This window comes from Electrophorus electricus, chromosome 18 (genome assembly GCF_041902795.1).
Source record: "Electrophorus electricus isolate QZ-2024a chromosome 18, ASM4190279v1, whole genome shotgun sequence".
NCBI classification, from domain to species: domain Eukaryota; kingdom Metazoa; phylum Chordata; class Actinopteri; order Gymnotiformes; family Gymnotidae; genus Electrophorus; species Electrophorus electricus.
The window spans coordinates 9600172-9727905 of NC_137514.1; the positions used below are offsets into that span (position 1 = coordinate 9600172).

At 40.9% G+C, this 127734-nt stretch overlaps 4 protein-coding genes across 21 annotated transcripts; all 4 read left to right on the plus strand.

Annotated features, from left to right (window-relative positions):
• Positions 1-6141: 6141 nt before the first annotated feature.
• LOC113578485 (mitogen-activated protein kinase kinase kinase kinase 4-like) lies at positions 6142-47101 on the plus strand. 12 transcript variants are annotated; one of them, XM_035534619.2, is made up of 32 exons: positions 6145-6442; positions 6789-6854; positions 24393-24449; positions 28806-28931; positions 29985-30095; positions 30277-30367; positions 30772-30902; positions 31166-31220; positions 31450-31528; positions 32504-32679; positions 33135-33207; positions 33658-33868; positions 34822-34983; positions 35199-35285; positions 36458-36928; positions 37775-37924; positions 38355-38582; positions 39137-39240; positions 39474-39613; positions 39747-39841; positions 40742-40914; positions 41335-41452; positions 41760-41993; positions 43348-43465; positions 43716-43886; positions 44154-44297; positions 44450-44584; positions 44756-44856; positions 44965-45114; positions 45291-45450; positions 45755-45894; positions 46247-47101. In XM_035534619.2, exons 1-32 carry the CDS (start codon positions 6386-6388, stop codon positions 46328-46330), a joined length of 4398 nt encoding a protein of 1465 aa, XP_035390512.1. In that variant the 5' UTR covers positions 6145-6385; the 3' UTR covers positions 46331-47101. The 12 variants fall into 12 exon arrangements, with proteins under 12 accessions (XP_081557000.1, XP_035390512.1, XP_035390517.1 ...); XM_035534624.2 differs by having other exon boundaries at positions 43719-43886; XM_081700867.1 differs by having other exon boundaries at positions 38361-38582.
• Positions 47102-58702: 11601 nt separating this feature from the next.
• On the plus strand, positions 58703-73643 carry si:dkey-121b10.7 (heparan sulfate glucosamine 3-O-sulfotransferase 6). Of its 2 annotated transcripts, XM_081701466.1 has the most exons (3): positions 58703-59674; positions 64010-64283; positions 70860-71235. In XM_081701466.1, the coding sequence occupies exons 1-3, from the start codon at positions 59187-59189 to the stop codon at positions 71097-71099; spliced, it is 1002 nt and encodes a 333-aa protein (XP_081557592.1). In that variant the 5' UTR covers positions 58703-59186; the 3' UTR covers positions 71100-71235. The 2 variants fall into 2 exon arrangements, with proteins under 2 accessions (XP_081557592.1, XP_026867570.1); XM_027011769.3 differs by lacking the exon at positions 64010-64283 and having other exon boundaries at positions 70860-73643.
• An 11846-nt stretch (positions 73644-85489) lies between these two features.
• si:dkey-1h24.6 (T-cell-specific surface glycoprotein CD28) lies at positions 85490-89777 on the plus strand. Of its 6 annotated transcripts, none has more exons than XM_081700689.1 (5): positions 85490-86864; positions 87004-87094; positions 88417-88731; positions 88874-88980; positions 89411-89777. In XM_081700689.1, exons 2-5 carry the CDS (start codon positions 87022-87024, stop codon positions 89579-89581), a joined length of 666 nt encoding a protein of 221 aa, XP_081556815.1. In that variant the 5' UTR covers positions 85490-86864; positions 87004-87021; the 3' UTR covers positions 89582-89777. The 6 variants fall into 6 exon arrangements, with proteins under 6 accessions (XP_081556815.1, XP_026867612.1, XP_026867608.1 ...); XM_027011807.2 differs by having other exon boundaries at positions 85496-86923; positions 87004-87106; XM_027011808.2 differs by having other exon boundaries at positions 85496-86864; positions 87004-87106.
• Positions 89778-90294: 517 nt separating this feature from the next.
• On the plus strand, positions 90295-108634 carry cckbra (cholecystokinin B receptor a). The gene is made up of 5 exons (XM_027011763.3): positions 90295-90778; positions 95077-95325; positions 100877-101138; positions 102812-102939; positions 104311-108634. Exons 1-5 carry the CDS (start codon positions 90637-90639, stop codon positions 104841-104843), a joined length of 1314 nt encoding a protein of 437 aa, XP_026867564.2. The 5' UTR covers positions 90295-90636; the 3' UTR covers positions 104844-108634.
• Positions 108635-127734: the final 19100 nt, after the last annotated feature.

Below are 127734 nucleotides of genomic sequence, written 5' to 3' on the forward strand. Positions count from 1 at the left end.
CACTCTTGGTGTAGCAGGGTAATAATCGAGGCTGTTGATGCTTTAATACATGCAGCTCATTTCTGAATTGCACAAGCTGCTTTTAACTGCGAGCCTTTGAGAAGCAGACTTGGTGGTTTTGCAAGCGGCCTTGCCGTGCTGCCGATTAACGGTTGAAATGTTAATGTGCCTACTCTGATGATGACTAGCAGTAGTGATTTTAATACTGCCATGTTTGGTTCTCACCTTCATTACCTTAAACATAAGACTGCAACATGACCATACTGTATCATTTCCAGAGCTCAGTTACCATGGGCTAGTCTTGCTAAGGCCAGAAAGAACACTAGCGAGCTAGAACAGAATCCTTTTTAGAATCTTTTTTTGTTTGTTTTTTTTTTTTTTTTCTTACAAAACTAGCTCTCTGTTTTAGGAAGACTGCTACAAAAATAAAACATACGGCCACCAAATGCGTGCCAAAGATGCTGCATTTTAAGATACTGAGGATGGTTCTCTTTCTCAATCAGTTTTGATGGTGTTTAACATCAGTTTTTTTTTTCCCTTCCAAACGTTTTCAACATCTAATTGAATTTGTGATTAATCGCAGGAAATGTGTGATAAGTGGTGTCCCTGTTAATAACCAAACACATTCTATAATTTAATTACTGACTACAAAAAGGTAATTTCCAAACGACAGTTATAGAACTAATGCATTCACGTTCGGTGCTTCATAAGCTAAGGATTTTGTCAACTAAGCTAAGAATTGCTTTACATTTGTTACTCAAGGCCTAAAGTCAGTTATTTGATGAGGTTTTAAATAGAGACAGTTAGACAGATAAGTTGGAGGACAATGATCATGCTTTTCAGTGAGACTGTTTAAATGACCATTGCACTAGATCAGTACAAATACTATATGGTTGTTTATACGGTCCTGGTCTTGGAGAAAGTTTTAGTCATTCTAAACAAAAGAAATGCTGCTACTGAAATATTACTGACAAGGGGTTTGTTTCCTTTGTGTGTTTCTGCTGCAAATTTTACTAAATTAAAAATTTGTTCATTTGGAAAGTTCACATTGAAAAATTCCTTGTCAATGTGGCTACTGGCTTTTACTGAAACTAAACACTGTGGGTCTATTTTGAAACTAATTAGCCTGTCTGAGATGAGAACAAAGCCATAAAATGTGCAATTTGAACTATAGATTACATTTACTATAAATGTACAAACACACACACTGAGATTTGGGGGACGTACTTATTGACATGATATTCAGTTTGTCATGTTTCATGTCTGGATGAAGGCTAAGCAATTGTGGGTAGATGACCATCTAAAATCTTAGCTGGTCCAGTTTACCTGCACTCATCCAGTAGAAAAGCTGTGTATGAAGATGTAATGTTCTCTTGAAATCGTTCCATCGCTAGTTCTTATTTGTATTGTGTAATGTAAAATATTTGTGTGGTGCACTTTGGTGGATGGTTTACCTGTTTGTCCATGTGGGCACCTGTGTACAGACAAAATGGAGGCCTTTTTACTCATCTTCCCCTTGTGGTTTGCGACTGCACCACCTCATTCATTCTGTCAAGTGCGAGACTCCCTCCCACCCCCGATGTAGCGTCTCCTGTTGGTTACTACGCAAATGCTGCATTTTTCATGTGAATTTGTACATTACAAGGAAAATAAAACTTATTTTATATTTTAATTTGGGATGACTTTTGTGCTTATTTTAATTGGACAAGACTCGTAGCTGTCAAATGGTATTTGCAATAGCGATTAAACCACATTTTTGAAAAGTCAATAAGAGCAGAGATCTGGGATCAGAACATTTGAGTCCTCTTGGTGGAATAATTTGAAGAAGGGTAACCTGATCCCAGAACTTTTCCCTTCCTGCTATTTAGATCAATTTATGGCACTTGGAACATGCTTTGTGTTTGCTGTGCTAATGTGTTCCATGGTCGGCAGAGAGCCACGTGACTGAATAACAAACGACCATTCAAATGGTCACTCATATGATAATTTTGAACTGTGATGTTGCAGAACATGAGAACTCCCTTTTCTATTCTCATTATAACAAGAATGGGCATTCGGAGAATTAAAATGCACTGGATATATATGCAAAAGAGGAAGAAGTGGCTAATGTATCAAGAGCAAAAGTTTAAGGTGTTGTGTGAATAAGCATTTTCCCATGGTTTTCTTGAGGCTTGATCTGACTATCTGAAGAAAGCACAACACATATATTCATGGCATGTCCCAACATGCCCTTTAGTTGTATGTTCTATGATGATCATCAACATAGCATCCAGCCCCTTCTGTCTGTAGTGAGAGGTGCAAAACCTATATAACAACAAACCAACAAAACTGATCCCTAGCCTAGTGTGATCTTGAGTGCATTATTGTACATACAGTATTTCTGCTGGCCCTTATTTTTATTAAATGGCATTTACAGACAATATTCCTGCTATAGAGAGGACTTTCCTGTATTCTGGCAGGAAGCTCACCTGGAAGAGCAGGTACAGCAAAGTACAAACAATACCAAGGTCATGGGATTGATTCCCAGGAAGCACAAATGCTCCACTCCAGAATGTCTAATGTTAATTGTTCTGTTGCTCTGGATAAGAATGACAAATATGCTGTGAAAGTGCTTAAAAACACAATGTTGATTCAACATTTTTTGAATTGGACAAAACTTATGTAACATGCATCAGACTATCAGTGATATTATCTCTTTATTCTCATGAAGGATCATCTTATATCACCTTCCATGTTTTATATAGAATATGTTCAAATAAAAGCAACATAAATGATGAAAATAAAATAAAACAAAACAAAAGCAACACAGCTCTTAGTATATACCAGGGGAAGTCTAAAAAATAAAACATTTCCAGACATTGTACTCTGATGTTCCGCAAAGTGTTTATTCCACTTCTCAAAATGTAGCCTACGTATTTGTGGTTTGCTGACTCTCCGGTGATCTCAGGATGAGAAGAAGCATGCATGTGACTAGATGCTCCCAGTCACAAACCTACCAGAGTTCTTTATCTTTGGAACTTTTCTGCAGTGTATGGATGCTGTCATAGTCTTGTGACATGGTTCCAATGTTTGACACCCTGTGCACCAACAAATGTTGGCCTGGGACATCATGTGTTGAAATATGAATTCTCTTACTTGTTGCTGGGACCTGCCTTATTTGTTTTCCTAGCTAGGATTAGGATATAAAACCTCTCACTTACTACCTTTGTCAGCAGCTCCAGTCTTTGTCGATATGTACAATAAAACACTGATGCACCTTTTTCTGAGAAAGAGTCACTGATTTATCTTCTTATTACCTTTCCAGTCTGATTCCAGCCAGTATGCATTATGTATAGTATACATCCATGTTGCATGACCTGCCTACACTCATATGTTTTTTAGGATTAATTTATTGTTTTATTTTTTTGGATTGACTTTAGAATGACTAACATTAATTAACATCTGTGTCAAGATCTCTGAAATAACAATTGTCATGTCAAATAGTATACATCACTATGAATGACATCATAGTTGTTCATAGGCACCACAGAAGTCCCACATGTCTGTGATTATTTAATTGAGACTCAGTCATACTCATGCCCTCTTTGACCTCTCAGATTAAAAAAAATGTATATAAACCATTTCAGGTGTTATGCTTAAATCTGAAACATTACTAAGTCAGGCCACTGAAAGAGGACCTCAGCTGGCTCACAGTGGCATTATGAGTGAAACTAAAACATTGGTACCCCCTCCCTCAAACTACTGACATCTGACAAGTGTCCGGCGACTGAACCCTGAGGGCAGTGTGAGTCTGGTCACCTGTCATGGACAGACGCCCCCGCTCTGTTCATTTACGTTGGCAGTGTTTTTCTATCTGTGTGAATGTGTTCGGAATATCAAACATTACCTTATTTACTTTTCATCAATCTCATATTCATTATTTGCCCTTACTATGACATTCTCTCTGTTGTCTCTCTCAATCACTCTCATCTTCTCATCAGGGTCTTACAAACTGAACATCCCAGCAAGGTTGGAGTCACAGTTCACACTGAGTAACTACTCTTGGGTCTGATTGTACATAATGTTGAGATTTAGTTGAAAGCTTAGTCAATACATGCTTATCTTTACACCATGTTGTTTCCTCTAACCGTGTTTGTGACATTTGAGAAATATGCTGTCATGTACAAATTTGCCAACATGCACAGTTTTAGATGGGCCTCAAGGAAAGGCCTTTATAACACAATTGTCTTGTGTTAATAAAAACCACCATCATTTACATGGTGATGCTATAGGATAAGGTCAGTTGCTATCCAGAACATTTAGCTATGGAACATAGCTATGCCTACAATCAGAAAACTGCCAATTATAGATTTTTTTATATTAAGATGACACCTCTCATTTGTACACAAAGTATATTTACATTTCTGGCTGAAAACATTTCTAAATGTTGTAGGGTTTTGAGCTTATAAATTTAAAAGAGTGTAAACAATTGTAGACATCTACTCCTGTCCTGGAAATTGTTGGTTCAAAGATTTGATTTAGCAGTACAAGACTTTCTCACAACAGCTTTGCTATGTTTGTTCCCTCCTAAATTCTGCATCAGGTCTCAGTCTCTCTCTCTCTTTCTCTCTCTCTCTCTCTCTCTCTCTCTCTCTCTCTCTCTCTCTCTCTCTCTCTCTCATTCACACACAAAAACAAGTGTGCACACATGCGCATGCACACACACACACACAGAATTCCCAGACCTAGCCTGACTGGTTTGTCCTGTCTCCTATCTGTCAGTTGGTGGGTCATATAAAGGGGTTCCTGTATCTTGTAGCTTACAAGTCAATGTTATGCACTGACTCTTGGTAAGAGGTCAGCTCTTTTTGTGGTTAATTATGATGAGCTCTGCATTTAGAAAAGGATTACAGTTTGTGGGAGTTTCTTTGCTCTTCAACCAGGATCAGTATTACATTCTCTGCGAGTATTCTGCCACCCTATTGCCCTCATAATGGAAAAAAAAGTGCCCTTTCTCTTCCTATCAGTTTCTTTTTATAGCCAGTGATTAGACTTAGACTGGTGACTAATATGTCTCATTGTCTGACATTTGTCCTTGAACTTGGACAAAAGTCAAACTAATTTTCATCTTTACACATGTTCATAATAGTGGAAATTTAGTAGCTCTTATATGTGAATAAGGAACAGGAGCAGAAGCACACCTACAATACATATATGAACATGATGTAGGGGTCATTTTCTTGGAATAAGCTTGGTCCAGGTATAGAATATAATAATTAATTGTTCATATGTCCAATATATGTAGCATCTGATCTTTTTATCATGTACATGTAATTCAATAAATAGATGTGTTCTCAGACCTGGAACAAACGACAGACCCTTTTTGAAAGAGAATTCTTTGTGTTCATTAATAGTTTTAACGTTTGAATAAGCAGCCTGGACCATAATCTTGCAATAGCCATCTGAGAAACAGACCAAGCAGCCTCGTGCTGACTCCATCTGCTGGCACCATCGTTTCCGGGATGATCAGCTCAACACTAATGACTAAGGCAGAAACGGGCCAAAAGAGGACGAGGAGGTTGCTACGAGGAAGCTTCAGTCCATGGGGGCTCCCTCACTAAATGGGCGGAGAATCGTAAGGCTTTGTATTAGACCCCGCCCAGATCGTCTGGTAACGACCAACTAAAATGTGGGTGGATTAGTACCGTTAATTAAATTACACATGTGTTATTTATAATTACAGGAATTAATATTAGGAATTATTCGTTAAAAACATTACAAAAATATATAATAGTGCCTTTTGTTTGGCGTGGTTAACCTATTTATGAGGTTTCGGTTAAACAGTCGAGCACATGACACAGAGTGATTTATTAGTCTACTGTAAACTGTGGTCCGATTGTTCCTTTTGCCACACCCAAATAATTTCAACCAAAGGCTACTGCCTGCTGATAACACGTGCGCATGTGTGAGACTGAGTCTATGGAAACGAGTCTATGCCATCCATTCAGGAATGGAATTTTAAGTAAACAATATATTTTCTCAAACACATTTATCATTAGAAGTAGTTCATTGTCTTTATTTTATTGTAACTCTTTTCTGAATAATTTTCTCTCCTGTGGGTTGGTTTGTCTAAGCCCTGCCCTTCTTTCTGTGAATCAGCAGACCGGCTTCCTGTGTTTGTGAGATTCTCAAAGTGCAGGGGAGTTAAGGATTGGGATCCTCGATCAGTCTGCCACCTCAACATGGAGTAGCCGTGTCTCTCAGCAACGGAAGGAGCAGTCCTTTTAGCGATCTTTTGTGGCAGTTTTCAGCGGATATACTAGCCGCAAATGTAGAACTACTGCCCTAATTTGCATGATAGTGAAGACAAGACTTCTAGAGCGATTTTCTGTTTATAATTGAAAAGATGGCGAACGACTCTCCGGCTAAAAGTCTAGTAGATATAGACCTTTCTTCTTTACGGGTGAGTATTGGACAAGGGCAGCAAGTATTGATATAAGCCAATGCAAGTATTTTTTGAAGCACGTTTATATGTGATATATTAAGCGCAGCGTCTTTGAAAGTCTTTAGTTTTCTTTGTTTCTGTGTAAACGACCAGCTGCATTTAGACAGCGTTATTGCGATCAGAAGTGGAAGGTGCTGTCGTTGGAGTTCAGATCTTTTCTTTGTTCGAAATGCATTGGCATGTGTTGAAGATGAAGCCAAGAGCGCAACAGCTGCTTTGATCATTTATTTAAGTTGTCCACACTGTTGTTGTTTAGCCTGTTATATGTTAACACATCCTTTGTCCTTTCTTTGTTTTACTGTAGGATCCAGCCGGGATATTTGAATTAGTGGAAGTGGTTGGAAATGGCACATATGGACAAGTGTACAAGGTTGGTTTTAAAACTGCTTCTCTGTAGCATTTTTAAGTATTCATGTCATGAAATGGAACTAAAATGATTAGGGTGGAGTTAGGTTAAATACACCGACTGTTTAACCAAGTTTCGGGTTAGATAGGTATAGCGCAACGCAAGTCGAAGCGTGCTAAAATCCCTTCAGTTGTATTTGTTCGTTGTATAATGGATTCGTGTGGATGAGGAGCCCATGTTACAATACGCGACATAATTGGCACAGGATTCTGTGCATCATGCCATTATATCGAAACAATGTAACTCGCGAGGCAGCTTTGTCTTGTAGCTGTTCGGCTAGACATTTGTTATATTGTGTGCGCGCGCGGCTTTGGCAAACTCTAAGGTGTCTGCAATTGTGGGTGTGTTTATTTTTTCGGGTAAATTAATTGGTGACTGCTATTTTCACAACTTTTCGTTTTTCGGAAAACTGGATGGCTGTTGCTACAGGCCTGCATCTTTCTTTCTGTGCATGCACGGGGGCTGACATCATATCCTGTTTTGTAGTGACTGTTGCTTGGGAGAGCGTGATGATGGGTTAGCCGCTCGCAGGTAGGGGTCATCAAAAATGAGAGTTTATCGCTGCAGGTTATGACCTTTTATTGTCTTGTTGACTGTTATGTTTGGGTGTGAAGAAAGCATTTTGTCAGTAATGTGCAAGTCTGGACAGTTGAAATCCAGGTTTTTTATTTGTATGAGCTCGATACGCCGTTACCAGGCTGTTGGTCGGAACATGTGCACACTCGAGTATTCATTCACCAAGTTCCTCACAGCGTGTCTGTGTTTACGACATGGCTTCTCATGAATTCTTGCGCTCAAACCAGGTCATCTGAATACCCCCCCCCCCCCCCCATGCGACATATGGAATTACAGTTGCCCCCATATTGCATTGCCTCTCCTTTTAGCTGACACTGGCTTAAAATGCTCTCACTATGTGCCTTTGCAGAGCTGTTTCTTGTTCAATTCAACTTTAAAGTCATTATTTTATACTGTGCTAAACTTAATGTCATGTCAGAAACCCACATTCTTTTACTCCTTGATCTGATTATAGGCTGCTTTCAGAATTCATTGTTTCAAGTTTCTGTCTCTGCATTGTACCTTTCCATGTTGCCTGTATGATTGCTCTGTATTATTTTACATTGTTTTGTGATCTGTTATCATCACTTATGGCATTTGTGGCACTTTTGGGGATGACTGAATCCTAAAAAGTATTTTGTCATTTCCATCAGGAAACTCGGACACACATCAATGTATCCAGAATCTGATGTTTCATTATGTATTTAGGCTTGTTCTATGGCTTCCATACACACAGGTGATCAAGTGGCATGTTTTTAAAGGCTACATGCATGGTTGCTAGCCTACTGAAAATGTGCATACAGGCTACCTTCCCTGTGTGAACAGATGGCTTCTTGGACTTCAGTGTAGCTCTTGCGCGCTCCCTCTCTGCTTTCACTCTCACATCACACTCAGCCACGTAACTCATGGAGAGATGATGTGAGGTTTGCTTAATCTGTCGTTTGAACTGTTTGCATCAAAGGCAAATTGGCTGGATATGTTCTGCTCTATTTATGTGTCGGCATGAGCCATCACTTTACATTGCAGAGCTGCCATTTCCTGTTTGAAAACTCCAGAACTGTTGCTCGAGCAGGATGAGTTCAAACTGTTGCTCTAATGCTGTGCCACTTGATGCAGTCGTCTCAAGTATGTATCAAAACCAGAATTTCCTCAGGTGTTTTACATAAACTCTTAGCTGAAAGTGCATGATGCAATTAAACATAGTGAGTGTGCAGAACTGAACTGCCAGTCTAGTTGTATAATGTAGGTGGAAAGGGGGTTGTATTGGTTTGATGTTCAAAATAATTTACGTTGCGTAATTGTGGTGAGAAGTTGTGGTCTGTTGATAATGTGGTCAGTGTTTCCTGAGCAATGTTTCGCTTAATGGCCCTGTTTTGCTTAGCTTGCTCTTGCGTATTCAGACATTTGACGCACAGCCATGTGGACTACCCCACTGAATGCCTTTCCAGTTGAGCTGTTTATCAAGTCAAGACACAAGTACTCCCCATACACTCTTGGGAGAGTGTGTAGCATGTACAATCACTCTGAATCTGTATTGACCTTTCTGATTGGACAGTTCACTCGTCCATTTCTGTGAGTGACAAATTGAGCATCCCAGGTCTAACAGCGAAGACTCCAACTGGTTGAACAGCAGCTGTTGTTGGGTTAGTGAGAGCCTTAACCGCCTCTTTACAAAGGTGTTTTTGTTTGGGTTTCTGTGGGCTCCTATCTTGGCTAGAGGAAGAGAGCTTATTTAAAGTAAATTCACTGAGACATCATTCCAGTATTCATGACAATACATGTTAGTTCTCTGTTTCATGAGACATTTTGTTACACTGTGCAAAAAGGGTTGATCTGAGCAGAATAACCTCTTTTACATAAATTCAGGCTCTGAATAAGATGTAAAAAGTTGTCCCATTAACATTATACGACTTATTATATTTTCATTTTTTCAAAAATAGACTGTTTCCACTGCCAATCCTGCCAAACTCTTTCTCTACTGAAAACAATCTACTAAAATAGGGTTGGGGCAAAAAGGATCAACAGTTTACTCTATATTATTAAAGGATTTCAGTAATCTGCCAGTTACTCACCACCCAGTTTGCTAGAAATATCTTACTCTCTTTGAGTCACATCAATGTTTCTTTTTTTTGTATTTTTATTTATTTCACACTGTCAATATGCTGTTGTTGTGTCCTTCCTAAATATTAGTGCATGGCATTGTAACTTCCCCTTACTATCAAGCTTGCTAAATGCTTAAATGTCCATCATCAGAACTAGTGTTGTGTGATTTTTAAATCCTTTACACTTTTCAGGCAGGCATGATGTTACAGAAGTGTTGGTGTAATGGTTTAAGAGAACATCATTAGAAGATAATTCAGTTATGTGATTTTGGTACCCAGCCCTAACCTTCTGTGAGGTTTTCATCAATGCTAAAGCAACCTTTTGTGTTCTAAATATTTTTTGTTAACGTGGACCATTATGGGCAATATGGGTGCTGAGTAGGACCATTACTGTCACTAAGTGTTGCCTACCAGATTCAGTGCTTGGTACTGTCTGGTCTGTTGTGGTCTGAAGTGCAGAAAGCTCTGTGCAGGATGGGCAGTTCCCAAGCAGAGCTGCTGGAATCTGTTTGGAGTTTTATCACGCTGGTGCAGGGCCAGCTGGCAATGGGGAATGGAAATCCTCAGGTGGCCCTCTCTGCTTTCACTGAAACTGCCTCGAGCTCAAGCAAAAGACTACATTCTACAGATATGCACCATGTATGAGGGAGAACAATTCCACAATGTAACGGCCATATATAGTCAACTGGGGTAGTTTGGCATTCCTCTTTTCCAGAGTTTGTTTGCCCTGTCTTCATGTCCTGGACTCCACTGAGCCCTCTGAATCTGAGTACTTGCTAAGTATTTTCTCTTCTCCACTCTTAAGACCTCCAATGGTTTTCTGCTCTCTTTTTCAACCACAATCTTGTTTGACCACCTACCCGACCTCCACGGCAATATTTGATCCCCACCTCTCCAGCTCTCCTTCCTTCTGAATATGCTTCTCACCAGATTACAGCTAATGTGGATGGATCTAGGGTGGGATATCAGTAGCTGCATGGACACAGCCAGATGAGCTGGGTTGGGGTTTTTGGGGATACAGTGTTGGAGGACGAGAACCTGCCTTAAAAATAGCTTGCTGCTGGGTCTGCTAAACAAAAGGGGCAGGAGGGTTTCATCATGGGGCATTCTCACCTCTTGGCACTGTGCCAGACTCCAGCGCTGGTGCTCAGGGTCACCCAGAGTACACACGCCTCACGTCTGTGCACTCTGTGACTCACTTGTGTCATAGGCTGCAGAACAGTCCATTCCTGAGAGACACTGAGGGGTTTTTTTACACTGCAGAAATGTGCTAATGGGGAAGAAATGTGTCTGCATTCGCTTTGATTTTCTTCCTGGTTTATTTTATGAAACCAGTGATGGGTTTATGACCTCTTGTATCAGGTTTCCCAACCAGTATGTATCCAAGTTCCAAAACTCAGGACTTTGAAAAATAAATATTTTTTTTTACTAGTAATACTATGTATATCTTTGTAGAGGGGGGGGGGAACCCCAAACAAGCCCCACCACTGTACATTTAATTGGCAAATGCCATCTTGTCCTGTTGTCAGGACTGTATATATATATATATATATATAACACTTCAGTATATGGGCCTAAACATCACGCCTTCCTCGGCGTTGTGCTGGCGCTCCTCCCACTTTGCTGCTCTCGTCCGTCCCCCAGGCCCACACGTGTGCGTTTGTGTTCAGTGCTAAGCACCAATGGATGCCTGGCACACCCCAATCCCCTCCACACTCCCTGCCTTCCCCTTGGAGTTGCAAGCAGACATCTGCAGTACAATACAGTGGCCTTGTTCTTTCTCCAGTACAACCCACACTGCCTTTGTGATGATTCCGTCGTACGCTGGCTGACCAGTGGATTCTGTGCTTGTGACACAACTTCTAGGCCACTGTTGTTGATCAGTCTCATGGCAACCAGAGAAGCAGGCCAATTGCCTGCTCTCGTTGGCTGGTGCTGTGCAGAGATGGCGGAGTCACGTGGCATCCCAGGGGCTTGGAGAATAAGCTTCATTGTATTTTTAAAATATATAAAAAAAAAAAAAAAATTATTTATTTTTTCCTTTCCCAGCCCTGCTGAAGCAGCAGATGGGACAGTGTCTAACCTTTTCCTGTCCCCTCCCATGACAGCAACCATTTCAGAGTCTGTTGGCAGCAGATCACAGTGCTCTGTCTCCCCTTGGGGCTTCCTGATGGAGACGTGCTCTTTGCGGCCACTGTGTGTGATGTGGGGCTTAGTAAAAGAGCTGATGCAGACCTCTGGAGCTAATGTAAGAATCTTTGTTGAGTTGCAAAATATTCATGGGCACAAATGATATGGAAAGGCATGGATAAAGTGCACTTCATCATAACCCCATACACAAATATACGAAACTGTGTGTGTGTGTATGTATGTATATGTATATTATATTATATGTATGTGTGTGTGTGTGTGTGTGTGTGTGTGTGTGTGTGTGTGTATATATATATATGTATGTATATATATGTATGTATGTGTGTATATATATTTTTATATATTATATATACACATACATAATGTGTGTGTGTGTGTGTGTGTATATATATATATGTATGTATATATGTGTATATATATATATATATATATATATATATATATACACACACACACATACTTATTTATTTTATATATAAATATATATATATTTATATATATATATATATATATATATATATATATATAAATATATATATAAATTTATATATTTATATATATAAATATATTTTTATATATATATATATTTTTATATATATATATATTTATATATGTGTATATATATATATATATATATATATATATATATATAAATTTATATATTTTTATATATATAATATATATATATATATATGAATTAGGGGTGGGACTCGATAAATTTTTTTAAAAATCTAATTAATTAATTAATCTTCACAATAACCTGTTTTACTTCGCTTTCCTCATCATACAGCTGCTGGATTACGGCAGTTCGTAACTTGCATCAGCTGACGCAATTTTCAGCGTCTCTTGTAACCCTTTATCTTCGACCACAGAGAGCGGTCTACAATCCACAGCAATCCATCTCGCCAGTGAATTGGTCAATTTGTCTGACGTGGACTTTGACATTTTGTTTCTGAATGTGAACCCCGATATGTGGTCGAGTGTTGACTGGCGACACTGTTTGCTCGTACTAGGAATACTATCACATTTAGCAGCTAAGTTAACATTACTGACCTGCGCGCTAGCCCCAACATGTTTTGCTTTGAGGTGGTAACGAAGGGTGGAAGTGCTCCTGTGATAAGCAGACTCCTTCCTGCATAAAGTGCAAATAACAACATTTTTGTTTGTACTTCCATCTGGAAGTTTCTTGTATTTAAATTTGCCATCCACCAGCGTAGCCTCTTCCGTCATCAACATCATGCTCATCACATTGTGCGTCAATATAATCTGTTTGACTGGAACTCGTGCACTAAGAAACGTTCCACGGTGCAAAAGTGTGATTAAAATGCGTTAAATTGTTTATTTCGTAATTTTCCCTGTAATTAATTAATCGAAATTAACGCGTTAAAGTCCCACCCCTAATATATAAAATAAATTAAAATATAATTTGCTGTAAGACATCGACATCTATAGTGTAATTCTCGCCTGAACAATCCAGTATAAATGTTGCCTGACGAATCCCCTAAACACAGCAGGTGGACCAACTTGAAGACTTTCATGATGCTCATACTCCACCATGAGAGATGATGCAAGGGGCTGCAAGCTCACCTGTGCAGACGGCAGCTTTACAGCTGCTGCTTCTCTGACAGAGTACCCCCAAACATCTCTACATGCATTTGAGTAATGGTAGTTTTGCTCAGTTCCCTGCCGATTTGTCAATTTTCATCAATCAAGCACTTGTCAGAAATCTTGCATATGCTCTTCATGTAATCTCCGTATGCTCAAATCTGTAGTTAATCGATTGAACTACCCCTCCCACTTGCTCAGTTCTTTCTATCTGCCAGAACTGTGTTCAGATAAGACTAATGAACTGGTCTTGGAACAGGCACCACAGCCATCTTTGCTATGAGTTAATCTAAAATGAGCCAACACGACAGCAATCCTAGACCGTTGGACATGCCATGGGAACCACTGCCTGGAGCATGGCTGCTGGCAGTGGACGGTCATCCTCTTAGTGTAAGTTGCCTAATGCTGTCTAATACCGGGCGTGGCTGTATGGATGTAGAACAGTGGAGAGGCGAGGAGAGACATTGCTGTCGAGACACTTTTTAGAGTGGCACTTGACCATTGGAGGAGGCTTCCGGGTTCATGGGCAGAGATTTGATCATAGTGACTGTGTGCAACTCTCTGTGCTGAATTTTGCAGTGCTGCAGGTCCTGTATCTTAAGAGCGTGTGCACACACACACACACACACACACACACACACACAGTGCACAGTATATAGCACTGCCCCTTTTACTATCTGTGGTAGTACCTAGCCAGGGGTTCTGCAAGTCTGCTTTCTACCTCTGGAAATGACACCAGGTTGCAGTTTCAGCCACAGTTGCTTCCAGACAGCCATGCTTTTCACCTAAAGAAAGACTGCTGTTACAGTAACCAACAGACAACACAGGCGAGCTTCCATCTGACTAAATGGCTCCTTTTTGAACTCCCGCCACATGTTCAGCACTTGCATAGTTAACTGGCCCTTGCTGTGCTTTGAGTGCTATATTTAGCTCAGTGGAAACTGACTTGTGGGTTAGTGTGCTGGAGGGAGAGGTGGCCCATGGGCAGACTTGTTTTTTTACTGAGCTCTGGGGGCACTTTAGGATCTCTCTCCAAATGGGGTAGGGGTGTGTGTGTGTGTGTGTGTGTTTTGTTTGCTTTATTTATTTTAAATTAAACACCCCACCCCCACCCCCTCACTAACCCTCTAAAACTCAGCTTGTGGTCATCAAAAACAGCATTTGCCAAACCTGACTATGGGTTTAGATTTAGTTCTGAGCACACCTTGAAGAGCAAGCAACCTTTTGTTGCCTTGCATTCCTACGGTAATACTGTGTACAATATATCCAGTATTCAGAGAAGACAAGATGGCTTACAGGAAATTTGTCTTATGTGCTTCAGTTGGAATATCAGCAGAAGTTGCAAACTTATGAAGGTCAGCTCAGAGGTCTGAAGAGTGCCTGCTCTTTACATGCAGAGTAGTAGAAGGACCAGCAGAATTGGGTCACCCAGTAGAAGTTGACTCCCTCTCACTGCTTTCCACCCAAGGCCTCCTGGGTAAAATTGACAGGTGTTGAATGTGTCACCCTCTCATCTGCTAGCTAAGTGTCACGTTAACCGAGACACTATCAGAGTCAACACGTTTCTCTCGGCCACTGCCAGCTCTTTTGGAGAGGGAGACACAGAGAGAGAGACACACACACACACACACACACACACACACACACACACACACACACACACACACACACACACACACACACAGAGCTATGGACACTGAATGCAGGAGGGTGGACAAAAGAGACAGACTGCTGATAAGGCAGTAGTGAGGGGTGGGGGTTAGCTTTCAGTGGTTGCTTCTAAGCCTTCCCAAAACTGGACATCCACCCCTACTTTGTCTCCTTACACCTCCCCCTCCCCACACTCTCCTACTCTCTAATAGACAGAAAAGCACCTCACTGTCTTTAGCACTGGCTGAATAGAGGCCCTTTTTGACTGATGGGGTCCTGCACTACGATGCCCCATAAACCTCTGGCACTAGACCTAGATCTCAGGAACCTAGATATGCTCCTAAATTATCATGCTTTTTTTTTTCTCCTAAAAAGACCAATCATTTATTTTTATTTATTTATTTTTTTTAAAGCTGACAACCTTTACAATGACCTTCCCATAACAAAACGCACTGCTGGAAAAATCTGGTTTTGGTCAGAGCCGAGTGTTCATAGCTAAATGAATGACTTAATTTGAACAGGTGTAACATCAGACTCACCTGATTTGAAAATGAGCTGACTAGTCCAGTGGCGTTTCAGTAGGGAAGCCGTTAAAGCATGCAGCTCAGTGCTTCTTCCCCGGATCTCCAAAGCTCAGTGAGATGGCTTCTCTATGCTTCCTCATACGTCTCCCTCTGGCAGTTGGTCAATGGGTGAATAATTGGTCTCCCTCACTTTCCGTAACTGGAGATCTTTTTATTACCGTTTTCTGTGAAATTGATATCCCCTCATCACACATCTTATATTTATCTTAATCCCTAACTCTTTGAAGATGTGACAAAAAAACATTCCCCATTTTGAGGTAGCCAGTTACTGCCTTCGCCCCAAAACGGATGGTTACGTTTGTGGCTCCAGAGGGGCCTGTAATTGCTTTTACAGGGTGGATGTTATTTTTAACAGAATGATAAAGCTGCGTTAGTTTTTAGTGGTCCTCCTTTCACCCATAGCACACAAGACATCCATTACAATGTTAACCTTACACTACCTTAACCTATGGCCATCAGTTACACCTTGAGCTTTATATGCCTTGGATATCAAGCCTTGCTGACACCTCCCTTTTACAACAGTTCAGATTTGTCTTTTTTTTTTTTGTTTGTTTTGTTTCACCTTTGTTGAAAGCAGGAAGAGTGTGTCCATATGGCTTTGATTATGCTATTGTTCAATGAAAACAAATGTCCTTATTAACCCATAACATTTTTTGAATTCAAAATTTAATCTTACATTTTGTTCTGGTCACCATTTAAATAATAGTGAAAGCGGTATTATTTAGACAGATGTGAACAGCAAATATTCATTGTGTTTGGGCTTGGTTATTTCTCTCAGCAAGGCACAAATGGAGCCTTAACTGGCTGGCTTGCCTCCTCTATTTATTTTGTTCTTAATCCCAGATCTTTAACCCCATGCTCATTGCCACCGAAATGAAGAACCTAATCTGCCAGTGCTCAGGACAGAGAACATATAGAAATGTTCTTCCATCTTGGCTGAGTCGATTCTCCTCTCTGCCCTGAAGTATGTTGATGCCAGCAGACAGCACACTAATCCGCCTGTGGTTCGAAGGCTTTTGAGGCTTTTCACAGCCTGAGGGCATGGTTGGAGCGTGGCCAGACCAGACCCCCCCTAGTCCCTTGGCTGCTCGTGCAGCCGATTGTCCGAGATCAAAAGGTCTGGATCCCTGGAATTCTCCATTTTTCCTAGCTCCGTTTGGTCCCACAGACAAGGAACATGGTGGCTGGCAAAAAGGGGGGTTTGGATGTTATGGTTCCATGGCACCATCCTCATGGAGTGAGTGGGGGAGAGTGAGCGAAACAGAAAATAAGAGAGAAGATGAAGGGCCTGGGAAGAAATTGCGGTTTGGACATTGGGGGTCCATAGCGCCCCCTTCTGTAAAGGACCAGCTGCGCGGCCATTTCGGAACCTTGAGGAAAAGCTGAGTCACCTCCAGCTAGTCCGGCTGTGGCTAAAACCTGTTTTTCAATTCAGGGCTGGTACTCGCACTCCAGATGCTTCCCATGTTCCCTCTACCTTTTGGTTTACTCATAAGTCTCTCTTTTGGTGATAACAGCTTCATTGACCGCCAGGCCCTGTGTCTGTGGGTCGTCTGCTATGACGGTCTGGATGTATTTTAGTAATGTGGCTATTGTGTGCCAGGCTGTGGGGAAGATGGGCCCTCTGTCACTGTTCACATCTCTGCCTGACCCACCGGCACCCTGCTGCTTTTTTGGCCTACTCTCTTGCCTTTTTTAGATACACACTTTTCTTCTCATGTGTGAGTGAAAAACACAGACTTTTTCTGGAATCTTTTGCCGTTCCTGGCAGCGCCTCTGTCTACCACCGACCTGCATGCTCACACCTCAGGCAGTGTGTGTTTGGTCATTAGTGTCTGAGCCTGTGCATTTTAGTATTCTCAGCTGGGAAACAAGACTCTTCAGCATACATATAAAAATATTTGCTTCCTATCCTTATTATAATGCTATGCTTCCTTTCGGTTCCTTATTCTCTCTCTCTCACACACACACACCAAACACACACCACACACTGCTGGCTCTTTTGTAGCAGGTGATTAAACAGCTGTCTTTTGGAGCAGCTGAGAGCAGCTCTGCTGTGGCAGTAATACAGGGGCCCTACTCTCTCTGCTCAGTGAAATGGGCTCATGCTTCACAATGCACAAGCTCCCAATGAACAAATGGACTGAGACAGCCATTTCTCCTGTGAATAGCTCTCTTGCTAGCGTGTGCTCTCTCTCTCTCATATGCTTGATCTATTTCTTTTTTTTACACTCTTTATTTTACTAAAACCTCTTTATACATTATGCACACTGTCTGAGATCAGTCATGTTAACATGCAGCTATTGAGATGAATTTTCTAGACGGCTAAATGATCCTTGCATGGGTGTCGCAGTAAATCAATAATGACGAGACAACAACCTCCTGCGGCACGTCTCGCGCGACAGGACTGGTTCTAAGGTTAGCTGCCTTCTGTTTCCTTATTAAAACAAATATGAGACTTTAACAGCCAGCTGTCTGCCCTGTTTTTATAATTGCCTAACCAAGGCAGCCTCGACCCTGTTCTGTTGTGCAATTGGGTTCTTATCATAATGCAAAGAACTTGGCTGGAAACCTTGCAATTTTTTGATCTAAATATTGTGACTCAAGATATGGATCATATGCAACATCTAATGTGTGGAGTTTTTTTTTAAAATTTATTTATTTATTTATTTTCCCCTCTTACTTTTCCATTCTCAAACTTTGAATACATTGATCTGTTTGCATGAAGCATCTCCAAGTTGTAGTTGGACTCTAGTAGATGTTATTGGGACTGTAAATGACATTTTATAAAGGGAGAAATCTGACCCTAGATTGACTCCGCAGCCAGGAATCTCTAAACAGCAGTAAGTTGGTGGCGCGGAGCTGCTGTCTGTTCCTCAGCTTAGCAGCATGCTTTTGTCATGTGCTGCTTGTCCTCCTCGTCCCTGGATGGCTGTTTGGTTTCTGTTGAGAATGCTGGGGAGTGTGTGTGTTCGTTCGCCCTGCACCAGCTTTCTCCATTATGTCATCTTGCATCTACGGCATACCCCCATGCCACTGTGCACCCCTCTGGGTTCTATAGCTGCCAATGCGTTGATGCACTCCTCCTTTAGAACTGCCCCCTGGCACCCCTGCCGTAGTGTGCTAGTCTTCTTGACGTTAGCACTGCCTCCTGGTGCCCCTGCCCCTAAGTTACTACTAAAAATCAAAGTATTATTACTGGAAACGAGCAACATGGTAACGTGTCAACTTAGCATCACCCAGCCTAACTTACTGGCTTCACAGTGCATTCATGTACAATTTTATGGCAAGTATGAAAACCATTTTCTGCTTAGCAGCCAAATCACTTAAATGTCACTGAGATATTACAGTTTGAAACGCCTAGCCAGCTGTCAGTCAGCCATCAGAAAGCAGACCCTGCAGAGTTCTGTGCTCGCAGAGGCCGTGTCCATGAACGAGTTCTTTGGAAGCTGCCTGGCTTCCCGTGTGGCTCAGCTTGGGTTCTTATCCCTGGTAGAGCTCCCTGAACAGATAACCTTGTTGCCCCTGCAGGCTCCGCCCACCTCACACAACGCTCTCAGTCTACTCCACGCTAACGTGCTTGGTACGCTAATGTGGTTCATGCACTGATGCTGTTTAGTGTGCAGACACATGGAAAAAGCTGTGAGGGTTATTTTTGTTATGCAAAATAAAGAGCTCTACCATGGTCATGCGACCATAAAGGGTTATGCTATCCTTCACACTGCTGTTTAGTTCTGATTCTTTGTTTGGTTTACCGTTAGTTTCCAATGCAGCATATTTCTAATGTTCTGTGGTCACAAAGTTTTTCACTCGGAGTCGATTCTGTTCTCTCCACTTCCTGTCAGATGGGCAACTCTTCAGCATTGCTTCCTGCCACACTGTCTGCCCTGGCTAGGTCACTCCCAGGATCATCGGACCTCATAAACTGTCTGTGCAGGCTTGAGGTTACACTGAAAAAGTGTGTGTGTGTATGTGGGGGGGGAACTTGATCCCCATTTGGTGCACCTGTGAACTCTGACCCTACCAAAGGGTTGTGTTTGGGGCTTCCCAGCGGCTGCCTTGAAGCTGATAACATCGGGAGTTTTTTCATAGCTGCTCCCTCAGATCAAAGCCAAGGGGGCGTGGCTTTCCTTTTTCAGACTTGGCATGTTAAGGGGGAGGGGGCTGTAGCAGTGATTATCATTTTTCGGGCACCAGTGGCTATTCTGTGTTGGCTTTGGGCCAAGCAATTCAATTAAAGTGATAGATTCATGGACTATGAATCTATCACTCCCTCCTTCCCTGGATGGGAGGGCGTTTTCTTTTAGATGGCAGCGCACTGTATAGCAGGGTGATGAAATCACTGGGAAATCGGCGCTTGAGGAAGAGTTCGGAGTGCCGGCAGTGGAACGGAAAGCAGTGGAGAGAATGGCTCCGCCTCCTGGTTTCCATCGATTGCCTAAGTTAGCTCCCTCCAGCAGGCAAACGGCATGACATTTGTCTACATAACAATGAGTCTCCTTGGAAGGTTTATTTGAATCGAATGGCGAGAAGAAACTGAACGACCGCACAACTCCTAAAACCACGACTCGTGAGTGTCGTCTGTATATGTGAGAAAGCAATCCAGTGCTCAGCCCAAAAAACGCACATTAAAATAAAGTCTCTTGTCGTGCCACTGGAGAGGCTGAACTTAAGGATGATGCCCCTTGGCTGAGGGCACTTGTTGGACCCTGCCTTGCATATTGGGAGTGAAAGGAGAGGAGATGCTCAAGCACTAGAATTATCATGTATGCAGACATTTGTCTGCTCTTGTGCACAAGACCCATACAACTCTCTAGATCCCCCTTGCCTGTCCTCTTCTCTTCCAGTGCTATCCCCATATTACCAGCCCTTTTAGGCTGGTGCGGGCTTGCCGCTGCTTTGCCTGCTGGGCTCGCTCATGTGGCTGGGGCGGGTGGGCGGTGGCTATGTGCACTCCACTCCTCCGAGGCAGTGACACCACTGCTACTACTAACCGTCGCTCATAGATTTACTTGGAAACCCATGATTTGACCAGAAAGCAGCCCTTGTTGGTTGGTTGGTTGGTTTGATTTTAAAAACCATCTCAGAAAAACAGGGATCTGGTTGACTTTTGTCTAGTGTAGTTAATTCTAAACCTACATTTCTGCCAGTCAGCAGGTAACAGCAAAGCCTTGGTGTTGTGATTTAAAACAAAATGTCAGCTGAACAGCATGTTTTGCGGTGTTTGTACCAACCTGTTTCCTGATGTGCTCATCACTTCCACGTATGATGCCGTCTTGCTGCCATCACTTCCTCTAAACTGCCTACAAACTGCTCCACCCTGACTGCCAGCTGCACAGGCGTTCCACAGTGTGATTCAGTGGCATGTTGGACCACTTTCCCCTCATTGAGATGGGAAGAACTTCAGATAAGTGTGTGTGTGGGAGGGAGTGTGGGGTGTTTTACGTCTGTACTATAACAACTCTTGACTAGTTGTTCTATGCGTGACCACCATTACCAATAGGCATTACAAAGTAATATCAGCAGCAAGATGTTAGAAATACCACAGTTAAAGACATGCCTTCAGTTTTTGTATCACCAGTTAATGAAGGAAAAGACACGTCCTGATTCTGATCCTGGTCAGCACTTGCTGACTGTCATTGAAGTGCCCTACGAGTGTGTCCTACACTCCAGTCCGCTGCCACCCACTGATCTGTATCCAGGAAGATCAGGATCCCACAAAGCTGTTTTCACCAGTGCCCACAATATGGATGTGTAATCCTTACCCTCTGTTCTAATCTGGTCTTCCTGTGCAGTGCTTCTTTAGCTGAGTCCTCTACCAGGCACATGAGAGTTTGATTCTTCAGCTGATTCAGAACCCTGCTGTCTGGAAGGTAGTTCACTCGCGCTTCTTTTGCAGATGGCTTGTTGTGAAGGCGCTGGTTTCTCAGGCCACCAGGAGCTCAGTTAGTCTGTAGTGCAGTGTGACTCGTCCTCTTTGGCATTTCCTCAGGGAAGTCCAGCACTCTACGAGAGATGCTATCAAACTGCTGTCCAAGGACCAGGATGGTTTAAGTCAGATTTCCTTGGCACTGTCCTCTTCCTCTGTCCTCTTCATCAGCCCAGCACCATAAAAAACTGTGCTGTGGGCCTGTAAGCGTAGGCTTTGAGTTCTGTTTGTCTTCCTGTACATGTCTTGTTTCTCATAGCCCCCTTCTCTCCTTCTACTCTAAACTTATTTGACAGTCCTGTCACTTTTTTAAATAAAGATTTTTACATTTGCATTCACATCCTTTGGCAGACACCATTGTCCAGAGCAACTTAGAAAAGTTATTTGTACTCCATCAAAAGCTTTATCCCTTATTCATGCTAGCATAGATGGGGCTGTTCTTGAAACTAACCTAAGTTAGTTAAGCTAAAGGCCTGGCTAATGAAGACAGGTTTTTTTCTTTTTCTTTTTTTCTTTAAGTGCTTAGTGAACTCACTAAGAGAAGGCAGTAGTAACAGTGCATTGGAAAACATGAAGATCGGTGTAGAGCTATAACCAACTACATGCCATATGGTACCTTGGGTCCTAATAGGCTTTCCAGATGAACCCTGTTCTGGATTGATGCAAGATGCAAAGAGTCAGTCCACTGAAAGGGGTTGTCCATGCACACAGATAGATACAGCTAAAACAGTACAGACACTGTTGGCTTCTTTCAGAATGACCTGTAGAGGAAGCACAAAGATAATGGGGCGGGGGGGTGGATGGAAGAGTGTTCACAGTAGACATGCTGTTAGCAAACTCTGGTCTCGTTCTGTAATTGGCTTTTTCCTCCAGCAGCTCGGCTGACTTCCTGCCTGCATTCTTTGACAGGGACCTCTTGCGAGTGCTACTTCTTACCACAGTTTGTGAATTGCGTTTTTAACTGCTTTCCCAAGCCATGTTCATGTTGGCTAATTTGTGATGAGCTCATCTGGTCCTGCTCTTCCTGCTTGGTAAAACCTGAAGGACTCTGTGGGATTCCAGCAAACAATGAGCTCATAATCTGCCTTTTATCTAAGGAGCTCTTTACTGGCTGCCGTCCAAACTCAGCTTGAGAGACTGGACTCCTCGTTCTAGGCAAAGCGTTCATTATTCTTCTCTCTGAATTATTTTCAAAAGCAAAGCTCGTACTGTTTGCTTTTGACTGTAGAAATGAGGGTTGCGATGCACTAATGTCTGCACTAATGATCTGTTTGGTCCTGAAGTGGAACTTAAATCTCAGGTCTCATCTTTCAAATTCAGTTAACTGCATATTACATTTCTAAGGTCAAAATTATTGATTATTTGTTGTGGTGCTCGCATTAAGAAGAGGGAGAAATGAGCATTAACTTGGCCATTCAAAAATGTATTCAAACCAGGATACATTCTTCACTATGATTCAGCTTGTACCCTGCTTTTCCTCATCCTTTACCACCTTCCTGTTTTTAACAAATTTGTTTTTATCATCTTATCACATTTTGAGCTGGCTATGGTGTCTGTACGCATTTTCCCTGGGTCTGTGCTCCAGATGTTTTACCTCAGAGGGCTCCCTCTCTGCCATCATGATGATGTAATCTCACTTTTTCATGGCAAGAAAATGACTGACAATGCAACGATCCACAAAATTGACCTCCAACCTTTATTCCAGAGCTGTTCTGATCCATTGTCCGTTATCCCCCAAACCTCTGGTTCTCCTCGTAATAGGCAGGCCTGGGAGTGCAAAGCTCTCGGCTCAAATATCAGCTCTACCGTGCAGACAAAGGAAACCCAAAACTGCCAATGCTGACAGCAGGGTTCTGCTGGCCCAAACACCGCCCCCCCCCCCCACACACACACCCCACATGAGCTCACCCCCATCCAGTTCCTCCTCCGAATCTGTTTGCCTGAGGCAGGATGATATCACTGACAGGCCATACCATTCTGACAAGGCAGGGTGACTGTTTTGCCTTTCACGACACAGAACCTTTCTTTTGTTTTGACATTCCACTTGTCAGAACTTTTCATCCTTTTCATGAAGTGTTGTACACAAGTCTGGGGCTCTCCAATCTTTGATATAATCAGGAGAGATTACTGCCTAGGCTGGGAGGTTTTTGGCTCCTGTCAGCGCAGTGCTTCTCTAGCTGTCTTTCACTTTGCTCAGTGGAGGTGCCTGGCATTCGTAAGCACTTATCTAAACTCTCAGGGTCCATATATCTTCACTGTGTGTTATGTCCCCCACTGTGATTTTCAGATTCTTCTGAAAGGAAATTGGGGGGGGGGGGGGGACTGTACTTGAGCGTACATTCCTCAGAGACCATGGCTGTGAATGATGGCTGACTTCTTAACTGCCAGTTTTAACCACGTTTCCCCTGTGAAGCCCCAGCACCATATTGGCATCGCTGGGCTGTGTCATCACCACCAAACAATACTGCTTTTCTTTGGAGAACTGACATTTGGGTAGTTGATTAAAGAGAGAGGCCTGTCTATTTTTGGCTCTGTTTATGTTAAGGAGGATGAAGGACAAAGGGGTAGATGGAGAAAGGGAGTGAGAAAAAGAGGTGCTGGGAGAGAAGTGAGAGGAGTGTGGGAATGTTTACATAGGGGCCTGGGATTGGGGTCAAACTTGAACCTTGTGTATTGCTCACTTGTTGCAGGAACAAAGAGGAAGGTTGAGGTCACTTTAATATTTCATTGTTCTTTCAGAGCAGTTCAGTGGCATTCAGGTTTAATTTTTCCATACCCCAGTTCCAGGTCGCTGGAATGTACACGAGTGAAAAAAAATATGAAATGACTGTCAACTTCTCATCTGGCAAGGGCAATATTTTGATAGACTATTTGTATTAGTGTCGAGAATGGTGACTAACTGTGTTTGTTTGGTTTTTCCCTACAGGGTCGACATGTCAAGACGGGACAGCTGGCGGCCATCAAGGTCATGGACGTCACGGAGGTATAGTGATGCACCACTCTAACACTGATCTAAAATCTTTCCTCCTACCTCATATGGCTTTTATCATTTAGTGGGAAGCTGGTCCTGGAGCAGATTTAAAAGAGTGCCCTTCACTCTGAGCAATTTTTATGGAAACTATATGAAGACATCGTCTCCAATGTAAACAGTCTTATCTATAGGTCTGAGAGACCACTCTGGTGCCCAGACCAAAAAAACAAACAAAAACAGCACCTGGTCTGGCTGTTAGTGTTAATGTTTTCAAACTACACCACACATTCATTTGATATGTAAGAAAAAGCCTTAAAGACCTATGCTGACAGCTGACTCTTAATCTTGTCTTATTTCTTCACTTGGATGTGTGTCTCTTTTTGAAGACAGTATTTCAGGAGATGTAAGGAAATTGCTTTGCACCAAAAGAATCTATCTGCAATATCTCTGCTTGAACATCTGTGCACTGTCCATGTGTGCTGGTGTGATGAACCTGAGCCTGGTTAACCTTGATGGACAATAAATCATTAGGTGGAAGTCCTTTTATGGATAAGATTCTGAGCATTGTGGACCACACCATGCCATCTTCCATAAGGTTTTCACACGCGTTCTGTTGTGGTGATTTTCAGTGAATAGCCTTAAATGGGCAGTGCTTAGCATGTCTTGAGTGGAGGTTCCAGTTCTCTGGGCCTATATAATGACAGTTTATAAAATTGCAATTAAGTACAGGTCCTTCTCAGTTTTAGGAAGATTTTATGATCTTAAGTTGGGGTACTTATCAAAGCATGACATTTCTGTCTCAGGCTTCCCTGACCCCATATCCACCTCACTAGAGCTATGTACATGGCCAGGGACACACACACAAGATTGATAGGAGTGTGTTCACCCACACAGTCCCCAGAAAGAGTCCATTCCTCCAGTGTCAGCAAAAGTAGTGCTCCAGAGTGGAACTTCCACTACTAGTGCGCCATTTGCTAAATTTGTTAAGCTTTACTGGCTATAAGGTGGAGGTTTCTCCAGAAGATTCTCCAGATACTCCAGATGTGTCAGTAGTATTAATATTAAAGTGTGGTTTTGTTTTTTTTTTGTTTGGTTTTTTTTAATGCGATGATTGATTGGTGCTTGTAGTACAGTGCAGCATTCCTCAGTTCGAGTTTTAGGCGTTCTGCTGGAAGGTTGCCTGGAGTTAAACAGCCTCGCAACCTCTGTCTTTCTATGTCGCACAGGTTCAGTTTCAATCAAACCATCCTGTAATTCAATCAAAATGTCTCCCATAAACAGAGTTGATGAATGAAATATTAGGTCAATCAAGATTTTCACAGTTATCAGAAAAGCCATCAGAAGGGGGAGCAAGTAAGTACAGTCCTTTTCTACATGCTGCGCTCACTACGCAACTTTGCAAAAACATGACATTTTTATGTCTGTAGGGTTGGTTGAATGTTTCGTAAATCGAGTTCCTCTGAACCCCGTGTAGCAAAAAGTTAATCATCTTGTGGCTCTTCCAGTGGTAATGGTGTCAGCACGCGGTGCTGAGCTGTGTTTGGCTGTTTTTGCATCTGTTGCCGCTCATGTGGGGTGTGGCTGCATCTTCTTGAGTGACCTTGTGGCACAACCCTTCAGTGCCATCACAAATATAGCGACACGGCGGCACGACCAGTTTTGGGAAGGCGTTCAGACTCGCCCGCAGTGCTCCTTCTTCCTTCGCTCAGCAGCCCGGGAACAAGGAGTTCCATGACAGTGAAGCACCGCTCAGCCGCTTTCCCGCAGTATGTGCTGGCAAGCCTTCCTGTTTACTCGACATCCGCGTGGCAAACGGGTGAGATGAATACTAGGCCCAGTTTCTGAGGCCCTTGTCCTCTCACGCTTATCAGGATTGTTAGAAAATTGTGCTGATTTAGATGCGGGCATCATGTGCTTTAAAGCAGACTGTGATCTCTGAATACCATATGCTTCATCTGGCCTTACATCTGAAAAAAGTCTTAACATGCTGTCTTAAATTGAGCTGCTTCTTACCAGATAAGGGTTTCAAGTTTTGCTAACAACCTCTTGTGGAAATAAAGTGCACAGTACGGACAGGCTTGATGGCTCTGGGTTATGAACCAAGCATCACCAGAAAGATAAAGATCAGGAGCATTTCGTTATGTAGCTAGCCTCATGAATCAGGTTTAGCCACTGTGCTTTAGCTAGCATGCTGTGACCCAGATTCCCTATAGATACATATGCCCACCCAGCCACACACGCTGCCCCCTCCAAGAGCTGACATGTATGAAGAGGAACGTTAACCTTTTACCTTTGGTTCCCAAATTGAGTTAAAAAAAATATATAATAATTTATCCTTCTCTTTTAGCATTCTGTTTCTTTCAATGTCTGTTTCTTTAGCTTTCTTTTTTCCTATTTTTAGCTTGAAAAATCTATGGGAACCACTGTACCAAATAAACAAGACCTCCACTGCTTATTTATAGACCACAAGGCCCAATCCCATTTCACCCTTTGGCACTACCACTTAGCCCTACCCCTCCATTTTTGCATGTTAATGCCTAGGAGTAGGGTGTCTCAATTCTTGCTGGTATAGAGGTCTAAGAGTTAGGGCTGCATGGCCCTCCAATCAGAGGTTTTTCCAGAGGCATACTCCAGAGTGTTATAAGAGAGTTTCTCATTAGTACATTGCAAATTGCAGCAAAGTAGGTCTACATAACCAAAAAGACCCACAAATGTACGTTTCACTGTTAATAAAGACATTAGAATAACGATAAATACAATATTATCTTAGTTTAATGTCATTTCAGTGCATTATGGCACTTACACCAAGCATAAAAACATCGCTAGTAGTATGCCTGTCAAAAACTATATAAAGTTAAATCATTATTGCTGATTTTTGCATGCAATCACACATTGACATCTTCATCCCCTCCCTTTGAAGGCATATGACACCCAAAATTGAACAAAGGTCTTGCAGTGATGTTGCTGAACTTCACTGCTCCTCTAATATCAGCGCTGGCTGACATGCTGCCCTACAGTGCAGCATTAGTAGCCTGCTAATGAAGTAGTGTTGTTTTTTTTGGTGACCATTTGATGCATGAAATTGAAGTTGTGAACAGCTGCTGACAAACTCAAAAGGATGCTTATAGTCCACACGAGGTCGGCATATTGGAAAAAGTCTGGCAAAAACAGACTCGAAGAGTTTATGTGAAAGCCATTGAGCACTACTGATAACCTATTGGGTTCTTTTCCCATTTCATAGGGGGAAACATTTTAAATCACTACACTTCTAACTCACTTCCAAGGGGCACAGGGACACTCGGAAACAAGGGGTATGGGTAAAAATAAGAAATTGGATTGGGCCCAAGGCAGTGTGTGTGAGTGTATTTATAAAGCCAAACCAGACTTCAATTAGACAAAAATGCTAGTTGTACTGTACAACTATCCTTCAATAAGCCTTTGTCATGCCATGCACACACAGCACATGACTGAGAGCAGCAGTGTGTTTCGAGTTAGCCATAATGGGTGTTGGAGCAAGCGAAAGCTTGGCAGAGGTCACATTTCACAATGGCACTTTTTTGTTCTTTACATCATTGCTTGACACATAACAGATAATGGCAGAAAAGTATGAGGTTGCACAAGACATGGTTCCAAGCTGACCGGCATCAATACACACGCATTTTGAGACTATTTAAGATTGATGTTCTGAGTATTGTGCATATGCCTCTTGTCTGATCTCTCTAGAGTTCTTCTGAGAGGTTGCTGTTCAACATGGTGACATGTTTTTGTTTGATATCAGAGTACACATGTGAACACAGCATAGCGAACTGCACAAGGTCTTCACTGTACAATTGCAAGAAAAAAAGGTACATTTTGGCTGTTCATGCTTATGAAGATGCTCAGTGAATGAGGTCATTCAGGCACGTCGAAGCCGACGCCCCTTTACATGTGGTTTATTTTCTCCCGGTGATAATTTGGAAATGTCTGCCTCTCTCTTTATCAGAACCCCCTTGACGGTACAGAATGCCTTTGTAAATGCAGCAAAACCAGGCTCAGCAAAATCCATTACACCCTTAATATTATTAGCCACAGTTAAATGGATTACACTGTCTTCTCACATTGCTGTGTCTTTGTAATAAGCGCCCCTAAACTACAGCAGTGGAGGACAAATGGTATTCAGTCATGTTTTAATCCTGAAAAGTGTGGCTCAGTAGACGTAGGAGGAGGCTGTTGGGACTGGCGTGGGACACCCTGTCTCTTCTCACTGGCGGAATGCTTATATCTTGCAGTGTCACAGTAATACCTGTGTGGACAGAACCAGAGCAAACAATGTTGGCAATCATAATGTGTGGTTTAACCCACTACCCACTCTTCTATGTCTTTCTTTAGGATGAAGAGGAAGAGATTAAGCTTGAGATCAACATGCTGAAGAAGTACTCGCACCACAGAAACATCGCCACTTACTATGGTGCTTTCATCAAGAAGAGCCCGCCGGGCCACGATGACCAGTTGTGGGTACGTATGAAGTGCACATGACGAGTGCACTACCAACCATGCAGCATTAACAGTAGTAACATTCATACTGTGCAGTTTATGGAATACAGAATAACTAGGCTGTCCAAAGCATTGACTTAACTTACGGTGTCTGCACACTTTGTCCATTTTTTGTCAGATTGTGTATTCCTTGTCTGAATGTCTGATTTGATATTCAGATTTCTTAGTGATAATTTGCAATATGGCACACTAACCAATATGGGAATCAGTCAGCCTGTTCACTGATGTAATCTGATTTATCCCGCAGCTGAGGAGCTGAGGCAACACCATAAAGGCCAGTGTTTTGTTGGATCTCACAGTATGATAAAAGTTAGTGTTTTTGTTGGATCAAGCAACATCTTTGCAAGGCAGTGGGTTAACTCCGTCTCCTTACCCTACCTTCACACAGGCTAATACCCTTGCCATTTGCTCATGTTAGCTAGTTAGCAACAGCCATGCTCTTTAGACTACTATCCCTTTTATTAATGTATCTATGGATACCATTTGTAATGACTGAATGTGACGAGTGTAATGACAAAAGTGTTTGTGCCCAGCTTGTATGATGTCCAAAGAAAAGCATTGCCAGTCGGACACTACAGAGCAGGTGAACGTCAGCCTCAGATCACCGTGCCCAGTGCCAGGTGTCTGCTGGAGGGCTTTAGAGCCCCATAGTATTACGCAGTGGAGCAACAGAACAATGTTCTCTGGAGTGAGGGAGATCCATCCAATACTTTTGGGATGAGCGAAGTCTGTGATCCAAAAGTAATGATCCTAGTACCTGACCTCAGTAATGCTCTAGGGGACGTTCCAACATCTAGTGAAAAGCCTTCCCAGTCGAGCAGAGGCTGCTGGTGCAACAAAGGGTATCAAACTCCCTGATATCACAAGAAACATTGGTAAAGCAGGTGCCCACAATTTTTAGACATATGGGGTTGTAGGCTGTAGTTTCAATGACGTTAATAGACGTTCATTACTGTATTTACTTGTGTGCAAAATAAAACTCTTGCTTGTTCTCCTGCCTTTGTCTTTGTCTAGCTGGTGATGGAGTTCTGTGGAGCTGGCTCCATCACAGACCTGGTGAAGAATACGAAGGGTAACTCGCTGAAGGAGGACTGGATTGCCTACATCTCCCGAGAGATCCTCAGAGTGAGTGACTCTGCTCACTGTCATTCCCTTCCCTTCCCTTTAGTGTTTTCTTTTTTATTTTGATATTTCTTAATTAGTGCTTCTGTGTGTCACATTTGTCGCTTGTGACTGATTTACTGCCATACATAATGTTATGTACTTGCATATGTAGTCTGACCGTTCTCTCTCTCTCTCTGTTCAGGGTCTGGCCCATTTGCACGCACATCATGTCATCCACCGTGACATCAAAGGTCAAAATGTCCTGCTGACTGAGAATGCTGAGGTGAAGCTGGGTGAGTCACGCTGTAACCTTAATAAAAGTGCATCATAAAATGCAGTTAAAGACAAAATTAAACTGATAAATTTATTTTACATTTCCACGAACAACAAATGTTATTGAGGAAAACCAACAATTTTCTGTTGGGTATCAGTACAGTTGGTACTCTCATGTGCTCCTGTATGGGGTAAAGCAGGGATGTCCAGTCTTCTCTGTATAGGGCCAGAATGACTGCAGGTTCTCGGTAAAGCCAAGCTGGAGTGCAACCGATTCCTCTCGCTTAAGCACTTGTTTGCATGGATGGAAACCTGCAGTCGCACCAGTCCCTGTGTGGATAAGATGCTCCTCACTATCCATGGGACCCTACACTTATTCACAGTTCTGCTCTAACCCCATCACCTCACCCTTGATCTCCTGCAGTGGACTTTGGAGTGAGCGCCCAGCTGGACCGCACGGTTGGCCGGAGGAACACCTTCATTGGCACGCCCTACTGGATGGCCCCTGAGGTCATCGCCTGTGATGAAAACCCTGACGCCACATACGACTACAGGGTGAGGAGCCATGGACCCCAGCACACAGTTCAGCACACCAACACACCACTGTTTTCCCCTCCTGTTACTTCTCATTGTTTCATGGAAAAGCATGTCTGTCCCATGAGGGGGATGATTAAAGCTGTGGTCGACATGTCATTCGATGTGCCCTGCACTGGGCTTCATGCTCAGATGTCCAAAGCTGCTGCATAGGGACTTTGGCTTTTGTTTTTGGTCCTCGTTATTTGTTTTGGTCACCTTATTGTGGTTCCCTCTGCTGGCAGAGCGACCTGTGGTCTTGCGGCATCACTGCTATAGAAATGGCTGAAGGAGCTCCCCGTAAGTACACAAGCCCCCCCCCCGTGTGTCTCACACACGCCGCTAATTTCCTTATACATTCTTTCCACACTGTCCAGTTCAGAAATGTGATTTTCTTCTGCCTCTGTCGTTCTCCATCAATGTATTTATCACCTCCATCATCTCTTAGCACACGCCTGTGTTTGGGTACAATGCTATAGCCTGGGGTTACTTTGGCTCATTTGGTCATGTGTTCTGTTCTCACATGCAGCACTGTGTGACATGCACCCCATGCGAGCGCTTTTCCTCATCCCCAGGAACCCGCCCCCAAGGCTCAAGTCCAAAAAATGGTGAGTGTCCTCTAAATGCATCAGATTCATGTTTTGTTTATTCTATGTTTCTAGAAAAAACTATATTTTCATTTATATTCCTAAAAGGAGCTTGAGGGGCGGTCTTTTTACCCTGCAGTGCAAATAGACCATTTCTTGATTGGACACTAAATCAGCATTTGGAAATCACCTGCTTGTTCCTAAGTGGGCTACTCCAGAGTCCTCTGTGGCCAGACTTTGGCACCACCTCTGTTGGACTGTGAGTCCTGGGCCAATGGGTTGTGTTCAACACCACCACATGTGCAGAGAGCCAGCAGAATAATGCATGTGGGCGCTCCAACACATATACCATGTTAAACCCTGCCCTCACTTAACCGGAGACCTTAAGCAAACTCATGTGGAGAAGAAGGATGATGCAGGTAACATCTTGTGTTGTAAGAGCTATAGAGACCATTAGTTTTCCAAAGTCCGATTAAGGCCATCCCTGGACTAAAGGATTTTCACTGGAGTCTCCATTTTATTATTGCACTTTATTATTGACAGAATTATTTGGTCCAAGATGCCACGCAATTTGCAAACTGAATCAGAGAGGTTTGTCCTGGAGCCACTGGTGTTTGTCAGGAAGGCTATGCCATAGTGGTAGCAGGAGAAAAGCACTGGCTTCTCCACAGCCTGGAGGACCCATGAGGGGAACCCAGAACTACCACCATTGTTTTTCCCTCTCCTAGCACCTGAGCCTGACCTCAGTCCTCCTGTGCAAAAGTACCAGTGATCTCACCATCTCCATGATGTAATGCCCAGAAAAGCCTGAAGCAGTAGATCTCAAAGACGAGCTGCTCTGGCACTTTCTTGCCAGTTTCTTCATAACGCATTAGGTTTTCATTGCATTTGTATGCTTTGTGTGAGGACTGGTTGTGCTCTTATGGCAGAGACTTCCCTCTCCCTCCATGCTGAAATGTTGCTGTTTCAAACATTATTGCTCCCAATCATCTCCAGGTCCAAGAAGTTCTTCCACTTCATCGAGAGCTGCTTGGTGAAGACCTACACCCAGCGGCCTCCCACTGACCAGCTCCTGAAACACCCTTTCATCAGGGACCAGCCCAACGAGAGGCAAGTGCGCATCCAGCTCAAAGACCACATTGACCGCACCCGCAAGAAGAGGGGCGAGAAAGGTGAGGCCTTGCAGATCCTTCGCATGTATTCAAAATCCGCAACACCTGCTCATGTGTTAATAGAGGAGAAATGCACGTCTCACATAGCTTAGAATGAGTGGTAGCTAGGAAAGCCTTCTCTGCATTATGCAAATGATTTATGCCAATTACTCAACTTTCCAATGGTTTTTAATCTTTGACTTTGATCGGCTTTTAAAGTATTAAAGTATTTTAAAGTGTTTCAGTAAATAAGGAATGATGAAACTTAGATATACAATATTAGTTTGCCATAGATGAAAACATATTTTTGCTTTATATAAAAAGGATCTAAATTATTAAATGGAATACATGATGTGAGCTAAGATTCATCAGCATCTAAAGTGAGCTTTTCAAGAATAATTAGATTACTAATGTCACCTATATTATCTGAGAGACCTTTTATTGAAAATGAATGAATAGAACTTTTTTCCTTGCAGACGAGACAGAGTACGAGTACAGTGGTAGTGAGGAAGAGGAGGAGGAAGCAGCAGAGCTGGAGGGAGAACCCAGGTATATAAACAGACACGCAGCGTTTTTGTCCTTGGCTCTTTATGGCGATTGGGGGGGGGGGGTGTCTAAGCGCGGGCATTCGCTAAAAACGGTGTTTAAACATACACTAGCGCTGCATTAGCACTTAGCACCTCATTATTAGCAAAAAGCCTTCTGATATTAGTCACTTTTCTTTCTCACATACTTTTATAACACCAGATTCAAGCTAGCACCTCTGTCAAAATGATCCATTGTGTGCTGATTCACAGGCAGGCACCAACATCTGTGCACATTCCATCTCACTGACATGGTCACAGTCCATCAGTACTTCCCCTTCCCATGCCCAGGTTCTGTGTGCTGGCCCACACGAGCAAACAGTTGTGGAAAATAAGGAAATGTAGCACATGTAGCGACACGGTCAGGAGGGTTGTGGTTCCTTCACGCCCGTGTGCCTCTTCTTACCCCCTGCAGCTCCATCGTGAATGTGCCAGGCGAGTCTACCCTGCGCCGGGACTTCATCCGCCTGCAACAGGAGAACAAGGAGCGCTCTGAGGCGCTGAGGAGGCAGCAGCTCCTGCAGGAGCAGCAGCTCCGCGAGCAGGAGGAGTACAAGCGCCAGCTACTGGCCGAGCGGCAGAAACGCATCGAGCAGCAGAAGGAGCAGAGGAGGAGGCTGGAGGAGGTGAGGGGCGGGACCTAGGGATGGCCAGGGGCGGGGCTGAGGGAGGGCCAGGGGGGTAGGTTGGAGCAGGTGAGGCGTGGGGTTGGTTGCTGGGCTTTAGTGAGAGATGGGTCACATGGCTTCATAAGTGCACTTAGGTTTATCACAGTTGCAAAGGCAGTATTAGAAGTATTAGAGCCGCACATCATTTGTTCATTGTTTCCGCTGCAGTATGTGCGTCATCCATTAGTCGGAAACCGTTTTCACCAAAATAATGCAGGCCCATGATTAACCAGGCCCATGTTGAAATCACTTCAACAACTCATTCACAAGTTTTAGCCATGCAATAACCGCATGCATTTTGCCTTCATCGCGGTGTTCTAGCAAGTATATGTATGTTTATACTTTGAGTCTCTGTTGCCTCTTTAGTGTATGGAGAGGCTGGTCCTAGGAGGCCCTTTTGATGTAATTGGGTTTGGCTCAGTCTGCAGAAGTAGGCTGCAGAGGGTCAGGAAACTGGGAGGCCAGATACATCATCCCCCCCCCCCCCACCCCCCCAGTTATGAACAGAGGAGCTGGGCACAAAGATGAGGATCTGTTCATGTTTATTTAGAAAAGTTGCAGGATGTCTGTATGTATACGTACCTACATGTGTCCATGTTGATGTGCTCAGCCCATTTCCTTTTGTTTATTTATATAATGTTTAATTCATTTAAGCCCAGTGTTGCTTTTGGGAACCAAATGCCACTTTATAAATTCTCAAACTGCTCCAGATTCTTTGTGAAATTATAATGAAGAAAATAAGTGGATACTGCATTGCACAGTCTGTTTGCTCCATTAGCTTCATCCGCAGCCTGTAACTTAAACACCCCCCCCCCCCCCTTCCCTCGCGCTGTTGTGATTTCTCACGCCTCGGCACGTGCTCTGATTGCCGACTGGTGTGCTCACTTTCGCCCCCTGCTGGCCCCCCACAGCAACAACGGCGAGAGCGAGAGGTGAGGAGGCAGCAAGAACGGGAGCAGAGGCGGCGGGAACAGGAGGAGAAGAGGAAGGTGGAGGAGATGGAGCGGCGACGCAAAGAAGACGAGGAGCGCAGGAGAGCCGAGGAGGATAAGAGGAGGAACGACCGTGAACAGGTAACAGGCCCAGACGCACATTGCCTCCTTGCTTGTTGTTGTTGTTGTTGTTGTTGTTTCTTTTTGCAACATCACACATTTTTGGATTTATATGAAATTTAATAGCACTTCCAATATCAGAATAACTAAAAACTCCTTAAAAAAAAAAAAAAAAAACCACTCTCATGGCCAAGCCAACAGTCACTTAAGTGACTCAGCCTGTGTTTGATTGACAGGAGTACATCCGTCGGCAGCTGGAAGAGGAGCAGAGGCACCTGGAGATCCTCCAGCAGCAGCTGCTTCACGAGCAGGCCATGTTACTGGTAGGAGCACAAGCCTTTCCTGCCCATGTCCCGCCCCAGCCACACCCACCCCTCACAGCTCACAGCCAGCTAGGTTTTACATTAGCACTCAGCTTGGTGCCTGTTCGGTTCCTCACTGGAATTGTACTTTTTGCTTTTTTTCTTCCACTGGCTATCTGTGGAAAGATGACAGGATCGTTTTGAAGACCACACAACCAAAGATTCATGTGGCAGTACTGGGAATCACCATTTCTGTTGGTGGCATGTACCTATTTCAGTAGTTTTGGTCACTCTTCCCGGCTATATAGTTACATGAGCATAATCTTATGACACAGCCATGGGACATGTCCGATAGAAAGAATAGGGGACTTTCCACAATTCCTCTCTCCTCTGAGTGGTTAGGCAAAAATCGTTGTTTGTCTTTTGTGTCTTTTGAGGGCAGTTGTTTACATTGTCAGTGGTCTGTAGCGTTTCTCCAGATAGAGTGGAAATGAGATATGAGGATGTCATAAACACAGTTAAATGTTGCTCATTTTCTCTCACTCTTGAGCGCTCTCTCTCTCTCGCTCATTCTTTCATTAACTTTCTTGTCTGTTAACATGTTCATTCTCTACCACAGTCACATGACAGAATGCACACACAGTTCTTACCATATTTACTAGTACATGGGGCACTTTAGAAAGCTATTCGCTTGAAGCAGAATTTACCTCACCACTACGTGACTGAATTTTATTGGTTTATTTTTGTGCTTTTTAAAAAAACTTTTTTGCTTACTTTCGTTTTGTTCATTACAGTATACAACCTGAGATTTGTTACATTTATATTTATGGAATTTTGCAGACACTCTTATCCAGAGCGACGTACAAAAGTGCTTTGTCATCTACTCACAGAATACATCCTAGCCAGTACAGCAGGTTCAACATACAAATGATCTGTTATTGCAAAGGCACGTTTTTCTGTTGCTCTCCTTCAGATGTTAAACCACCAACTAGGACCACAGACTATAAAGTAGAGAAAAAAATGACCAATGAATAAGAAGTTAGTTTCAAAACACAGTAGCAGCGCTCTACTGATGTACACTGGTAAAGACCATAACCCCTGCAGTGATCTAATGACGTCATGCGTGCACACATGCGGGGATTGTAAGTGGGAGCTGTATCTCCTCCCCTCACCCGGCCGCGCTCTCTGCTCAGGAGTTCAAGTGGCGGGAGCTGGAGGAGCAGCGCAAGGCGGAGCGGCTGCAGAGACAGCTACAGCAGGAGCAGGCTTACTTGCTCTCTCTGCAGGAGGAGCAGAAGCAGCGGAGCCAGGCCCCCCTCATGCCCCACCCCGACTGGGCCAAACTGCCCGAGGCGCGGCCCATAGACATGCCTGAGCGCCGGCTTGGACCATGCGAAGTTAGTGGCGTGCCAAAAACCGAACACTCGGTTCTTAGGGAGACCGAGCGAAGTGCAGACGAGAATGCAGGACAGACTAAGCCTGTAGATGGGACTAAACCCTTGGCTGACCAGACCAGGGACCAGACTGAAACCGTCTCAATGGACTGGAGTGTTTTAGTCGTACAGCCCACCCGAGGGAATAGCCCTCCAACGGATGGGACTGACGAACCCCTCGTCCAGTCAACTTCAAGTGGCGCAGTCTCTGAAGCCCAGCCAATCAGAGAGGTGAAGACCAGCCCCTCGCTCCACCCACTGTTGCCTGCTGCTTCTCAGGCTTCTGGAGCTAACCTGTTTTGCATGTGGAGGAAACGTGCTGGTGGGAGGAGTATAAATTTGGTTTTCTCTTATATTAACGTTTTTTATTTGTTTGGTTTTTTTTTTTCTTCTGTGCATCATATTCAGCATAATTCCTCATCTACCACCTAATATTTTTCCTTTGAGTAAAAGAACCAAATTGAGATGTGAAAATGATCACCCTTGTTTACCATCATAATCTGACAGTACTGCACTTCTGCTTGTGTTCTTATTGGATAATATGCTGGTGTCCAACTGAAAAGAAAACCATATTGCTCTCCACCACAGCTTTGATCTTGAATAATAAAACCCTGTGTCCTGTCTGTTATGGCTTGTTGTCTTGCTTATCTTGTGTAAACTAAAACTCTTATAATAGAATAAGTTTAGGATTCATCTTGGCTGTTTTTTTCCTTTGGTCAGTCATTAGTAGTTAGGCTGTTTATGGTTTGGTTGCATATCCTAATCTGGGCATTTCTTCAATTTTTTCTCTTTGGAGAACTTGAATATTAACATTGCTTTTGCACACACTTGTTTGGCATATACTTTTACTTTACTGGGTTTGCCTTGAGCTGTTATTTGATTGTTTGCATTATTTATTGGCTATGTAGTTTGAGGACAATAGTTAGTCTTGTATTCGGCATGCTCATCCTGCCAGTATGCGTGTCCTAACAAAACCTCGTCAGTCGTCTCTCCCAATAAGGCTTGTCGTCTCCCTCGTGTACTCCCATAACCTGCTGACTGCTTCCCTCCTGCACTCTGTCCTTCTCTCTGGCCCAGGTCGATGAGCGCTACCGGAAGACTGCGCAGGGCTCTCCTCAGAACGCACCTCCAAAGCAGCCTCCGGTGCCCCCCCGGTCGTCTGAGCCATACTCTAACGGCAGCTCCTCCTGTGAGTCCTCAGCCATGCACAAGCCCATGGAGCCACAGGTAATGCTTAGGACCTCATCTCTTTGTATCTCCAGTCTTTATTCACTGTAACTCGTGTCCAATAATTCTGGAGGATTTTTGGATCGTTACAGTTCAGAGAAGCAGATATAGCTCATGGCTCGATTCATGTTCCTGCCTGTCATTGTTAAAAGGTTGCATTGTTCTTTTATAAAGCAAACTTACCTTGTTTTCCCTCCTTCAAAACTGATGCACTCAATGTTATGAAATAATGCCACAATACTCAGTGACTTGCTGCATTGTGTATGTGGTCATCCAGGCCAGTATCCAGTATCTACTGTGAATGGTTTCATCCTCCCTCATCTCTCTTCATCGTGTATGTGGTCATGCCTTGTCACATCATGTCTGTGCTCCTCCTCATCCCCACCCCTTTATCCCCACATTCTTTGTTCTTCTCCCTCCCTTTTGGAAGGTGCAGTGGTCTCACCTGGCTGCCCTAAAGAACAACGCCTCTGCTTCCCCGGTCTCTCGCTCCCATTCCTTCAGCGATCCCGTTCCGAGTTTCCCACACATCCACCTGCGCTCCCAGGAATCCCACCCGCACCACCACCCATTGCACCACCATGCACGTCCCGAGCACCCACAGCCCAGGGGCCCCGAGGCCCCTGAAGCAGGCCATAATGAGGAGGTCCCTCCTCGGGTAAGGGCAGGCACTCACTTAGCCTCAAAAAACAAAATCACAAAAATCACAATCAGCTTCTCTTAGGTGGATTATTCAAGGGCAAGTGTGATAGTCCTTTATGTGCTTTGTTGACCAAACTGTCTCAGTTTATATAGCAATAGATTGGTGTGATTTTGATTTGAGCAGCTATAAAAAATGTTTGGTTAAGTTTTCTTGCCATGTATTTTTAGAAGGTTACTGTTTAACCAGTGCTGTTAACACTTTAATACAGGAAGTGTGGGAGGTGGTAATAAGTTCATTGTGGGATAAGTTCAATGCTGGGTGGCAACAACTCTCAAGAACTTTAGAGACAAAAAACAGATTAGAAATGGGTCTAACATTTTCCATAACTGAGCTGTCAAGGCCTGGTTTCTTGATGAGAGGTGATGTTTCTTCCTTTCCTGGGAGGTGTTTTTTGTAATGTGGTTGTATATAATCTCATTCTGCATTACAGTAGTGAGCTTTGCTGACATCTTGTTTAGTCAGTCAAACCTTTTGACAGTCCCCAACTTCCCCTCTTGCTTGTCTAAAAGGTCCCTGTGAGGACAACGTCTAGATCCCCCGTCCTGTCCCGTAGAGACTCCCCACTGCAGAGTGGACAGCAAAGTAACCAGGCCAGCCAGAGGAATGCAGGAAGGTCTGTTCTCTACTGTAATCTGCAGATAAATGCTAATGTGGTTCCTTTTAGCTAGTACACCGAATAGGAAAGATTTACTGTATATAGTCCTGTATTATTAGATTCAGTACGAACAGAGAAAAAAGGGCTATGATTGTTTTCCTGGGCATGTTGCCTCAGAAAGCAGAAATCCATGATGATGGTTGTTATTCAATTCCTCCTCCTTTTGTTTGCCCCAACGTTTCCCCCCTCAGTAATGTGGAGCCGCGTCTCTTGTGGGACCGGGTGGAGAAGCTGGCCTCCAGGCCATGCAGCGGCAGCTCCTCAGGCTCCAGCAACTCCAGCTCGCCTGCAGGCTCCCAGGCTGGCTCTGGCGAGAAGTTCAGGACCCGCTGTGAGTGACTCTTACACTGAATGCTTGCTGCCACATGCAGTGCTTGTGTGCTACACCCGTTAGCAGATGCACTCATGCCTGCATTCTTTTCAGGAGCTGTTCTGCGTGAACTAATTTCCCACACTTCTTTCAGCTTCTTCAAAGTCCGAGGGCTCTCCACTGCAGCGTCCAGAACATGCTGGGAAAAGATCGGAGGAGAAGAGGGAATTTGTCAGACCCAGGCCTGCTGTACGCTACTTATGCTCTGTTTCACAGTTCCTTTAAGTATCCAGGGACTGTAAACATCCATACATTCATTGTTTTCAATGGCTTTTTCAGAAAACAAAATTTATATCATTTTATATATAGAAAGAAATGTTTATCCAGCACATCTGTGCAATTTAGCTAATCTACTGCTAATATCTTTGCATTCCTGCTTTACTGTCTCATCCACTGGATATTTTATGGAATTTCCGTGCTCTGGCTCCCCATTAACTCCTCCATCCGATTGATGACTGAGTATGTAAACTATGTAGGGGGAAGCGGTGAGTGAGGCTGAGGTGATCAGATCCATATGCTGTGCCTGAATGCGGCATCACAGTGTTCGAAGCATGACACACAACTTCACTTTTTTTTTTTTTTTAATGCTAAATCTTTTGAAGTGACCACTACCTGCTGTTTTTGAGTTCATTTAGCAACCTGAGGCTTGTTTGTTTTGAGTCCCATGATGCATTCTTTTCTGGCTTCTGCTTACTGGAGCACATCTCCTGTTCTGCTTCTTCACCATGCATGCCCCTCATGCCCACTCTGAATACTGCAGTTTAGATAAATGCGATGAAGCCCCTTTCGCTTTGCTCTTTGCCAGTTCATGTGATGTCCAATTACTTTAGCTCTCGATGGCACATCAGCTTTAACACTCGATGCGCCATACCCTCCGTGACGCATGTCTCTCACTTAACAGCTTTAACAAGTGATTTTAGTCCATCTATGTTTGCTAACTTTGTTTTGAAATGGCATCTTAACATACTGTTTTGTCAGTAGTCTTAGGCAGCAGATGATGACTGAAGGCTAGTTACTGTTGGACTAGAGCATGGCAGTTTGCATCCTGTCAAAAACGACTGATTGTTAACCTTTTATCCTTGCATTTAGGATCTGACTCTGCTGGCCAATGAGGTGCGAGCAGCTGAAGATGCCCGCCCCCCTCACAAAGTGACAGACTACTCCTCATCGAGTGAGGACTCTGATTCGGACGAGGATGATGAGGAGGTGGAACAGGAGCTGGGGAATGAGTCTACCTCGGGTGCAGAAGAATCGAGAGCAAGGTTGGCTCCTGGGTCATAGCTGCCGTGCTGCAAATCTCTATCTCGGGTCAATTCAACATCATATGCATGTCATGATGAATATAGCAATCTAAATTAAAGTACATAACACAATTAAAGTACACACATATTCTCTCTCAAAACATGCACAAGGACATATTGCCCACATTTTAAGCATGATTTAATAGTTGATTATGCTTAATAATTATACATGCCTTCCCAAAGTTTAGCAGTAAATGGTTTTGGGGTTCCACAGAGTTTGCTCTTGGTACTACATGCATGCATTAACTTGTTGTCTGACTGCTGGGCTTTTAAGTGCTTTGATTGTATTTAGTTTATAGAAGTGATGAATGGCTTATATGTTGGCTGATATTGTGAAACTTAAATTTGTCAGAAATGAGTGCAACTCCTCATTTCCCCCAGCTCCTCAAAGATTAGCAATGGTGAAACGGAGTCAGTAAAGACCATGATTGTTCACGAGGAAGAGGAAAGCGACCCTACCACCACACCCTCTAAAGATGGCACTGTCATAGTCAGACAGGTAGGAGACCCGCTTTCTGTTGTGGGCCTTTTTGAAGCTTCACATTTGTGTGTCTTTCATCATGTGTTTTCTCATCCATCCTTTCTGTATGTATTTTATGTTCTTATTTATCTTGTTTAATGTTTTTGTATTTTATAGTTGGATACAAAGCTCAAAGTCTACTTGCGTTGCATGGTCCGATCCAAACAACTTGCAGCGTTAAAACAAATAAATTGACTTGAATAGCACAAAACCTCTCTCCCTGCTCCCAGCATCCCACACTCCCTTTGCCAAGTACAGACTCCTCTGTGCTTGTTTTTGATTCCAGAGTGTAGCTGACATAAAGCGCTTGGCTCCTGGGCCCGGCTCTGACCCAGGCCCCGCCCATAACCAGGCCCACGAGGAACGAAACGGCTTCCCAGTTCGCATTCACCTCCTGCCCGACCTCATCCAGCAGAGCCATCACTCTCCCTCCCCCTCCGTCACATCCTCCCCAGCCTCCAGCCACGCCAGCCCCTCTATGTCCCCCCACACCCCCACGGACAAGTCGGTTGTCAGCGAGGTATGTCTACTAACTCAATCCCATGGCCTCGGTGCCCGATGCTGCTGGCTGGCTTCTAACAGGGCTTTATCCTCGCTGCTGACTGGAGTTTAAATTTAGCTCCACCCCCTCTTAACTTTCCTGCCGAGTGACTGCCGAGCTGCTGTTCGTAACCAGGGTGACACATCGGCATAACATGCTGCTCTCCTCCACTCTAGGGAGAGTATTTTCAGACTTTTTAAAATTATCACCCTTGCTTGTGCTTTTTGTGTCTGGTTGGAAATGAGACTACAGCCAGGAAGGAGCGTCATTCCTTAATTAAAGCTTATGGCCGGCATACTGGTCCCGTCACATAAGAACATTTCGATCTATCCATCGAGAAGTATAAGTATTGATGTACACCAAATGTAAAAAAAAAAACAAAAACCTTTTAAACAACTTCCGTAAAACAAAAATTTGTAATAGAGATTTTTGGTTAATCCAGAGTGGTCCAGCTGTCCTCCATTTTGGCATTTCTCAGAAGACTTGGGGTCAGCTATGGGCCACAGGACTGTCTGGGAATTCTTAGCAGCTGATGAGCACTAACTGTGAGCTGAGAGTGTTTGTAGTCTGACACACTGGGTGGTGATGGAGTGTTGCCTCGTTTGGGCTGTCCCTGCAGGCTCTCGACCGTTTTGTCCTCCATCTAGTGTGCCTTGCCCTGGAAATCTCACCCAAAAGACATTTCTGTCTAAAACACATTTGAGATGTAGAGCACAATATAAGCCATGGCCAAGTGGGATGAGCGCACACTCCTACCCCCTTCTAATTATTTTAAACCCACAAGGCTAATAAATCCGATTATTTTAAACGACTAGGTTCCTGGTTCTCATGATCTCGCTTCACCCTTCAGTTAACTCATCCTCCTCTTTATTCACCTCATTCCACTTTAACATTCATGTGTGTTTTCTTGGCTCATAACTATTATCGAGATCTAATCTAACTTTCTGATTTATTTTGGAGTGTATACTTAACTAAATGCATTTGTTGTATTTCATAGTGCATTAACCAGCTAAAACAGTTAGAATATGCACATCCATGTGAAATATCGTTTACTTGTTTAAACCAAGTCCTTTGCTTACAGTGAGATTTTTGTCATTGAATCTCATCCACTACTACACTTTGGTTCTAGTCTGGACAACTGATGAGAATAAATGAACATTTGTATTAATATGATAGACAAAGAGAGATTTTAAATTGTAGATTGTGAGAGATTGTAAATTTGAATCCCCAAACCAGCCCAAATTACCCTTACCAATATAAAGGTACTCCACTGAGACAGTTATTCATCATAAACTTGAGCTTCATATGCTTGGTCACGACCCATCTGTTCCAGATGCAGTCTGCCAGCAGTACTCTTGAGAAACACAAGTCCTCCTCATCCTTCACACCCTTCATTGACCCGCGCCTCCTGCAAGTGTCGCCCTCTAGTGGCATCTCTCTTAACAACATGGGTAAGGGCCTACCTTCTCTCTCAGCACTGAGACTAACCATTTGTATGAGGCAAATCATAGCTTGATTAGCTGTTAAAATAATAATGTTTGATGTACCACCTGCAAAGAGGGGGAAAAACGTACTTCGAACAGCGATGAAACATGCTAAATTCCATTCAATGACATCAGAAGAAAGCCACCACGCGCTATATAGGAGGCCGACAACGATGATGATGATGATGATGATGATGATTGTGTCCATGATTCCCAGCAGGCTTTGGGAATGACGGACGGCTGCAGGAAGTCCTAAGGCCCGACCCATCACGGAAGGGCTCTGTGGTTAACGTCAACCCAGTGAACACTCGCCCGCAGAGTGATACACCTGAGATCCGCAAGTACAAGAAGAGGTTCAACTCAGAGATCCTGTGTGCTGCGCTCTGGGGTAGGTGGCCTTTCACAGCCAGCTTCCTGGTGGAGTCCTGTACCATCATAACCACAAACCCCAGCCTACCTGTCTACGAGGCATACTTTAACGCAGGAGATAAAACTCATACAGACCGGGTCAAAGCTGCAACTCGCTAAACATTTTATGAACCTTTTGTTGATGGTTGAAGGTGACAGAACATCATCTCAGCAATCACACTGCTATGACAGTAAGCTGTGGATGCCCTAAAGATAACGTGCCCTCTCCCCCTCCCACAATCTGTAGGGGTGAACCTGTTAGTGGGCACAGAAAGTGGACTTCTACTCCTTGACCGCAGCGGGCAGGGCAAGGTCTACCCCCTCATCAACCGACGCCGCTTCCAGCAGATGGATGTCCTGGAAGGGCTCAATGTTCTGGTCACGATATCAGGTAAGGGGGAGGTTCTGAACTACAACTTCAACATAGTTCAAGGACTTTACTTGTTTATAAGCAGGTTCCCAAGAAAATGCATGCAATTGTCGGTGCATTGTCAGTTTACGCAGAAGGCTTTGAACTGCTTTGATGTTAATGCTATCTCCCAGGCAAAAAGAACAAACTGCGAGTGTATTATTTGTCCTGGCTGAGGAACAAGATTCTGCATAATGATCCTGAGGTGGAGAAGAAACAAGGCTGGACAACAGTGGGAGATCTGGAGGGCTGTGTGCACTACAAAGTTGGTATGTGCCATTTGAACATTCATGGATGTAGCATTATAATATAGGAGTGATTTTTGCTCAATGTTTTCTATGGAGCAAAGGTTTTGTTGGATTTCAATATGATGTTGCAGTGTTGGTCAGGAATGGAAACCTGAAGCAGGAAACTTTAAACTTAAACCTGTCTCTCACCAGTTAAATATGAAAGAATCAAGTTTTTGGTGCTTGCCTTGAAGAACTCTGTGGAGGTGTATGCCTGGGCTCCAAAGCCATACCATAAGTTCATGGCCTTTAAGGTGAGTTGATGGGTAGCACTGTACACCATGGGACTGTGCACCTGTTTGGAAAGGAACTCTGATCCACGCACTGATTTTGTTGTTTGCTAAACCTTTTCCCTCATGCAGTCATTTGGAGACCTAATGCACAAGCCCTTGCTAGTTGACTTGACTGTAGAGGAGGGTCAGAGGTTAAAGGTGATCTATGGCTCCTGCTCTGGGTTCCATGCCGTGGATGTGGACTCGGGTGCTGTTTATGACATCTACTTACCCACGCACGTAAGTACTACATCTGTTTGTGAAGCCCTCAGAATACATGAAACTGCGAACTGGAAAGTTTATGAAGTACTCTAAATTCACTGATTTGGTTTGCTTTGATATCGATACAGTTTCGGGTGTTCCTTTGTAGCTGCTTTTATGGGTTCACATTTGACCTCTGCCTCTGCCACTCTCAGATTCAGACCAGCATCCAATCACACGCCATCATCATCCTCCCCAACACAGATGGCATTGAGCTGCTGGTATGCTACGAGGACGAAGGCGTCTATGTGAACACGTATGGCCGCATCACCAAAGATGTGGTTCTGCAGTGGGGAGAGATGCCCACCTCTGTGGGTACGTGCTGACCTCATGAATACTCCCAACCCTCCGAAACCTTAACCGAATGGTTAAAAGCAAATACAGCCTCTTTCACATTATCAGAAGATTCATTGACCATATAAATGAAACTAGTGTCATAAAATAATTTTATTACGGGTGTGCCCCCTTTTGAGTCAGCTATACCGCCATAATTTTTGAATACTCTGGTGCAGTGGAAACACCGATGCTGTTCATCACAGGCTCCGTATGATCCCTCTCCCCCCTGCAGGTCTGCATGTGCAATAATTCAGTTGGTTCCTTTGTTTCCTGTGCTTTGTAGCATACATCAGGTCTAACCAGATCATGGGCTGGGGAGAGAAAGCCATAGAGATCCGCTCTGTGGAAACGGGACATCTGGACGGTGTCTTTATGCACAAAAGGGCACAGAGACTCAAATTCCTCTGTGAAAGAAATGACAAGGTGAGTTGTGCACACAGCTGTTATGCCTTCCAGTGTCCTACCTTGTAGAACTTGGGCAAAAAAAAAAAAAAAATAGCATCTCATCCTAGTATGTGTATTTTGATTCTAACTGCTCAGCATATTGCTGTACGCATATCTGCTGAAGTGTACTTACTGCTCTGCCCAGCGATTTATGACTGAAAAAGTGTTTACCATTTTAAAATTTGAATAATGGAGATATAGTGAGGCAGGTGAACTACTTTCAGGTGGTGATGAACCTTGAGTGGATAATTACTAAGCCTATGTTTTCACATGCAGTCGAAAAGCCCTCTGAGCTTCATCACAGTGGAAACGTATCTCTTGCTTCCTCTAGGTTTTCTTTGCCTCTGTGCGGCCGGGAGGCTCCAGCCAGGTCTACTTCATGACCCTGAGCCGCAGTAACCTGCTGAGCTGGTAACGCTGCCCTGTGTCTGGTTCCGACTACGAAGCACAGCCTTGTCTAATGTGCTGAAGAGCTGGCACTGAAGGAAAAAAAAAAAAAAATCTTCCTGGAGCCAATATATTTTCTGGGGTCACATGTTCCACTGTATTGGTGCTGTTTTTCAAGCTGTGGTCTGGCCATTAGGGGACTGAACGTCGAATGCCGACAAAGGAATGGGATTGTCCGGGAGCAACAGCGCCCCCTGCCACCGGGACCGTGAACATTGACTTGTTGTTCTGTTGTCAAGTCTACAGCGCTGCTCTGTGGCTCAGCCAGCTCCAGGCTTTGAGCGAAGATAAACTCCCATCCGTTGTAAGAACTTAAAATTCAGGGGTTCCTTCTCCCTCAACACTTTCAGATGTAAAGAAATATAAAATCCTGAACCGTGAATCTAGTTTAAATGTTAAATGTGTTCCCACAGAGTTTAGATTGTCAGAGTGGCACGATGTGTGTACCATCTCCCTTGCTGAAAGACTAGAGGGGAAGAAGGGTCATGGTAGTAGCTGTTGGAAAGAGCTTGGGCTTGTTTTCCTTCTGTGAATTTGTCAACTGCCAAGAACAGTCATACTGTACTATTGTGGTAGTCCAGGTTACTTTGGGGATTAATACTTGGAGGATTTTTAACAACGTTGACTTGTGTGTTGATTTTACGCTAATGAAATTGCCACAATGTTCATATACAGTACATTGAGTGTTTTTATTTTTTAAGCATTGCACTTGATAAATAAATTCTTAGTTTCCTTCTCACTGCACTTGCCTACCTTAGTGTCAGAGGATGCATGTTTGGGTGTTGACTTATTCATACACGGGCACACATACATCCTTTTGGTTATGCCATCTGTCTATTCTTATGACACCACTTTTCAAAACTGGTTAGGAAATTCAGCTTTTTAGATATTTTTCTTTCCCTTCAGTATAAGAGAGATGGAAGGGTTAGTGTCTTAAAGTTGAGTATAAGTACTATGGCAGGCAGTTTTGGGACTGCCATGGTAAATCTGATCAGCACTAACACAAGTGTCCCCCCCCCCCCATTTCTTTTATTAGTGAAAACAATGGTGCTTGTGAAACTGCCACAAAAGTGTAAGCATCTCTATATACCTCCACAAGAGCAGGTTCTTTTATCAGCATCTGCACCTTAGTCACCGGGCAGGAAAAGTTTGTTTCCATTATATTTTTTTAATATACTGAAAATTGCACAGTGACTCGGGGGGAGCAAAGTTTTTGACCACTGTAAGAAAATCATATGATCCTGTGGTGTTCTTACTTGGTCAGAACCACTTCCAATGACCACCTCCCCTTTCCCACCAGGGTAAGGACAAAGGCCTGCCCACTAAGGCTTTGACTGCTCTCTGCACTGAACATCACTCAATGTCATTATCAGAATGCTGTGGAAACAACCCACATGCCAGACTAGCAAACATGGCCGATATGTATGCAGCCAGCTCTATGGGCTGGGACTCTTGGCCATAGATGTGGGCTGAGCTGACACTGTCTAAAGAAGATTCCAGGGAGTAACACTAATTGGATGTTTCAAACAGAGCTACTTCATTACTGGTGCAAGGAATTTTTCTGTCATTCTTTCATGTGTGTACATTTTATATTCTTACACATGCATTACATTAAAACAGGTAATTATTTCTGGATTTATGATTATGAGGAGCAAAGACTTTCAATAAGTAGCATGTGTGCATACTATGAACACTGATAATTGTTACTAGCAGATCTTTTTATTTTTTATTTTTTTTTACCTTGCCAGTCATTAAAATCGAAGGTTTTATCTGAGGTAAGTGGGAGGTAGAATGACTTAGGATACCATCTGGTCTTCAGTGTTCAAGTCTAATGGTGTGGCTGCAGACAAGTATACTGGATCATGAGGAATACATGGTTAAGTTGCGGTATGCTTGTTTGAGGTACATGTCGGGAAAACTAATATTTGTTTGAAATGTGAGGTGATACTTGAAAAGTAATTAATTACATTTTTCAGTCTAGTCTCTCATTGGTTACCAGACAATGATTTCTTGTTACTTGATTACGTGTCTGGTTGGCCTTTACTGGTGATGTACCTGTCAGTTCACTCCTATGACTTTCCAGAATTTTGATGACCACTTCCTATGTACATAAATCAAGACAGAATGAATGTGTTGGGGTATTTTTACTTCTGGATTTTGACATGCCAGTTCAGTGTTCGAGGGTATTTCTTCACCCTTGTATTTCAGAGAGGTTCTGTCTTGATGGGGATCCAAGGCAAAAAAGTCTCAATTGGTTCAGAATTTTCTTCTGAAATATAAGGTTCACTGATGCATTTGGCAGATGCCCTCATCCAAAACAACTACATATATGCTTTTCCCAGAAATTGATCCCCTGCCCTTGGTGTTACTTTCCCCAATTCTCTACCAGGTGAGCTACTGAAACTGAGATTGATAACAAAGCTTAGCATGCTCAGAGCCAACAAATCCGTCCATGGCCTTAACAACTACAATACTAGCAGCACTACACTGAAGATCACCTAATAAACATGGTTCTGTTTTTTAATTAAAACCTTTGTGTGGTAACAGCAATTGAAGTCTGTGGGGACGATCTTTTCTAGGACACCACATCCAAGTTCCTCAGCCTTGTTCATAAAGGCTTCAGATTGATTTCTTGAAATAGGGCACAGACTGGTGCAAATTAAGAGACTCTAATCTGGCGTGATTAAACCACAGGATGACTAATCTGAGGGATTTTTTGATGAACTCTGATGGAGTCTAACTTTTGTATAACTCCACAGCTTTTGAAACGACATCTTTGCTGGTATGATTGTCTAAGATCATCAGGGAGCGGCTTTTAGAAAGTACTTTTGGCATCCGATTTCATTGATTTTGCCAGCTGAATGTGTGAGAGAATCGATCTCTCTGTGGAAACCCTGGCTACGCCCCCTAAAAGGAATCCAAACAATGTCTTATATCCTCTACATATTCTATAAAATGCAGGAATTAAATTCTTTGGAGGAGGATGTCCATATGCAGTGTTAATCATCTGACTGGCTTAAAGAAATTCTCCGTAAATGTTTCAGAAGAAATTACTTCTGAAGCCATTGAACCCGAATTAATGTTTACGACAGCACGGAAGGGCTGTGTGTCAGACATCATCTTTTTTTGTGCCACTCAACTAACTGGCTGGAAACAGAGCTGGATGGTAACGCTACTAATTATAGTACTTTCAGCTCAAAGAGTTTGATCGCAGTTTCAGACGTCTCCTCGGAGAGCACATTTAGATCTGGCTAGGAGGATTCGTGGAAATTTATTACAGGACTGAATCTAGTGCTCTCTCCACAGGACACTGGCAGTGATGTTCTTCTATAGACCACTCTGTGGGTAGCCTCTTGTAATACCTTTTTAAAATTTCACTGAGAACTTTATCAAGAGTGGCACAAACAACCCAAGCTAAGTGATTATTCCATTACTGAATAAGATGTATTGTTTCCTTACTGTACTGCATCTTCTGCACATCTATATGTGTCTGTCCGTTATGTATTTGTTCTGCTGTTTTGGAAATTTACTTTGCTTCATTTTGTGGAAATTTACTTTGCTTTATTTTACTTTGCTTTATGTTTCTATAGTCACAGCACAACAGTCTGCAGATAAGCGTGTGAGTCAGGGACACCAGCTGCCCACATACTGTTCTAACCATAGAGATAGAAGAAGCCTTCAGCGCTCAGGTTAAACAAAACATGATTTAGCAGATACTCTGTAGGAGTCGTTTTTCTTTTTTCCCCTCTTTCTTCTGTTCTGTGTATAAGGGGAGGGGGACCGTACTGCGGGTCAGTTCTACAGGGAACAGAACTCGATAAACTTTTATTTTTTACTACTCAATGCAGAAAGCTGTCTGTGTTTGATGTGCTCTCATTTTTACACAATTTGGCGTAGTCGGCAGGATGAGCAGCTCCACCGCTGAGGAGGGAAAATCAACACTTCACTGAGGACGCTCCTTGTCCGCCAGAGTGAAGGTGTTTTCCCTCATCTTGCGGTGCTTGCCTCATCTTCAAAAAGAACCGTGAGTGGTTAGAGAGCAGAGATTGTGTAAGTACACAGACGTTTATATTCCCTCTGTGCGACCGTTCGGGAGTTCTCTTCTAGCATAAGAATATTTCAGATGTACTTGAAATAGCTTTGTTACGACGGTGCAAAGTAAAGTGAAACAGTAGCCTGCTAAGAGTGAGGCACCTATTGCTCACACGTGAGATTAGGGACCTCTAGGAGACGTAATAGGTCCGGACCTGGGAGGAGAATCAGTCCACGAGCGAACGCAGCATAAGATACGTTAACAGGACTAAATTACAGCAGCGCATGCATTGAGAGAGTAACAAAATGGCATCCCAAAATACTAAATTAATGTAATATGACCCGTCCGAGTGGAACCAGCCCTTACATAATGACATGCGAAGGGACTATGGGGAGAGTGCCCTAAAGTGGTTGCCCATATGGGTAGATTGTTATGAGTTCCCTAGGAATGGGAGCTTGAGTGTGAAACTGCTTAATAATATACTTAGACGTATGGAAAACCGACCACATCTGCCAAGTTAAATTCCTATGCACTGAGTACATTTGGCGAATAAAGTGATTCCGATTCTGATATCAAAATGAACACATCACTTAGACTGAATCAAATGTTTGTAATATCCTCCAGGCCCTTCAGCTTCTGATTAGATGAACTTTCATGGGAACTTGCTCACTCTTCCCTTCAAACTGAAGCTTCTAGGTGTTCTTCACTCATCTCATCTCAAGAGCCAACATCAACCGACAGTGCTTCAGCGGTTTGATAGTAGTGGGCATAGGTCAGTATTAGTCCTAGAATTAACATTAAAATCAGTAATCAACCAATAAACATATAAAACAGAGACTACTGAATTAGAATTATTCCACTTTCTTTTGAACCCTTAATTTTGAGTTTATCTGCAAACATTTTTAGAAGGTTGTACAGGGTATTACAGAGTATTTGGACTATTCACATAAATGTGTGCATTTTGCCAGTAGGCAGCTAGGAGACTATTATTATAGGATTTTGTGGGCAGGTTACCAATAGTAAGTGATGTATCACCTGTCAGTACATTATGTTATATAAACACAGTAGACCAAGATGGTAAACGTGTAATCTACATAGTGAATTAGGATGGATTTAGTGATGTTGGGATCCCACAATCTCCTGCTCTATCCACAAGAATTTCCCTTGGTTTCCCTCAGCTTCCATGCTCACTTATCCAGCCTACTGTTGTGCTGTCTGTACTAATTATGTGATATTTGAGAGAGCTCTTTTAAGTCAATGATGGGATCATTGTAGAACAGAGTGGTTTTTTTTTTTAACACGACTGAAATAGTTATGTACTGTAACTTCCTCACTTGGAGTGCAGCCAGAGCCTTGAGTGAAACTTTGTGTCCACCTCTGTCTTTAGATTTACATTAATATCTTACAATAATACTCACACATTTGAACTAACCGTACTGTAAGCTAAGATTGGCAAATCTGGAAAAACCCCTACTGCAGAAAAATAGAGTTGTTTATAAACTGAAATATATTGGTGAGCTAATAATGACTAACGTATGGGTTCTGAGTAAATTACTATTAATTATTGATAATTCCAATAAAAGGGCCACCAGTCCAACAGTACAAAATAGTATCAGAATGACACACTTGATGGTTAACGTGAAGTAATCATAGAAATACTAATAATTTCTCGATGTCTGAAGGAAATTTTGATCGCTCAAATTTAATGTATTACTTTACCTAGTTGTTAGAATGCATGTCCCAATAAATACACACAAAGGTATAGCATTAACAAAGATTAATAAGAAAACAACTGGAAAAGCAGACAAGAATAATGTAAAATGTATAAAGAAAACAAAACAATGGACAACATTTAAATCACCCAACTGGAATATGATATTTCTGACAAAATTAAAATATTACTCTGGAAAAAAAACAAAAAAACAATACAAACTAATCTATGATTCCAGTCCATGTGCTGTATATTTGAAAACATATGTTCAGATATATTCGCCAGCATTGAAACAATCAATTTATTGTTAAAAGTTATGATTAAAAAAAGAAAGAAAGTGTTTTTGAAGAGACTCTGAGTTATTATTTAGCTTGATTTATCAAATACAGATGTAGGGAACATCCCTTAGTACCATATACCTGTAGTTTTTAAAACTTTGGTTTGGGATAAGCACTTGCTTGCTTTATGTGCTATCCTACATTTTGCTTTTGTTGCTTCACACATAGGGAACAAATTACGCACTTCTACATGTTAAATTAATTTTTATAGGTACAGTATCCTTGAGGAACATGGCAGAGACTTCATTATTTCATAACTTTCAACAGGCCTATTGTCATGGTGCAATTACCAAACCGTTACATCAAATTCTACCACGCAGCGCTATGCTCAAGAGCAGGTGAACGGACGAAAGAGAATTTAATATTCCAGAACCACCGCTCTAGAAATCCACCAGCAGATGGCGCTGTTTCCATACTTTCTGATGCTGTCACAGGCGCCATAGAGCAGTGATGTTCAGTCCTTGTGCTGAAGGAGCTCACCTGCTGATTCATCTTTTGAAGAGTCCAGTAATTTCCTGATGAATGTGATCAAGTGTGATAGACAAGCTCAAGAATGTGTAATGAATAGCATCCCTGGGGAACCTCCTGTATGTCTGCCACCTAGGCCTCTTATAAGAGGTGCATATGAACAGTAAATATGTTCTGATGGCTGCAATATTTAGTTTCTGATTACACTGCAAAACTGTAAAGCACCCTAGAGCTTGTTCAGCATGTTTTCTTCAGGAGTAATCATAAAATGCTACAGCTGATATTTTGTCTTGAGTTTGGGTGGCAATGGGTTTGACACTCAAAATGAATGTGCCACCATCACATCAGACTCAGAGTAACACCACACATTCTGCCCTTGCTCTGAATTACCCAAGACTAATGCAGACACAAGATTAATAATTACTCCTCAACCTAGAGAATGTCTTCATGACAATTACCAGAAAAATTGCCAGCTTTTTATTAAATAAATAAATGGCAGTCAGTGACATTCCAGAGTGCTTGAATTTAAAGCCTACTGCAGTGCTGTATGTTAACATGCAGAACTCCACATTTAAGAGTTTGACACATTAACACATGCTATTGTGACTCAATTTGTGATTTTCAACATCTGCAACCAATTTATGATAATCTTTTAGGTACATTTAAATATAAGCATTCTAAACAAAACACCTTTGCAATCTGCAACAAAGTTCTTTGTGTTTTGTTTTTGTAAATGTGTAGATACTTCCCAGTCTTGTATACTGAAAATATATATGTTTGTATATATTCTCAACTGGGCCTCTTGTTCAAGGTTGTTCTGTGTATTATTGTATGGCAAAGGTGGCATTAGAAACCAGCTGAAAGTTATGACTTCAAAGCAAGCATGCATGCATGGCCGCTTTTATCACCAGCTGTAGTCTAGCCTGCTGGCACGCTCCCGAAACTCTGATAAACACGGCAGACTCAACGATAGAGAAATACTTTCATTCTGCTTATCAGCTCCCAGGACACGCTGGAAGATAAGGGAGGCAGCACAGATAGAAAAATGCATTTTGAAGTGACTCTGAAATCTGACTTCGTAAGTTGTGGCCTGTGGGTGAAATGATCAACAGATGTAGTGTAAAAAAAAAAGTCAGCCATGCCACTTTTATTTGAAACGCAGTGTGGGAGTGTAGGTGAGTTCATAGAGACAGCGGTGAGCACACATGTCTGCGTGCTTGCCCGCATTTGGCCTGAATGTCACGCAAATGCTTGTCCAGGAGGCACAGGGCCAGCATCTGCAGGTGGTCCTAATGGGAGCAATTACCCTGGATGACTTATCAACACTGAGTTGATTGCTAATTTGTGTGAGTTGAAAAAGTATGGCCACATGGGCTTTAATGAAATAAAGCCACAGAGCAAAGGTAAAAGCTAAGAAAAGTAAAAACTAATAAAAAATAACACCTGGAAATTGAACTTTATATAATGCACAAGATATGTAGAAACATCGATACTGCTGGGAGAAGCTTTGAATCAACACAGAGAAGTGCAACAGGGTCCTGGATTTTGACCTTTGTGAGTGCATTCTTATTTCAGTGTGAGACATTAGTGTGCATCATGTCATAGTCAATGTCAATGTGTGGGAAGGCAGTGCTCTAATCATCTTTAATGGCATTACAATAACAGACTGCTCAGTTTCATCACTGACACACAGACTAAGCATTTAGGAGGGAACAGGGAGGCAAAAATGTGGCCATCAAACACGTAGCTTGCAAAGTTAAATGCTAATAGTAAATAAATGTCCACAGCTAAAACACCACAGTGGGTCTGTGTACAGGTCATGTTCCACATGTCAGTCAGAACAGGATTGAATCTTATGATTGTAAAGTGTTTTGTCAGTGTGTGTCGCAGAGTCTTTGGAGGAGCGGGGAGTCAGGGTATGAATTTGTGATTGCTAGCATTCCTCCCCTACTCATGTGGTTTGTGTCTGTGTCTCTCTGATATAGTTCACAGTGCATACACTACTTTCTTTTCAGTTGAAATAACATTAAATTGATCAGAAATAGTGTTAAGATGTTATTAAAATTGTAAATGATTAATAATTGAGCTGGAAATGACTTATTTTATTGGACTATTTATGTATGCATACACAGGCCTATCTTCAGCTACCATCACTCCTTTGATCCAGTGGTATATTATGTTAACTAAATTTGAAGAGGCTGATTACTCATTATTAAATGATTTAACAATTATGTTAGCATACCTGAAACCTGTTGTGCTGAGTAAAGAAGCAATTAAACTGTCCTTTAGGCTGGTGCAGTATCTGGAACAGCAGCACTGGTGGATTTTGCAAGTCTCAAAATGGCTTGAAAAAAAGTATCTTTTATCTGAAACTTGTCAGACCATCTTTGTTCTAAGACATTATGGGTATTCCATGCAAGAAACTAACAAAATACTGCAGATCTCCAATGACTGTAGTGCACCCTTCACTGAAAAAGGCAAACCAGGACAGAAGAGATGTTGGAAGACCCAGTGCACAGCTGAGCATAAGGAGAAATATGTCTGAATCTCTAGTGTGAGAAACAGATGCCTCACAGATCCTGAACTCACAGCTTCATTACATGCTAGCCACATATTACAAGTCTCAGCATCAACAGTGAAAACACCAGTCTCAACAGTTAATAACAGGAATACATTAAGATGGGCAAAATAACACAGCCGTTTGACAGAGAAGGATTGGGGGAAAGTGTTATTGACAGAAAAATCTAAATCTGAGAATTCTGGATCACAAATTATTTGAGAGATGCATAAAAAATAAAATGATTCTAGAGAAGTGTTTGATGCCATCTGTCAATCATGGTGGAGGAAATCCCATGACCTGGGGGTGCTTTGGTGGTGGTATAGTGGGAGATGTGCACAGGAAAAAAGAAGGCCATACCCTCTGGAGAGTGCTTGATTAGAGCCATTTTCATCCTATAACAGGACAATGACCCAAAACACACCAGCAAACTGTGCAAGAGCTATTTAGAGAAGAGGCAGTCAGCTGGTATTCTTACCATAATGGAGGGGCCAGCAGTCACTAGATTTTGTGTGCCTTTGGAGCAGTTGTGGGAGTATGTCTGGTATGAGGCAAGTACCCATCAAACCAAGACAGCATGAGGGAGATGCAGTGGCAAAATATCTTGCTTATTTTAACTAACTGACAGCTAGAATACCAATGGTCTGTAGGCAAATGGAAGATTTGACAAAAGCAAAGATTGAATGACAATTATTATTTCAAACAAATATTATTTCTAAGCTTGTCAATATATTAAATAGAATATCTATTCATTTTGCAACTTATTTGATTAATGAAATTGTGTGAGTTGGCATGGAAAATATATCTGGGTAACCCTAAACTTTTGACCAGTAATGTATATCCAAGCTTCTTGTTTAGCTAAGCTACTTTAGCTTTCATTATAACTTACATGTACAAAATTGTGACTTTTACTATGTATGTTAATGAAGTCATGACAAACTTTGAAAAATTTGAAATGTTTATGTTAAAATGTGGCATGGCCCTTACATAAACTATTACTATTTTACATATGATAGATATTCTTTTTATTTTTTTTAATTTTTTTATTTTTTTTAACTTAAACCCAGTATGCATTCCAATGATTTTAATAATATGAGTGATTACTTTACTTGGGTCTTATTTAATATATTTAAAGTATATGTATATATCCTTCTCACCAGAGTTCATGTAGAGTTGAGAGATTAGGCTGAACATTGTCTGAGGCAACGTAGCCACTATCCAGTATCTTCCACACTACACAGTGATAAACATTTCTCCTGTTATTTTTATTTGGTTTGGCAGGTTTTTAGAGATAGGTCATGTGCACACATGCCTGTGGAAAATCTCCCTCTCTCTCACTCCCTTTCTCTCTCTGAAGTGCAGTGCACCCTACACTATAGTTAGAGTTTACCACAAGGCTTCCACATGCTGCTCTGTGGAGAGGTTGGCTTTGCCACTGTACACCACTCCTCTAATGTGTTAACATGGCATAGACATCCAGGAAAATAACTTTAAAGAAAAGCATTTTATTTCTAGATTCTTACAATTCCAAACAAATGAACTAAAATATTATAGCGCATCTGTGTTTACATATAAAGTTGCATTGTGATATATCTATACTAATCAGTACATAAACAGTGTTTATTGTAGTATTTCCCTATTTGCAGTGCATTGTACAGTTTATTTTAGAAAATGATATTGCCTTATTTTTGAAGTTTATAAGGTGTTCCCCATAAACCTGATATGACTGAGGAATCAGAATAAGGTATATGTGTGTCTGAGTGTGTGTGCATGTGTGTGTGTTTGGCTACGCCTACAACACCTCTCAAGCTGTTGAAATAAGCTGTCCAGATGTGGATGAATGTAATTAGGGATTTTACACTCATTACTACAGGTGCTGTCATCAAAGAACATTGTCAGATCTAAGAACATTGGATAAGAATGAGTTTAAACTGACTTTCATAACAGTCAAATCTAAGCTTTAGGAAAGGAAGAGCAAGGCACACATCTATGAACGTTATTGTAACTAGTTTTAAAACCATTTGTAGATGTTTTCTTATTTTTGCCTAAGTGAAATTTCACACAAAAATGGTTCCCAGATCATTCAAAATAAAGAAGTTTCTATACAACATTTACATTCATGGAACAAGCTAGGAAATATTATCATGGGAAGTGCATTAAAGAAGTGTGCTCACATGGACCCAGTTGCATCCGTATTCTCATGATGGCAAGCTTTCAATATTCCATCAAAGGAAGCCACTCTTTGCCTTTCGGACAGAAAATACAAGCTAAGAATATAGGCCACAAATGGGCTTAAGTCTACCCAATTTAGGACTGGTTGTGGTTCACTCTGAACATGCCTAATGGAATGTTGAGTAGACACGCACACTGAAATGCATTTAGTAGAGCTTCTAATTGAAATGGCTCTCTGTCCGTGCCTAATCAGAAGCGAAGACTCTTTCGGTTTGGGCTTGCAGTACGTTATATTGCTATTAAAGATGTGACATTGTCCTACTTTATTTCTGACTAACAAGACATATTCCTTTTCTTATTTTTGGTTTTATTTTTTAGTTATAAAGTAGAAAGCCAATATTATGGCTCCCAATATTATGTCCTCCAAATTGTAGAACCATTGAGGTCTATGAGATTGTATGTTATAGAATTCTAGACCCTCAGTTTGACTTTAACTGTGAAGCTTGCTGAAACACCCTATCTGATTACTATAAGATCATTATTAGGAATCCTGACATAGGGTGGTCTGCGTTACTCATCTTCCATGGACACCAAAGTGTTTGGGCATTGCTTGCTTTTAGTCTGACCTCAGGCTCCACCTAGTCTGGGCTATAATCACACCTGTCTTAGAGTGTTAATTAGAGAGGAGAAGGAACTCTCTCTCTCTCTCTCTCTCTCTCTCTCTCTCTCTCTCTCTCTCTCTGTGTGTGTGTGTGTGTGTGTGTGTGTGTATACGTGCGCACATATGCAGAGTGAGTCACAGTGACGGAGGTTTCAAAGGTTAATGGACAGTTCAGAGACTATCCCAACTGACTGCACTGCCTTAGCGACAGGTGTCTCTCTACAGACTTGCGTGTGTGCGAGAATGTGCGACAGAGGGTGACCCCTTAAACTGACACAGACCACAAAGTTAAGGAAAGTACCAGTAAAGTACCCATCATAAAAATACCTCAAATAACATTTCACTTCCCCTGTTCAGTACATAGTGCATCATGGGACTGAACATTTTTATAGTAACACGCTTCATATTATTGGTATCAATGTCATAGTCATCTCACACTGCACATTTTGTAAAACATTTGTTAGCTGTTTGTACAACAAGTAGCGAGACATGAGGGGTGGAGATAAAACGAATGGGCGTGGAGAAGCACCAAAAACGGAAAGGCGCGCTGGAATGGTAACCTTGGCCACTCGAAGAACACCAGCGGCGACAGACGTACATCGCAGAGACGCGCTAACGACAAATCACTGTTAATGGCATTTAGCAAACCAGAGACACAGAAGACCCCGAAGCATAAACAAGACACCTGATATTGATCTTCAGCGCGAGATATGGCACTCTCCGTCAAAGGCGATGAATGTTTAGACACGTGACTGAGACTGTGCTTTCGTTTATAAATACCTATACGAAAGCATATTTTCATGTCAACAATTTTTAATTTTTAAAATCTTATACGGCATGATTCCAACGTTTGACAAATTACCTCTTGAGAAGGAAAGCTACCCATGGGATGTTGGTCAACAAGGTTCAACTTCGGACACCTGAAAGCGCAGTCTAAGGTGTCCGTGTTCTTCACGATGATAATTCTTTTCACCTATGTATTCTACTGTCTTACCGGATACTGCGATTTAATACCAAGTCCACTGCACGAACTCCAAAGTTTCAAAAACAAGCGTTACCCTGAGGAAGGAAGTAAACCTCAGCCGGTCGCGCCCTGGAACCGTTCGATTGTGCGCGACTTACCAGGGTCGAACCAAGACTTTTTATCGCAAAATGTGGAAGAGACGAATCACATTTACAGTGACAGTTACAACCTTTCGGTATTCAACAACTTTGGAAACAAAGAGTTTCCCCAGGCGATCATCATCGGCGTGAAAAAGGGTGGCACTAGGGCGCTTCTTGAGTTCCTGCGCGTGCACCCCGACGTCAGAGCGGTGGGTGCGGAGCCGCACTTCTTTGACAGATTCTACGAAAAAGGTCTTGAATGGTACAGGTGGGTCCGCGATTACCTTTGACATTTCGAAAGAGTTCTTGTAAAGGAAGCGTATCGGAAGGCTAGAGCATTTGTGTGTTGTTGTTTAGTTACGTTGTTTTTTCACCTTAATCACAACCCCCGCTTCTTTTTCAAATTGTTCGGCATGGCTTTAAAAAGAACACCACGTCTCTGGTTTCTTTCTTCAGGGCAGAGACTGGCAAGACGTTTTCGCTTTTTAAAAAAAAATAAATAAATATATATATATATATATATATATATATATATATATATATATATATATATATATATATATATAATTTATTTATTTATTTATTTTTTAGCAAACATGAAGTCAGCTAGACAACTGTTTGTGTGGCAGTAATGAGCTGCCCAACAGCTACAGCAAAATGTGGGTTTGCATATAAACGACATAAAACCTGCATGTTGTTCACAACATGGGCCCCTGCTTCATCTGGGGCTGAAAGGGCAGATGACAGAAAAACCTGCAGGAGAGTCCTGCACGTGAGTGTGGCAGTGAGTCACTTTCCCAGCATGCTACATGCAGCAGCTCACATCACACCTTTCTAATCCATTCTGAATGTCTGAAAACCTTTCTGTCACATCCAGAAACCTATGCTCACAGAATTAGGACGGAAGAACCACAACGTTTCCATTTTTAAATGTATTTATTTTTTATAGACCAAGGTTTTATGCCATCTATCTGATGTGTTTTCTGCCTTTGGCACACATTTTCATTACTCCAGCAAGTCTATAATTTAGCAGGAACAGGCTGGGGTATATGCTCAGTCGGAACCTCTGAAAGAAAGATCATAATGCCGTTTTTATGTGTTTTCATGTACAGATGGTAGGGCAATTCATCTTATTAACTGAGCTATTATGGGTTTTCCAGAGTCTGTGTGGGGTGTGTGTGTGTGTGTGTGTGTGTGTGTGTGTGTGTGTGTGTGTGTGTGTGCGCGTGCGTGTAAGGGTGCACATACATGTGTATAGGTGTGTTAAAAAGTGATCTGCAGGAATCTGGTTTAATGCACATTGGAGAAATGTCTGCTAATCACTGGTAACTGTTAAGTTTAAAAAATATATTTTTTTGTGGTAATGCAGCTTAGCTTTCTTTAGCATTTTTGTGCATGACTCCTACCATATTTTATTATGATGTCCTGGTATTACAGCATCTTTGGGTATGACAATCTGGTGTTATAGCATCTTTGGTTGACATCCTGGAATTACAGCATCTTTGGGTATGACATCCTGATATTACAGTATCTTTGAATATGACATCCTTGCATTACAGCACATCCTCTTTTTCAGCAGATAACTCTTCGCTTTTTTGCAGTCTTTGCTTTTCCCAGGTACCAAATGAATGATTGGGATTGGGGGAAAGTTGGGAGTGTGGAAAGCATCATTACTGGTGCAGCTTTTTCAGCACACTGTAAAATAATATTTGCTTTGTCATGGGACATTCATTTTATATATGTTGAATCCAAAAATCCACTATTCTTTTTTTTTTACTGTGGAGGATCATTCTTATGTTAAACGACCACTTTAGTGAGTTCAGTTCCTCTGTGATATTAGTGCATATGGTTTTAGGTGTGTTGACTCTGCCTGTGCCTTGTCATTCTACTCGGTTCATTAATATCTTGCCAGCAATCAGCAGAGCTTACTGTCTCATTGGTAGGACAATCACCTGCAAATAAAAGCGAACTGTTTACTGAACCACACCTCTCTCTGTATCTCTGTCTTTCTCTCTATCTTTCTCTCTGTCTTTTTCTCTCTCTCTCTCTCTGTCTGTCTCTCTCTCTCTCTCTCTCTCTCTCTCTCTCTCTCTCTCTCTCTCTCTCTCTCTCTCTCTCTCTCTCTCTGTCTCACTGTCTGTCTCTCAGTGGAATTCAACTGGCGCAGACCCAGAACAATAGTGATATAAATATTCAGTGCACTCTGAGTCTTATTTCAGTAATGATTGGGAGCTTTACTAGACACTGTGGAAACTGAGTCGAATTCAGGAAATTGTGGTGGCATGACCTTGTGCAGTAGTGTCTCACGCACACAGGCAACATACATACAGCTGTGCTATCATGTGCAGTAACTGGCTTGTGTCAACAAATATCTTTTGGGAGACCATAACCTGATGACAGTCTTGTCAATACCAGTAGAACTCTCTCTCTCTCTCTCTCTCTCTCTCTCTCTCTCTCTCTCTCTCTCTCTCTCTCTCTCTCTCTCTCTCTGTCTGTGTGTGTTTAATGAAAGGTAAGGTGTTGAGCTTGCTAGTTGTAAATTGGAATTAATAATAAAAACTTTAAGGGCTTGTTACACTTTAGCATAGGATAAAGAAAATGTCCATGCATATGTGTGTTTGTGTGTGTGTGTGAGGAGTTAAAGAGTATGATATTTCATAGTCAAATCATAAATTAGACACGTGCAGATCATTTGCCATGTCTCTGGGATGGGTGCTGACCAGAATATTTCAGGGGTTTTAAAACTAATGTGTGTGACTATGAATGACCAGCTCACTTTGCTGTTGCTATATTCATGCCTCTCAGAAAACTCCAGTAATAGTTTTCAAATCCCAAAGGGACATATTTGTGACAAGCTAGAATTAGGTAAGGTCCTTCATAGATGGCCAGAACACACCCGTTCTGTCTGGCTATCTCCTTCACCGAACATGGCTGTAAAACTACTCATCTTCTGTTTTCACGACTCCCATAAATTGCCAGCTGTTGTAAAAGTTATCTCCAGATCGATTTGGTGTGTGGTTCGGCTTCACATCGATCCCTCACTACCTGACTTTATTACACCACCGCCCTATGAGAGTTAATTAACCTGCGCATATTCAATCTTGTTGACAAGTGCCGTTGCCCTTATCAACTGTCAACGATGTTTGTTTATTATGGTGCTCTAAGGTGCTCAGTCATAAGAAACAGCATATTAAAATGGGTTTTATGTGTGTCTTTGTTGTGTTGTTGTATGTTAATTGTATGTTAATTGCCTTCTTGTCTTCAGAATGGGATAGGTTGATCCATGGTGTGTTCATTATAATGTAAATACTAAACAAATGCAAGGGGCTAAACAAAAATGCAAATGAATACCAGGTTAAACTCTAAAAGTTTATTCATTGCCTGTATTTTCACAGTCAAAGGTTATAAAGTATCATCTCAGGATACTCTTTGTTTTATATTTGATTTTACTTTCTCTGTTGAAAGTTCACAAAATTCAGTGGAATTATTCTTGTACACACAGAATTGTTCTGGAAAGCAACATGATTAACTGCACGTAAATATCTATAGATTTTCAATGTGGAGAAAAACCTACAGTCAAACAAGTAATCCATAATGTGACGTGACCACTTGATCTGCCTTTGCTCTGAATGATGCCTTATCGTACTACACTGCATGAATTGAAAGGAATCCTTTAAGTGCTGATACAAGCACTAGATTAATATGGATGCATAACATATAGTTTCGCTGTTATCAACATAAATTGACATGAACTCAACAGTGATGCATGGAGCTTTTGACCAGTCATTAGTGTGCTTCATGGTGACTGCAGTTCAGCTGAGATCTGATTGGCATTCAGGTGCTGAACTTGCGCTGAAATCTCTGGGCTGGGTTTTGTGGATTTGGAAATTGAATCGTAAGCTGCTTGGGTGAGTGTGGCTGGAACTGGCACATTGTACTGAGCAGGGTTCTGATGTAGAACAGGGGTGACTGCTTTCAAGCAAACTAGTCCTCCAGCTGCCCACACCACTCTTAATCATGAACTCCTCACCATCAAAGTTTGACAATTTCTGTAACTTGTGCATTACAGGATGGTTTAACTGTGTATTTGATGTGTGCTCATTTGTATTAGCATGTCCTTGCAGAATTCACTGATGTGGCAAAGCATTGATTGCCAGGAAGAGACCCTGGTCACTAATGTTAATTTAGTCATTGACTGATCAGGTTCATGGATGCTGAGGAGGAAAAAAAACGATCATCTTCCTTCCCCCTGTCCCCCATTTCACTCTATAGAGATAGATGGCTTGTCAATAGTAACGCTCAGACTCCATTAGCCATATATACCAGGAGAAGGAAATTTCATTGAACACTGTATGATACAATTAGGTATTATCTTATATGCCTAGAGATTATTACATTCCAGCAAACTGGAAATCAGGTGGAATTATAAGTGTTATAAGTTTTATGTTGTGTTTACAGAAGGTTATTTTGTAGTCAATCACAAGGTTATTAGGAGCTGAAATTCTAAGCGATGTAGCAAATGCTAACACCGCCAGCTCCACTTTAGTACATCAGTACACTGGGATTCATTTGTAACTCATTAAAAGCTTCTCCTTGTATTCAGATTCCAGAATGTCTTCAAACAAAAGGCGTCACCTCTGCCTGGCATGGATGCACATGGAGCACTACTGGCTGAGCCTGCACATGCTACACATGTCCATCACACCCATTCAGAAGGATCTATGGTGACTGTTACCATGGCTGAGGCCAAAGTGAGGTCACCTGGTCACAGAAACCTGGGTGGCAGGTTCTCTGAACTCACCTGTCTCGAACAGAGCCCTTGTCAGCGACCAGTCTGCTGTGACGGTTCTAGGCATCGAAACCTGTCTGATACGCAGGTTAGAAAAATCACATGTAAGCCAACCGCTAATGGCCATGATAATGGCAGCTATGGTGGTAGGTGGTCTCTGTTAATTGATACAGAAGTATAAAGGGGCCTTTCCCCACACCTTCCCCACCGTATCCACCTTAGTTTAGACCATACATACCTGCATCTTTCCTAAGGTCTCACTAAAATAGAAAGGGGCGTGAGAATGTTTTTCTTTCTTTCTTCTCTCTCTTTTTCTCTCACTCTCATCCTCCCTCTCTTTCTCTCTCTCTCTCCCTCTCTGGAACATACCTGTGTGAATTGCAGTGTAATGTACTGTATGTCTATGAGAAAAATGCTTCGCCGTGTCTGTGGTTGTAATTGTGTTTATGATGTGGTTAGAGCTTTATTTGGAAAATCACTGTCCAGGGCAGAACTCCCTCAAGAAGAAAGATTTACACTCGCTGTCTGCATACAAGAGGGTGGCAAACTCCTTGCTCCTAAATCATCTCTGGAAGCCTGTATTTAAGTAATGAATAGAAGTCAAAAATGCAAATACATAACTAGTCCCAGGCTGATCACCATCTCAATTTCTTGAAATTATTTTTTAACAGCTATTCTTTAGTCACACTGCCAGCCACTAAATATGACAAACCTCATATTTGTGAGGTACACTCTCCCTCACAGGGATACACACTGAAATCCAAACACTTTTTAACTGCATAATTACACAATTTTTGCTCTGTTTGTCTCTCTCTTTTTCTCTCTCTCTCTCACACACTTCCTCCCTCCTCTGTTTTAGCTACTGTGGACACATTTATTTCATGTGTAAAATGCATGGGCTTGCACACACCTCTGCACACACTGTGTCATCTGAATTTGAAAGATATTCAGATGGCATACTGCTTACTGACAGAACATAACAAGAACATCTACTAAATCACACACACAAACATACACACACACACACACACACACGCAGACTCTGGTTTTACGGCCTATAGTCGAAGAGATTTTTTTTTGCAGCTGGATGCAATCTTATTCCTCGCAGAAGCAGATTGTCCCATGCCTGGCTCCTGCCTGAGAGCTTTTCAAGGATGAGGGATCTCATAGGGTGGGCTTTTATCTCCAGCCAGTTAGTGGTTTCCTTCAGTCCACTTATACAATTTTATTATGTCACTGCATAGAGTGCCGGTTATGAATTCTGTGTGGGGAGCAGTTGCTCATTTATTCCTCAGAGTTATTTACTGTTGTTGTAATTACTGTATATTTTTAAAAATAGTATTCTATTTTAAATGTATTCTATTTCAATTACTGTAGTATTTCTACATGCTTCTTTTTCATGTCTCGACAATATGTTAGACATTATGTGGCTAAATGGACAGACGATTATGACTAGAAAATGAATAAATGTTTTGTTTCATTTTTGAGAGCACATTTCCATTACATATTTGTTTTTTAATGACCTAACTACAAATATACTTCAGGCATCTATTCTTAATTCTAAACATTTTTCAATGCAATACAATTCTGTTACTGTTTATAACAGATGCATATTCTCAGAATAGTTATTGACTGAAAAATGATATTAATGTCTGTATCCTACATGAGAAAAAGAAACTGCTCACTGTACCCAATGCTTGTTTGTGAGACCAAAAATAAGGTAATTAAGAACTTTAGACAGGAAGAGGAAATGAAGATCAGAAAGGAATAATGGGATGTCCTTCCTCAGGATCTGAGAGCTGTTGTCAGGTTTTTGTTTATGAAAAAATTCATATCACATGTGAAATGCATGGGTGTCAAAATGTGCACAATTTTGTTATGTTAGACTCTCATGGGCAAACCTAGTTAGTTATTACTAGCAGGACTATAAAGGCATGTCTATGATTGTGAAGAGATAGACATAGATAGATAGATAGATAGATAGATAGATAGATAGATAGATAGATAGATAGATAGATAGATAGATAGATAGATAGATAGATAGATAGATAGATAGATAGATAGATAGATAGATAGATAGATAGATAGATAGATATGAGTCATTGTTATCAGATTTGAGACGTCATGATGTTGTGACTTGGTATTATGAAGAAGAAATGGTCACTGTTTACGTCTAACTCTGATTATCTTTCTAGGGGCTGTGGTCAGTGTTGCTGATTCAGAGATTATCCCTGTCTCTCCACTACAGAGATAGACAACACACACCCACACACACGTACACGCATAAATTACACACTCCCATACATACAGAGCAGCCTTAGAGTAGCACTGATAGCTACAGATTTTCCCATAAGATAGAAAATCAGGGGGCAATTAGAGATACACACACACACACACACACACACACACCTAAACATATAAACTGCCCCACTGTCATTAAGTATGCCATTTTATAATGAATCACTGTGTTGTGCAGCGCTACCAATGTCAGTCTCTTTTAGCCCTCTGAACCCTTAGTCTATTTCTTGCATGTCTGTGTTTCTCCATCTCTGTTTCCAAGATACTGGAATGCAAAGTGGGCACACACACACACACACACACACACACACACACACCCACAGACACACAAACACACATGCACACATGCACTCCCATGCATCCAGACTGTCATTATGGCTGCAGTAGTGTCTTCTGTGAACTGATGACACAGTTCCTGAGGCTTGCATTCTGCAGCCTAATGTTAGGTGCCCACTACCCCCTCATAATCACTGTACTAGCCCATGCCCAAACCCAGGGTGACTCAAAGGTTCCAATGGAGCTTCTAATGCTGACCCAGTCTTGTCCATTAGGCCCTTTGTGTCCCTTTGTGAACCATGTGTTCTCATGTCTAAACAATCCCCCCTCCCATACATGTAAGTGTCTTTTTTACAACCCTTAGCTTGTTGCACTTCCCAAGGGCTCCAGAACCTTCCATTTGCCTGTATAATGACAAGCCTGTGTTCTCTGGAGTTCACTTCCAGCGCGGAGTGCACTCAGCCTGATTCCATGTTTACACAAGCTGTTTTTGAAGGCTTTCGGCTGGTTTCTAAAGAGATAATGAAGGAGAGCATTTCTAATTGGGAAGGCTCCTGCAGTGAGGGTATGTCCTGGTGAGTAGTGCGCTGCGTTCCAAATGACACGCCACGGAGGCCATTTCACACTACTACTTCTCAGTGATCTTATTTTCTGAGAAAATGGAGGAATCTGCATTAGGCACTGTGGGAAACATTTTGACATGGCTGTGTGTGTTGTGTATGTTGTGCTGAGTGTGTGCTTATCTGTGTGTGCTGCTTAATGTATGCAGTAAAGTTTAGTATATTGTTCATTATAGTCTATTCGTTATGGGGACACTAGCTAAGCAAGCACAGCAGTATTTTCAATAACTGCGAAATTTGTGTGAGTGTGTAGGTGGATGTGCACGCTTGCTTTTGGGGTGGGGTGGGGGGGTACATAAAGCATCCTGTTTGTTACACCTGAAAGTCCTGTTGCTATATCTTAAGGTTAATACCATTTTTCCCCCTAATAGCATAGGGCACGACTTCCTGTATAAGCCCAGCTGTTTCCTATCTGAGGTACATTACTGCCAGATGTGGGACAGATCTCTGTGGGGAGCATCCTGTGGCACTGCAGCTAGCCAAGCATCAGACATCCAGGGGTGTGCTGTCTGGATTTGTTCCTCTGATTTACAAAAAAAAAAAAAGGACCACCATTAGATTACCCATGGGTGCATTAGTCCATCCAAATAGTTAAGGATTCATTGTACAGCAACTAGATTGTGTGGACAGTTCACACTATCAGTCTATGCGGGTGTCTGTACTGTTTTGATGTATTTATGGGAGCCGGTTGTTTTGCCCCCTTCCCACCCCAAAAAGGCAGTAATTGTGTGTGCCTGTGTGTATGTGTGCGTATGAGTGTTGTTTTAATGGAACATGATTTATAGCCAGCCTGATTGCTTTCCTCTAGTAAGCAATGTGGCAGATTTTCAAATTCTTAAAAAGTTTTTAAGCTGTAGTTAGCCAAAAGAGGCCCTAATGAGAGTTTATTCAAAATGTCAGGACTGTGCGGGCAGACAATGCTGCTCTTTTAAGAACCATCTTAGTTCCAGATACTGAAAGTTTTGTGAACAGGTGCTACGTTGTTGAAATCAAAAGTATAGTTAGAACTTTTACTCTCAGACACACAAATCAACAGTGTTTATGCTACATGTTTATTAGCCTTTTTAATACTATATTAAATAATTATTTATTCAGACTACCGTCCACTGATGGCCACCCACTTGGCTACGGCTATTAGGCAGCGAGCTAGCTGACAGCCAGACTTCATGCTGATAAACACATCCGTGCACATCCTAGCATTCCCCACATGCTAAAGGCTAATGTTGCACAATGTGTGATGAAAACACACATTTGATTGGCATTTCTCTGGCAGAGCTGCAGGTGTGCATAACTGGTATAAGAAATATCCAAATAAGCGTGAAAAGCCAGGTAATAAAGAGAGCATTTGGTGATGATGAAACGGGGACTGATTGTTTTTTTCTTTTTTTTAATCGTGGGTCTTTTTAGCTTTGAAGATGAAGTGCTGCGACGGGTGAGTGCACAGACCTTTCCAGAGCTGGCAGCGCCCAAACTATTCTTTGATTACAAGCCAGCTCTCGCGAATGTAAACATGATGTCAGCGGACGAGCGCCACTACAGCCAGCTCCATCATGGATTCCATTACCTTGATTACACTGAATTAAACACGCACTTAGCCATGTGTACTAATGCACAACTAAATAGAGCTTCTTAAGACACGGAGCTGGGAATGAAAACACGAACTCGTTAACCGCGATGCTGTGAACCCAAACTGTCTACTGTCGATCAAGACACAAGCACTCTATAAAACATAACACTGCGTGTGCAGGAGGGGACATCTCCGGTGTTAAGTGGGTACACAGTTTAGGAATTGCCTTCTACAACAGATTCAGGATTAGCAGTGGAGTGCCCAGATAAACCAGATTTAGCCTGAAGTAGTGTTAGTCCAATCCCTGATAGGACTCTGTTATACGCTACTACTCTTTGATCCGAACTACGACTCCTGGGATTTTTCTTCTTGTGATGATCCTAAAAGGAGGTCTCACAAAGTAATATGATTCATTTTAGAGCTTTGTATGAACCTCATGGCATTGCCGGTTAACCTCAGAGCCGGAAAGGGAGAAGAGAGATAGAGAGAGATAGAGAGAGAGAGACTTCTTGCCACAATCAAGAGCCAGACCAGTCAACCAGGAGCTAATATACTACACATGCTCACCATGGAAATAACGAGACAACACAAAAGAACCTTATTTATTTATTTATTTTGTGGACGTTGGAGCTAGAAAACCTTTGTAGGATATCTAAAAAAAAAAATCTTATGCTAAGATAAATAGTTAATCGTTAAATTACGAGAATGTTTGTTTTTATAGACCCTTTTAAGCATTATTAATACTTCTATAATAAACAATAAATATGGTTTTAAAAAACATTTCAAAGTTACCTTGTAGCTTATAAAATATTGTGTTAAATACCTAATAAAAGTGTCTAAAACATAAAAACAAATAAGGCACCTTGTCTACAGTTGTGGAGACAAACAGGAAAAGAGAAGGAAGCAGGGGGTACTCCTCAGACGGGGAGCCCTTGGTCCCAGCAGTCTTCATCTTCCCACTCAGCGTGGGAGGCCCATGACCCTCAGTGCTTTTGTCGAGCTTAGAGACTGGGGGCAAACGTTTTCGCTGGATTGAAGACAGCTTCCTGTCCTCAGATTGCATCCTTGACCACTGTAACAGGCGAGGCAAGACTGGTCTCAGATAAGTGCCAACAGGACCTTGGAGAGAGCATTCATAAGACCCATGAAGGAAGTCCCTCCGGAAATGACTGCTAAGAGATTATTGAGGTTTTGTGGTTTTCTCCTTAAAACCAACCAGACGTTTCTCTTCTATCTGCTTAGGCTTGTTTCACAAGCATGCTTATTTAATGAAGTGAATGGCCATGTTTATGTAATAATCCTTGAAAAGGCTTTTCAAGGGTTATTATAATAAGACTGAATAACTCAAGTCTGAGTTATCTGCTTCTTGGAAATTTATTAATAAAAGTAAGATTAATATTTTTGTCTTGTAATGAGATAAAATTCATAACATGGCAAAGAATGATAGTTGGGACTGGGGACAGCTGTGAAATGGCTCAGCAATCACATCTAATGAAGCTGTTGTTTTTTTTCAGTGTGTTTTCACATATACTAAGGTAAAGCTAAGCAAGCTGTTAATTTGTGGGTGAGATCACTTATAAGATGTGTAACTCCTCAATTTCTGGTCCTTTTAATACCGTCAATTATTAAATATTTGATCAAATACATATGGCCTTTTGAAGGAGTCTTGTCAATGTCCATTGCCATGAGCAATGAGCATTCCAGTCTACACTTCTGATAATGGCAACAGTTGAAATATTTGAACATACTTTGTTATTATATCTAAAATTGAGACATTTCCCATGGGACCCTAAATCCTTAAATATGTTTTGCTATGTAAAGTAGTTAAAAAGTATCCAGTACTTCATGGAACGTCTTAATGATTCAGATCTACATATTCTTATTTTGATCTCTTTTGTCACAGGAATATAATGCCTCGTACTTTGGAAGGACAAATCACCATGGAGAAGACACCCAGCTACTTTGTCACGCGAGAAGCCCCTCGTCGTGTCTATGCCATGAGCCGCCACACAAAACTCATCGTGGTGGTTCGCGATCCCGTCACCCGGGCTATCTCCGACTACACCCAGACACTTTCCAAAAGCCCCAGCCTGCCTTCATTCCAGGACCTGGTGTTCCGGAACTCCAGCACGGGCCTCATTGACACAGCTTGGAGTGCCGTGCGGATCGGCATCTATGCCAAGCACCTGGAGAACTGGCTCCGCTTCTTCCCGCTCTCTCGCCTACTCTTCGTCAGCGGTGAGAGGCTCGTGACGGACCCGGCTGGCGAGATGGGGCATGTGCAGGACTTCCTGGGCTTGAAGAGAGTAGTCACCAATAAACACTTCTACTTCAACCAGACCAAAGGCTTCCCCTGTTTGAAGAAGCCCGAGGGTGGCAGCAGGCCCAGGTGCCTGGGAAAGTCGAAAGGCCGTGCTCATCCCCACATCCCAGCTGAGGTGCTGCTCAGACTGAGGGACTTCTACAGACCTTTCAATCTAAAATTCTACCAGATGACAGGCCAGGACTTTGGCTGGGAATAAAAGGCTATTGAATGCAGCATGTGATAGCAAGCTGCTTTTTTCACATTCAGTTGATCATAAATGTCAACACCACACCAAAAGCTATTAAGTTAATGATATTTTTATTATGACTAGTCAGTCATAGATGCAGCTTGTGGTTAGTAATACTACAGTACGGCTGGAATGGTGGTAGCATAGTGACCTTTTTTTTAAATACAGCAGATATAGAGCAATCTGTTTGTTCATTGATGGAGTCAAATTTTTATGTGTTTTATGTAAAATGTAAATCACCCATTCTCTTCACCTCAGCATTCAGTGCCTGATCTTCCCTTTTTAAAATCTTTAGGTTTACCCTAAAGTTTCAACCACAAGTCTCCAGTTTCAATCTGTTTTAACCTTCTATGTACATGGGACCAGTCAGATTCTGTAACGAGGAGGCTAAGCAGGATGCGGTGACGAGTCGCATTAAACATGTTTATTTACACACGTAACACTCAACGTAGCTCGCAGGCTATCATATCAAAACACCGAAAACAGTAATACATAGACTCTAGACTTTTATACACACAGACTAATGAAACAACGAGGAGCAGGTGTGGAACACAGGAGGGGCGTGGCCACACTGACGAACACACACGCACACGAGGAGACGTTCGGGATGGGGGTGGGGGGTACCGTGACAGATTCCACTATGATTTCAGTGAAATTTAATAGCATCTAGATACTTCTGCTGAGCTCTTAGGTTTAAGGCTACCTTTGCATCAATACAAAATAGTTATAGAGACCAGTAGAGCATTTAACTAGGTCAGGAACCTAAAACGTATGCCTTTATTTTCCAAAATGTGCCATCTGTTAAGATATATATGTTATAGTGTGACTTTTAAAAAAAAGCTGGTCTTAAATGAGTGTACAGGGATAATAAACTATTCCATTTTCCTCCCTTCACTCTTATGGGTGAATGTTCAGTGAATTCAGTGTAAAATTCACCTCATAACTGCCATATCTCTGTTAATGCTTGGTCTGTGGCTCTAGGACGGCACAACCCTTTTCTATATCAGACGTGGGCCAAACCAATGAGCACATTTGGTAGCTATGATCCAACCACCATTACGTAATGAATTCGGGCCAGTTAAGGCTGTAAGAATTTCAGTTAAGTTCAGACCGCTTTTCTTCTGGAGCAGGGGTGCCCAACTTCATTCCTGAATGACTAGAGTCCAGCACAATTTAGCGAGTTCCTCTCAGCCTCAGATGATTTATGTCACCAGGTAACAGCCAGGTTTAGTAGGTGTTAGGACAGGTATGTCATCAGGTAACAGCCAAGATTAGTAGGTGTGTTCACACAGGAAAATGACTGAACTGATGGATTCCAGGCCTCTAAGGCAAAAGCCTGTTCTAAAAGTTCTGATCTTCTGTTTATGTTTACCTGTTTCATTGTCATATAAGAAAGACATTTGGTTGAGTCTAAAGTTTATGTATCTGTTAGCATTCTATTACACCATTGCCTGATTTTTAATAGCCCTGAGGAGCCATTCAGATTTTACATGCCCTTTCCTTTTGATATTTGCATTTTCTTTTCTCTAAATTTGATTCTGTAGTCTTCCTTAATAAGTGCAGTGTCCAAACGTTCTAAAGGTTTAAAAGATGTTATTAAAATAAGCTTTTAAGGTGAAAAAAAAAAGTGTTCTACCAATGACTTAAGAAAAATATAATTTGAAGGCGCAATAACGAGAAAGTTCATGTTTTATTAGCAGCCGCACAGTATTGGCCACATCTGATCATATGTCTGTCCACAAAGTTCATCTGCATGACCAAGGTAACATTAAAAACCTTTTACACTTTCATTTGATATCACATTCACTCACTCTTAATGGGTTCTGAACTTGAGTGGGAAATTTCGCCTACTGCGTGATTAAGATTTTTCATCTTGTAAAAGGGTGGATACAAGACTATGCCTTATTTTAATGCCAGACTGCCAGTTTATAACGTGCTTGTTTGCTGTACATTTATTATTTATATGTTAAAAAAAATATGGTGGATGTTTTCCACATGTAATTCTGCCTTTGACTGAACAGACTTGTTCTGGTTTTATTCACCTTTTCAGATCCACTATTAATGATAGAGGTTTGAATAATAATTTATATTGTCTATGATGCAAGTTTTTGTTTAAATAAACATCTGACATTTAATAGCTTGTTATATTACTCATATGTTATATTTAAATTATTTTATTAGGTACAGTATTATAATATACAATCATCGGATACTTTATTATAAGCATCTAACCTCATAACAGCACAATTCATCAGCTGCTTTCTGTTCACCATGGGCCAGAGAACCCAGGACTGCTCATTAATTCATTCATTCACCTCCTAACACAGGACAACTCCTCATTAATTCATTCACCTTGTAACACAGGACAACTGCTCATTCATTCATTCACCTCCTAACACAGGGCCACTCCACATTCATTCATTCCCTTCTTAACACAGGACTGCTCCTCATGTATTTGGTGAAGCATCATAGTAATGGATTGTACCATCAAAGGAGCTCATGCGTCTTTTCCAGTTCAGTGTTTGATTCACATGGCTGTTACCCATCCTAGCGTGTTTAAGAGAAAGTGAGTTCAAGGCAAAGCTAGACATGGCTAAATCTGAAGTTAACGTGGTGAGAAGAAACTCTCCGATGTGTGTGCAATCAATTTATGGGGGTCACCGGAGACCTTTGGCATGGCAATGTTTGACCTATGACCCCGTGGACTACCCCCATGCCAATGTCGAATTAAATCGTCGACCACCAGAGTTCTGCATGCTGCTCTCGAAGCAGTAACCTTACACATCTTCGTAGGCACCACCAGACCATGGGAAAGACCCTGATCAATAACTGTCGGTTTTAGTTTATGGTCATACCGCCAGATCCCTATATACACCACATCCCAGTGGTAGAATGATTTAACCAAGGTCAAGAGGGCTGGCTCAACCTGCATCAAATATTATTTAACTGATTTATATCACAATACACCCATACAATACACTGGATTAGAAAACTATGAAGGGAGACATTTTAGCATGGGAGACATGTTTTTAAACACCACAGTATCATTAATCTTTTCATTATTGAATTTTAAAAAATCTGTAATATTGCAAAAGATTGATGAAATTTAATTTAATATTTTATGTATGAGAGAAAATGTCTCTCTCTCTCTCTCACTCTCTCTCTCTCTCTGATTCGAGGGATTAGAGGAATGTATTTGGGAGATTTCTTCGTGTAAAGTTCTCTTTGTCTTGCCCTCTTCTTCACCAGGCTCTGAAAGCTGAGATGTGATCCCATAATGGAGCTGACTGGATGCATTCAGAGCCAGTACTATTGATATGTAAACAAGTCAGAGTTTAGACTCCTTGTATAAATGACTTGTTTTGTGTGTGTGTGTGTGTGTGTGTGTGTGTGCGTGTGCGTATCTTTTCCCATTATGCTTCATTTTGAGGAAACTATACAGTCAGGTTAGGCTAATGATTAATGAGTAACCAAAGATTCTCTGTCTATGCTAGTAAATACAATACATCTCAATCTTGGTATGGGTATATATTATAACTATAACCAGAACTACATATTAGAAGCACATTATTCCTCCATGAGTTTCCACTAAGGATTTTTTTTTTTTTTTGGTTAATCTGGCTATCACTGACTAGGATTTGTAAAGGATTATGAGTGTTGAAATCCCTCCTTCAGATTATACCAATTCTGCTCTTTTGGACAAAAAGATTGGTGACCCATGGAGTGAGGGTCAAGCATAGCTACAGACTTGCAGAAGTCGTTGAGTATCAGTGTTCAGTTATGCGTGATGCAGTCAGGGCTCCTAATCGGACGAGGCTTGGTTTCCTTTTGCCTGTTTCACAGGACAATTCCTGCGATTAAAACTAGCAGCAGTGGCTGTTCACACTGAACAATGTTCTTAGTGTTGAATAACCACCTGCAGTCCAGCTGGGCACAAATTAATACTGTATTCACTAAACACACAAAAACATATACAGATGCATGTGTGACTGGTTCTATGGAGGCCTCCCATGTATCCCTGTGGCTAACTACCGTGATAACTTAGTTTAAATCCAACCTGAACCATAGCCTCAAAAACCACATTGAAACATCTTTTGGCTTTTGTAGTTTGTTAAAAATTCTATTAAAAAAACACACAAAAAGACACATAACATCAGAATATAATTCCAGGAATATTTTGTAGATTAAAAGAACACACACAAGCACTCTTTCTCTCTCTTCTATCTCTCTAAAACAATGTAACAACTGCATATCTTTGTCTGTTATTCTTTCACTATAGTCTCTCTCTCTCTCTCTCTCTCTCTCTCTCTCTCTCTCTCCATCTCTTGCTCTCTCTGTCTGTCTGTCTGTCTCACTCTCTTTCTGTGGGGTCTGATAGGATCAGGGGTCAGCGGTGAAAGTGCATTGCCCACCACCTCTCCCTGATCGCCATCATAACTCACATCCTCTACTCCTCAGCTATTCTCAGGAAGAGGTTGTGCCTCTCTATCAGGACTCTGTCAGGACTCCTTGACCAGCATGGCATGCTCAGGACAGGACTCAGTCAGCTAATTCCGATGTGCCACCCTCTGTAATCTCAGAATCCTGATCAACTGAGACTTGTTTTACAAATTAATGGCATCTGATTACAATTAAATGTCAGGTGCAGTATATTCATTTTTGTGTATGTGTTGGATTGTGACATTTTCATATATAGTTATATCATACAAACCTTTTCATACTCACAGTTTGCAGTTTGTTATGTTACTTAATGTGGATGAAGTAAGCTCTTACAAAGAGTAGCTTTTTCATAGACTGGCCTTTTGGTTCAAATTCTATCTTGAGAATCACAGTGACTCTCATACAGGAATGTCACCTGAGCAACCATGACAGCTGCTGACCTTTCACCCTGGTGCATAACAGTGTTGGGGTTGAAAAGAACTGCCTGTAGTAGGACACTGTAATATACAGAGCCACTAACACATGCCAGTCAGACAAACCACAATAAGTCTGTTAGGCACATTTCTGTTTTGACATGAGGAATGTAAGGAGTTTAGGATTTTAATCACAGTGTGGTAATATTTAAAGTGAAAGCAGCTACCAGTGACAGAAAGACAAGGGCATGAACCATGAACAAGTCCTTAAATAAGACATTGTTTGAAACATCGGCTATTTCCTTTCAACTATTTGACTTTCAGCTCCAGGAACCGTTTCATTGGTGAGCAACAGCAGTATAACCCAGCTGGTGTTTGTGACAGGAGCCAGGGGAGGTTTCAATTCTGTTAGCTAGAAAAATTGGGCTCAGCCATTATAGTAACCAGTAAAAGCTCCAGTTCCACTTGTAGCCTGACAGACAGCTGACGCAGAACCCCTCAACAACTAAAGCATCAGAGAAACCAAGTGTTAGATAAATGGAGTTTGGAACCCTGACAGCCATTGAAAGGAATTTTAGGAACCTTAAATGGAGTTTCATCATTTTTTTCTTCCCCGATGGTTTTCTGCATGAGGGCCATATGTTGGGAGCACTAGCCAGATGTCAAACAGTTCTAGAAAGCCAATTTTCTTTCTTCCATATATAATATAAGGTTTCTTTCTGCAGTGGCTTGTAATTAAACAATGTGTTGGCAGGACTAAAAAAAACAACTCATGCTGCTTCATAGGAAACAATTGCAGTCACATTTTCTTTGTAATTAAGCAAAAAGCCGATCAAAAGGAAAAGGAAACATCTTTATTGTAAGGCTGTGCCAAGCCAGTGGGTTTATATTCATACTGGATCTCTGCTGGTGCTGTTTTTTTCTGTAGTGTTGTTATTGCGTCAAGCTTATGTATTTGTGTGTGTGTGTGTGTGTGTGTGTGTGTGTGTGTGTGTGTGTGTGTGTGTGTGTGTGTGTGTGTGTGTGAGGGAGGGCGGGAGTCCCAGGCAAGTTTTTTCCTCACTGGCTGGGTGCCTCTTCTGCTTGTGTGTTGGGTGGTGTGGTGCTCTACGTCTGCTCACTGCCTGTGCATGCTGCACTGGAACGGTCGTGACACAGCACTGAAGTGAAGGAAAGAGAAAGGGACACTCCCAGAAGTGAAACTGATTAGCTGCAGCTCAAAAGCAAAGAGAACAGGGTGACATTTTAACAGGTGCAACGTACTGTCGACGCATACACACCAAACTCCTTAACTGAACAGAGTTTCCATAGCAGGGCTTTATATAGCAATAGAAGCAGACAGAGGAAATAGGAAGAAGGAGAAGGGAGAAAGGGCTGAACCAATCAAAAGGTGTAAAAGGGGGTGGTGGCATGGTCCTAATGCAGACATGCTGTCCAGTGACCCTGAGGGTTGGCTAAATGACCCTTAACCAGGCTTGGACATGCTTCTATAGTTACCCATGACCTTTGACATCATATCAAAAGCTTGCTCTTGTCCGAGAGCCCTGGCATGGATGATAACGAGATCCAAGAAGGCTGTCTGTTCAGATTTGTTAAGAAAGGGCATAGCAGACAATAGCTGTTTCAGATTGTTCTATGGCCATGGTTAAGTATTTTAGTTCCCTTTTGTGTGTGTATGTGTGTGTGTGTGTGTGTGTGTGTGTGTGTGTGTGTTTGTGTAAATTCAGAACAAAAGCTATAGCCCTTATGTACCTTGTCCACATATTAAACCCCTCTTTGTCTTCTCACTACACCCTGCTAAGGGGACAAGGACACATAATTTTGAACTCCTCCTATAATAATACACAGTACCACAGCCCTGAGTAAAGCAGTGCATGTACAGTTCCATGGTTACTGTGAAGTGTGGAGCTGTAGCCCCACTGCAGCTGCAGGCCCAGCGACCAGGGACCCCGAACCTTTCTATTTCTACATTTTCTTCCAACCAAGTGGGGCAGTGAAGACCCAAGTTTAAGTTGTAGTGTTCTCCATCTTCATAGCAAAGCCCCTTGTGTTGACTTAATCCCTACAATACTAAGGTCACACGCCAAATTCTCTTTAAAGTCTGATGGATACACGTGAACACTGTAGAAGGGAATCCAACATGGGACATCCTACTGAAGCACAAGCTGAAGATCATAATTAACTGTCCAGAACTGTCCAGTTGTAATGCACCACTACTACTATTTACTTAAACTGTGCCAATGACACCATACATACAAACATTAAACACACACACACACACACACACACACACACACACACACACACACACACACACACACACATTTATATATATAATGAAAGGTCTAAATCATAGATCAATGAAACTCTATAAGACCATGCTATATTCAGTTTTCTGTGGGCTTTCTTGTGTGTGTGTGTGTGTGTGTGTGTGTGTGTGTGTGTGTGTGTGTGTGTGCACGCGCGTCCATCCAGAGAACTATGGCCCTCTGACTTTTGACAGTTACTACTGCAGCAAATACACCAGTGTCATTTTCTGGGCTACATTTATTCCTCTTCATAGAAATGAACCATTGTCTTTTGATATGTTAATTAACTATGTCTCTAAAAAGCAATTTAAAATAGCAGATTTTTTGATGTTTAAAGATCTATGCCAGAAGGAATTCCTTTATTTGGTCATATACAAAGTAAAATGAAATGCCTCTCTTTGCATATACAACCTTCATTGCAAGCTGGGGTCAGAGCACAGGGTCAGCCATTATACAGCACCCCTGGAGCCAAGGGGGTTAAAGGCATTGCTTGAGGGCCCATCAATGGCTGCACAACAGAGCCAGGATTCAAACCCACAATCGGTATCCCAAAAATCCACCAGGCTACCACTGCCCCAGCATATACACACATACATACACAACATACACATATTTAATCTATGTACAGGAGTAAGTGTACATTTCTAGTGACTATATATTGTATACTATGCATGTAAAGTCACTAAAAATTCTCTGTCACATAGAGCTTTGTAGAAATACATTATATAAAGTATATAACTATAAAGAAATTAATCAGTGTTTCTGTGACCACTGAAATCACAACACTTATTTATTCCTACAAAAATGCATTAGAGATTCATTTCAGAATGAGACATACCTTCAGGGATGGATCCACCTCACACACACAAGGCCTTATTTGATATTAAACTGTTATTTTGGGATCTGTAGAAGGTCACATATTTGAACCGCTACAGAACGGAGTTCAGTTACAAAGTGCTTGCATTCTGGAACCAATAAGAGAATCAAATCATTCTAGATCCAGTGTGCATGTTTGCACACCATGAGGAGCAGAGGGAATTGCTAGAAATTAAAGTGTATATCAGGTTTGCATCTATATCACTCACACATTCGCTCTCACTCTCTCTCTCTTTCATATCACACACACACACACACACACACACACACACACACACACACACCTCATCTCCATTAAACTAAATATTACAATATGCCTTGTAATACTTTTTTCCTTATGATATATAGACTTACATGTACCCAGTGCTTATTGAAAGTATACATTTTAGTAAATTTATTATTTATTGTAAAAAGAAATATATATACCTTGAGAAGAATCATATAGGTTTCATTTTTTTCAGATGTAAACTTTAAGTGTAAAATACACTATTTCAGTAAAAATAGTTAACTACTTCTGTCCAAACATGGTCCCTAGTGAAATTACATTAACACTTATGCTTTGAGTAAAACTGTGACATTGCAGAGAAATCATTATAGAATGTTAGACATAGAATCTTTTTAATCACACTGGCACAACGGAACATGTGTCTTCCAAATAAAGGGATGAACTGCACTGCTTGGAAGTACTTGATCATAAGTGTGGGTTTGTTCACCAGTCCTCCACATAGACTTTGAGAAGCATCTGTGGTTTCTTGGAATAACCCAGCGCTTCGGTTAAGAGGAAAAAAAATGTACCGGCATTGCCTGAGAGCCATTAAACAGATCACATAAGCTGCCACCATTATCCTTTTTAAGAACAAGCTGAATTCATGGCCCCCATATTTCAGTGTCATCTCTTAAGTATGAAAGGCAATGGATATTGCAGGTTTCTTCCATATGGTCCTCACACCATGCTTTATCTGCCCGATTGTTTATATAGCGGTTTAACTTCATATGGTAAAATTCAGAAGCAAAAGTATTGTTCTTGTTTGTTTGTTTTTTACCCCCCCGGTTATTTAATCTCAAAGTCTTTATTTTAGGGTAACCCTTGTGAAGCCATTAATGTTCACTACCACCCAAGACTAGAGAACCTTCACAACCATATCTCCTACTGAAGTGCTCAGTGTCCCTGAACCAAAACAAGGGCAGGTGTTTCGCAAACACAAACTGATAAAGCTAACAGATGCCACTTTTAATTATTCATCTAGCTCAGCAAATGGTTCTAGAAATGTCATTTCTGGCCTTTTTTCCAAACCAGAGTGGCATGTTATCTGTACCAAAACATTTTACCACTAGTAGTCTAGTAGGTTCTTTTTAATGCTTCATTAAAATTAAAATGTGTTCAAATAGATCTTTGTGTTGTAGCTAAGTAAGAGTATTACACTGAAGTAGCTTCTACCAATGATGTATTCACATGAGATAAAACAGCACAATAAGGCATAAGGGCTCCTGGTAACCATTGGAAAATCACTGATGGGGATGTTTCTGCTTTTTCAGGAATATAATTTCAGTGCTGTAAATATTGACAAGTGCACCAGCCAAGAAGGACAGCTTTACATCCACTAGCTTTCTCATCACCTCGTCGACTTGGTCTTAGCTCCCAGAAATCATGTCATAGATCAAATGATGATGCATGCATACATTCATCACATGGAGAGTGAATGTCTGTGTGTCCTTAGTAAGCAACAACCCAGTATGCTTTTACTGATCACCAGAACAATGACTTAACTGCTCCTAAACAGTGCACAAGCTGACATGGTTATGCAGCACAATGTTCTTCATAAACCCTCATTGAAATGTTATAAAATGGTATGAAATGTTATCAGGCAAAATGTCCAAGGGGATCTGAGAAATTAGGTGCCAGATGCCAAAAACACACATGAGGGACCTACAACAAACAAAAGCAATTTACCAACTAATTTCATAAGACTCTTCATTTACTTGGTTAACCTGTTATTGATTGTGTCCTGGTACACTCACACTTACACACACACTCACACACATACACACACACACACACACACACACACACACACACACACACACATCTCATTTTCATGTTGAGATGACAGATCCTCCTCATTCATCAATGCCAGCCTGTGCTTATCCAAACCCACTTACATCAATGCAGAGCCACACTCAGCTTGAATCAAATAATACATGAACAGAATGACTGATGGTTAAATGGTAGATACCAGTGATAATTAGGAATGAAACTACTCTTATAGATCAATTCAATTATGCAATTTAATGCAAAGAAATTGGTACAAGTTGATGCTATACATGTTGATGGTATATATATATATATATATATATATATATATATATATATATATATATATATATATATATATATATATATATATATATATATATATATATATATCAACATATCCATACTTATGTAACATTTGATATCTTGACTTTACCGCTGCATATACATGTGTGCGTCATTCTGATGTTCTCAAAGCCAACCAAGGTTCATTCTCCACCTAGTGGACGAAATAGGAACTTACCCAATACAACTTTGCAATTGGACATCGCAGTTATTAAGAGCTATACGTCAACAAAATGTAAAGTTTGAGATGAAGTATAAAACGAATAATGAATTGCTCAAGAAATTCAATACTTTTAGTACTTGGCAAGACCAGTGTAAAAACAAGAGATATTTGGCCAAAAAAAAAAAAAGATTTGTAGGTGTGTACATATGACCAGCCCTCTTTTAAATTAAATCACAGGTTTACATAGAGGCTTAAATTAGAGAGCTAAGATAGCTAAGAATTTTTTTTCTGTGCTGTGGATCATTGTGATTGGCCATCATACCCTGGTACTTTCGAGAGTTTAGGTGCGACTGAGCCTCACATAGTCATTACGGCTAATGGCGGCGAGCAAGATCCATAGGAACAGATGATTCGAGGTGATCCCAACCTGCGACCATTCCTTTGTGTGATATTATCTGTAATATCTCCCTTGCCAATATGTGATATTATTTGTATCAGCTCCCTTGCCAACAAGTAGTTTATTTACAGCAGTTTATTTGTTTATATTGTAGGGCTAATGTGCATTTATCACAAGGAAAGTAAAAATACCAATATTTTTCACCTGGCTAAGCCTCAGCCCTAGTTGGACAAGGTACAACAGTCCGTTTAGAATCGGCAAACTTAGATTATAACATAGAACACACCAGAGAAAAATACACAAAACTGTATATTGGGAGAAAACTCATGTTCACACACCTTATTAGCAACTATTTTTAAATGTACATTCACTGTTAGTGTTTCACTACTCTCACTGAGAACGCTGTTTGGCCGTACATGCTTTACCTAAATGCAATAAAACAATGTCTCAATAAAGATCTAGTAAGCAGCTGCCTTGAGCGTTTTGCTTAATGAGTCCACTAGGGGGAGATAGAGTTGAACAATGAAGAACTGTAAAGACCTCACGGAACCATGCTTGGGAAGAATCTTACAATGGTAACTCTTAGATTTTTTTGTGCAGTAGTCTTAAATCCTGCTATAAGCGCTTGAAATGGCTTTTATAAAATTATTAGATTTGTCTTGTGCCTAGCTGTGAAGAAGAATCAGCACATTGAAATGTATTTTTAACTACATTATTTCTTTATTTCAAAGTAACAGTCAGAGTCAACTTCATTGTCATTACTTCTTACCCACAGGCGTGTTGCGTGAGAAAGGAAATGCTGCATTTTACCTGAGGCAGTAGCAGACCTCAACCCAAAAAAAAAAAAAAAAAAAAAAAAAGGAATACAGACAATAGTGCAACAGTAAATGCAATAAAATAAGCACAAAAAGCTGCACACATTACTACTCTAATGTAGTTGGTAGGAGGAGGGCAATACAGTGGGTGGATTACAGTTTTAAATGTTTTATTTAGTGCATGTTGATGTCTGGAAATATGGCTTACCACCTTTAATGTTATCAAAGGAGCAAATAGTGACTACAGATGAAAGTGAGAGAAGTGTAATCTCAAGTGTAAAATTATGTGTGAACAGGGCAAAGGTAGCAGTTCAGTTTGGGTGTGTAAGTGAATGTTTGGCAGACATGTTCAGAAGTCTTACCATTACAAAGAAACTATTCACAGGTCTAGAGGAGCTGGCTGAGATACTGCAGCCATTGTCCAAACGGCATCAACAGGTCCTTCCACTTCCTTCCTGATGCTACAGCCCTTCCTTACACACTGCTTGGCATAAATGTCAGGAGGGTGCCAGGAGAATGTGATCCAGTAATGCTCCGGGATGTCTTCACCAACTGCTTCTGCGCTTTCCTATGGGAGGTGGGGCAGATTCATTCTAGACATGGATGATGTAAGTTAGCATGCTGTCTATGCTAACTTCTATAGAAGCGGTTGAAGATGGGTGTGCAGATACCGGCCTTATTTGGTCTCTGTAGGAAGTAGAGGCACTGGGGAATTTTCTTCACTAAGGAGGAAGTTCTCAGGACCCATCAGAGGTTGTTCATGATGTGCACTTCAAGGAATCTGAAGCTGTGCACTTTCCGCTGTGATTCTGCTGATGCACAGCATGCTTGTGGCCATCTAAAGTCCACAGTTGTCTCTTTTGTCTTGCTGACATTCATAAAAAGATTGGTGTTTGTGCACCAGTACTTCTGTCTCACCATTGTGCTTTACTGTGCCTCACTGTGCCTCACCACGCCTTACCTTCATGCTTCACCTTCGTGCCTCTGTAGTCTCCTGCCTAGCGAGGAACTCCACAACCTTTATCATTTATATAACACTTTTCAGCTTGGGTCCCAAATCACTAAGTGCTTTTCATTGAAAGTTTACATCATGTAAACTACATTAATGAAATACAGTTATTACTTTGTAGACTTTATGCTCATTTATATACTTCAAATTAGCTATATTGAATTTGATAACGTTTGTCAGTTTTGCTTGTTTTTAGAAGTTAGAACCAAGCATAATAAGTAAATATTTAAAATCAAGAAACTACCTGAAAACTTTCTCTCAACATAAATTTTGTAAAATACATACAAATACATACAAACAAATGTTTTTTTAACATTCAAATATAAAAGTGAATCTGTTAATGAGATGGAATTTAACATTTAGAAACTGTGAAACAGATGGAAAATAGAAGTATCTATGTAAATGCCTATCTAGCAATAATTTTCCTATCATAATTAGCACAGGATGTTGAGAAAGCATATGACTAGTCTAAATAAAGCTGAGGTGGCAATAATATATAAAGAGAGAAGGAAAGATATTCTCATATTATCATTTCAGATGCATATACATCATTCTTTATCTGGTTTATTTTTCCATAACTGATTCCTTTCTAGTAATTCAAAGGAAATAACGGGTAATAAAAGGTAATACTTCTTCCAGTTAAAGTGAAAAATATGAAAAGGACCCACTGTCACTGTATGACTCTGAAGCACGGTGATACTGATCACACACAATCACTCATGCGTTCTGTTAATTAAAAACAGTTTCACAGTTGAAGAACAAAAAACAAGGTCTGGGAATGTAAATGAATGTTATTTTTCTTTAGTCTTTCTGAAGAATCTGAAAAACTTAAAATGAGAGAGGCTTATGGACATTCTGTTATTTTATTTGAATGCCTGTTAGTTTTAAATTTTACTAAGTGCATAAAACATAGCATTTAACCCTTAAATTACAGATGTATTATTTAGTTGTTAAGTTTAAGTTTATTGTTCAGTAACTACTCAGAAAGTACACTGGATCTAATAAGAAAGGCGTGTAGTGACATGAGTGACGAATGAAGCCCTCACTTTTAGAATAAAAGGTCTTGAGGGCCATACGACACATATATAGCTCTCATAGAATAAAATTCAAATTCAAATTTATTTGAATAGTGTATTTGTATAGTTACAGCAGGTGTTGTCACGGAAATACAGAAAAATCCAAATAAATCAAAGATGATTACATATGCAGTAGTGAAAGCATGCAGTATTAATCTGAAGTTCTAGTTTCTAAAACCAGATTTAAATTGTATTATAAACCAAATTGTATTAAAAAAAACAAACTGCAATCACGTGCAGCTATTACACGTGTGGTTGAAAGAGGAAATTGAATGAGGGGGTGCCTTAGCACCTGAGGGTCTGAAACCAGATCTTTAATTAGTAGAGACCACGACTGATTTTAGAAAAACCACAAAGCCCTCTTACTATTTTCAGCAGCTTTGTTTGCAGCAACAGCTGAGGATATCTCTATAAACAACTGCTCTGTCACTTATATAGAGCTCCACTGAAATTGGGGACTCGACTGTGCAGAGGTGTGCACCAAAAAAGCCATCCGGCATGCAGAGTGCAAGTAGGTTAGAATGTTAACTGTAAAAACAGGAAACGTGTGGAAATGAAGCATCAGCTGAAAGGGCCTCCCACACAATCAAGCTGGGAGGAGCTTGAGCCCCCAGCCATGGCTGGTTTATTTACATTTTCTTCTGTGAAACATTAACTGCTGTTCCCCTTTTGAATAAGAGCAATGGCAAGCCATGGGAATATAGCCCACCAGTTCTCATTTCTGCAATATCAAAAATGTGGAGTCTTATTATCTCACAGTCCCCGCAGCTGCTGTCTGTGTGTGTGTGTGTGTGTGTGTGTGTGTGTGTCTATCTCTCTGTCTCTCATGACAGACATGACTCATGTTTCTCTCTCCTTTTCATAGTCTCACCAAACCTCACACACACAGCCACACACAATGGCTTACCAACTCAGAAAATGTGTCTTCCTCACTAAGCCTGACTTAGTAAAATTCACATGTCCAACACTGCTAATTAGTTTTTGTGACTTTCTCCCATTGCTCTGCATATAAGGTACTGTAAAAGTAGTACATAAAAAATCGATATGGCTTTTGCCGATATGGCGTGGATTTTGAAAGAAATGTTTTTCACCACCACCACTAAAAAATGGTAACAAACTGAAGAGGAAGTGAAACGGTTTTATGTCATTTGTGTCTGGGTCTGAGCCGACCGCCTAAACACTCAAGGGATCACCTGGGTGGTGTCTTTACTACTTGCCATTCAGATGACTGGAGGAAAATAAGCCCCCTTCAAAGGCACAACACAGAAACACTGCAGCCTTGAGTATTAACAAGCAAATTGCCTGAGCATCAAAGGGTACAAGGAGAGAATGGAAACTTCCTGTGCAGCATACGGGGATGTGCCTTTGCTGTCATTGTGTCTGTATGTTCATGCATGTGTGTGCGCGTGTGCATTCTTTCACTTTACCGGAGCAGCTAACACTCATACGCTCAGGCGGCATGATGTACGTAGTCCACTAAGGTCTGCACTGAGGATCACAAGTGTTTGGCACTATCATTTGGAAGACTGCAAGTCTAACAGTGGAGTACTTTTGCATTCACTGGTGCACGTTGTGGTTACTTGATGCAAAAGTTCTAATTCCAAGTCATCGGGTTTTCAGAGTTGTGGATAAGTGGAGATGGGAACTTACTGGGTGCCTGCGACCCTCCTGCTCCTCTTCGCCTTTGGTAGGACTCACTCAGAGGAACACTGTAAGTACACAGGTGAGTTTAAAAGACCTGCAACTACTCCAAAGACATGATATGAAATTCTTCATTTGGATGTTTCAATGTGAAAATAAACATATGTAACATGAAATGACCTCTTAAATAAACATGCCACTGCTGCCAGACAGGTGCCAGAAGTAACTTTGTATACAGAAGAAGAGCAAGATGAAAATTTGACCTTAAACATACCTTTGTGTTTTAGAACAACGTGGCACGCACAACTCTAAGCTGTAACCCGAGGTGGAGGTTTATAACGAGTGCACCTTTAGATAAACATTATAAAGAAGCAATTCTCATTTGTTATATGTTATAAAGAAGTATTTAGCATTTTTGTTGATGCTTTTTAACAATAAAATCATTACTTCTCATATTACTATTGAGCTCCTCATGTACCATACATGTACCATAACTTAACAGAGTTAAGAACCTATGGAGTGATTAAAAAAAGGTACAAGACACATCTACAAACCTGAACAATAAAGTAGGCATAACCAAAAAATTATTTTTTTCCAAATTTCAGAAGAAGAAGAAGGTTCGTTTAAGGTTACTCTGTTTTTCAGTTTGAAAACCACTGCGAGTTTCTGCAAGTTGATGATTCAGGCTTTCCTTGCTTTCTTCTTGGAGGTTTTTACTCTAGATCTGTGACGGCATTTCTCCCCTGTACTTGCAGTCTATAACCACAATTCTAATGCGGATAAATGTTACCGAAAGAGATGTACACCATGTTTCAGAACAGTTCTGTGTGGGAGGAAATGTGCTGCTATATTGTATTACTACATTTCTTTACAAGAAGAGGGCGAGTGGGGGGGGGGGGGCATTTTATTGCCGATTTCCTGAAAGAGTGCCATGCTAACTTCATGTTAACTATTACAGTAGCCCACTGAAACCATAAATCTTACAGTAATACATGTTGTGCTACATGTTGTCTAACTGAACATGAATACAGATACTGTATAAAAGGTGGGATCAAGAGGTGAGAGATTTTATGGAAAATAGGAAACTAATGGTTTTTAGGTTTCATTTCATATGAGAGCATTTCCTACACAGGCATAAGGACAAACACCAAAGAGATTTTCTTTCTTTTTGTAAAGGGCAAAGTGTTGTAGAAAACAAGGATAGGACAAAGTTAACAAGAATGCGATCTCAAATAGTTATCTGTACATGTTTCTGAGAGGCTGGCCACAGCTGTAAGAGGGATTAATATTAAACTCTCCTAGGAGGCATTCAGCAGGTGCAACTGAACCAAATGCACATGACCTGTTAGGCCTTTGCAAATGTCTTGACTTTGGTTTTCTTCTGTTTTCTAGACAGCGACCAAATTGTTCGACGAGTGACAGTTCATGGCAGTGTTATAGTACCCTGTCCCAATTTCAGAGCACAGGCGATGACATTTAAATTGTTCAAGGGCTCAACTGTCATCGCGAGTAAGTCAACTGAGAATGCTCAAAAAATGACTGAAGAAAAGATTAGTCTAAGAATGAATATGGAGAACAAGACGTGCTTTGTCCTTAACAATGTGACTATGGATCAGACTGGTCTGTACACCTGTGAGGCAGATAAGACCTACCCTCCTCCCATGGTAAAAGTGGTGGAGAAACCTCAGGCCATCGTGATAGTTGACGGTGAAGTATGCTTTAAGTGATTAATTTTTCACACTATTATGTTGTTCTTTTAAATAATTTTGAAATTGATACTGCGAGAAAGCAATGTCACAAAGAAATGCTCTTTACCATATTCTGACTGAAACTTACACTTTGTTAACAGAACCGCAACGTCCCAACGTCCGGGAATATGAGCTTCCCTTGTGGGTGGGCCTTGGAGTGCTTACCATATATAGCTTGATAACCACTTATATTGCTTTAGCACTTAGGGTAAGTGTTACATTTCTTTACCGTAAATCAAAAGGCAAAAATTTTAATTATATAAATTTCACAGACAATGATGTTAAATTGCATAGCTAGATAGATCAATAGATAGATTGAGAAATAGATAGTTCAACAGATAGATAGATCGATAAATACCTTCACAGTTTGTTGCCACATCAGAAGGTGCCATTGCGTCAGCAAAAATCACATCTTCCTTATTTTACTGGTGCATCATGAATATTCAGAACATTGTCTTGAAAGATATAAATGCTATTAAACAATAAAAAGAACTGATTTTTAAATATGATATCAGGGTTGACAAATCAAGCTTATCATACAAGTGTAGTCCACAGTGCAATAATAGTTACCTAGTCTCAACTTACAAGGTAAATTCAAAACATAGCAGTGTTTTGTCCTGTTTACTCTTGGTTTTCAGTTCCGCCTAAGGAGAAAGGACTTTACAAGGCATGATTATATAAATATGAAGCCTATAGTGCGACGGAAGAAGCAGAGGATCCTTCACCCACCGCGGTTGAGCTGGTACAGAGATCCTGCAACTAGCACTATGTCCTGCAACAAACACCCCTCAACGCGAGCAACTCATTAAACCTAGCTCATGCACTAAATGCCCAGCAAACGCCAAGCTGGGGCATACCCTGAGACAGCAGATTCAATCTGTTATTTTGTAATTCTACAGAATATGTAGCAAAACGGTCATGTTTCTTTTTCAGTGCATCTTCCTTCTTTAACTGTTAAGGTTTTGTATGATTTTGTAGATAATAAATATTAAGATTAAACACTTACCTGAAAGCCTCTTTGGTTTGTCAGCCAAAATAATATTGCTCTAATGGATATTTGTGGTTTCAGATTTTGAGCCACCTCTTTAAGATGTGGTTTCCACCAGTGATTACATGGAAGCTCAGTAGCCCTGCACAGTCTCTCTCTCTATCTCTCTTTGTAGACCTGCAGTCTCTCTGTGTCGACCTGCAAAGTCTCTCTCTCTTTCTCTGTAGACCTACAGTCTCTCTCTCTCTCTCTCTCTCTCTCTCTCTCTCTCTCTCTCTCTCTCTCTCTCTCTCTCTCTCATTGTTGCTGAGGTTTTTGTTTTTCTTCATTTTACAATTTTGTCCTCTGGACGGCGACACAGGCTTCTAAAACTCCTTTAAACAATAAAATAAATAAATCGTTTTAACGGCGGCATCCCCCACCCCTTGACTGATAATAGTAACCACCCCCCACCCCGACACACACACACACACACACACACACACACACACACACACCCTCCCCAACAACACAGAAACGGCGGACCTACGAACACACTGGGGGGAGTACATTCTCAGTTCAGAAAGACGTTTAGCATCCTGGCGACAGCACTTACACGCAGCGACAATGCGAAGAAGTTCTAGAATTTTTTCCATGGACCATCCGACCACTATACTGAATGTTTTGGCAGACAGAATGTAGTAGCCTATAAACTGCTCTTTTCCTGAGCAGTGCAGTGCGTAGCTTATTTGGATAGACTAAAAACTGTGGAAATGTAACACATTTTTTTTTCAAAAGCAAAAGCGTTGTTACAGACTCTTTCTAATTCCTTTGATTATTAAATATACTCGCAATACTCTGCCCGCTGCGCAGTGTATTGATTTACAAATAATTCATATGGATTTACAAAGAATGAATCAAACTCAAGCAACGTTCTGGGAGTGTATAAAAGCTTCAGGCAATTCTTCAATAAACCACTCGTCCGCCACCTGTAGCAATGCGTCAATAATTCCAAAACTTCAGCCTAGCCGACAAAAAGGTGAGATTATTTTTCAGAAAATTCAAGTGAAATGTGGGTTTGTTTGCATGTGATCTTTAATGAAATAAATCGCCTGCTACGTTTCATTAACGACTCAAAAGGTCCGTGTGACGCCTTAGGAAACCTCCTTAGAAATCATTTTCAAAAATGATTTAACATGTTCAGTGAAAAATGTTTCGCTTTTATGCGTCTTGAATCCTGTGGGCTTTGTACGCACAGAGAAAATATTTTCACATACCAGTAACCTGTACTGTGTATTTAACTTATTGAACATTACTGAATGTACATCCTTTCGGTTTCGCAAGGCTTTAATGATGCAAATGCATTCCACAGCGACACTGGCTGTGCGCTCCGACGCCGAAATGTACTGCTGACATATGTTTCATTGTCATAATTGGGGTAGTTTACTAGCTAAAACGAGAATCGCATTCCAAATTATACATTTCCTTTATGTATCCGTTATAATACGGCTATTTTTACACCTTACCACCTACGATTGCAATCTAAGGAAAAACATCTTTAAGTCTATAAGCGTAGATAGCATTTCAACAAGTATATTCCACTGGGATGAAAGAAGGGTAGCACCTCAGGGGTCTCCTGGAGCGCTGTTGAAACGCATTTGCAGTCCCGACCAATTCCATCATTCTTCCTTCTAGAAAACGACTCAAAATTACACTATTACACTATTGGGAAAAGTTTCATAAAATACGCGAAAGTAATCTCGATGATGACATGTGAAAATTACTATATGCTCTTTTTGTTTCTGGGAAGCTTTTACACTGATAGCCAAGCGCATTCTGTTTAAAATAGATTTGTTTTTTGTCTTTTGTTTACTATTACTAAATTACTATCAATTGGAAGGACCAGCATTTGTTTCAGATTTGTAGACAAAGCACTTTCACTGTAGTAAAAATAAAGAAACGTTTAGCCCATTTAAACTGGTTCTCATTTTAAAGCCCTACATTCTAACTGTTATTACAAGCATGATCACTATAATCATAATTATTATCAACATTTCCATTACGATCCATCGTTGTCTGCATTTGAAATACTGAGTACACACATTAATGCCATTTCTAAAAATATAAATTTACAGCTTCCTTATATGAATAATTTTATAATAAATACATTTGGAAGGCTTTCTTCTGTGCTGTGATTCTGTTTCAGTGTTTCCATAATGATTTCACAGACCTCTATTGAGTACTGATGTTCATTTATTCCCAGTTAACCCCACAGTTCAGTCCCAGTTCACCTGAAATGAGGGTCTGAACCTTATCATTAAAAAAATGCATCACAATTACACATTTCCAAAATGTATATAAATAAAAGAGGACCTCCTTTCTTTTTGCCTCATATAGCATTTTATAATAAATTCAGAGTTTGTATGTACCATAAAAAATGAGCGCAATTTAAGTGTAATAACCAGCCTTTCATTGGGCATTGTATTTTCATAAGAAAAAAAATTTAATGACAGAAAAAAATTAAATGGGATGAAAAAAGCTCATAGGGACTACATAAATGTGTATAACGTCTGTCTTGTCTAAGCTTTGCTTCATACTCAGTTTATGAATGTTAGACTGCTGAGTTACTATAATAAGACAGTCATTTGGCAGTTGTGTGCAACATAAATATTGGGGCAAGAGCTATTCAGCCACAGAATCGTGGTCCTGATTAAAACTATATAACACTCTTGGTTGAACACAGATAGAGGCAGACAGATGAGAGAGAGAGAGAGAGAGAGAGAGAGAGAGAGAGAGAGAGAGAGAGAGAGAGAAAGAGAGAGATAAAACCACTTACAAATGCCCATGCATTCCAGTACTTGAGGTACCTTAGATATTGTGCCTCAGCTTCACATTGGAGTGTTGGATTGGGGATGCAAGTCAGAAAGGAGGAGGAAAACATCTGGTTGAAAAGCATGCTGGGGTTAAGGTCACAACTCACATGGTGAGATCTAACCTGGAAGGCTATGGGGTTGAACATGGTTGGTGTTGAACACTTCTATCTGTGTTCAGCTATAAGCATACTTTGGTTAAGGTCACAAGTCACATGATGAGATCTAACCTGAAAGGCTAGGGTCGGCCCCAAGCAACAATTCCAAGTAATCCTCACCTATTATAGTCTTGTTCCTCATCTCTTGGACGTGAATGGCCAATCTGCTGTAATGGCTAAAAGAATGACAGTAATGCTGAAAAAAAAAGTTCTTGGTAAAATAGAAATTACATTTGGCATAATGCCTAAATAAATTGGCTTGAATCGATTTAATTGGCTTGAAGTTACAATAAGACAGCTGGTTTAATTAGGCATATGACATTCAAAATCACAAAGGGAAGCCCAACTACCTGACATTTATAATTACAAAGGGAAGCCCTTACTGACTGGCTCAATGGTTTAAACAGTATTTTTAAAAAGATGGAGATAGATAGATCAAGACCTTGTGCATGTATGAGAGAGAGAGAGAGAGAGAGAGAGAGGGAGAGAGAGAGAGAGAGAGATCTCTTATTTCTTGCTTATTTGTACACATTATGAAGGAGGTTTTTTTTTTTTTTTAAACTTTGTGCACATATATCTTAAATAGCCAAAAAAGCAGTCAGCAAATAAGTGGATAATTAGAGGCACAAATTAATGTGGTGCACATAAGGAATTTGCCAATAATCGTGCAAACCCATCTTTTCCCCTTCATTCTGTCTAATCTAGCTGTTATCAGGTGGAGGCCCTCTTTGATTTGAGTTGATAGCCATATTGATTCTGTCAAGGGCAAGAGAAATTCTGTTAGGCACAAGTCTACTGAGAGCGCCATCTTTCTGGATGGAAGTACTGGCTGTGATGGAGCTGATATTGAATGAGCAGTAACAGGCTGGTTTTGAAAACCCTTTGCTTAGTTATGGAGAATGCACTGTATCCTTATGTCAGTGGCTGACATACCCTGTGGGAAGAGTAAGTGTGGTGGCCAGGTTGATCAGTTCCAGGAATGACACTGATGATCTTTAGATGCTATGATACACATGGCAGTTCAAGGTCACTGTCTAGGTGGTACATGGCCGTTTATACAGCGTGGTATGTGATTAGTTTAGAAGAGCACAGTACTTCTTGCTGGCAGTTATTGATTGTGGGCTATACCTGCCTGTGCAGATATGTTGCTGCCTAACAAAGATGAAAATTCCCTTGGAAGTCTTTTCACTGTCCTCAAGGTAAGGGCTTTATCCCATTCAGTCTAATGCAGCCACCTGAAAATTGGGATTAGCTGTGAGCTCAGAAGTTGCATAGGTGGAAGATAGGATGGTGATGTGATAGTTTAGATTTGAAATTCACTGAGACACTGATAGAACTTGATAGAACTCAGGCCATTGATTGGTCTGCTGTAATCAAACGGCACATCTGCACATCTTTCTTGTATCTCAGGGGGTAGCATATATATGCTAATAATAAAACATATATTTATATTATATATATTTACTTTAAAATATATGTAGATGCTAATAACTCTAACCACAGATATGCTACCCCCTGAGAAACAAGAAAGATGTTCCCTGGCAAGAAAGATGTGCAGATGTGCCCTTTGATTACAGCAGACCAATCAATGGTGCAATCAAGTTCTATCAGTGTCTCAGTGAATTTCAAATCTAAAGTATCACATCACCATCAGACATCCTATCTTCCACCTATGCAACTTCAGCGTGCACAGCTAATCCCAATTTTCAGGTGGTTGAACTTGGGATAAAGCCCTTACCTTGAGGACAGTGAAAAGACTTCCAAGGGAATTTTCATCTTTGTTAGGCAGCAACATATCTGCACAGGCAGGTATAGCCCACAATCAATACCTGCCAGCAAGAAGTACTGTGCTCTTCTAAACTAATCACATACCACGCTGTATAAACGACCATGTACTACCTAGACAGTGCTGTGTGTGTGTGTGTGTGTGTGTGTGTGTGTGTGTGTGTGTGTGTGTGTGTGTGTGTCTGTGTGTGTGTGTGTGTATAGTGTAATGGAGAAAGTGGTGAGTTCTGCTATTACAAAAGATTATTATACTAATACAGTAATTGAGGCAATAACCACTTAACAATCAAGAGGGGCAATTGTCTCTTGGGTCTTTTTGATTTTAACACAATGGGTTTTATGGACACAGATTAAGCCTAATTGTAGCCTAAAAGGATTTGCAATTGAGAAGTCCCATTGTAACACTGCAGTGCTCTCTGATATCTGCCTTAGTCTCTGTCTGGCATTTAAATATTGGCTTTCACTCCTCTTGGCTAAAGCGCCAGCTCTTTCTCATGTTCCTCCATCTCTTCCTCCTCCTCCAGAGATGGACTCACTGCGCATCCTCCTGTACTCCCTCATCTTCCTCCTCAGTGTGTTTGGCAACCTGCTGATCATCATGGTGCTGCTGGTGAACAAACGCATGCGCACCGTCACCAACTCCTTCCTTCTCTCGCTGGCCGTCAGTGACCTTATGATGGCCATCTTCTGCATGCCCTTCACGCTCATTCCCAGCCTACTGGAGGACTTCATTTTTGGCGCCGCCATGTGCAAGACTGTGACCTACTTCATGGGTGAGGTGTTCTTTGTGTCACTGCTCCCTTTTCCCATTGCATTTCGCAGCTCTAACATGGACGGTGGAGGACGCGAATCCTGCTTGACTTCGGTGCTGTTTAGTTTTAATGGAAAGCAGTAAGTCTTCACTGTAAAGTCTGTCACTGTCGTCAACACCAAGAGCAAGCTTTGGTGGAAGATGCCAGGCTGGTTAGCAGTATTAAATACAATCATGGTTTTCTGCCAGTGCTAGGATCAAAGATTTACAAATTACCAGAAACAATCTTGCCAAATAGAAAATGTGAGGAAGTGTGTACATCTTTAATTTCTCACCAAATAGCTCAATTACTTTAATCATTTAATCACTCAATTTTAACCTGACAGCTATTACTGATTAATAATAGTGAGTCAATACCATTTGTATATATACTTCTGTGTTTTTGTCTTTCATTCACTACTACACTTGCAGTGATGGTGCACACCATCCCTTTAAACACTCATTGTAGTTTTAGTTTATTATAAATTTTGTCACAGAGATTAGAAGAAAGGTTGGAAACCTTTATATGACAGGGATGAAATTGGTACCATTTCAGGTTCTGGGGATCACAAGACATTGCTGTAGGCTCGCTGAATGGAAACATTTAGCAAGTACCATAAGAGCATATGAAGAGCTGTCAGATACTTCATTATGTGGTGTAGAGGTAAAAATATAGCTTTGATTTGCAGAACACAGAAAATAGTGCCCTGAGGTAGCAAAAATGTTCTATCAGGCTCAGATCTGTATATTTCTTTGATACCAGTAAAAAGGCACTAATATTGAAATGTGTATTCACAGTGGGCCTGCAATATGATTTTACATGCCTTTGGACATTGAACATAACTTTTCAATGAAGGTCCAATTTGTAAGAGTATTGCTTAGAAAGTGGATCTGTAGGCTAAATCATTGATTCATTTTCAAAGCTGAGATCACATTGAATACAGTTCTTGTTATAGTTGTCAGGGAAACGTAGTAACCATATTGCTTTAAAATGATAAGTAATAACTGAATGGATTTTATGAACTTAGCTAAATTAGATGTACAATTATTTAAGTGTGCAAGCAGAAATAGCACTTATGAATGAGACATAAGTGGAAACTGTCTAGATGTCTTATTAGAACAGACAGCAACAATCCCCTCAGTAAAACACATGAGACCATTAGACCTCTATTTCAATGCATCACCCAAAGACAGCATAGCCTAAATACAATTCATATGCTACTAATGTGAAGACACAGACCATTGAACATCAGTAATGAATGCTTGTACGATTATAAATTGTTTCAATTTCTCCCAAAGACTGAGAGATCATAGGCTCCCCTGCCTAAACACACCTCACAGACATTATAGTTTCAGACATTTATAGTGCAGACATGACTCCAGGATATTAATAAATAAGTATGATTTGGGACCAAATTGGGTCAAATTTACTGAGTAGACATACAAATCTAGTCTTAGACAGGCACAAAAGAGCTATTTCCACCCCGAACTTCCTGGCCATGGTGCTGGCACCCTCTTGGTCACTCCCACAGTGCCATGTGTCAGCCATGAGTCAGAGGAAGAGCATTCTGGCAGTCTGGTGGAGAGAACATTCTGTCATGTCCGATGGCTGTGGTGCCACTCCTTTCTCTTGGCTTATTTCTCACCAGTGTTGTGTTAATCGAAGCCAGCCTTGGGCCAGCTGGGTTTTCATCATCTATGTGCAATCAGTGGGCCATTACAACTTCCTTCAACCACTCATTTTCATGTCTAACCTCTGAGGCCATGTCTGTTAATGTCTGCGTTTAAGGAGAAACATTATGAGTCCTAAATGACTATCAAATCAATGCTAAATAAAGGTGCAGGGACGTGTGCTCATACCTTTTAGGTGCAGTCTACAAGCATCATCCTAGAGAAGGAGAGTCACATGATTAATGCAGGTCCTTTCTATGCTGAAAACCACTGAGCTCTTTTTGGTTTCTTAATCCCACATTGCCGTGAGTATCTGAACACTTGGAGTCTTTGGCCATCTCAGAATAAAACCTTTCACCTTCCACCTGCCTCTATCGGTTAGTGGGAAAGATTTATGAATAAGAAATCAAAGGCAATGTCTGAGACAATTTCGGCTCTGTTTATGCCTACCCATCAAGGTACTTAGTGTTTGAACTTTTCTAAGACTCTTCAAGCTTCACTGCTTTTCTTCATGAAAGCTCCATTTCATTCATGAGGTTTCTGGACTCAAAAGCAGGCAGACATGCATACTTTAGGAGTTCATTTCCAAGGGCCGTGGGTTCACCTCTGAACCTTTTGAAAACTGTGCCTAACTCTAACCTAAAAGTTCCAACCACTAAATCAGTGATTAAGAAAAGCAATAGCCTGCAATTATAAGAAGCTACAGAGAACACTTTGTGCCTTTTTCAGAAAATTGTCGAAATGCCATTTCCCAGTAATGTCTTATCTCAGCTCTTATGTAATCAAAGAAAATGAACTGAGGAGATTCTATTAAAAATCCATCTGGGAAATCTTGCATAACTATAAAATCATTAGCTCAGGTGCATTTCTTCATCTCAATGGGTAAATTATAATTTTGATTGGCAAAGCTCCACCCCTTTATTAAATCATATATTCTTATTTATAGATTTCACAAGAAAAAACCTAAGGATAAGCTGCTTAAATTCAATGAGAGCATTGATGTTAATAGTTTTACAGTTCAGCAATTATATGATCACAAAATGCATATTCCATTATGTTCCATATAGTAGAACATCAAATGTAATATTAATGTTATGCTTTTTTGTCTGCCAGAATTATTAAAAAGTTTAAAGACAGTAATATTCGTAGAGACACTGTAACTAGTCATGAAAGAGATTAAATAGGTTTAATAAACGAAACATATGATTTTTGTTTTCACAACAGACAGCCCTGTTGGTTGATTGAGCAAACCTTTTGCAAGGACTACATATTTTATATATGCAAACGTTGAGTTGTTTGCTCTCAACCCAGTGGCTTATACAAAAGCCCTTTGTCTGTATAAAAGAGCTAATTTCTTATCAAAAAGCAGAGGAACTGTTTTAGAGGATTATAAAAGAGAAAAATAAAGCTTTATTGTGGTCAAAGCATATTAAATGTTGATAAAATACTGTTAATAAAAAACTCTCAAATGCCCAAAGAATCAACTACAAAAGAACGTCAAATAAAACAAGAACTCAACATTATACTCAATAAGAAAACGGAATACACCACTCTCAGACTTTGACAGCAACATTTTGAATTTGGGAGTAAAACTGGAAAGCTATTAACAAACCAGCTGAAACAAAAAACATCACTGACACAACTTGCCAAATTATCCAGGAACCGTACATACTTTTCAATTAATTTATGATTCATTGCACTTCTATTCATAAACCTATTTATCAGTCAAAATATCTTCAATATATATCAATATCTTCAATAATATCTTGTTTTAATGTGTTAAAATATATTTCATATATTAAAATATTTCAGGAAGGCAAAATACCAGACCAAATGAACATTGCGCTCATAACCCTTCTCATGAAACCTGAGCTCAGTGCTCTAATGCCACGTCTTTAATAAATTCAGATATAAAAATAAGAATCAAATCGCAGTCTACCAGGCTTGAATAAGTAATCTCAACATTAATAAATACAAACCAAGCTGATTTCATAAAAGGGAGGCACTCCTCAGAAAATGCACAAAGACTACAACTTGACCAACTTGTACAAGACCAACAACTCACCCTTTCACCATTGCATCCTTAGACCCACTGAAAAGCCCTTTGATAGGGGAGAATGGCCCTTTCTCTTGGCTTCTTATAGTCCCTTTGGATTTAGACAGCATTCCATGAACTGGATTAAAAATACTATATAACCTACCCACTGCTTTCTGCACTAGTGCACACTCACATTAAAACTGTTTCACTTCCATAGGGGTACACGATAAGCAGGCCCACTATTTTCTTTGTCATTTGCGCTCTTTACTGAACCACTGGCCACCTCTATTACACAATGTATGATCATCAAATTTGTCTTATTTGCTGAGTCTGCCTCTAAATTCAATTGGGGTGCAGGGTCTGAGGACCTGTCATTCAAGTGTTCAAAACATTCCATTAAATATCTTAAATTTAAAGGATTTATACAAATTAAGTTATATCTTAAAATGTAGTGTACCAGATCACTGTTATTTTCAATATATCCCACTAAAAGACGCTATAAAGGAAGATGGTAAATATAAAAACATTCATTGCTTCTGCTCACATCTTTACTTTCCTTTCCCAACAACATACAGACTTATACTATCTGGAAATAGTACAATGTCACTTCCAATAGAGAGATGGAACACAGACATTAAAGTGAAAAAAATCTGATATAATTTGGCAGAATATGCAATAATATTTTTTCCATGATTTTCGAGTCAAAGCTCTAAGTAATATAATATTAATATTCTTCACAGAACATACTTTACTAATAAATGACACTGTATGGCAGTCAGTAACAGCGATGCCTGCCCACAATACCCAGGAGTAAAGGACGATTGTTTTCAAACTTTCTGGTCCTGCCGTAACATTCACAAATTTCTGGTCAGAGGTCATTTGCCAGCTATCTGAGATCCTAACCTATACTCAATTAGAGTATAGGATAATGGGACATCGAATAGCACTACTGGATGATTTGTCTACTACCATCACCTGACTACCTTAAACCATTCATATTAATATCACTGACTTGCCACAAAGATCATATTACTTACCTGAAAAAAATGATATGTTTATATGAATTTGCACTTATATAGGGCCTTCCTTAGTACCCAAGGAGGCTTTACAATCAACATACTGCACAATGCTTTTACATTCAGTCAACACACCAGGGAGAATAATGAGCAAACATCTGGTAGAATACTGTCTTAACCTTCTAACTGATAACTTGAAGGAGAATTTAGAAGAAAAAACTCACTTTTTAAAATATAACATCTGACTCCTCTACTCACACACAACACAGCAAAAGCAACACTACTAATTCCCATTTTCTATAATGTCACAACATTAATGAGCAGCACCCTGCATTCCCCACACTGATGTTTTCTAGTTATATATAATTATATAATGCTGCAGTATTATTTCCTCGGGTTATTATAACATATTTATTCTCTCCCTGTTTCTCTCTCTCCTTCTGTCTTTCTTCCCCATTATCTCCACCTCCCAACCCCCCACCCAAACGCAGCCTTAACAGCCTTAATAGCATAGTCAAATGTTAAATGGATATAGTGTTAAGTTTTTATTGTCCTCTGAAGGGGGGGATAAATAAAAATTATGCTGTAGCCAAAACAGTATTGCAAAATTAGATATAAAATGTTTATAAAGGTTAATGAAACAAGCAGAGGTGACCTTCAGTCTGACCCAGTGTTAATCTAATGCCTGTGTCTTAGACTATTGTAAAAAGGTTTGTGGCCTTGTTTTAGTATCACTTTAGTATCACTGGTGTAGGGTACTAACCAATCACGTCTCACATGTCTGTCTCACCTCTCACAACTTCTTACAGGTATTTCGGTGAGCATTTCCACCTTTAGTTTGGTTGCCATAGCAATCGAGAGGTACAGTGCCATCTGCAATCCACTGAAGTCACGGGCCTGGCAGACACGCTCCCACGCCTATAAAGTCATTGCTGCTACCTGGGTGCTATCCGTGGGTATCATGGTGCCATACCCAGTCTTCAGCACATTGGTGCCCTTTCCCAAACCCAACAACTCCACGGGTCACATGTGTCGGCCTGACTGGCCCATGAGCCAAGTGGAACAGACCTGGTGAGTTCAGATCATGGCTAATTGTGATATTCAGCATTATTCACATCACAGCTTTCAGCTATGGGGGAAGGACTGAGGGCTTAGTGAGTCCAAATCAAAAAGGATTTAAAGGTTTCTGTGTTTATAGTCTTTGTTAAAACACAGAGGATGTTGTGTTTATAATGATTGCTATATAGTAGAACAATAGTAATTATTGAAAAAAAATTATGTTTTATATATATATATATATATATATATATATATATATATATATATATATATATATATATATAATGTATTTATGAGCCTGTCAGAAGTTAAAAATCAGTTTATTTTCACATTACTACATTAGTAAATTGTTCAGGAAAATCACATGGAGTGCCTCTAGCAGTGTCTGTAGAAAAGAGAAGACTAATCAAGGTAGGTACACTGATGCCTCAAATGACCAGACGTTCTTGACATCCTAGATAAAATGCATGAAGCTTTTGGAAAAGAACCATCAGACAGTTTTAAGAAAGGGATTCAACGGTGTTGAAGTTCAGTTTTATACTTATGATGAAACAGAAAAAGTGAAATTAAGGTTATGATGTGTTTCTAGAAAGGTTTTTCAAACAATGGCCTTTCGACCATGTAATGCATTACTTCTGTTTGATGATGATCTAGGTCGGGGGTTAGTGAAAGATCAAAGAGATCAGAGGGCTCGGTGACCTTGAATCAGTTGGTGCCTTTCATTTCATAATGTACATCAAGCGTATGAGGCTGCTTCATTATCAGTACTTTAGGACATTTGTTAGATTCAGTATGGACTCAGAAATTACCTTGGTAACCCATGGTATATATTAAAGGTAATGCAGTAATTCTGGATTGAATCAGAAAGCCCTTAAAACCAAGTTTTGAGATCCCTCAGAACAAGACAGAAAAGAAAGAAAAGAAGCTTCTGGATGATCATTTTGTTGCCCCATTACACACACAATCACTTCCTGGCGTTCTTTTTTCAATCACTTCCTGGCGATCTTTTTTCATTCGAGTTCTGCTTTGATTGCTTTTGCCCTCCAGATGAATTTGAAAGCAGTGCATGCAACAGGATGACAAGTGCCTTTGATATCAAACGAACACAGCATTGAAGGGGGTCGCTATCACAAAGGCAGCTCTGAGATGAAAAGATCAGCAACAAGGACCAATGGAAGATGCTTTCAAGAGACACTCCCACACCATCATTTGAATAATCTCATAACGAAATAATAACATGGGCTTGCTTCGTATCTTTTTGCATGCAAACTGTGATTTTTCTTAGATCCAGCAGATGTTAAGGTTGTTCTTTTATTCTGTGCTATCTTGGCCTAGTTGTCTTGTCAGTATCGCATATTAACTCCATTACCCTTGCGCTATTGGTTGGTTTTGCAGTGCTCTCTTGGGGCCAATGCATTTGCTTATATGCACAATGAACACATAAGATGGATGGTTACACAAAACCTTAGAGCCCTCCAAAAGCCCTTAGAAATCAGTAAATGAAGTCTCATCCGTCATGGGGCTGACACACAGGAACTGTATCTGATAACTGCTTTTCTCTGATTCAGCTGCTCAGAAGAACACACTGTGATTTCTTATGTCAGTGCCCTTTCCTTTTGTTTATAGATATCTCTCTCTCTCTTCCTCTCTCTCTGTCTTTCTATCTCTCTTTTTTCCTCTCTCAGGTATGTCTTGCTGCTGTTTATTCTATTTTTCATCCCTGGTGTGGTAATGATCATTGCCTATGGTCTCATCTCCAGAGAGCTCTACAGAGGCATTCAGTTTGAGCTGGACCAAAATAAAGACTGCAATGGTAGGAATGAGACCAATTTTTAAAGCCCTTTCTATATTTACACTAATAGCTCCAAAAGTCCCAGGTAGCTTTGATACTGGTAATTTCAGTCACTTCTTAACATACCTCCAACAGACTGGTTGGAAGCAGTGTGTTGTGGTGGTGTGTGCTTTGAAAAGTAACTCTAATCAAAGAGCCCCATTGAGTGTATGGCCTGCAACAAATTATTATATCAGTACTTGTTAGGTCTGTCAATTTTCAATTATTCAGTTTCCTGCTCATTATTAAGCAATCCAATGGATTTTGCGTCAAATATTAGAGGTATCTACATTTCATTTTGTTTGGAAAAAGACTAATAGGTCAATTAACTGCATTAAATGAGTTTTGATTGTAATAAACCAGCACCAGCTAATGAAACAAAATAGCTACAAATTGTTTTTATAAGTTATCATTAGCTAGGCACTGTCAGATGACTGTTCTGTATCGTGATCATTTCCTGCTTTTGGACATTAAATTAAATGTATTTCATTTATTTATCAAACCTTGTGCTTGACTATAGTACTAACTAGTAAGCTTAGATAATGCCGCTGTTGATGACAGCAACTGTGCAATGACCTGCTGAGTTTGCACGTGCATTTCTAGTGCCTAGCCAAGTTGTCAATGCATCCTTAGTTGTGTGGTCTCACTAGGCAATTCTGCCTGCCAAGCGGGCTTGTGTTTTTATTTTAAAAAAAGGTTTTGTGTGTGCCAGTTGCCTCAGGGAAATTTTGCATTCCCTTTTAGGTGTTCTTGGTAGAGTCTATTGAACAGTAGCCTGTGGAGGGAGAGTTCGCTGTGCTGTCATCTAAGGAATCTTTTAAGGCTTTTCAGTTCCACAAGCTCTACATTTTGGCCCAGTGAACCTCAAAGGTGCCTAAAAGGACTGGCTTTGCTCGGAGTGCTATCCCCTGACTGTAAAGGATAGTTCTGCTGTGATGTTCTGAATGTGAAAGGCTTGCTGGGCTCTTCCATACACAAGGGGTCAGCGCACTGTGGGGTTTTACTTGGGAACAGCTTATAGTGGAACACATGCATAGTTCATTCCCTTGAGAGATCTTTCTCAAGCAGTCCTTCTAATAAATTTTTCTAGAGACATACTTATCTGATTGGTGCACATCTGTTGCACATCTGTTGCAAATGTGTTCTATATTTGTTTTTAAGGACTTAAATGTGCATTCAAATGTTTGTATATATAACGTTTAGGATTTTTTAAATCAATTTGTGATTTTTACTGAAAAAAAAAAGTAATACATAAAAGATGAGTCTATTTAAAAAACTGAGTCAGTTATGGCAGTCAAACAAGAGTTAGCACCATGATTCTCTTTCCCACTCATTGTCGATCTCTCATTGCAGTACTGAAGAACGGCCTGAATGACACCACATCCCACAGCCAAGACGACAGCGACGGCTGCTACATTCAAGTGCCCAAGAAGCCTCCGGTCATGGAGCTCTCCACACTCAGCGCCTCAGCCACTTCCAAGACAGACCGGCCACGAAGCAACACCTCGGAAGCCAAGCTTCTTGCCAAGAAGCGCGTAATCCGTATGCTGATCATCATCGTGGCCATGTTCTTCATCTGCTGGATGCCCCTCTATTCGGCAAACACATGGAAGGCCTTTGACCAGCGCTCGGCCAAGCGGGCGCTCTCCGGCGCTCCCATCTCCTTCATCCAGCTGCTGTCGTACACCTCAGCCTGCGTCAACCCCATCATCTACTGCTTCATGAACAAGCGCTTCCGGAAGGCGCTACTGGCCACCTTTGCCTGCTGCGTCCTGCCGTGTCGTGTTTGCCGGAGGAGGGAAGGTGATGAAGAGATTACTGGGTTCACGGCTACGTCCATGTCAAAGTTTAGCTACACTACTGTTAGCACAGCGGGGCCGTGTTAACTCCACAGTTTGTCCAGGATGACCGCAGAGAGGTGCTGTGTGTGTTCAATGCCTTGTTTTATTTTGAGAGTACTTACTGGTCATTGTGGTGTGTTTTCTGACTCTTTCGGCATGCTTTATCTGGTGAGTATCTTCCGTTTTTCGAGTTTCTGTCTTGTTAGGAAGCTTAAGTAGTCACGCATTTACATGTTTGTTTCTAGTTCCAACAATGTTAAAACTTTTAGATGCGACCAAAAATTGACAGACAGCATGAACAAGGATGGCAAGGCTATTACAGTTTAGAAGAAAATGCAGAGCCTGATCCTCCAAAGAACCACCCATACAGACTGATACAAACACACACACACACAAAAAAAAGAAAAAAAGAAATCCAGAAAGACTATGGGCAATGGTTAAAAAACAATCTACCTAACCCAGACTGTGCTACACAGGATAACCATGTAGATCAAATATTACTTCTGTGGTGTTATGTCATTTATTGCATGATACAATCTATGAATACACATGAATACACGCTTGTCTAAGATCACCTGTGTGGCTACAAAATGGTAAAGTTGTCATTGATTTGCATGCATGGTTAGGTGTATACCCTAGTCTTCTATTGTTTAAGTGTGAGTTTCTGATCTTTGGCTGGTCCTATGTGAATTGTGTTGATGTGCTGAGTGACTGGATTCTGTATATCAAATAATGACAAACCGTGTCACGAGCCTGTAAGGACTCTCAGGCAGATGCGCCTTACTTCCAGGTCCTTGATGCATATCTCGCAGCTCATTGGTCAAAAATCGATTTGGTTGCTAAATGGAGGGATGAAAGCATATGACTCACGGTAATCTACCATTCTCAACCACTGCTATGCCTGAGATGCAGCCAGACTCGCTCACTCAAGTCGAACAGTTTTCCTCTGGGCAGGGAAGTAAAACAGACAAGGGATAATAAACTGGAGAAATGTTCTTCTCGACAGCACTGGTATCGCTGTATGAACCCACACCATTTAAAAGCAAAACCAAAAAAAAAAAAGCAAAGAAGCTAATTTGCCTGTGTGTGGCTAATCTTCTGAATACAGAAATAGGAATCTGCTTTCTCCTTGTCTTTTCTGAGGTTAATGCATTCAGTTAGGTCTGTTAACATCCTGTCCAAAAATGAAATCTGGCACTGGCCAGTCCAGCATTTCTGATTTATGAGAGTGCTGGCTGCAAAGCATGATTCTTTATTCTAGACTTTGAGCACAAATCTTCTTCTCATCCTACTTCATTGAATCTTAAATCAACCTTTAGAATTGTGTGCTGTTCAATATCTTGGTACAAACTTGGTATAAAAAAAAACAACTTTGTGGTTGTTGAGATTATGAAATTACTTTTAACTGTAGCTCAGGCATTCTCTCTCTGTCTGGAATGCATATCTAACTTGGTTATCTCTCTGTACATTCAGCCCACAGTTCCTTGGCCCTCCTTTCCTTCTCTCTATCATATATACACACCTTACACAGATAAAACACACACACACACACACACACACACACACACACACACACAATCATTTGTTTCCTCCTTCTTTGTCCTTTTAAGCTTGACCTTTGTATTGCAAAGTCATATCAAACACAGGGGCCTTTGGGAGAAAAGTGCAGGAGTGTTTTCTCAGTGTAGCAGACTGACTCCGAGCGGAGCAGGTGGTGGTGCTTCTCCACAGGTGACAGTTTCATGTCATGGTAGACTGCTAAGTTCGCTCATGAAAAAACAAATCTCATTTGCTGACCTTAGGTTTAGTTCAGCATTCCTGTTTTATTAAGGCTTCTATGGATAGGCACCCTAGAATCTTTACGGGTAAACTGTAGTAATCTGTGCTCATGATTATTTTGGCAAATACCCTGTAACCTCTTCCTAAAAATGAATCTTTACCAAATGATACAGAAAGTAACACTGCAAACAAGTGAGCATATTTACCTGGGATACACCTTTCATCCATACTATTTGTGTAGCCCATAGTTGCCTATTACCCTGTAACAGTTTACTCTGCATGTGCCTTCACAAGTGCTCAAACGTGTTGGCTTGTTTATTAGTGTGTTACTGACACTGTACTTACCTGTTCATGGTGAAGTATATTCACTGAATGAACAGCTTAGCAAGTAGCTTCTGGAGTCAAACCTACAAGACATGGCAACAGGGAAAGGTTTTTTGAGTTACAAGATTTTTTGGTGTGATTAAAAGGTGGGATTTAAAGGGAAAATTATGCTTAAATAAGTGGAAAGTGTAGGAAATTTAGCTTTAGACTTTAATGTGTATCAAATTTTGGTGTTTATTACTATGACAAACCCATATCATATCAAAGAAAATAATGTTTTATTAAATCATCTTGTAACCACGTAATAATGTTTCTCTTTATATGGTAGGTACATATTAATATTCTGGAACTTTTCTGTATGTTTTCATTTGAACTCTGTTTTATATTTCAAGCAAAATGTCACCAAATAGAAAAATGAATCTAATGCAGCTTGGAAGTAGAATATGAATAATTAATTGTAAACTAGTTTATTTATAAAGTTGGACTATATGTGAGGGGTGGGAGGCAGCAGTCAAGTGTCTGTAAGATCTAATATCCAAAGACTAATATTCAGGGGATGGGTTTGCAAAGGAACCAATGCATTGTGGGTGTTTGGCCATTTGTGGATATTTTCAGTGTCATCCAAATCATACATCAGCTTCGAGAAACTGATGCAAAAGAAAAAGGTTTTTTTTGGCTGAAACACCACAGTCTCTCGGCCACCGCAGCCTTAACGAGTGTGCGTGCGTGTGTGTGTGTGTTTATCACATACTGCCAGGCCATACTTGCCAGTGGAAGGCGACTAGTGGCAGAATTTGTAATGTAAATATAGACTAGTGCCAATTTGTGAATAGTTGTTGTTCAGTTGTTGTAAGTGCTCTACCACTTTTGGGGTATATGATAGTCATGTTGCTACTGCACTGTTTTCATTCATACCTTGATCCATATTTCTGGCCTTAGTGATTAACATCCTCCTTGTTCCTTGTTGCTGAGAAACGAGAATGCTTTTCTGCAGGTGAAGATCATCACACCATACTTTGTATCAGTAATTCAATAGCCCTTGGGAGGAAACATGCTGTAATAACATGTCCTGCTTGAGCTACACTATAGTTGTGTAGTTGTGGGCTACACCATAAAGTTGTTTATGGGTAATCTGCTCTTGTCGGGACTCACACTTTTGCCCATTGATTTGCTACCTCTACAGCACTAGACTGGGAGAACAACAGGGGCCATTTTAGATTGTGTGACAAGTTAATTGACAACTCACTCTCTATAATTAGAATCAAGCATTCTTTCCCTGTTGTATATTCCATGTATTTGCATCAGTAGGTAAATATGCATCCACTTAAAATTGTTTATGGGCTTTCAAACATTGCTTGCAATTTTGTCTAGCTTGGAATTTTCTTATACAAGATGAATGTTAGAAGCAATTTTGATTGCTTATTATGAAACAAAGAAGCTGAACACATATTTGTGATTAGCAATCCATCAGCATAACATTTAAATCTATCTCTTGCCTTTTTGGATTACTGCTCATCAGTGGAACTAAAATATACTTTGAATGTATATCTGCCTAATGCTGTCATTGCCGATATCAATAATGTCAGTACTGCCGCTCTCTTTGCAGCAGCTGTCACTGTTTAAAAGCTCTTTCTCATTCTGTCAAGAATGAGGAGCAGCTTGCGTTGCTATGTGTAGGTGTCCATGTAATGTTGGAACTCAAGCTGAAATAAAGAATACATTGTCTAAGCTTACATGGAGGTCTGTCGTCTGTGGTCTCATGGAATTAGTATTGGTGGGCAATCAAAGAGGTGTGTGTGTGTGTGTGTGTGTGTGTGTGTGTGTGTATGTGTGTGTGTGTGTGCATCTCTGTAGGCAGACAGACATAAGAGAGGTGGATGTGTATGTACATTAAAGATAATTACTGTCTTCTGCATTACAGTTTGATATTTAAACATTGACACAGTCCCCACATCTTTCAACGTGTTTTTTCCGACAAGTGACGCTGCCCACACCATCATTATGCACACCTTAGTCTAATTAATATGCACATATTTAGTACTTTCCTATGTCTATAGCATGGTAAATCTTTCCACTTTCCTCATGCTTATCAATTCCTGTTTTATATGTTGCAATTGCTGGATGTTTTAAATCGGTTTGTCTACATTTTATTAAACTGCACTTACAATCACCTTGGTGTCCTATCATGACAAACATATTGCCATGACGACCACTGTTATAAAGTAAATGAGAATATTTGACTGTATAAACTTCAAGGCCTTTAAATGAGAAATTCTAAAGTTTGGGGTAAATATTTAATTTAAAAGCAGATGGGAGTGTGACACCATCCTGCCTAGTAAATATTCACTTTGTCATGAGTAAACATAAATCAAGGAACCCAAATACTTCCCTCTGGTGCAGTTAATACTGCTACACTAAGATTATCCTCATAAGGATAGCAGCTAACTCCTGGACTTCAACCAGTGTGATAAGTTTATGCTATAGACGTACAGTTTGAGCAGTCAACCTACGTATGTCTTTCCTTTTTGGGGGCATTTAGCTGACTCTTTTATCCAAAGCAACTTACACTTAGGACTGAGTAAAATTTGAGCAATTGAGGGTTAAACGCCTTCCTCAGGGGCCCAAAGGTGATAACTTGGCAGCAGTGAGGCTTAAACTGGCAACATTCTGCATACTAGCTGAGCACCTTAACCACTGAGCTACCACTCTTTCCCAATATAGGTAGGTAATCGGTTCAGTGCAGATGAAGGGTAGCTCATCTGAAGCCAGCAGAGTCATATGGGCCAGGCTCCACAAGGCTGGTAACCTGTGACCAAAGCAGCACTTTATCTCAATCAGTGCCATGAACTGCCTAGAATTTTATTGAATAAAAATACATTTAGATATTGTATTAATCCCCATGTTATCCCCAAGTCGAAGAAAACACAGTATCAGCCTAATAAAAGGCCCTCTGTTCAAATGGATACCGACACCATCATAGTGCCACCTGCACCTTATTCCACACAATCCCTGAGTCCTTCTTCATGCCCACAGGCACAGAGATTCTGTTCTGTCCCTCCGTATAGACACAGGCCAAAAGTGGGCGGGCGTCTGCAAATATGAAGGACTCGAAGCTAGCCAGCAGAGCAAAACAGGCAGATTATAATTAGTTCTCTTTGGGCCGCTTCAGAATCAAAGGCTACGCTAAACCGCTAAACCGCCGTTGCTGAATACTGAGCAACAAGCAATGCGTGCTGGAGACAGTAGGTTGTCCATAGGGGCTAATGGAATTAGCATAGACCAGTTATCGCAAGAAGCAGCTTGCTGGCAGCTGTTCGCGAGACCGTAAAAAGAGACGATCACTCCACATGGAAGAATGTGGCGGTGTTGAAGAACAGAACTTTCTGGCTCAGAAGCAATATTTCTGAGGGGCAGCTAACGGGTTGATTGACTTTTGCGAAGAAATACTGCATTGTTGTTTAGTCACCTACTGTTGCTTAACCTCTTCAACAGCAGGTTTATTATTTAGTTATATTCAGTAACTTATGAGAATTGTGAAATTCTATAACTACACTGCCAGTAATATGAAAGGTATCTAGTTCTTTACACCCATGCAGCTCTTTGAAGTATAAGGGGTTTAAACCTTGGTGAAAAGGGTTTCAGTAAATATCATGGATGCACTACTCTTGAGCTGTGTGAAAAGCAGTGAATGTGTCAGGAAAGACAACTTTTTTTTTTTTTACCTATAAATATTTTTTATGAATAACAATGTTGTGTGACATGCTGCATCTCCAAAGATTATTGCATATGTACGTAACCAGATCTTTTCAACGTTCATTACTATTCTATTTGGTACTGCTACTCTATTTGACAGGATTTCAGTCTAGTGAATCAGTGGTGGACGCTACTAATAAACTGTTGGATCCTAACAAAAGCTTCTTTTAAGAACTAATTTTTAAAGAACTCTGTGGTCGTTCATGCACAATTGCTTTAAGGGTTCACAATCACATTTACTGGCTTTCTCTCTAGCCATTAAACTATCAACTGATGCTAACTTCTAAGCCTCCATTAATATTTTCCTAAACACTTTCTGCTCACTTAAGTGTAGTCTTTTACACATTTTTAATTTAGGCACTTAATCTGAACTTTATTTATGAAGGTTTACTCAGGCTGAAATCTTTTGGAATCAGCTTCCTTTGAAATGTTGCAGAGAGACATTCAGCAGTAGTCACTACATTTATGAGCAAAATGTGACCCTTAAAATGGCAATGCATGTGACCTCCTTTCTTTGAGTTCTGTGTCTGCTTACCAGCACACATTCATACACAACAGAAGAAGGTTCTCAGAATTCGAAAGCTGTAGTCTTCAGATTTCTCCGCCCTGTGTCACAATCAACTATTTCATATTAGAACATTGGTAATTCAGTACACTGCCAATTTAGTACAATTCCACAGTGATATAGGCATCACCCTTTTACACACACACACACACACACACACACACACACACACACACACACACACACACACACACACACACATACACACACAAAAAGCTTTTCCACAATAATGCTGGAATTAGGTGGTGCTGTTGGTAGTGGTGGTCGTGGTGGGATAATTTAGGAACAGTGTAGAGGATACATTGGTCTATTTTGCAAGACATTTTGTAGATTAAGAGCATCTCCTAAGTTATTTAGAAGCTTTCCACTGGTCTCCTATGATAACCAATCCAGTGGAGACAGTGGCAGGAGGAGGAGCACAGATGAGGAAGCATTATCATTTTAATGACAAGCAAATGAATCAGGCCTCTGAAGTGTACAACTCCATCCGAACAGCGTCAAATCCTCTTTCCACATCACTTTTCTGAGGTCTGACCCAGAAAAAAACATGTGCCAATTAGACTTGATGTCCTCAAGGTTACTAGTCCACTGTTCAGTGGGTTTTAGCTTTAAGGTTGAGAGCTTTTGCATCTGGAATCAGCATATCAAACCACCACAGTGTTTATATAGACTTCTGAGACAACAAAACTAAATAGCTCACAGATTAGTTTGATTATTATGATTTAATTTTAGTCTTTGATGCATTTTTGGTTCTTTTAATTTATCATTTTAATAATTGTATGCATGTTATTAAGAATGGCACTGTGGCAAGTACATATGACTAATCACAATGAGGGAAATTGAAAATAACGTGTCACCTATCAAAGACCCCAATCATAAAACTTTATTACATTTCTAAAAAGGGCAGCTCCTTCTGGTTTCTCACCATCCCCAAGCATAAGAGGTCTGATTAGGTGTCACAGTGAGTTTGTAAGTCCTCATTTGAATGTTTTGGTAGATATTGTTTTATTTCACTTGGGGCCTTCATAACTGGGGTCTGCCTCCCTCTGTACCCCCCCATTTTGTTTTGTAGCTTCTTCACCTTGACACTTCTTTCCTTCTCCTTTGCAATCGTGTGTGTGTGTGTGTGTGTGTCTCCTGTCCACACCTGTCTGGCTGAGCAAAAGCCCTTGAAGCTATTAAGCACACATTTGATTACCTTCTACAGTGACCTCAGCTTTAGGATACTGCAGAATTTTGCCTCAAAATAAGAGGGTCATATGCAATTGCACCTCGATTCATTTGGTCTGGCAAGTGTAACCAATCAGCTGAAACTCACCTGACAATCACTCACTTTTTAAGTGAATTTTATTTTTCCAAATACTTCACCTTATATATTGAGTCTATTGCTTGAACTGACCTTTAGTTGATGGGATTGACTCCAACTTGCATAAATATTCCATGACCCTGACTAAGGCATTGCACTTGTCATTTACTAAATTATGAACTTGCTAAATTACAGGTTGTTTGACAAATAAAGGTGTGTCGATTGGAGAGCATTAAACAGAGATATAAATACAGTTTCAGATATAGTTCCTGCACCTGTGTTTTCTATGGCATGAAATGTGCCAGACATATGTGACATCTGTAGTCTTTGCTCCTTAATTTCTTGCTCTAGTCACTTACTTAAATCTACCCACTTCAATATCTATACACCTTGTAGATGTAGATGTATACTAAAAGAACACTAAAGCCCATAAGAATATAAACCTCTGACAGCAGATGCATAATTAGCTTGAAATGTTGGGGTAGAAGAACTCTTGCAACCCAGCAATGATATGGGCACATACAAAAACCCTAGCAACACCCCCGTGCCTGACACACTCATACCAAGGCAACAGCCACCTCCATGGCAGTCTATGACAATGGAACTGTTGTGCCTGAAACACTCATACAAGTGAAACACCCATTACTATAACAATGTACCTGTATGTTGAGGGAATCCAACGTAGAAAGAAGTGGTCCTGTGGTTGGTAGGTGCCCAGTCATGGATAGGGTAGAGGACAGTTGATTAACTGTGTATACACCTATATATTCAATGTACCTACGTTGTTCCCAACAAAGGGGTCAGTGGAGGTACGTGCAAGGTAGGTGTTTGTAATAGAGTGGACTGCTGAGTGTACCCACAATCCAGTGCAAAAGTCTTGCACCTAAGCAATTATAAGTTATTTATCTGGACAGTGAATGTTTATTTGCATGTAAATTACTATATTACACAAAATTAAACTTATTTACAAAAATATTGATACAAATAAACATTAGTACAATAATAAATAAATTAATCTGATTTCAAACACTTTGAAACATAAACAAGGCCAACATTTGTCCCATTTCAAAACAGGCAGAAAAGATCATCCTCAACATAACTGAAACTCTGGAGTAAAGAACAAGGAGCAAACAAAGTCAAAAGAAGAAGCTCTGAAAAAATTACAATGTTGTACAGCATAAACACTACTTTTTGTGTGCTTACCAAAGTACTCCATATGGCTATAGGGTGTGTACTAAGTTTGCATGCAATATGGTTTTAGCTTGAAAGCAAAGGCAAACATTGAAAAATCTGAAGGAAACAACATAAAATAAGATAAATATTAAATATTAATATTAAATAAGATTAATAATTATTGAATTCATGTTTGGTCATTGGCTTTCTTTTTTTTTTTTGGGAGGGGGGGGGGTATTTGCTTCACACCAGCAAGGCTGCACAATCTAACATTTCTGAGCAGGATTTAAAATATTCCTGTCTCAGCTGTCCACTATGTCTTATCCTTTTCCCTTGAGGCAGCAATTATTTATGTGTACTTCTTTTCTCTTTTTCCCTTTCTTTGATCACTTCACCACACCCACCCTTCTTCTGTGTCCATGCCTGTCTGTCAAAAGTCTGTCCCTACGGGCTCTTAATTAGCTGTGTGGGTGTGGGTGAGTGTCCATGCACAGGTGGGTAATATACAAGAAAGGAGCTGAATATTCCATTCATGAAAAACAGTATGAATGCAGAGTATTTCTTAAAACCATAAACTAGAGGAAAAAAGTAGTCAAGACCTGACTGATTGAATGAAGCGAATTAAAAACTCAGTGTGCATGCAGTACCAAATCTACTTAATGGTAGTGACTTTTATTTGAATATTTTTTGAATTTCCAAAAAATGTTTGGAAATCTTCTGAATTCATTTTTTGATTAAAATCTTTACATGGGTCAAACATGGTAGAAGAGTAAACTGCACTAGGAGAATGATACTGAATGGCTTGCTATGCATCCACTGGACATCTGATAAGAATTCATAAACCAAATACATAAAACAAATACTATGTCATTCATATCTGCTGGGAGGGTCTGATGCCAATGTGAAGAGGCCTGAACTAATAAAAGTCAGTAATGTTTTATTTAAAAAAAGCAGAATATGGAGTCCTCACTCTCTGAACATGTATGTATATGTGTGTTCGTGTGTTTCTGTATTTTAACATATCTTTTTTATCAGACTTCTCATCAGACTACACTACAGAAGGCAGGTTGTACTGTCAGAGCTAACTGGTCCAATCTTGTAGTTAGATAAGGCAGATTAACCGAGTGAGGCCTTATGAGAATCTTAATGAGAGATTTCTCCTCCACACCAAATGAACAGGAATGTCTGAACCATGCTGTGCTCAGCACACCAGATCCAGGTTTATTTTGTGTCAGAAAGTGTATTGTGCCACCAGGTAATGCTGTTAAAAGTAGCAGTAGCAGTGACTTGCAGCGAGTCATATATCTGAATCTGCTCTCTATTCTGGAACAAGTAATGTTGGATTTAAAACAAATAATGTGACAGCAAATGTTCTGTGTCACCTGGTTCTAAGACCCAGAGGCATGAGACAGTGATTATCTTCAGTGTGATCTGCACATACTTTTGTCATTGTTGGGGGAATATTGTATTGCTGCTTGTATTGCTGCGTGAAAAACATGCATGATAAACTTTACGTTGTGTTTGTTGACTGCCCTCCCCACCACACCTCCACCCTGATAACCCCACTCCTTGTTAATATATACAAATATATCCAGTATACAAACACTGGTATTAGCCCATTTCACAAGATTGCAGTTTTTGGTACTGTGCATTGTCCAATGGTCCAAAAATATGGCAGTTAGGTTAACTGGTCAATGTAAATTGTCCTGGTGTGAATGCTTCCATGCCCAGTGATAGATGGTGCTATGTCCTGGGTGTTATCCTCCCTCCCCTTCCATGTGCCTCATGCAGTCCCCCAGGGGGCTGTGGTTTCCAGTTGCAAATACACTGTGTGTGATTGGCTGCCACTTCTCATTGGTGTGTGTTGATTGGATGCAAAAGCTGAATGTTGATTGTAGTGTCCTTGGGATTGAGAAAGGTGCTAAATAAGTGTAACTAGTAATATACCAGGGTTTTGTTTTTGTTTGATGAAAACACTCTAGCAGATTTCTGTTGCATGGCAAAATGCATTTTACGCAAATTTCTGTCAGACAGCAGAAAAATATATTTCAAAGGTATATTTCAGCTTATGGTATTTAATTCCATGCAATTCCACACGTGCCTTTAGAGGGTAAAGTTGTAAGCAACTGCAACTTTAGTCACTCACTGCACATATTAAAGTATTAATTGTATTATTAATAAATCCTTAACTAATATTGTGACGTTGGCAGTAAGGAGAGTGAGAGGTCAGTGAAAGTCAGGAGAATATTCTCCATAACAATGCAGCTTGATTGATCTCGAAAGACAAAAAGTTGACAATTCAGTGGTAATAGCTTAATGCACCAAAATTAATGCAGGAATGCATGAACACAGGGCACTTTAGAGCAGGTACAGGTGATGGCTTGAGGTACAAGACGAGTGGCAATGCAGCATCGATGGCAGGTACCTATGGGACAAGGAACAGGTGTGTGCAATAACTAATAAATGGGTGATGGGGATTGTGGCAGGTGTGTGTGTGTGTGTGTCTTAGTGAGTGGGCACATCCCTCCTGCAGGGTGTGTGTGTGTGTGTGTGTGTTTGTGTGTGTGTGTGTTAGTGAGTGGGCACGTCCCTCCTGCAGGGTGTGTGTGTGTGTGTGTGTGTGTTAGTGAGTGGGCGCGTCCCTCCTGCAGGGTGCCCGGTACACCATGACAAATATACATTCCATGTATTTACATAATGCACAAATTCTGCAAGCGATTTGCCACATGCTTTCTAGCAGACATATTTTAACATATTTTATTGTTCTATACAGCCACAGCCTGTACGTTTTCTGTTTTAATTTTCTTACACAGTAAAATAGATATTAAAGCTCTTATCCTTGGGGCTAATTTAAATTTGGATGAACATCAATAAACAGCATTCACCAGGCTTCACCCTGCATCTTGATGATGAGCTGAATCCAGGTAGTAATGTCTCCAAGAGACATTCTCGATTTAGTCTAGCTACATAGTACTGTGCTGCTGGAGTGATTGTTCCTCAGAAGCAGTGTGGCCATTTTTCATACTGATAGCTATTCCACTCTCAGGTCCCCTAACAAGGAAGGTGTTGAAGGACGTAAAGGCAACCAAATAGAACCTCCAGTCACTTGTTCATGCCACCTGCTGAATGCTAACAGGCTAGGCTGCCCTAGAGAAGTCATTCATCTTCTCTGACTTTCACTGAGTCACCTCCTTTAGTCTTTTCACTTACCACTCTCTCTCTCTCTCTCTCTCTTTCTCTCTCTCATTACTCTTCGTGCCACCACATTCTCCATGTTTTCCATATTGTTCTTTCTAGTCCTCTCATTTTTGGCTTTTGTCTCTTATGTTTTTTTCATTCTATCATTTCTTCTCACTCATCTATGCCATGATTTTTCCATCCTGTTTTCTAGTGGGAATGGTACAGTTCTCCTGACTAAAATTACCCTCCGCCACTTAACTACTCACTTTCACAACTTTCTCTGTTACAAGGTCTCAAAAAAACAAAGCTATTTTCAGAGAGAGAGAGAGAACATGCAGAAATGGATTCAGTAAATAGCCATAAATATGCCTTATACATTAGTGACAGAACCTTCACTATACCACTTCAGTCATAATATTACACGGTCATTGTTTGTTTGCTTTTTTCTGTTCTCAGTAAAAGATCTTTTGTCTCATTTTTAGTTTTAGCTTAGCTTTTAATCGTAGTTAAAAAGGTAGGTCGTACGTCTAAAGGTATAATACCACTGACTTTTCATTAAAATCTGACTGTGTATTAATTGTTTAGGACTTAGATTAAGTTGTGGGAAAAGCAAGTCTGCTGTTTGGAAACTAAACTTAATTTCTTGAGTTGTGACATGGGGAATGAAAGAGGACCATGCAGCTGTACTGACTGAAAAGAAAGATGAAGTGCTGCTTAGCACAGTCTTCAGTTTATTGTTGAATGGTGGCCCTTATGTCATATGCAGTGAGCAGGCAATTCAAGGCACAGAACACTGGATAATACACCTACATATTTAACTTAATCAAACCTTGCTAAACCTACATATTTAACCTTCGCCAAACAATTCATTGAAAAACTGTAGCCTTTTTTGAAGCCTTTCACACTTCATGGATGTATTCTAGTGTTTCTGTCTTTGTACATATACAGCATTACAGCTTGCTTCATTAAAGGTTGTTTGCTGATAAAGGACTTCAGAAGGAAGCGGTGGAACCAGCCCAGGTGGAGAGGACCATTCCAAGTGCTACTGACGACTAACACCGCCGTCAAGACCGACGGAAGAGCGACATGGGTGCATCACACGCATTGTAAAAAGGCACCAGAAACGCCACCGCAGGACTAGCAAGATGCAGCACCTCCTGTGGATCAGCCTGATACTATCACGCATCAGTGTCATTACATCTAAAGATTGGTGTATACAAAAGTATGGAGGAGTAGAATTGGACTATATGGTGGGCAGTTCTACTGCATGGACTTTTGACTTATGTGACGTAATTAATTGTGTAGGAAAGAATTCATCATATCACAGATATGATACGTACTTATGTTGGGATAAGGATAACTTCCATGTTTTTGCCATAACTGAAGATTTTAGTTAATGATTGTATGAGAATCAAAGGGGGGAAATGTAAAGGAAATACTATGTGCTTCAGTGATTCACATACATTCAGCAGTATCCTGTTCCCTAGGAAAAATGTTTATGTAAGCAAAGAACTTTAAGGGAGTGAGACCGTAGATCAGATAAGCAGGAAGATGTCTCTCGTTTTATTGCCTGCAATTGCTTTACTGCCTGCCATTGCTTTATTGCCTGCAATTAAGGGATGACAGTCAAGCAAGATTCTTACCAGCCGGCCTGAAAGAGGTAAGCAACGCTTAAAGCTGAATGGTATATGAGCCATAGCAACAAGAGGCAGGAAGTCTGTGATTGGTCAAGGCATACAGTTAGAATTGTATATCAAGCAATGCTCTGTATGACTCGGGGCTTCTCTTGGTAGTGAGCCCCACACTCTGTGGAATCTTTCTTTTCTATTAAAACCTTTTTTACTTATTATCCACATCTGACTCCCCGTTTCACTGAATTTCCACCACAGTCTATAAAGTTATGTAGCCTAATAATTTATTTCATAATGTTTAAAATACACCCAGAATTAAACATTTTATGTGTATTTTAAAAGCAAGTTGCTCATCACATTTTAACTTTTAATGGAAAATGGAAATGGAAATTTTAATAATATGGTTAACAGTGCAAGGGGATTCAGTCTGAAGCCCAATATAGTTTCAATTACAAAATCCTCATGAATGAAAATGCTGTCAATTGTTGCCTGTTCGAACAATACAACAGTTGACTACCAGTTTGTTTTTACCTGTGAAGATTGTTTTTTGGTTCATGGGTAAATAAACCTAATATATGATAAATAAAATGGTTAAATGGACAGAGGCCAGTTTGTTTTCACAATGCACAGATCAAGCAGGCCACGATATGCAGCACAACTCTGAGTTGTTCTTGGGTCTGTTTAGGGGGCTCTGAAATTGTTTTATATGTTCACATATGCAAAAGAAACCAGAAAGACACAATGGTCTGAAACCACCTGAAATGGCGGCAAAGGCCCAAGTGTGAAAACACCCTTAGAACAACCCTAGCAGTCTATATACAGGTGTACGCCCACTCTTTTTACAATCCTTTAACAATCAAATTGAGTCTATGCTATAGCTTCAGGGTACATCGTATATCTTATGGTCAACAAGATACAAATTTGTATGAAGTAGGTCTTCAGCAATCAACTTTCTCACCTTGTACATCACACATGCTTCAGCAGCATCAGCGACAGGGTGTGTGATTACCCACAATCCCACAGTCCAAATGGATCTCTGTGGATTCATCTGGCAAATGATGAATACACAGAGATCTGTGTTAGCTGGCAAAGCTCAACTCTAATGAAGCTCCAGGCACAAGTTGGCCTAGGAAGTTTGTTAGTTCTGTAAAGTCCTGACCTTAACAACTATTGGTGCATTACTTTTTATCAGTGCAATGTTCATTCAACAATTAAATGACAAAGATCAGAGTGGTGGAACACTAAAATGCTAATAATGGAGTCTAGTGTGACTGAACTGTTTTAGAAGCACAGAGGTTAGTCATTTAACCTTGTGCGAGATTGCTGTGAGAGGCCTACTGGAGCCACAAGTATTGTTCTCATCCATGGGATAATGGTAGGAGTAACAGCTAATGGAGTTTCAGTAGTAGTAATGTTGTTCAGTAGAGGAACAGTTAATGGACTTTCAGTAATGGTTGAGTTGCAGCTCTCTTACAGACCTAAATGGATGTTAGTCATTGATTACTTGAAAGAAGCTGTTTCTGTGTATGTGTGCCTTTTGATTTGAACATGTGAACACCCACTTTTGTCCTTGACACAATATTATCTCCAATTCATACAGTTGCCCCTAAAGTTCAATCTGTTGTTCTTATAATCTGATTCTTTTACCTTTACCTTTCTTTTTCCTTCCATTTTCATGGTATATTTCATAATGTACACAACATTTCACATTTGGTCACATGCCAGAACCTGACAAGTGAATTTTACATGTCCTCTCTCTCTCTCTCTCTCTCTCTCTCTCTCTCTCTCTCTCTCTCTCTCTCACACTCTCTCTCTCTCTCTCTCTACCTTTCTATCGGTCTCTCTCTCTTTCTGTCTGTCTCTCTTTCTTTCTCAACACGTCTGCTCTCATATTTCTCCTCCCACTTCCTGGCACCGGAGGCGTCTCATGACAGACTTATAGTCTTTATTTGGCAGAGGAAATAAGGTGCTGCAATATTAATCAGTGTCAAATTAATTAGCATTGCTATTCTGATTGTGAACTAAAGACCAAAAAGAACTTTGACTACAGATTTTGACCAGTATCTTCTAAGAGGAAATGGACATTGTAACATGGGGAGGCTTGGCAGGATCTAAAGAGGAGCCGTGATACATACAATGACGTTTACTTTTAGACACAGAAGACACCGTAGCACTAAGGCCGTCGCAGGTTCAAACACTGACAACGTTCACGTTTACACAAAGGACTTATATATGCACACATTAACAACACAACAAGGAGCAGGTGTGAATCACATGGGGGCATGGCCACACGGACGAACACACACACACACAAACACACATGGGGAGACATTTGGGAGGAGGGGCCGTACTGTGACAGAGCCCCTCCCCAACGGCGCGACTCCTGCCAGCCTATCGGGCTATGTCCGCGAAATCCATGCTGAATGGCGAAGCCGGAGGACCGAGCGACCCGACACAGGCACGAGCAGGACAGTGGAGGGAAGGACAGGGACCAAAAGAATAACAGACACAGGGACGGACACGCTGATGGGCAAAGGCACAGACACAAAGGGAGACAAAGCGACGGACACATTAAATGTAACTGGGACTGGCACAGTGACTGGGACAGGTACATGAACATAATTAAACAACGGGTTGTGAATAAATCCCGGGAAGCTGGTATGAGCCCCAGCCTGTCTCCCAGTCATCGGCTGGGTTGGAGTCCGACTCTGCTGTGGGGGTTCGCCCTTCGCCGAGTTGGGTGGCAGTGGCTTCTCTGGCATTGGGGAACACACCTTAGGAAGTGCACCAGTGGTTTTGCTTGTCTCTGGGGCGAGCACTGGTGACGCCTCCTGCTTGCCTCCTTGAGGCTTGCGCGCAGGCACACGAGCCCTGGTGCTGTGTGCCCCAGGTGAGGGAATGTCCTCAGAAGATGACGGTGCCACCTCTCTGCGAGTCACGCAGGGCAGCTTGCTGATTCTAGTGCAACGTGCCTTGAGCGGAGCCTTTGGCACTGGAGACTCATTGCTCTCGGAATCTGCCAACCACGTGTCCATCACAGAAGGGGAATCCTCATGGAGGGCCTCCTCTACATCCATCACGGGATTCTCCAAACGGTCAACCTCCGAATCTGACTGGTGGCCGAGGTCCTGAACCTCCTCATGCCGCTCATACTCCCGGTAGTCCTAATACGGATAGTAGGACCCCGCGGAGTCCAACCCTGGAAACTGGTTGCCATTGTACATGTTCCGATTACTCTGTCCAGGATCTGTAGTACTCCTCTAAGTCCAACCCCATACTATACTCAGGCCCCCCCCCAAATTTTCCCAGGAGCACTCTCCCCTATTGTACCAGCGTGGAGAGTTCCCAAGAAAATGGGGGGCATCCTTCGGCAGTCAGTGTTTCTGTAACGTGGGGAGGCTTGGCAGGATGCAAAACGTAGCTGTGATGCATACAACAATGTTTATTTTTAGACACAGAGGATAACATAGCACTAAGGCCATCGCTGGTTCAAACACTGACAATGTTCACGTTTACACAAAGGACTTATATATGCACACATTAACAACACAACGAGGAGCAGGTTTGAAACACTTGGGGGCGTGGCCACACAGACAAACACACACACACATAAACAAACACACATGGGGAGACGTTTGGGAGGAGGGGCGGTACCATGCCAGACATACTTAATGCCTGGATTTGTGGTGTTTCAGGCCATGTAGAGGAAGTTGCATTTTCTTACTAATTATATTTTTAGTAACTTTTTTTTCTGTTTTCTGTCCATATTCGAAATTCCAGCAGTCTATGCCACTAAGTTACCCAAACTTTTAACCTAAATCTAGTTTTAGCTCTCTCCCCACTCAACTCAAAAGGTCACCAGCTATGAATGTGATCACAATGCAAAATGCAGTCCAACAAAATACAACCAAACACAAGGCTACATCACCACATCCTGAATGAAGGAGCAGCACTGGCTCAGTGTTACAGTGACGTGATGGATGATCCAATCATGTTACTGTATGAATCTTACTCATGCAAATGATTCGGGATGACTCGCATTCCCAGAGTGGCAGTTCAATCACAGGTGGTAGCGTGTCTGCACTTCAAAAATCAGCCAAGAGGCAAGTTGAGCTCTGCAATTTAGACATTCGAGACTTGCAGTTTTCTAACAAGCACGCTCATTATAAACACTTGAGTAATGTTTGCTGTTGAATACACAAGGGAAGCAGTGCTGCAGTTAGATAATACCTAGGTCCCACATTACCTGGGAGATTGTTGTATTTTAAGATGAGTAAATTATTTAGATTATTTTATTTGAGATTAGTAATTAGCAATTAATTAATCATTATTACACTTAATAAAACATGCTAGAGGGGAACTGCTGTAACCGATTGAATGATTTCAGATGATAATAAACAGAGTATATTAACAGCAGGCTTTGTTACACATTTGTAAGAGTTACTACTTTTGTAAGAAGACAAAAATGCGCATTAGTTTATCAAAAGGTTTGATAATAAACACAAAGTTGAAAAAAATCTTCAAAATGTATGAGGATAAATTGGATACAGTGATGAATGATGCCAATACATATTATACAAGCAGACATATTCAGTGAGGATATTATTAACATTAAGAGGTTTGGATGGACACCAATCCAGACTGTTTCCATCTGAAACAGGATGACTCATGACGAATGTGCTCTGTGACTGAGCTAAATGTCCTGGAGTCTGGTGTGTGTTGATGTCCTGCAATGGGAAAGGTTGGCAGAAATCAATATGAGACCAGTCACAGTTTGGAGTCAACTTGACTCTGAATATGAGACCAGTCACAGTTTGGAGTCAACTTGACTCTGAATATGAGACCAGTCACAGTTTGGAGTTGGCTCGATTCTGAATATGAGACCAGTCACAGTTTGAAGTTAACTTGACTCTGACGATTGAAAAGCCTCTGAAAATGGATCACAGCAGCCTGATTTTACATAGTTAAGGAACAAGGCATGTTACCCACCAGTTTTTTTGCACAGAGTCTAATTGGCCAGACATCAGTTCATTTCACACCTGACAGAAAATGTACTTTGGAGAAAGGGGGGGGGGGGGGGGGGGGTAATTCATAAAATGAAATTCTGTCAAATTTGTTTCCAATTTTAAGGATAATTCTGCTTTACAAATGTACCCTACATGAAACATGTGTAGGTTCCGATTATTAATTGCAGTATAGGACAAAAAATCCATTATTCTTGTTCACTATTCACCACAGTAGCAGCCTCAGTCTGTTCTGAAGCACTGGAATTCCTGGGGTTTTAGGGTGTCATGGGGGTTTTGAAAATTGTGAATTTACCTGTCACCCCACAGGATGGTGTCAACTTATTTACCAAAGACTCAATTCTGCTGAAATTTGAAAGCAAGCGTTTGATTTTCTTGAGTGAACAGGAATAATAAATACCCTTTGACAATGCTTTTATAACAACTTGAAATAGAATGAAGTCTCTTGTGATTTAGACCTGGGAACAACTGATGAGCTCTCATGCTATGACAACAGGTTTGGTGGGTATAAATGATTAAGCTTTATGATTTAACCTGAGCAGCTTTCAGTCTTTATACTGAGTGGATTCTACATGACCAAAATTTCAGATTGTTAAATTGTTCACACTAATTAACCATTTTGGCCTGTGACTTGTTTCTATTTATTTATTGTTTCTATTTATTTAGAGTATGTGGGAGTGTGCTCACTACATCAGCAATTGTAGGTGAGCTTCACACACTACATGATCCCCGACAAAGCACCTGATCCATAAATTGTACTGTGTCATGACATTACAGATCTGTATATCATGTGACTTTGACAGGATGGAGTCTGAGCAACTGGCTAAATTCTATCAGAGAAACTTACATATTTATCAGGATATCGGTATGTGTGTTCCCTTGGGAATTGAACCCATGAGCTTGGTGTTAGTAGCATCATGTTGTACCTACTCTAGGTGAGATTAAGTGGTTACTTCTGCATTTTGTTGATACAAAATCAAAAACAAAAAAAGTAAAAAAAGACTGGAAGAAGGATTAATTAGGAAGACATGGGCAGTAAAGACTGTCTGTTCTTCAAAGAGAGTTGTAGGTTTCTTATTGTTCCTTTGTTCCTCCTTTTGCTAGATTAATCTCACACTCATTGGCTGCTCTCATTGGCTGTTCTCATTGCCTGCTCCTGCTCCATATAGAAATGCTCAAGTCATTGCTGAAAACTTCAAATATTTTTTTAAAATGTTGGGGTGTAATAATTACAGACAATAATAATTGGGTTGCTGAACAGTTCACACTACACACATTTTATCACAGGTGCATGTAGTGATTTGTAACTGAAATGGAATGTAGGTCCTAAATATAGTAATGACTGGCACATCTTTTGAACACCTGCATGGTTTGTTGTTTAACCAACTCTGGATGTCCACCATTAATCATTTTCTTCTTCACTTACCTAATTTAAAGAGTAGATGGAGCAAACATGGCATATTGGACAACTCATTACATCAACCTGTGTATTCCTGTTTATGGCCACTGGCATATTTCTCATGTGTGTCCAGCAAATAAAGCAGCTCTCAAGATGAGCAATGCAGCTTGTGAGATTTCCATTCATCTCTGAAGTGAGATCTTCACTGAAACAGAGTGTTGCCATGAAAGTAACAAGGACACCTGTAGAGTGCGATAATAGTAATGATTATTCACTTAATTGAATTACATTGTTACAAATACATGTGACTTACAACTGGCTCATGAGAAGGAGCAAAGACTGTTTTTAAAGAATTTGGCTGAACTGAGCTGTCATCTCTCACACCGCAAGCTTGACCTTCAGAAGAGGCATTAGGATTTGTCATCCTGTTAATGCCTTGGAAAGAGATGGGGCTTTCTCCATCCTTCCCATATGCTGTAGGGACGACTGCCAGCACCGGCTGGATGTGTGTGCGCCTGTGTGTGGGTGGATGTGCGTGCGTGTGTGTGTGTGTGTGTATGTGTGTATGTGTGTGCACACACGCGTGCATGAATACATGCATTCATCTCACGGGAGAAGGCCATTCTTTGCTAGGGACGAGACAACTAGCAGCAACACACCAGCAGATGACGTTGTCCCCTTCTTTAGGTTATGCCCATGCGTGGGATTCCATGACGTTGACGTTGCCATGCTACTATGGGGGTGGCCTTCGTGTCTATGTTGGAAAATGAACCAGGTACGCAGAGTGAGAGGGTAAAGATGTTTCACGTGTCTGAAAATGTGCATGATTTTACCCTAGCTCAGCCTAAGTGAGCCTTTATATCAATTTTAGGATTTATATAGGTTTTTTTTTACAACAGATGTTGTCACAAAGCAGCTTTACAAACGTCCAAGTCCAAGCCTCCAGTGAGCAAGCCAAGGGTGACAGTGGCAAGGAAAAACTCCCTAGAGCATGAGGAAGAAACCTTGAGAGGAACCAAGACTCAAAGGCGTGGGCCATCCTCCTCTGGCCGACAACGGTCACCACAATAATAACAATTTTAAGAGAAAAATAGTCCAACTTTCTAGAGGTGCTAGTCTTGTCCCGAGAGTTTGCATTTATCCAAGAACCATCCCGAAAGAGAATGCCCATTAAGGACAGACAGACAGAGGGACAGACCATAGAGCAAAGGAAGCAAGTGGCCTGGACTGATGAATCATGTTTTGCACTATGGGAAGAAGGCAAGCTGGGGGAGGCAGTGCGATGCTCTGGCTAAAGTTCTACTGAAAAACCTTGGGTCCTGGTATTCATGTGGATGTTACTTTGACATACCACCTACCTAAATATTGTTGCAGACCAAATTCACCCCCTCATAGTTTGGATAATGTGCCCTGCCACACTGCAAAGATTGGTCAGGAATGGCTTGAGGAACACGACAAAGAGTTTAAGGTGTTGACTTGGCTTCCAAATTCCACATGTCAATGTGATCAAGCATCTGTGGGATGTGCTGGAAAAACATGCCCAATCCATGGAGGCCCCACCTCACAATTTAAAGGACTTAAAGTATCTACTGCTAATGTCTTGGCACCAGATTCCACAGTACACCTTGGGGAGTCCATGCCTGGGTGGCTCAAGCATGAAAGGGACTTACACAATATTGGGCAGGTGGTTTTAATGTTATGGCTGATCAGTGTATATGCACTGTTTCTCTTGAAACTTTGTGAACTACTTTGTGAATTTTTACTACCTCTCTCTATATAATATAAATAGATTTTGAGCAGCCAATGAGCATGAGCAATATATAAGGAGCAAAGAAGCCATATATAAGCAGCCCCATTAAGGGCTTTTTGAGGAGACCATATATTTTAGAAAATGGGAAAATGTAAATATCATTAAGTATTGGGGAACTTCTACAATTAATATTAATGAAAGCTTTAAAATGCACTAAGATTTAAAAGGTTAATGCTAATGAAAGATGCAAAAGGCTCTATATTCTCCAAAGTGTCTTGTATGCATCTCATAATACAGAAGCCAAAATAAACTGAACTCAGGTTAATGAATAGTAAGTTGCTGCCTACACTTAACCTTGAGAAGCCATTTTCTTGATGCGTGTTTGCTAGGCTGGACTGAATCCTGGGATTACCCTGGGATTAGACTGAATATTACACATAAGCTTTTCACTTGGGGTCAGTTTCAAAGATATATATACTCTTTAGTGGTCAAGCTGAGAAAAACAATCTTACATTATAAACCAAGTGTGGACCTGGGCTTTCATTAGTTTAACCGAGCAACTTTTTTTGTTAAAGAAATATAGAGGGTAAAGAGTAATATAGAGGATAAATAGTAATACAGAGGAAGGCACAAATACTTTCTTCATGAAGCATATGCAGGCAGATCTAATATACTGAAACACAGAAGACAGATTTTAAAATGTAATTAATTTCCCACTCATTCTTGAGTTTTACTAATATGGTTTTAATTATTAAAAAACTTGTCTGTGCTCAAATACTTTCCAGATGTTTATCTTGAAAATGCTTTTATTCATTATTTTATCATAGTTTTTATTGATTTATAAAATTGTGATCTCAAATTCAGTAGTTGATCATTTAAAAATAATCAGGAATTAGTGTACCACCTGAGTTATTCTGAGAACATGTTCTCTCTCTTTTACTCTCTCTTTCTTCTGTCTCTTTCTCTCTTCCTGTGAGCAGAAATTCTTCTTGCTATGGCAACAGAGATGAATAAGTGTTAAAGTGACTTCTATGGGAACACTGTTGCATTCA

Excerpts from the sequence above, each read along its gene's own strand:
- LOC113578485 (XM_035534619.2), top strand. The coding sequence starts at position 6,386 with ATGGCGAACGACTCTCCGGCTAAAAGTCTAGTAGATATAGACCTTTCT. Across the intron at positions 6,443-6,788 it reads TAGACCTTTCTTCTTTACGG|GATCCAGCCGGGATATTTGA; the intron begins GTGAGTATTGGA and ends GTTTTACTGTAG. Across the intron at positions 44,857-44,964 it reads ATAAGTTCATGGCCTTTAAG|TCATTTGGAGACCTAATGCA; the intron begins GTGAGTTGATGG and ends TCCCTCATGCAG.
- si:dkey-1h24.6 (XM_027011807.2), top strand. The coding sequence starts at position 87,022 with ATGGGAACTTACTGGGTGCCTGCGACCCTCCTGCTCCTCTTCGCCTTT. Across the intron at positions 88,732-88,873 it reads GGCCATCGTGATAGTTGACG|AACCGCAACGTCCCAACGTC; the intron begins GTGAAGTATGCT and ends CTTTGTTAACAG. Across the intron at positions 88,981-89,410 it reads ATATTGCTTTAGCACTTAGG|TTCCGCCTAAGGAGAAAGGA; the intron begins GTAAGTGTTACA and ends CTTGGTTTTCAG.
- si:dkey-121b10.7 (XM_027011769.3), top strand. The coding sequence starts at position 59,187 with ATGGGATGTTGGTCAACAAGGTTCAACTTCGGACACCTGAAAGCGCAG. Across the intron at positions 59,675-70,859 it reads AAAGGTCTTGAATGGTACAG|GAATATAATGCCTCGTACTT; the intron begins GTGGGTCCGCGA and ends CTTTTGTCACAG.
- cckbra (XM_027011763.3), top strand. The coding sequence starts at position 90,637 with ATGGATTTACAAAGAATGAATCAAACTCAAGCAACGTTCTGGGAGTGT. Across the intron at positions 101,139-102,811 it reads AGCCAAGTGGAACAGACCTG|GTATGTCTTGCTGCTGTTTA; the intron begins GTGAGTTCAGAT and ends TTCCTCTCTCAG. Across the intron at positions 102,940-104,310 it reads CCAAAATAAAGACTGCAATG|TACTGAAGAACGGCCTGAAT; the intron begins GTAGGAATGAGA and ends CTCTCATTGCAG.